At 32.4% G+C, this 112,961-nt stretch overlaps 6 protein-coding genes and 3 non-coding genes across 9 annotated transcripts; 2 read left to right on the top strand and 7 right to left on the bottom strand.

The window, feature by feature from the left end:
• Positions 1-2,165: 2,165 nt before the first annotated feature.
• On the bottom strand, positions 2,166-7,424 carry LOC133202472 (homeobox protein Nkx-6.3-like). Its single transcript, XM_061338313.1, has 3 exons — positions 6,695-7,424; positions 3,737-3,942; positions 2,166-2,704 (listed from the first exon to the last, which is right to left on the bottom strand). Exons 1-3 carry the CDS (start codon positions 7,041-7,043, stop codon positions 2,303-2,305), a joined length of 957 nt encoding a protein of 318 aa, XP_061194297.1. The 5' UTR covers positions 7,044-7,424; the 3' UTR covers positions 2,166-2,302.
• Positions 7,425-23,566: 16,142 nt separating this feature from the next.
• On the bottom strand, positions 23,567-48,673 carry LOC133202535 (uncharacterized). The gene is made up of 7 exons (XM_061338372.1): positions 48,544-48,673; positions 35,298-35,649; positions 34,709-34,759; positions 34,467-34,573; positions 34,251-34,324; positions 27,760-34,109; positions 23,567-26,817 (listed from the first exon to the last, which is right to left on the bottom strand). Exons 1-7 carry the CDS (start codon positions 48,574-48,576, stop codon positions 23,567-23,569), a joined length of 10,218 nt encoding a protein of 3,405 aa, XP_061194356.1. The 5' UTR covers positions 48,577-48,673.
• Positions 48,674-53,471: 4,798 nt separating this feature from the next.
• Trnap-ugg (transfer RNA proline (anticodon UGG)) lies at positions 53,472-53,543 on the bottom strand. Its single transcript has one exon. It is a non-coding gene; the product is annotated as a tRNA-Pro (tRNA).
• A 488-nt stretch (positions 53,544-54,031) lies between these two features.
• Trnap-agg (transfer RNA proline (anticodon AGG)) lies at positions 54,032-54,103 on the top strand. Its single transcript has one exon. It is a non-coding gene; the product is annotated as a tRNA-Pro (tRNA).
• A 1,954-nt stretch (positions 54,104-56,057) lies between these two features.
• Positions 56,058-56,129, bottom strand: Trnap-cgg (transfer RNA proline (anticodon CGG)). The gene has a single exon. It is a non-coding gene; the product is annotated as a tRNA-Pro (tRNA).
• A 12,121-nt stretch (positions 56,130-68,250) lies between these two features.
• Positions 68,251-68,969, bottom strand: LOC133202534 (interleukin 17-like protein). The gene is made up of 2 exons (XM_061338371.1): positions 68,854-68,969; positions 68,251-68,599 (listed from the first exon to the last, which is right to left on the bottom strand). Exons 1-2 carry the CDS (start codon positions 68,967-68,969, stop codon positions 68,251-68,253), a joined length of 465 nt encoding a protein of 154 aa, XP_061194355.1.
• A 13,507-nt stretch (positions 68,970-82,476) lies between these two features.
• LOC133202663 (uncharacterized) lies at positions 82,477-88,328 on the bottom strand. The gene is made up of 3 exons (XM_061338519.1): positions 88,218-88,328; positions 85,322-85,600; positions 82,477-83,453 (listed from the first exon to the last, which is right to left on the bottom strand). Exons 2-3 carry the CDS (start codon positions 85,421-85,423, stop codon positions 82,737-82,739), a joined length of 819 nt encoding a protein of 272 aa, XP_061194503.1. The 5' UTR covers positions 85,424-85,600; positions 88,218-88,328; the 3' UTR covers positions 82,477-82,736.
• Positions 88,329-90,269: 1,941 nt separating this feature from the next.
• LOC133202664 (RCC1 domain-containing protein 1-like) lies at positions 90,270-93,716 on the bottom strand. The gene is made up of 6 exons (XM_061338520.1): positions 93,445-93,716; positions 92,335-92,550; positions 92,088-92,238; positions 91,478-91,599; positions 90,882-91,196; positions 90,270-90,442 (listed from the first exon to the last, which is right to left on the bottom strand). Exons 1-6 carry the CDS (start codon positions 93,701-93,703, stop codon positions 90,270-90,272), a joined length of 1,236 nt encoding a protein of 411 aa, XP_061194504.1. The 5' UTR covers positions 93,704-93,716.
• Positions 93,717-93,852: 136 nt separating this feature from the next.
• LOC133203071 (deoxyribodipyrimidine photo-lyase-like) lies at positions 93,853-105,022 on the top strand. Its single transcript, XM_061338936.1, has 10 exons — positions 93,853-93,903; positions 95,160-95,644; positions 96,578-96,723; positions 96,827-97,009; positions 97,577-97,735; positions 99,394-99,592; positions 100,054-100,206; positions 101,281-101,402; positions 103,808-103,967; positions 104,492-105,022. Coding segments are annotated over exons 1-10 (1,761 nt in total). The 5' UTR covers positions 93,853-93,901; the 3' UTR covers positions 104,644-105,022.
• Positions 105,023-112,961: the final 7,939 nt, after the last annotated feature.

Raw genomic sequence — 112,961 nt, 5'->3', positions numbered from 1 at the left:
TATTAAAACAAAGCATGTGCCTAATACTTTTTCAAATGGATTTGTCCAAGATCAAACAACAAATAAGGAAATAGCTTTATATCTTCATAAAACTTACCACGTGACAGAACTGCGCATGCCCTCTCATGGCTTATAATACACTGGGCGAGGCTGTTAGACTTAGATTTCCAATTACTGGTATTGACAAAAATATCATAAAAATATCATTTTTTTTAAAATTAAATCAAGCATGAGGTAAGAATGTAAATATAAGGAATAACCTTTTCTTATGAAGATGATCAAACAATTTGCTTACGTGATAATTTTATGCAAAAACGCATTCGGCGTTTATGCAAATTATCCCATGAGCAGATTGTTTGATCACGTCATAAAAAAAGACACTTATCCCTTAAATAGTCTATAGTGCATTTTAATGAGAGAGGGATAAAGGACTTACATCAACTTACCATTCCTTTAGTCCTAAAAGTCTTCATCGGTTCTGGTTTTTCAGTTTTGAACAGAGAAACTGTCTCAATTTATCTTAATAATGGTTATGTATTAATCCAGCTTTGAAATGAAGAATTATTATATTTATCCTGCACTCTTTATAATTTTGTTATATTTTCTGATGAATATTAATTTTTTGCAATATATTTTAAGGTTCTTGTGTTACCTTTTTTGTACTTCGTAAATTTTTTTTTCAACTACAATATCATGCAAATTAGAAGATTCTTAATTAGTTTTACACCGCGACAAAATTTCATATTTATCAAGAGTAATCAACAATGCATCATTAACGTGTGACAACAGGTTACATTATTAAAAAGATAAACTCTACCTGCTATCATATTCCCTTCTTCACCAATTCACTAAATTTCATTATATGACTGTTATTTGATCATGAGTTTCCAAAGCAATATTACTTGTAATTCAAATATTATTTCCTCAATTTGTTGTCATTGCTATGAAATTCGGGACATATTATTGCCCAAGGCATTAATCAAAATTGCCATCGCATAATTTGATATCAAAGTTTCAGAATATAAATGTAAAGTTTTGAAGTACCATGCATGGTAAGTAATAAAGTGAACACTGTAGTTAATTGTGGTTAATTTCAGTGATCTGTTGTTAGAAATTCCTCGAATAACATCACTAGGATAATATTTGTTGGTTTGAATTTTTCTACATTCATTCCATTTTTGAGCAACATGAAAAATAATATATTTTTTAATAGTACATGTGAATTTGTTCTATTATAGGCACTAATTTTGCATATAGTAAGAAATACCATTTTATTATTTCTAAAATACTTGGGCAAGTCATTAGAGTATTATTTTCGCCTTTAGCATCAGCTATATCAGATTTTATGACTGTTTCCTAAAAACTTCTTAAATAGCTGACAGCAATACACGTGGGTATAGCATTGTTCCTTGTTCTTAATTTCCCAAGATAATTCCATTAGCAAAGATAATTGTGATTCAAATGATTTAACAATATTTTAATCTGATACAAACTTAACCTTTCTTTCTATATATTTATATATATATATAGATCAAATCAAATCACAGTAAAGAAAATATCCCAATGTCATCTATGTCTTTGCATTTGTCGGAAAGTACCGAAGTATATATAATATATAAGAAATGAATGCAACAATAACCTGAAATTTTTTATCGCCAATTAATAATCTCCTACAGGTGAAACCGAAGGGTACAATAAGTTTCTTTTGTCTGTCCGTCTGTCTGTCCAACCTGTTTTTTTTTCGCACTTTTTTCTTACATGCTTGTTGATATTGAGCTGACTTTGGTTTATGAGTCTACCTTGATGAGTTACAGATCATGTTTCCATTTCGTTCCACTTCAATGATTTTGACGGAATTACGTCCTTTTTAATACAGTACTCTCGGACTGCTTGTTTTAATTATTTTCTATTATTTATCAGAAATTTAAACGATTTTGTCTCAAATTAGATAACAAAATGATAGTAAAGGTAATAAAAAATATATCAATTCAAGCGTTTTCACTAAAAGATTGAAATGAATGTATATATATTCGACCTCATGGGTTTTTAAATACCCATGTACTTGAATTATGTATTACATATTTATTGAGTTCATTACAATCATGCATTTTTTTTAAATTCAGATTTTCATTCCTAAATCATTTTCAAACATGACAATGAAATGCTTGGTTTTGCATCTGTTATTAAGTTATTATTTATTACACAACTACGTGTACACTTAAATATAAATGTGTGTGTATAATATAAAAGACAAAGGGGTTTAGGTGATAAAGTTAGGTAGAGAGACAACATAAATGTGTAGCTACTGGGTGTCCATCGGGACATCCGCTTCTTGACCAGTTTGTTGTTCAGTAGCACTGTTGATTTCGTGTTCATTTTCACAATCGTCCTGACATGAATCTGTAAAGTCATTTTCAATTTTAATGTCATTTTCAACTATTTTTTCGACTTTAATGTTGTCACAGCACATGTATGTTTCTCGACATTTGTCATCGGATGATGGTGAGGAATGGTTGTCTTCACGTTTAATGACGATGGAACAAGGTGAGTTGCTTGGATTGTCGGCCATCTGTTTACTCATCGAAACGGTCTTTTGCACGTGAGCGCATTTCTCCACACTTAGTTTGTGTTCTGCGGCCTCGGCGTTCGAAATGTTCTCCTGTTTTTTCCATTTAGTCCGACGATTCTGGAACCATATCTTAACCTGAAAAATAACAATGTGTAAACAAAATCTGTGTCCATTGATAAATTTAGCAGAAGTCTTTGAGTCTTACCAAGTAAGCGTTTATTCAACAACCGTTTACTGTCAAAAATGTGTCTGCAATAAGTGGCATGGTGATAACAAAAGCAGACTCGTTATCAGGAAAAAATGGACAGTTAATTGGTATCACGTGTAAAACTGTAATAGATATGCCCAGTATGTTCCAGACTGTAGGATTTAAATTGAAACTAACACATATCTCTCTACCTTGTTTGCTTCTGCAGCTCCCCACAGCTAATGCTACCATAGGATAATTGGTTAATTGTTTTGCCAGTTATCCACTCATAGTAATAACAATTACTTAATGCATTTATTGCCTGTAATTATTCTATGGACCCTCTTGGAAGAGGCGCATTACTGTTTAGATATGTTTTCCTTACATCAACCCTCTTTTCTATTCTGTCTTGCTCAAAGTAAGCACAACATATAAAAGTGTCTTTTAAGAGCAGATAGATTTGAAGTGCATGGGTTTTGCATCAATAGAATTCAATTATATAAAACAAATTCCCATTAAATCATATTTAAAAATCTTATGGAAGTAAGTAACTATTTTCTTTCGTCATTTCTATAATGAAAGTAGATTCTTTCTTATAAATTTAAATAAATTGTTCAGTAAGTTTCAGATATTCAAGATATTTTATGGTGAATACGTGTATAATTGCACATACCCTGTAAAATTACACTTGATGGGGAATAAACTTGCGCTTAACAACCTTTGACCTAGAAATGTGACGATCATTAAATGATACTATTGTTTTGCTGGAATAGCTGAATAAAAAAAAATGTTTTTTCAGAAATGCATTCTAAGCTCTAACAAACGATTGCAAAATAATTTATGAACTATTAAAAAATCATTACCTAAAATGGGTATAAAAATTCTAGAATAATACAAGTTATGCTGACAAACTAAGAAATGTGTGTGAACGCAATTTGGGGTGTGGGGTGTGTGGGTGTGGGAGTGTTTAAATGCTTTACCTGCGTTTCTGTGACATTGAGCAATGTCGCCATTTCAGCTCTTTCTGCCGATGACAAATACTTTTTCTGTTCAAACTGCTTTTCTAATTCAAATATTTGGCGCCCAGTGAAAGTTGTTCGCGCTTTTTTCTTCTTTGTCGGCTGCTCCGTAGATTCGCTGTCATCTGTTTTCTTCCTTTTCTCCACGTCGACGGACTCATTAGTGACTAGGAAAGATGAAAAAAATTGAATATTTATATTTTAATTATATTTATTAAACAATATTTTTATAGATCATGGCTTTTTGCCATGAACCGAATTTTTTTTAAAAATCTTAAATATCGTGAAATTGAAAAATAAAACTTTGAAATGCGTATAAATATTCGAAGACACACACATGCAAAATGAAGAAAGAATGGAAAAAAATGTATTAGAGGATCTCATATATATATATATATATATATATATATATATATATATATATATATATATATATATATACTGTACTTATCTATCTAATATTTTATTTATTGTAACATGAAATGAAATGAACAGCAGGAATTAATGACTATAAATTTTCTCTCAACAAATATTTATAATACTTATTAAATCTAAATATTGACAAAAAATATCATATTAATAAGAATTTATAATACATGCATATTTAGAATTTTGCTTGATATTTTTTTTTTTACAGTGATTAAGAAATCTATAAATAGGTGACCATCAAGAGATTTTTTGAAGTTAAATAAGAAATGTCGTTATCTTATATACATGTAATGCCACCAAATGAAATTTTAAAAAAAATAAAAATAAAATAAGTTTTGATTATTTTAGATGTGTATTTCAGTGTCCATGATTAATTACAAAACATTTTATAGGATACACCTGCATTTTAGAGTATATATTTATTGTTCATTCACTAATCAAGGTCCCTCAGGGGGCATTTACAATTAAAACAGTATGATTAAAATTTAAGTTTATTATACAATATAAATCATTTCTACAATGGAGTTATACATGGAAGATGTACAAAACCACATTTAAGAGTACATATAGTTATAGAATATACGAAATCGCAATACATGTATTATTTCATATTTGTATTGCAAAGTATACATACATTGTATATGCAATATGTTCTTTTTACAACTTTAACTGTCATGACATTCCCTAAGATAAATTTGTGTACCTTCTAAAACATATAACATTTTAAGGTTATCATTATTTTTTCTAGAATCAAATACAATCGGTATAAATTCACGTTTACAAATAATTTCTAATTTATTAATAATTTGGTTTAAAAACACGTGCTTTGACGGCAAAAGAATGCTTTAATGATCTTCCTAGATTTTTTGCCCATCATTAAAGTTGTACCAGTGCATTTAAATGGGAAAAAATCTACAAAACTGAAATGTCAATGGGTCCGATTGCATACTCAATATATAACGTTACACATCTTCACAACAATCAAACCAATAAAGAAGAAAATATTTGTACTAATATAAGAAAATACAATCTTGTGGTGACATTAACATGTGGTCTAATACACCATTTAAGAATAGGAGGCTCAATATTAACTTTCTGTTATAGTTTTCGATTGTTTCCAGATGCAAATGCTGTCAGCCGCTCATCACGAAAAACCAGCAGGCGCTAAATCCTAATCACTGATTAGTTATCCCAATAGAATAGAGATTTCTGATTGCCCTGGATCGATTTTCTACTAATTTCGATAAACATAAGTGACGGGGGGTCAAGAATTAATTTTATGACCAAGCGATTAGAATGCGTGGCTAATTATGACATCTTCAGAGATTGGGATCGACATGCATTAAATACCGAGCGTGGTGACTTTGACATGCGGCAGGGAGACAGTTACTGTCCCTTAACGATGCCAAATATAGGTACATGAGTGGTTCATATTTAATTTGAACAAGACCATTGAGGTGATGGTGACTTTAATTGTCATATAACGATATCATTATATAGGTAAATATTAATCTACTTTTCTTATTATGCGTTATGTATGGAATGTCACTGTGAAAAAATGCAAATCTCTTTGCACTCTTGTTAACCGATTTACAATTTCTCCGTAGTGTATGAATTTAAAAAAAGGAAATTGTTATTCCTACTTATTACTTGACATAAAATGTTCAAAAAAAAAAAATTACTCGGATAAGGTTGGCAGACATTTTTTGACGATTTATTTTTCGATTTACAAGGTTAGAGAATTAAAAATATTTAAATAAAATTGGAGTAGCTTTTATCTTTGATAAGTTATTTTTATTTATTCCGTTTTATTTCTACAAAGTAATAAATTATTAATTTGTTTTCTTAATGTTAATATATAAAATATACAAACATTTAAGTATTCTTCTTTTTTAAAATTAAAAAAAACACCACTTCATTTATTGCCAAAGTGCTTGTGAAAAGCAATTGTTGGATGCCATTGTGAAAAAATACATTCTCGATATATTTTTATTAATTTTATAATGCAAAATTTGATTAGTTTTTGGCAAGAAATATATATATGTAAAACATTAAGTTATGTAAAAAAAAAAAAAAAAAAAAAAAAAAAAAAAAGAGCAATTTTATAGCTGATATATTTGTAAATAATTTGAATTCTTGTTGGTTCTTATCAATTGGTTTTTAAAAAGCTTAAAAATTGAAAGTTTTTGTATTTTTAACTTAATTTGTCAATACTAATTAACCAGAAGATTGAGATAAGTCTACAATTATTACTTTCAGAAATTCACTGCATTACGTGCCCACTTAAATAAGTCGGCTCTTGGGAAAGCTAAAAACGTTTAATTTATAGCTCTTTTATAGACGACATTTTTACAAAGCCTCATCAAACGAGCGAAAATTGATACATCGGAATGCTTAATAAAACGTTTTAGTTTTTTAATGAAATCGTGCGACTTTTGTAAATGAGATACAGGAGTGTTACTGGCCTTGAGGGACCGAGGAAATCCTTACTTGTTACAGGAGATCCGCTCTTCAATTGATTGTCGTTTTCTTTTAGTCCACTCAGACACCCACCACACTTGCAGTCGTCCTTGAATCCCTCTTCTGTCGTATAATTGCTACTCCTAAGGGTTTCCTCTCGACTGTTCGGCAAATTGTCGCTGTCTTTATTAATTTTTTTGGCTTCAGTGTTTTTGCTTTGCTCTGATAATCCGAGAATGTGCGAAATGAAGAAAGGCGTTGGTTGCTTCGGGGGTGGATTGTAGATGTGGGGGTGCCAGGTCCGCTGGGTGGTGATGAAATGTACATCCCTGGAGTGGCATGGGGACAAGAAAGCTCCTGGATTTACTCGACACTCCATCGCTGTTTGAACTCTTTCGCAGCTGCTGATTCTTCTTAGACAGAAATCGAAGTTAATTTAAAAGTAATTCCCAAAGTGAAAATAAGGAAGGTTAAAAGAGAAAACCCAGTAAGCCTTCTGTTTTAAAATTTATGGCTATTAAAATTACATCACGGGAGCAGCAGATTAAATGTACGAGGACATATTGTTTTCAAAGCAAAGCGATTTTTTCTTCAAGTGTAAAGCCTTTCTGTTATTGGCAGACAGTCCTCGTTCAATTAAGTAGCAAATGATTTGTCTAAGCACTTACAGCCACGCTCTCATATCGACATCGGTAACGAGAGAAATTAAAGCCACTAAGTCCTCGTTGATATAAATCTATTAGCCAGTTAATGAGGCCAGAGTAAGCGATCCAGTCGGAGGAGGGACCTATACCATCAATCACTTGTCATTCCCTACTGAAGAGTTCCACCTTCGAAATTCACCATATACCCGAATCTCTCCTGACGAGGAAAAACAAGGTTTTCAAACATCGTATCACAGCTTTCTACTGATATTTTGGATTAAAAAGAACAAATTTTCCGCTATGAAGAAGTAATTCAGCATGTCATTGCTGTTATAATAAATTGTCATAAAGGAAAACTGATAAGAAAATATTTGTTTGCCGAGGTGTCGGGGGCATTACTGCAAACGTCTACCTGTTTTTGAATTGAAGGCGTTATCAGTGTTGCCTGCCTAATCCCAGGGTCTGTTCCGAGCAATAAAAGTTATATTACATTACTTATTCAGGATAGAGTTTCTCCATTAATATATTCCTATCCGTTCAAACTCTCTCTGCACGTGTCCAATCTAGAAGCCAAAAAATTTCAGAAGAGCTTGTGAGTCAAAAATTTTCTATTCTTTTTAAGAACACAAAAGCGAAATGCTGATTTTGCTGAAACGGTTAAAAAGACAATGATTCTAAAAGTTGATCTCTGTGTTCTACAAGTACATATAAATGTTAAAAATATTATAGAGTGTGTGGTTGGTGTTTCGTGAAAAAATTACGTGTAGTATAAAAAGTAATAAAAAAATCTAATTAAAAAACCCAAGTTTTTGAAATATATTACATAAAAGTAACAAATTACAATACACGCAATCGGAAGGACTACACTATTCCTAAATGTAGACTCGAAATATTTACGAAAGCTTTTGTTCTTGATTCAGTAGATCAATGGAACAATCTAAATTTTATCACATAATATATACATTTTAAAAAAAAAACCTCAAAACCCAGGGCCCCCTCCTCATTTTTGTCATGCAAACTTAACCAAGACGCAACTGTATTTTGTATTACCTCATGTTGAACCATTAAGTGGTCTTACAGAATAAAAAAAAATGAACTTGGATTATGACCTGTTTAGCAGAAACATTATCGAGGGTCCTAATTGTTCATGTGGTAAACAAAAAAAAACCTCTTATCATTTGTTCTTTGTTTGTATCAATTACCAACATGCTAGGAAGGAACTATTTAGAAACCTTTTATGCCTTACTAAATTAATTGATTATCACCTACAATGTACGTCTTTGGGAGACGAAACCCAAATTGTTGAAATCAGTCAGTATATTTTTCAATCCGTACAATATTTATTAGAGATTCTGGTAGTTTTATTTAAAACCAGAACTCAAGTAAGTTAACTTTTTAAAGAATTATTTAATGAATGGATGTATAAAACAGACATATTTGTACATCAAAGTTTTTCTATAGATATTGACAGTTGTAACAATTTCAGGTAAGAACAACGTTAAGTTGTTAGACCTTGGTTTCGAAGCTTTTGTATTGTTTATTGTTTTGAACATTTTTTAAATGAATCAAAAGGATTGGAAATAAATTTTAACAACTTACTGGTTCCCCTTCTTGAATATTACAATGTGTCTTGCAAAATAATTCATAGAACTGTGAAATTTTACAAATAAAATAAGTGAAAATTCTGTTCAATAACATAGCAATCTAAGATCTACAGGTTTCATCAATAAATTTATGGACAGCAGCAAAAATAGTTATTTATTTGTAATTTTGTTTAATTTGTGTAAAAAGAAACCTTTGTATAATATATATACAATAAAATAAGTTAAAAACAAAAACAATCCGCTTGACTGGCAGATATAACATTGATATAGCTATGAAAATTTAACCGGTTAAAAATTTTTACATAAATTTCTTCTACACGTACAAAAACGACTTTCACAACCCTTCCACCCGTACACCTTATCTTGAAAGCATTAATTTCTCCAACGAGAAGAATATATATATATAGATTTCATGAATTCATAGAAAATAATTTGAATTGTCTCTTAGCTTGAAGAAAACCCATAATAGTTGTATTACAGGCGCGTAATATTGACATCGTAGTCACATATTAACTCTACGCTGAGGCGTTTACGGCTAAAAACAGCTCTTGATAAATGTAGCAAAATATTTATGAGAAAACAAAACCGGGAAATTGAACATTTGTTATTAACAATTAATAAAATCGCTCTTGAGTTATTGCAAACCATCACTGTGAAATTGCGGAATCAGAGCTTAGACGAAAACCAGCAATAGAAATATTACTTTGTGCTCCATCATACCCCAAACAATTACAAGATTGCCGTATCGAGACATGACAGTTATGAGCATTTAAGGAGTATTTCTCCGCGTGTTATTGGGCCTACCCCGACAATAAACGTTTTCCGTTTCACGTTCTTGTTGGCAGCTTATAGATATGATATTGGATAATGGCAAGAATCAGCAATGACGGTTTATGAGGGTACGTCGCTGTAACCATGTGTTTTCCATTCGCTTTCTTCATTGCATGAGGATTCTGCAGTTTTCACGCAGCCGAAGAAATCAAATGTGATCTTTATCGTTCAAGAGCGTTTACTGTGGCTTATAAATACCACCAACGTTCTAACATAGTGACAAGGACGTCACCAGCGGAATGTGTGTATCGACATCTTTTGTTTTTGATTAATAAACTATATCTGTTTCTTCCGATTTAATAGACAAATATTTGCTCCAAACGATTTATCCGTATCAGTAAACAGCAATATGAAGAAGGATGAGTAATTTCCTTTTAAGTATTCTAATACTCTGATATTGACGAAAGCAATCTTAACACTTTAGATGACGTCTCCTTTTGATTTAGCGCGTTCACTAGACGGGTGGATGTATCACTAGTTCACACAACCGTTCGAAAATACATGCGTTATTATGTTTCGGAATTTAAATTAAAAAGAATATGTATTTACATTAAATATAATAAGTCTAAAGAAGAAACACTGAATTAACATAAATGTACATATGAATAGCTGCCGTCCGTGGTCCTGCAACTGAGCATTAAATCTTATTGTATTATTCTGATAGTGGTACTGATTCGAAAAAAATGCTCCATTGTTGAAGAAATAATTCATTGAACTCGATATTGTACGTATCAGAAAAGAGATTGTATAAACCAAAAGGAGTTTAATATCCCTACAGGTTAATCATGATTTAAAATTATAAGCATAAACATAGACTTTTTCCGAAAAAAATTAAAGACTGAAATAAATTTTCTGTCATTTTGTTTCCTTCATTTTATTAATGTTAAGATATTTTTGCACCATAATGTTTAAAAATTAAACCGGCCAATTTTTTTGAAAAAAAAATCCCATTTTTGAAATGACGTCACCAAGAAAGGAATGGTGGCACCATATGATCTTTGGATGCTTGACATACTTCTCTAAAGAAAATAGGTGATGTTCGTTTAATTTTATATTTATTGAACACGTCATCATACATTCAGTTATATCAAACAAAAAAGAGGGTGTTGCAGTTCTTTTGTTATTTTCCCTAAAGCTGTAGCAGTTTAAAAGAAAAATTTTAAGTCACAGAAAACGGTCTAAATTTTTTTCAGATACAACAGTATATACAGCACAATGTAGAACAATATTTGCAAAATGCATATCGACTACCAATTTGCCATTAAAAGAAGTGTAAATTAGTCACATAGCAAAATAAGTCAAGTTTTCTGTTTTTCAAATAGGGAATCCCCATTGTTTTTGAAAAAATGCCTCCTTGAAACAGAATGAATTTGATATACGCATAAAGAGACAGGATTTTTCTTCAAAACTGCCATTTCCGATTTTTGTTTCAAAGAGGCATAATTTTGAAAATCACAAAAATTGAAGAAAAATTATTATCCACCCGAAATGCAAAATGTGTACATAAAATAGCACACCATACTTCAGTGTCGGAGCTGGTCTAGTGGTAAAGCGTGTGGACTCAATGCGAAGATTCTTTTTACCTGAGAATGGGTTCGAATCCTGGAATGGCTGGTACATGTATAAACATTTTTTTTTCTTATACATGTACACTATAATGGAAGAACAATGTAACAACTCTCTTGAGAGAGAAAGAGAGAGGGAGAGAAAGTTAATGGGTAATATTTTAAATGCATGCAAAATTAAATTGTTTTCCTTGATATTGTGATCTAAAACTAGTAAGACATACATTTAATGTTATTATTTAGTGGCAATGTCTTAAAAAATAAAGTACTATCATTTAAAATAATTTAATTTATTCATACTCATTTCGTTTCATTATTGTTCTGTTAATTAGTGGTTCAGATTTGACTTGAAACAACTAAATTGAAATGACTCAATGGAATTTCTTGGATATTGCATCAATAGCGTAATTATTAGACACATTTTTATATATTGAAAAATATCAACGCACGCTTTTTACAGTACATCTTTCAAAATTATGTGCGAGGTGTACTTGCCATTAATTGTGCTTTTTATCGTTCTAACTTTTCTCGTGCAATATTGCGACAGTGACCATAGATGTGAAAAAAGTTTACAGGTCGCCAGTCTATGTTAGGAAAAACTATGCATGATAACATAAAATGTGAAATGTTTTTTTATAACAAGCTGGACATACCCGCTGTATAAATAAAGTCATCTACGTAGCATTATCTATATTTAGAGATAACTCTTCATGCGTCGTGGGCATTTAAATGTCCTTCTCGATTTAGGGAATAATCACGAGTTTCTGCAACACCCTCTTTATTTATACATTTAAGCATTGAATTAATATTTTTGAGATATAGATATAGTCTCATAACTGCAATGGTGTGCGCAAACAAATTGAGTAATGCGCGTCAGCGAGTTATGAAACCGGTGCAGTTGTTTTGTTCACAATCATAGCCTATGATGTCTTGGTAAATTTTTGTTTCTACCACTTTCAACTTCTAAAGTATGGTCACTTACTCTGAATTTTAAAATAAACGGCCTGGTTTTAATTTTTTTCTTATAATAGGTATATTTTCTTCTTAAGATTCCTTATAAAGCTATTTTGAGCTACCTTTTATGGACTGTTTCAAAACAGAAGTTATCTTCCAGAGGCAGAATATTGTGTTATTCTGAATGTTTCACTGATTTCAATAATGTAAAATAATAATTAAAGTAAAATGATAATAAAACTTAATACAGGGCTGATAAAAACTTTTAAAAAAGTTTACGTGATAAATTAACAGGAATAAAACCTAATGATTAGTACAAATAATACTTTTAGACCTTTTTTTGATAATTTTTGGATAGCTTCGTTTGTTTTGTTTTGTTTTTGTTTGTTTTGAAATCGTTCATTTATAGTTAATAACATTGCCCCAAGTTATATTCTTGATTTCATGTGATAAAATATTTCCGAGAAATTATCTATAGCCAGGAATAGGTCAGTATGAAAACTTATGTGTTGTGCATACATGTACATGTATATTTGTCTTTTTTCCGTAATACTGTTAGAGAATAAATGTACTGACTTCTATGTAGACTCAACATGAATTTCGAAGTGACAATTTGTTAACCCAGTAACTTGTCATTCAAGTGCTATATTATTTAAATGATTTTTTGGTCAACAGTTGGAGGATAACTATCGTAAATCAGTTTACATGTTGCATGCATAAATGAATACCAGTACATAGTAGAAGAACTCAAATTTTTCTAAATGAAACTAAAAATTATAATTGTGTAAAACAGAATCAATATTAAATACTCTACTCTGATCAGAATAGCAGTGCCAAGTTATTGCGTATAATCTAAGGGGGAAAAAAGTTGAAAGTCCACTATTTACAATGATATTTAATGTTTACGGTGTTCAAACTTTGATATATGTTTTCTACACAATTAACAATACGTTGTTCAAAAAATTTGATTAAAGAAGATAATATTCCATATCAAATTCCACATACATGTATATAAAAATCTTCATTTGCTATAAACCAGAGACTATAGTCTCATCAACAAGATACTTTGCTTTGCATAACTCAGTACTCAAAACCAGCGGAAATTATATGGAACCTTAGCTTAAACGGCGCTCGTTTATCGTTACTGGGCCTAAGTATAAGTTTGTTTGACATGTAAGTATAGGTTATCATTATCCGCCCGGGTCCGGAGACTGGCGAATTGATTCCACTAGTAACAATTAGCCTGCCTCTTTAATAAAGAGGATATGTTCAGAGAAGCGAGGCTTTGAACATGAAGAGAGATTTTTAATGTTTCTTAAAGATCAAAGTAGGATGACATTTACATGAAATGCAGGTTAAATATGCAATGTCATATCACAATCAACTGGTCTTTCTCTTATCTTCTTTTCAACTAAAAGAGTAACTTTTAAATTGAAGAAAAATAAGTATCAATCAAAGTAATTGCAAGTTATGTCTCGTGTCTATTACGTGTAATTGTGTACGAAAAAAATTTCTGTATTCTTGTTCAATGAAGTTAGTAATGGTTTTTGAACTTTGCTTTTATATTTTGTATCACAATTTAATTGAATTAATTTCTCCCAAATAAGTAAAGAAACAGCGTACAACAATATGGGACTGTTGATCATTCTATTTTTCTATTATAGTGATGACCATGTCGATATTCTTCAGCATCACAAATAGATACCTATATGGATACTGTAAGAAATGGTCGTATATTGGCTAACGTTTTTCGTACCAATTGTTAGGCCTTTGTTTTTATACTTAAATTCCGTCTACCTGATCAATACTTAGGGCTCACGGCGGGTGTGACCGGTCGACGGATGCTTACTCCTCCTAGGCACCTGATCCCACCTCTGGAATTTCCAGGGGGTCTGTGTTTTATGCCCTGTTTATAGATTGGTATTGTTTGTGGATTTCTTTGAGATCGATCACTATCGCCACCTTTTTTAATGATATCTGTACATTTTAAAATGTAACTTATGAAGACTTCGTAATATCGTAATTCTATTTTAATTAAGTAACATGTTGTCTACGAATATTGTATTGTATTTGATTTATCAACATTTTTGTATTGTTTATTTTCAAGTATCAAGACGGGAAATGTTTTTTCTTTGCTTTTATGAAAACAAATAATATGAAATGGTATTTCAGTCATACTAATGCAAATAGCTCAAAACACTGCTTGATATCAATTATAGAAAATAAACGTGTAGAAATGCAACAGTGACGCCATATTGTCAATTAAGTAATCATTATCCATCAATTAATTATCTAAATGAACAACTTAAAGCTGTTACGTATTCAATTATTAATCAGCCTTTACTTTATTGTTCAAAAAGAGTCTTTACTGGTAATTAAGAGCACACTCAAGCATCGCTTTTTAGTGGTTGATGCAGGAAGATATTGCATGCGCCAAATGATGCGCAGCGGTTTTTGTCATTATGCCGTTCTTGGAAGGCTCCTCGGGCATAGATTCATTTCAGTATCCGTGAGAAAATCTCCATTTTTTAGGCGGCAGAATTATTTCATTAACTGATTCACTCTCATTTCGAACGATTACAAATCTTCTATCGTCAAATGCTTACAGCTATTAGCTTTACTCAGCGACGACGCGAATGATACCAACAATTTCTGCAGAAATCAATTAAGAAAATGATTTCTTTGTTATCATGCTTTCTATTTCTCCAGGAACAAAGTTATCATATGAAAGAGAGTGGACTACTTAGTGACACCATCGAGAAATATTGATTATCTTACAGGACGTTAAAATAATATGTCGTGTTCTGGAATAGGCTCCAATATGATAAACACCAAAACCAATTCCTTACAAAGAATGGCGACTTGGATTGATTTTATCCGAATAAATTGATGTTAATTGTTCCTTAAAGAATATATTCGACATTTAACTCATGTTCAATAAAAAGCATTGAAATATCTCGTATAGACACTTTTCAATCATTTGTTATGTTTCTGATGTGGAAATATTTTTTTTTTATACAAATTTATATTGTACTTTTATAACAGATTTAATCATTGTACTTTCTTCCTTATTGTAACTATACTGTAACATTATCATAGCACAAACTTGCATGATATTCTATTGTGAGTCCGAAACGTTTTAATATTTTCTTGCTCTAATTTCTTTTTGTTTAAAGAATAAAAGCAACTGACATGGTAGGAAAAACAGTGAAACAAAAAGATTTCGATGAAAGTACTCAAGAACATGTAGTGCAAAAGTGTACTATAGAAACTGATTTTATGCTTTCTCTACAGGTATGTATTGTTTATAGATTTTTTGACTTCGATCACAGTTCGTTATCTTTACCTTTTCCATGTACTATAGTAAATTAAAAGTGTATAAACTACAGAACTGTTTAAAACACATTAATTATGTGTCCATCATAAAAGTCGTTTTCACAAAGATTTGAATTCATTTTCTCTGTCTCTTTTATTATAAGCTTTAGGTTTTCTTTTAAATCAATTTAATTAGTTTCAATTTAGCTAAATTTTGATTTTTTTTAAACCAAGGCACAGAAGTGGTGTGGTGTTAATGAAGCTAAAACGATAAATATTCAGGTGTACAGTTAATCTGAGAAATCCAGTTCCTATATTTTGAACTTTTTTGTTTACTGGCATTTTTATTAAATTAAATCAGAATTTTGCACACATTTTCATTTAGTACATATTCTCTGCTTTTATGGGCATGTATTTTACTTTTAGGCAACTTCAATGAAAGCATATTGTCAAAAGCGATGAACAATGATCTCTACGATTGCAAGATACATGAATATTCAAAACAACTACCGAAGGTTTGAATTAGGGATGACACCAAGTATTCGAGCACTCGACTATCGTTCGGTCATACCGACCATCAACTAAATATTTTTGCACGGTTATTCGTAAAAATGTGCTACTTTACAGAAATCTTAAATTCGAAGTAATAAAATTGGAATAACCTTTCTAATTCCTAAATGCATCAGTGTTTTTTTTCTTTATTTTTCTTAATAATCTCGGATAAGGGTAAGGCTTAAAACCGTTCTTAGTTCATTGCTCTCAGTAAGGAAATATACCTACAAAATCTGCAGTCAGGGCGAATTTTAAGAGGTAAAAGACTGAAAAAATGAAAATAGCGTGAAGCTGAAAAGGTGTTTTGTGTCTTTATTACCATCAAACTTATTATATTATAATTTTAAATGAATAAAGACCGACATCCGTCAAATTCGTTGAAATATGCAATTGAAACTTTTCTCGTAAGTTCCCTGCAAATAAGCATAGACCAGAGCCCCCCCCCCCTCCCCCCAAAAAAACGATGCTGCTACAAACATGATCGTAATAGATTTTCTACCTCCTTGTGCACAAAATGGAAAGGACTTTAAAGATTTGGATTCTGGCTCTAAATAAGCCATCCATACAACAGCTGTAATTTTCTGGACCATATATTTAGTCAAATTTGAGCTTGGAGAAACTAGATTCCTCAGTGAACAATATCATGGAAAATAGAAAAATGAGCTTCACAAATAAATCTGTCTTTTACTGGTATTTACAGTGTTACTTTGACATGTATAAATATATTTAGCTTGATATTGAACTTTCTCCTCATAACCTCTGATGCTTCCATAATCCCGTGTTCTTGCCCTGTAGTAAATACGAAAATTACAATTGTAATTTTTAGCTCACTTCAACAAAGTTGGGGGAGTTTATGTAATAAACTTGGGTCGGTGTCGGCGTCCCAGGTTAAAGTTTTTGGAGCAGATTTCTTTTCAAGTACTTCTATGGCCTATATGAATAAAAAATGCATGGACGATGCTTTTAATATATTTCGTTGTACCAGTCAAGGTTTCAGATGCTAAAGAATGACCAGGTTAAAGTTTATGGAGCATGTTAAAGTTTTTGGAATACATGTAGGTTGAAGTTTTTGGAACAGGTTAAAGTTTTTGGAGCAGGTTCATTCTGAAATAACTATTAGCCTTATGTTGACCAGACTTTCATGGATGATAAATCTAAGGATGCACACTACTGGACTTGCTTGGGATGCTGGATCTGATCTTCATTTTCGGGATGAGTGACCAGGTTAAAGTTCTTGGAGCAGCTTCATTATAAGTTAACTATTAGCCCTAAGTTAACCAAACATGTATTGATGATACTTCTAAAGATGCACACTGCTGGACCTGCTTTACAGATTTTCTTTTGCACAGTTTCCTCAAAACTACTTTCAATGATCATAATAGAGTGTATTGAAAAGCCAATACTTTTACGTTAAATTAAAACAAGAGGCCCATGGGCCACATCGCTCACCTGAGTAACTTTGGCCATGCTGTTCTTTACCAGATTTCCCCCCTTTTGATATACCTATTGTGGCCCCGCCCTACCCCCGGGGGTCATGATTTGAACAATCTAGAATCTACACTACCTCAGGATGCTTCCAAATAAGTTTCAGCTTTATTGGTCCAGTGGTTCTTGAAAAGAAGATATTTAAAGATTTTTCTTATATATTTCAATGTTAAACTTGGATTCCCTATTGTGTCCCGCCCTACCCCCGGGTGTCATGATTTGAACAATTTAGAATCTACACTACCCCAGGATGCTTCCATATAAGTTTCAGCTTTTCTGGCCCAGTGGATATAATCTTTAAAAATCTTCTTCTCAAGAACCACTGGGCCAGAAAAGCTGAAACTTATATGGAAGCATCCTGGGGTAGTGTAGAATCTAAATTGTTCAAATCATGACCCCTGGGGGTAGGGCGGGACCACAATAGGGAATCCAAGTTTTACATTGAAATATATAGGAAAAATCTTAAAAAATCTTCTTCTCAAGAACCACTGGGCCAGAAATACTGAAACTTATATGGAAGCATCCTGGGGTAGTGTAGATTCTAAATTGTTCAAATCATGACCCCCGGGGGTAGGGCGGGGCCACAGTAGGGAATCCAAGATTTTCTGGCCCAGTGGGTCTTGAGAAGAAGATTTTTAAAGATTTTTCTTATGTATTTCAATGTAAAACTTGGATTCCTTATTGTGGCCCCGCCATACTCCCGGGGGTCATGATTTTAAGAATTTAGAATCTACATTATCCAGGGATGCTTCCACATAAGTTTCAGCTTTTCTGGCCCAGTGGTTCTTGAGAAGAAGATTTTTTAATGACCCCACCCTATTTTTGTCTTTTCTTGATTATCTCCCCTTGTAAGGGGACTTGGCCCTTTATTTTAACAATTTACACTCCCCTTCACCCAAGGATACTTTGTACCAAGTTTGGTTAAGATTGGCCAAGTGGTTCTTGAGAAGAAGTTGAAAATGTGAAAAGTTTACAGACGGACGGACAGACAGACGGACGGACAACGGGTGATCAGAAAAGCTCACTTGAGCTTTCAGCTCAGGTGAGTTAAAAAATATGAAACTAGAGGTAATGTGAGCACTGAACTCACAAAATGATACCCCCGCTAACATATGAGTATAATGGCAAAATCCATGTTTTGCTATGAGAAACCCCAAATATCTGTCCGATCAGAAAGTGAAATAGTAGGTGCACAGTGGACTAGGTAAAAAGTTCCTGTGAAAGTCTCATTGAATTTTATTAAGTAGTGTAAGAAAAGTTGCGGATAAGAGATGGGTACTCCCAATATTATAGAGAGAATGGCAGTGTCCATGTTTGCTCTGGGATACCCCAAATATGTGTCCTAACGAAACGTAAAAGAAATGCACAATGGCACTATATGTAATAAAGACTTCGTGAAAGCTTCCTTTAATTGCATTCAGTGGTACAAGAAGAATTATGGATAAGGGATGGTTACCCCGAAGTGTAACAGATGGACGGATATCCTCATGTCCATTCATGCATTAGGTCTAGATTATTAGAACGACCAGAATCTTTTATGGAAAGTAAACATAGAAAGTCTTACAGCGACCTGCAAAATTTGGCAATCGCCATATGGAATGCACTTTTTTCTCATCAATTTCTGTGCACCTTGCTTCAAACCTCAAGATAACAATGCCATCAGTTGATGCCCTAAACATTTGCTGTGATTAGCAGACATGCATATATCATCAGACAGGACTCGGGTCAAGAGATAACAAACAAAAGTTCCTTGTTAATTACACACATTTTCTTTCCCCCTATCTAGCCCTAAGCGGGGTAAGAATGTTGATGAATTGCTGGCGAAAATTAAGCTATCGAGTAATAGCTACACTACCTTAATGATCCCACAACACACAAGGCTGCCGATAGCGCAATCAGTGAGTTGCAATTACATGCAGATCATGTGTTTTGGAGAAATGCGATACCGCATCTTATCTTCGCTAATACTCTTTACTGCATGCCAACAATATTGCTGTGCTTGTGAATCAATTTATTGCTTTACATTCCGATTGTAACAAATTATCTGTTTAGTGACCTACGTCAGTGATGGTCAATCAGAAACAGAGAGGCAGACAGGGAATGGTTTGTCCGATTTAGAGACGATATAAGCTCAACAATGATTATCTTATAATTAATTTGAAATTGCTTCGGATGTAAAACCAGTGTTTCTTGAATCAATATGAAAAGTTTGATCGTATTCATTCATTCCGAGATATCACTTTATGAATTGATAAAATATATTGCTAACCTGTATAAGTAATTTTGAAATTGAAACAAAATGTCTTTTCTTTTATCCGGTGACGAAAAACTAAATTTATAAAAGAAAATGACATATTTCACATAATCGCTTTTCCATAAATACTTCAATATTGTACACAATTAAATAATAATAAATAGTTAAATTATTGCCGTATTCTTCTTATGTGTAAAACAAATATTCTAAAGACAAATCAAGAATACATGGTCAGAATTTAGGACAGAGAAAACGTCGTACTTTTTAGACCTCTGCTATAAAAGAGAGGATATCGGAAGAACAAGGTCACATATAACTACTCAGACTTTACAAAATATATGGACAATTAACTTACCACTAAAACATTTGAGTGTTTAACTGTTTTGTACCGAACTAGATATTTCTGTAATCTATTCGAACACTTCATTTCGTTTTTAACGATTAAAATCTCGTGACTTTTTATGGAATCGTGAAATTGTGTAGAACTATCATAAAGATGGCTTAACTCTAGTTTTATAACAAGTAAATTTAGTCTGCGGGAGCTTCTCTCTAAAAATTATAATAAAATGATAATAAAATAACAATACATTTTTTTCTTCAAATTACTAAGTTGGTTATTGCCACTATCCCTAGCCTAGTGACGGTTATTGCAGTGTAAAACTGGCAACTTTTGCAAAAGATTCAGGACTTTTTTCTTCTTTAGAATTTAAGTCAATTAATTACTTCATTATCACTTTGGATAAATGAAGTATAGAAAAATACTACAAGAAAGAATATTACAGAGAACTGTAGACTAATACATGACATGTATATATATATTCAATAATTGGAAACATGGACGACAGTTAACATTTGAGGAATTGCTACACCGTGTCAAAACACAATATAAATATGCCATCTTTAATCAGTGTGTGCAAGTTATTAGTGTAGGCAAACGACTTAACGAATAACATGGCAATTAAAACTTAATTAAGATAACTAACAAACAGGTGTTGCCTTGTTCGTGGTAGGTTAGAGATCCCCTCGCAATGTGATCTAGGTCATTAATTCTGTAATGAACTGTGTAAAACATACACGCTTAAAATTTCATTTACGACCTATCTCGTAAACGTTGCCAAGATATCCTATCTGTTGAATTACGGCATGCTGTTTTTTCTCTCTTAAAGAAAGAAAGTTCGGAAGAGCTTTGATTAAGCTGTTTGAAATTAAGCAATTGCCTAAAAACTGTATTCTTTTTTATACAGAAAGATGTATTTGGAAGAGAGTCAAAAATCATTTGCCAAGGAATAATTTAGACTGTTGATTACAAGCAAGGAAAGACAACTTTCGCTCAAGCATTAGACTGAACATAAATTTAACGCTAATATTTTAGATGCCATAGGAACATTTACGTGTAGCTGAATGAAACAATAAAGTAGTGATCATTGACAGTAATCAAGTTGTATTTAGAAGGCATATCACCTTTCTTTGGTTTTTAAAGTGTACATAAGTAAGCATTAACTTAAAGTGTACATTGGCTCCTAATCAAAAATATTTAGTCGCCAATGCAAATTTTTAGTCGCCAGGCATTTTTTCTTAGGCGCCAATTTAAAAAGTGATATTAGTTAATATATAGAGACTTGTCAATTGCTAACTTTTAAACTTCTTTTCTACTCTTTAAAAAGAATTGAAAATGTTTATAGTTCAGTAATTTGACGATCACCAAGTCAATACGTTCTATTTCCACTATGGAAGAGTTATACTTCTTAGTGCGCTCTTTTGTGAAAAAGTCGGAAAATGAACAAATCTCGCGGGATTTCTGGGACAAACGTAACATGAACAGGTAAACAATATGTTGAATGTCGATGAACAATTCCTAAGAAAATGCAAATGAAATATTTTATTGATGTGGACTTTATATACATCAAGAGTAGGAATGACATCGATAATATGTTGACGGTGCGACCGTTGGGGCGAGCGCATTGTTCACTTCATTTTAAGATCCGCCTCTTCAAACCGCACGAGACATTTGGAACGTCTAGACTTTGACGTCACATGACGTCGTATGTTATCTGCATTTCCATAAACAAAGTTTAAAAAGTGCGAAGATTTTAACAAAGAACGTTTAATCTACTATCTGCATGCAATATCCATTAAATTAAGGTGAGTTTATTTTTGTGAATTTTTAGTTGTTGTTACCACGCGAACGAAGTTAGCAGCGAAAACAAGAAACGATGCATTGTGGGTCCAGAATTACTGCAGAAAAAATTCTATTGAATGAATGTGCAGTAGTCCGAATTTTCTCTTCGCCCAGGCGTTGTCGTTAGAGCTCGCAGTGACAAGCGGCGCTATGCGCCGCTCGCTGCGCTCGCTATTAATTTATATCTATTGTTGATCGTATGTATCTATTTATCGTATGGTACATCTAAATACAATACACATGCCTCGGAAATGTCGTATTTTTTATTAATGGATGATAAATTTAGGGTTCTCGCTATCTTACATATGTCTTTTAGTTCTTCTATTCTTTAATTGGAATGACAAATACATTTAACATTTAAAATTGGATTGAGATTGGCATGTTTTGTATTATCCGCAACGCCATGCTGTCCCAGTCAGACGACCAAACGCGCCTCTAATTTTGAAGAGTTCACTAATGGAAATAGAACGTATTTAAAATGGTCGCCAATTTGGCGACTTATAGAAAAAAATTAGGCGCCAATCATAATTTTTAGGCGCCATAGCGACTAAATTATTCGCCAATTAGAGCCCTGTATAGTATAAGTATATATTAAAGTATAAAAATAGGTATGCAATTTCTTAAGGATCTATCTTCCAAGCAATTCTACATGCTGCAGTAAAGAAGAGCAGTGACAATTTTCAGCGCTATTTTTACTGCAATTTTATCTACGTATTAATCAATAGCAACTATATGTATACCTCAAAGTTATGATAAATAAGAAAGGTGCATTGAAAATGAACGTGATTATTTATACTGTGCATTGTGAAAAATTATACAAAAACTAATTTAAAATATGCAGATTGAAAAAATAAAACAATTCATCATTCACACAAACACGAAAACAAAAACAACATTATTTACAGCGTGTGATGCACTACTTGAAAGTGGTAACAAAAAATGTATACTATGTTCAAAGTGTTTTTGTTTGTTATCACCTGTAAAACATGCACAAGACTCTGAAAGACATTCAAAGAAATCGAAGCACAGTGAATGATAATAAGCTTCTAATGGTAATCTATTGATTTAAAATGGTTAAATGACAGAGTGAAAGTATATAGCATGCAATGCTGGGGGAGGTAGTGACGTTGGTCGAATATGTTGACTTCATGCACGATTGGGGATGGCACATTTAGTAATGTATTAAAATATAAATATCAAATGAACAATTAAAATCAAGACACATACAGACAAGCAAATGTACAAACAATTAATTTACTTACTCACGGTTCTCTGCTGCAAAAATTTTAGATGTTACTAGACAGGATGTTTACGACATAAATATCCCTTTAATTTGATAATTTAATATTTTTTCTCAATAAAAGTACACCAGACTTTACTTTTCAATCTGAAAAGAATAGATAAACGATTTCTTTAGGATAAATTTCCCCAAAAGTGAATGTAATCCTCTCACAAGCCCTGTTTAGGAGCATTCTACGTGTACAGAATGATATATTTAATTTCAATCGAACTTATAAATTCAATGTCTGAAAAAATGATTGACTGATGATTTAGGTGACTCATGTACGCTACCCAGCATATCAAGGACCCATTGTGGTATGGCAGGCCCAGAACCAAAAAACCCGGCAAACGGATCATCTGGGAATATTGGAATTATCGATGAAGTCAGATGTTGTTCAGTTTTAGTTATTAGTGGCGTCGTCATCGTGACGTCAATTTGTGGAAATCTTTGAAGGGAGGATATAATTTGTGTCGTTTGAGAAGAATGAATATGACTAGGACTTTTAAGGTAGCTTTGAGTGCTGATGATTGCATTGTTTTGTGGAGGGGAGTTATTTGAAGAAATATGTCTATCCTTTTGTGTTTCTCTAGACTCTGTTGTATCGGGCAAAATAATAGGTACTCCTCTTACCAGTGACCCCAAACTACCCATTTCTCCCACATTTTGTGTAGTTCTTAGACTACTCACGCTTCTATATGAATTTTGACTCAGAAGATAAGGATTTAAAGGTGCAGACAGGGTGCTAAATCTTAAACTATCCGACTTTGTCGGAGAAGGTGCAATAGTCGACGACTCGACAGAACTGGTTACGGTGACGTCAATATTATCAGTAACAAAGTCCAGATCAGTGGCATAGTAGTCGTAATCGTTAGCGGCAGTAAATAAATAATGGTCTCTAGAAGAATGGCTCTTACTTTTTTTGGACGATTTCACATCAGACGAAATGATAAGTGTTCCTACGTCTGTTTCATTTTGGCTAAACGGTAAATTCTTATTTTCAGAATCAGACATATCAAATAAAGAAGATATAGAAATATATGTAGAGGTCGCAAGATGCAAACGCTCTCCGGTTACTGTATTTATAACTTTGTTTTCGGGAATTGTATTCTCCCATTGCCTGACGGGATTTCTCTCTGAAGATTCAAAAGCTGATGTATTCGTCTGCATTTTATTGGAATTTGAATTCAGTAAAGAGTTTGAAAATTGTGTTGCATGGTTACTTCTAAATAAATGTTCTGTTTTCTCATGGGAAGACAATAAAGGATCAAGATTTTGTGGAAATTGGGATAAATGCTCTGAACGGAAAAGATCTGTTAGAGTTTGAAATATGGTATTTTGAGCAAAACTTGAGGAAGTTTTGGTGATTAGTTTATTTCCTAAATCTAGAGAAGATGAGTTCATGAATTCTACGTTATCTGCTGTAGCATCAACTTTCTTAAAAGAACTTATCGGAGATGTTTCTGTATTTGATGATTTAGAAGTAAAAGGCGTAGATTTTGTTGAACGATAAAAAGGTGACGATTTTTGAATTGTTTCTGAAGGAGATTTATCAATTAAAGAAGGATAAATGCCACTTGAATTTTCTAAGAAGCTAGATCTTGTATACTCTGATAGGCGTGTATGAATGTTTATGTTAGATATGTCAGTTTGCAAAAGTGGAGTAAACGGCATTGAAGAACGGTGCATTTCATTTACATGAGGTGTTGGACTATCAAATTTAAAGACATTTTCCACAGGTGTAGCAGTAAATTTCTGGTCTGAATTCGAAGAAATGATTTTTGAAAAGAATGAAGATTTAGATACTTCATTAGTAGAAAACTTACTAATCGAGGATTTCATAGCAAATGTGCCAATGGATGTGACTGAACTTGGAGTTTTTGTCGAAAGCTTTCCTATTGTTTGTTCTTGATATTCGTAACCTGAAAACTGTGACGGGCTAAATATTGTTTGTAATTCTAAATTAAATACATTGCTTGAAACATCTGAAGACCGGTCATTTTCTATATTTACTGATAACTGGGTTAAAGACTCTAGATTTAGACTAATTTCAAAGTAAGAATCATCAATATAATCGGTATAGCTTGACCTCAAATTTTCCAAAGAAAAGTGTTCGTGTGGATATAGTATGTCGTGAACAGAAAACGGCGACAGAGTTTCGATCGCTATGTTACTTTCATGTGTGTGTTTGGATGAATAATCCGAGGTAAATGATGGCACCAAAGCTTCTGTTACCACATTATCATTCCGACTACGAAGAACTGGGTATGCTACAGAGTCTGAGGATTCTTTATTCATTATTCTCTCATTCCTATTTGTCTGTGAATCTGACACGTATAATGATTTAAAGGAGCTCAGCGCATGAATAGCCTGATCATTTTCTTTCAAGCTATGCATTGAAACAAAGTTTGTAATGCCCTTGTTTTTTACAAGGCTTTCATCAATGGAACCTACAATATCGTTAGTGTATGTTGAAAGGCTTGGCGGTATGTTGGAATGAGGAGCAGTAGTAAGTGTTTGGTCAAAGAGCGACTCTACATATGTCAAGTCAGTAACATGTAGATTGGATGAAGAACTGCCTTGCACCAATGATGGAAAACTGGTTGAAGTCCACACTGTGGTAGAAGGTTTAATACTAAGGGTAGTTGAAATGCTAGATCCCTGGAAAGAATCTCTTACACCATTAGGTGAACTCTCGAAGAGCTCAGATGAACCATTCACTGATATATTTTGAACAGTCTTATCACTTTTATTATGTTTCAGGAATTCATTACTTGATTCCATATCAGAAATACTAGAAACGTTATCAATGTAAATCTGTGATGCATTTGAATGTTCAAGTGAGCTGCTTTGAGTGGTTAATACATGCAAACCTGATTGAGCACTTTTTTCAATCGTTGTAAAAATAACACTAGAACCATCAAAATACGGTGGTGAATTTATTAAAATATCGGTTGTGTTAGGGTTTATCACCTGTGGACCCAAATTAAGAGAATCATTAGTTTCATTCGTATCAAAAAGAAAGTCTTGAGAAGGGTCATAAGGCGTAGTTTGTTCTATTGGCATCTCAGACTGAATTTCACTACTCATTATTGACGGTAAGTAAGAGTCCACTTGTGTTGGCGATACATATACCGTTGTTGGATTTGTTGCTCTACCAGAATCATATGCATAATTTGAATCGCTTTGATCTCTCACGTCGAACAGAAAGTTTTGGGAATGATAATAAGAGAGTGGTGTCACCGACTGCATTGCGTTATTCATAAGTGATGGTAAATATGACGCCATATGCGTTGGTGATATATCTAACATCGTTAAATTTGTGGTAATATAAGAATCAAATTGACTGGATTCTAAACTAAATGAATCATTTTCTTTTTTCATAGAGGAAAGGATGATTTGAGAAGAATCAAAAGCTAGTGGCATCTGAATTTCAGTATTCATTAGTGACGGATTCAAAGACTCAGCTTGTGTTGGTGATATCATGGTTGCTGTTGTGTTTGAGTCAAATATATTGAAAAGGTCTCTATATTCATCAGAGGTTGTGTGTAAAATAGTTTGTAAAGGACTAGTCATTCTTGATAATACATATATATTTGTTTGTGGTGGAGATATGGAACTTGTCGATATTATATTGCTTAATGCGGGATTGTCGGTTGGAGTCATAAAACCTGATGATGATCCAAAGAGTGTAGGGGTTTTAACAAAATGAGACATATAACGTGACTTTAAACTTGATGGCGATAAAATAGTTTCAGATTTTATATTTTCAAATTGACTTCTGTCACTAAGAGAAAGGGGAGATAACGTATTTGAAGTACTACTCAAAATCATAAAAGTATCAGCGGATAAAACGGACGAATATTCATCTACTAATGAATTGTTTGGGGAAAAGTAATCAGTTCTATCAATATATGGGATATTATGTAAACCTAAGGATGAAGAAGAAAAGGATGCATTGGTAATCTTTGAGAATATCGATTTATGTGTATCGTTCACTGCATTTATAAATGTGTTTTGACCATAGTAAGACATTTCAGGAGATGAATCAATCTGTGACCGTGTTGCATTTATTTCATCAGAAGAATTTGAATACCAATGATTATCAAAAAATGCTGAATTGATAAAATCATCTTTGGAAAATATGTTTGTGGATAATAAAGCAAAGGTTTCAGTCAAGGAAGGATCATTTTCAAATGAAGGAGTCAAAGAGGAAAGGATTGGGTTGGGAGAAGTCATCAATATTTCGGGAGTTTGCGTCGAATGAATTATTGGAATATTTGTTAGATCGGGAGAGGGTACTGTTAGTGAAACCTTGATTGTTGTTGGAAAGGTAGACTTATTAATGTTAGAGGCGGAAATTATGGGTTGATTAAGGATAGGAGAGGTAATGGAAAGTAACGAAGGGTAAGAGGATTTTGATACTAAATCACCATCCGAACTCCACATTTCCGATTCTAATGGTTGTACTGGATTAAACACAGAATCCGTTGCAAAAGACAAAGCTGTTGTTGTTGGTGCTAATCCACTTTCAAAAATAAAACTTTCAGGAAAACGTGATGCTGTATACGATGAACTCCTTGTAAAAGGATCAGAGAATTGAACGGATATAGTGGGAGATGTAGTAATTCCTGTTGCAGTTCTTGAAGAAACAGATGTAATAACATTACTGTTTAATCCCCAAAAATCTGAATTCAATAGTTCAAGGTAATTTGAACTTGTCAGTATTTTGTTTGTAAAGCCGTCACTAATATGTAGCATGGAAGACTGTGAATCCAATATGTTTGTCAGGTGTGAAGGAATACCTACAGAAGATAAGGGGTCAGAAATCATGGTTTTAAAATCTTTATCTGGTCCCGTCATCACAGAAGCATCAACAACCTCTTCAGAATTTACGGCGTCTTTTACTGAGGTATAAAATGAATCTGAAGATTTTAAATGAAGAGATGTTCTTTTAGAATCACTCAACAATGAATTACTTGGTTGGGTTATAATGTTTAATGTATCTTTTAGCAGTTCATCAGTTGTGCTTCCAAAGCTTTCAAGAACACTGCCCACTAACGAATGCTCAGCTCTATATGTAGACAAGTGTGCTTTCTCCGACAAAATATTTGATAGGATTGACTGTGATATGACATCTGGCATTGCAACTTTAGAGGGCAATAATTCAAATGTTGTACTTTGCTGAATATCACTCTGTAAAGATTGTTCGGCTACTAACGTCGATAATGGCATGCTCCTCGAGAGGTTTTTAGATATTATTAATTGTGATTTGACATCTGATATTTGTTGTTCAGATGGCATCAAATTCAGTACTGAACTTTGATGAAGATTATTCATTGAAGATTGTTCAAATTCATGGACTGACATTTGTACTTTCTCTGACTCGTGTAGCATTGTGTATGACGTGACATGTGATATAGGAATTTCAGAGGACACCACACTTCGCACTGTACTCTCTGACAAAACATTTGATACGATTGCTTGTGATATCATATCTGGCTTTGTAACTTCAAAGGGCATTAATTCCAATGATGTACTTTGCTGAATATCGCTCAGTAAAGATTGTTCAGGTATTAACGTCGATAACTCCATGTTCCTTGAAAGGTTTTCAGATATTATTACTTGTGATTTGACATCTGACATATGTTGTTCAGATGGCATCAAATTCAATACTGAGCTTTGATGAAGATTATTCATTGCAGATTGTTCAAATTCATGCACTGACATTGATATAGACTCATGTAACACTGTGCGTGACGTGACATGTGACATAGGAATTCCAGAAGACACCACACCTCGTACTTCATTCTCTGACAAAATATTTGATACCATTGTCTGCGAGATGATATCTGGCTTTGCAACTCCAGAAGGATTTAATTCCAATGATTTACCTTGCTGAATATCGCTTAGTAAAGATTGTTCAGCCCCAAACGTAGATAATTCCATGCTCTTCGAAAGGTTTTCAGATATTATTGCGTCTGATTTGACATCTGACAAATGTTGTTCAGATGGAATCAAATTCAGTACTGAACTTTGATGAAAATTATTTAATGAAAATTGTTTAAATCCATTATCTGACACTTGTACATTCTCTGATATGGACTCGTGTAACATTGTGTGTGACGTGACATATGATATAGGAATTTCAGAGGACACACCACGTACTGTACCTAACTGAATGTTACTCGCTAAGGTTTGTTCAGACTTTGACAATCTCATGACCTCTGAAACATCTCCAAGGTTAATTGTTTGAGACTTGATATCGGACATGAGTATATCAGATGGTATCGAGTCCAATGGAACACTACCCATCAAAGATTGTTGAGATGTTGACAGCTGTATTTTTTTCAAATTGTCCTTTGATATTATTGCTTGCAAATTCCTGTCTGAAAACAATGTTCTAGACGGCATTACACCCAGTGCTGTACTTTGATAAACATCACTTACTGATGATTGTTCAGCTCCTAGTGTTGACAGTTGTACGTTCTCTGAAGCAATTTCCAGAATCGTTGCTTGTGATTTTCTATTTGAGGTTTGCATTTCGATTGGCGTTAAGTCAAATATGGAACTTTGGTGAGCATCGTTCATTGTAGATTTTTCAGTTCCTAGTCCAGAAAATTCCATTGATCCTAATATCATTGTTTGTGATTTTCTGTCCGACATTTGAATCATAGATGGCATCAATTCCAATTTCGTACTTTGATAAACACCACTCGTTGAGAATTGCTCTTCTCCGAACATCAACATCTGGGTTTTCCTTGAGAAGTCCTTATATATTGGTTTTGACATGCTATTTAGTATCGAATATTCAGATGGTTCCATTTTAAATATGGTATCATAGAGTGATGTTTGTTTAGCTTTCAATATTGAATTTTGTCTTTCTGAAAAGTTCTCTGTTTTAAATGTTTGTGATTTCATATTTGACTTAGTAATTTCAGACCTCATCCAACCAAGCGTACTTTGAACAACTTCACTCATTGACAAAGGTATGGTTCCTAGAGCGGACTTTTGTTCGTATTCTGAACTGCTCTCTGGTTTCAATGATTGTGATTTAATGTTAATTGTCGACATTTCAGATCGCATCAAGTCTAATTGCGCACTTTGATAAACATCGCTCATCAGTAATTGTTCAGGTCCTAATGATTGTACGTTCTCTGAAACAACTTCCGATATCATCGCTTGCGACGTTCGAATTTCGGATGGCATCAAGTCCAATGTAGAACTTTGACGAGCACCACTCATTGAAGATTGTTCAGCTCCTAGCCTTGTCGGTTGTAAACTTAAGCTTCTTGAAAAGGAATCGAATATCATTGTTCGTAATTTTCTCTCTGACATTTGTATTTCAGATGGAATCAAATCTAATTCCGAACTTTGATGAACAGCAGCACTAGTTGAAGACTGTTCTCGCCCAATCCTACTGTGATCAACTTCACTCATTGACCAAAGCATACCTCCTAGATCTGACAATTGTTCGTACCCTGATATGCTCTCGGATTTAATTGATTGTGATTTGATGCTAGATATAGAAATTTCAGATGGAACAAAGTCCAAGTTCGTTCTTTGTTGAACATCACTGCTTGAAAGCTGTTCTGTTAAAGTTGCCGATGGCATTTTTTCGGAGAAGTCCCTCGATATTACTTGTGATTTGAGAGCTGACATGGACATTTCAGATAACTTTAATCCCTGTTCTGTATTTTGATGAACTTCACTCACTGAAGATGAATCAACTAATAGCACTGCTTGTGTTGAATGGATAAGTGAGTCGGAATGAGACGTAGATATAAATGAATCATCCTTTACGGAGAATTGACTAGAATCCTTCCATTCCTCTGAATGAAGCTTAAACTCTTCAGTTTTAAACAGACTGGTTTCTGAAATAAGATTATCTGTGGCTTTTAGATTTAACGAATTTTGTATCTGCTTTGAAGGAACAACTAATGGTGTGTTATCAATGTGAAATAAGTTTGATGTCTCTGAAATATAATATGATGTGCTGAATAAATGTTTTGTTTCTTGAATACTCTGTGAGTGAAACTGAGATTGCAAGGAAATGTCCACATGGCCGAAAGTGGAGAAGAGACCAGATGTATCTATTGTATCACTAAGCATTTCTGATTTTCTATCCCCAGATGCAAAGGATGACAGCTCGAATGCAGATGACTCCATCATTGTATCAATCGTCCCTACCTCTTGCTCACTCATTAAATTAACTGATGCTTTATCCTGTTTTGATGAAGATATTGTAAGACCTGTTTGATCAATCGGTAAAATGATACTCTTCAAATTGTCAAATTTATTGAAAACACTTTGTAATTCTTTTTCCAACACAGATTCGGGTAACATTTCAGAAAACATAGGAGTGGTAGTTTCATGGGATGGGACTACATCAGTAAATTTTGTCGATTGCGATAAATATAAAGGCTTTGAGATGAGACTCCTCTCAGATTCAATTTGGGATGCCAGTAATGGCAAACTTAACAAACTACTTTGCGCATAATCTTCAAAAGGCAATCCACTTCCGCTGTCGACAGGTAATAAAATCTGTTGAGAACTAGAAATAGATGTAATAGAATGCAGCTGTTCAGTTTTGCTACCTGACATCAGAATGAGGTTCATTTCGGATGGAGTTTGCTTTAGTCCAGAAGATGCTCTTTGATTGCTGGCATCTACATCAGTTTTGTATTCCGCTGATGATGTTGGCAATATATCAATCTTATCTAATATTATGGTTGATGGCATGGTATCAATGTTTAAATTTTTTAGTTTAACTGACGTTTCCTTTGATGAAGTAAATAATACCTCAGTTTTCTTTCGCAAAAAATCATCAGCGGATAAAAGAGACTTTGTAAAAGATTTGTCTTCATACTTAGTAGCTGAGAAAATTTTAGATTTGTCCTTTGATAAGGTTGAGTCACTGAATATTTTCGTATTAATATATTCTGATTGAAATGACGAAACAACCAACTCAGATGATTGGAGATGTCCAGACAAAGAACGATTTATCACAGTCAGTAAACCTTCTTGACCTGCAGAGGCAGCTGATGTTTTCTCCGGCCCATTTAATAATAAAGAATAATCCTTAGAAACAATCGGGGAAATTTCACTTTTCACATTGTAAAAATTATCAAATACACCTTGTAATTCAGTATCAATAGGAATGTCCGTTATGATACCAGAAAATGCAGGAGTAACTGTTTTCTCAGAGGAACCTTGTGATTGCAAAACAGAAGCTGATGGGGAGATAGTTTGTGAAAATGTTACCGATTCCGTTTTAGGTAAGTCAGTATTTCGCAATTCTGTTGAAAGTTGTACTTTCAAAAATCCATCCGTTTTTAATCTACTCTCTAAAGATGTATCGATTTTGGAGCTTGTTTCCCTAAACAAATCAATTGATGAAACAGAGCTTGGGCTTTGGTAATCCGAATTAATAATCTCTGCATATCTTTGACTCGTTTGTGTTTCATGCATAGAAGTGGTTAAAGTAAAAGAATCACTGTGTGAAGAAAGCATCGATTGATTTGGAGGTAACTTGCCCACTGTCTTTTCATAATCCATAGCTGTCAGAGAACTCCTTATTTCCGAGTCTAATGCGGAAAATCCTTTCTGTTCGCTACTCACTTTAGCATCGTATATAGATGTAACGGGCATATACACACTTTGTGTAGGAAGCATAAAAATATTTGGTGGGAGAATACCTTCCGATGGTTCTCTGATATTAGGTTGTGGAAATAAAAATCCACCGAAACCGCCATCTGAGAATAGGTTATCCGCAGTGTTCTTATGGGGATCCCCAATTTCAAATCGTGAAGGAAAGTCGGTTGGGTTCCTGGACGATGGTGAACCTTGAAAGAGAAATCCAAAGAAATCATCAGTAAAAGGCTCGACAGTTATTGATGAATGTTTTATTTGCGATGGCCTTATAAAGACAGTTCTCGACAAATCTTCCTCAGTGCTTTCAATGTGCAACACAGATGGTGTTTGCGAGATTTTCAAGTCAGGTTGTGCGATTTCGAAAGAAGATGAAAAATCGATAGATTGTTCCGATAAAGGTGATGCAGAAGGTAAATGAGCACCCAATACCCTATCGATTTCAGCCTGGAGAGACGGATCAAACCTAACAACCCTGGATACAGTAGCTCCTGTATCAGTCGTAGCTGTAGCGTCCAGTTTGTGTTTTACTGACGACATTGGATGAAGGTTTGAATCTGATAACAAAAATTTATCGAAAATGTCAACAGTCCCAGTTAACAATAGATCTAAATTAGGCGTCGATATTTTGGAGGAACTGGACACAGAAGCTGGCATTTCAGATTTGTACATAATTGAACTTTTAGATGGGTATTGTATATCAATACTCTCACTCAATCTAGACATCTTATTAATTTCTACACTTCTGTCCTTCTCCAAGGAAGAATACACTTTTGATAAATCCTCTTTCCTTGTCGTCATTTTGGGCAAGTCAGTAGAGGAATCTATTTCCAAGTCCATTCGAGGTGACCTAGATACATCCACAGGTGGTCCTTTTGAAACTGAAACAATCTTCTTACCAACATCCCTTGGTGTTGTTTTTATTACCGGTGGTCTTGCAGTGGAATCAAGTTTTGTAATTTCCACTGGATAAAAATTCACAATTTTTCCGTCAAGCAACAATGGATTCCATATGCCTTTTTTTGGAATAGTTTCTTTTAAAAAGTTTTCTACTTCGTCAACCACTGTTCCGACAGGTTTCTTATCATTCAAGATGAAAGTCAACAAGTATCGGGCTATAACACTTCCATACCTATATAGAAATAAAGGTATTCAATTTGACTTCCTGTTATATTAGAAATGCTGATTACTTGATATACTTTTGAAATGTACCTTTTAAACACAAACAAAAAATATATGGATTGATGGATACTCAGATTTTCTTTAGACTTACCTAAAACTTAAGACTTTGCAACCTTTGTAGTTATCTTTCATTGGAGAATCACCACGTAGGAACATTGCATCAATCTGTAAATATTTAGTACAGTAGTTTATTATTAGTTCATATCAAAACGTCACATTTGTTAGCCATTTATTGAAGGAATAAGAACATCAAAGAATCTGATATACTTAAAAAATTGTAACAAAAAGATTTCCCCCTCTCACTCACTGCCTCACAAAATTCTGCCTCTAGTATTTGGTACCCTTTACTGTTTGGATCACTATATTCTGGTATATATGTTCTATTGGCAATTCTGATGTTCGACTCCAACACTCCTGTTTCCAAACAAATTATATAAATTCACTTCTGATTTTCGATTTTACAGCAATTTCTGCGTGATTTAATGGAAATAACAACAATGTGTAAGTAATATCCATTTTTAACAAGGGCTGAAAAATCAAGAGACTTACTCTGTTGTTGTGAATCTGGTTTCAATGGTTTTGTCTTTCTCTGGTGGGAAACTGCAAAATTTAATTTAAAAAAAGAAATATGATAGATATATTTAGTTGAATGAATTAGAATTTTTACTTTGTAGAATTAATCAGAAGGTTAATTAATCTAAAGTCAAGACTTCAATACATCTACCTAATCCGTTTTTGATAATTGCAATGTAATGTAATGTTAATCTGATTTTAATCTTTAATTCTATTACAAAAGTCTCTCATAAATTTAGCTATTTGATAAATCATAACATTTGTTGTCAAGATAAAAGCAAAAATATGAATTAGGGTCTTTTACATGTACTAGCATTCCTAATAGTCTTTTTTTTCTATCTAATATGCATTCTATCAATTTATGTTATACTTAATAAATAACTCATTTGTCATTTTTATTCTTTTCTCTAAAAGAATGATCTCGGTTTTAATTTGAATCCATAAAACAAATAATATTTTTCCTTTCGAACGAGAGAGTATATGCATCATCAAAAACTTCAAGAATTAAGTTGCATTAATTATCAAAGACTGGAGAAACTTGGGGGAACATAAAACGAAAGCTTACTTAACACAGCCATAGTAACTGCGGCTATTATTGCACCAATAAGTAGAAATATAAGAAAAACACAGAGTAATATTCTCCGCGTCGATCCATCTCTGAAAGTACTGGATCCGCCACTTGTAGCGTAACCGGATGTCCTCTCATCGTCCTCTTTGTACATGGCTCTGGCAGGATAGAGGTGCGGTTCGGATTGAATGACAAACTCCTCCCGTGGCGCCATATAGAATTTATAGGCGCCGTAGGGCTCCGATGGATTCTCGTAAACATTGTCAAACACAGTCACTTGTTCCATGTACTTCTCATCCTCATCTTCCCTGGTTGATCCTCCAGAGTAGAGGGAAGACATGTGAGGCCACTATAACAAAAACCAAGAGCTATTTTTATTACAGGTTATACAGCAGCTGAGTAAAGTTTTTAATAAGAAAAACGTTTAGAACTGTGCTTATTTCCCTAAATACTGGTATTTGCTCTCAAAAAACACTGATGTCCAAAACATCCCCGGATTCTTTAGAAAAAGCCATGATCATAACGTCAAATTTTGAAAACACCATCCAAAAAAATTACACGTATCCTTAACTTAGTAAGGGCAGTAAAGCTTTGATTTTCTTGTCACGGGACTGATCCAAGTGACATTTCATTACTAATGTTGGAAAACTAATAGTTTAACTGTAACCTAATTTAAACTTGTAATTTACTGGTAGGCAGAGGGTGTAATAAGTTTTTAGAACTTGTGCCCAATCCTTTTGTAAATAGAAATTACAATAAAATGTGTTCAAATCAACATTCCTTCTTTCATATATGGAGCTATTCAAGAAATAGTATCACCATCACATTTCTCCCACGTGTAATCAATCTACCGGAAAAGTTTTATGGGGTTATTTATACAACTCCTTTCAACTTATTTTTGTTATCTTTCTTTAGGTGGCACAATTAATACATAAAAACTGTGAAATCTAACATGTTCCTTGATTTCGAGCATTATTATGTTGGAAGAAGCTTTGCTATAGCAATTACTTCTAGGACGTCTCTCTCTCAGTCTCTCTTTTCTTCATTTAAGGCGAGAGAACGAGACAGCAAGAGCGAAACTAAAGGGGTATGAATATATACGACAATGCAAGGGTGAAACTAATTATTTTATCGTACCCCCTCTAGCCCTCCCTCGCGTTTTTGCCTATAGAATGCTTTATAATACAAATCCTGTCAAAAAAAATTTGATAAATCTTGTGATTTATAAGCAAAATTTTATTATTCATGTTCGAACACTTATTATTTATATTCGAAAATTTGTTATTCATATGCAAAACCTTGTAATTCATATTCTAGATCTTGTGATTTATATTCGATAAACGTTCATTTTTGTGAAATCTTTTGAATTGCATTCCAAAAATTGATATTTATATTTGAAAACTTTTTATTTATATGCACAAAATAAAAAAAAAATAGATAAAGAAATCAACATAGATGAATAAATAAAAATGAGTGATTCATATTCCGATAATCTTGTCCTTCCTATGCGATTATCTTGTGATTTATGTTGCTTATTGTAAATAAGAGTTTGCATATAAATCATAAGATTAATAAATGGTTTGTTCAAGAAACATACAAGAAATAATACGCAATTTTTTTTTATTATCCTTAAATTACAACAATCTGAATGTTCACAACGAGACATTGCTTCGTTGTACAATTGCAATTACGTAATATTATTTATATTAAAAAGAGAAAAAAATCTCAATAATCTTCAACATATGTAATTATTTTGCATTCCAAGTGTCAAAAAAAAAAAAAAAAATAAAAAATAAAGCCAAGCATATGTTGTTAGCGCCTTGAACACTGAGCTTCCACATTTGCATTAATTTTACAGTTCATGAATTGCTAATAGATTTTTTTCTGAAGAAAACAAACTATGCATGCATTATACCTAAGTGAGTGGTATTTACCCATATTTGATAATGCAACACTTCCTTTCCAAGTAATATATTGCTCTGATAATTACAAATTTAATTTATAAGAGTATGTATACATAAAAAAACTATTTGTTTATTAAAAAAGATCGAGTGCTAAATTGACCCATGTACATATATCTATTGCATTCCATCCTTTGTTAGTCATATTTTTCTAGATCTTAAAGTTAGGTGTAACCCTCAAAGATTGATTAGTATTATAGATATAAATCTGGTCACGTGAAGCAAACAGGGAATATAGGTTGATGTGATGCGATTGTTTCAAAACATGTACATCAAACAAGTCTGAAGACGATAATGAAGTGATTAATTACAGAGACTTCTGTTTTGTATTTAGATTATCTATTATGTTAATGAGAAGAAACATGTAACAAATCAGGAAAATATAGTAGCACTATTTTGATTGATATAATATATTTTTTTCCCTATTCAAAATGATGATATTTACAGTTTCTGTAATATTGCAATTCTTAAACGATTATCTGTTTTCAATATTTTAATTTAAAATTAATTTAATGACGAGCTTAATTTGTTTTCATGTTACAATGTACATTTAAGAATCTACAAATATTTTTTTTCATTTATTGCATGTTAAGTTAAACGCTTAAAAAGCAGATTGTATAATTGATCCAATTGGAGTAACATGTAATTAATTAACTTGTACTTGTCTTAATTTAGGACATAGACTCGGTGAACTGGATCTCTTGCTTTCATTCATGTTCATTAAAGGTATGGATCATCAGGTAACTTAATCAGGAATTCATAAATAGAATGTATTAAAATAATTGTATTCATTACATTATACTATAATGCAGAACATATAAACTGACTCTTACTTAACATATTTTTATAAATGAATACCCACCATCGTTCATTCCGAAATCAAAAGTTCTGACTAAATTAAATAAAACTGATTTTTTTAAAACTATTTTTGATATATCATTTTAACTTATTAAATGGATAAACGTCATCTTTTTCCTTATAGGTGTCAGTTCGTTCGTAGGAAAAAACTAAAATTAGATTACTTTGAATAATTGAACATAGTGACCTTTTCAAATACAAGGTGGATTATTTCATTAAAAATGTTCGGGTTCACAAACTCAGAAATATTTTCATATCAATATTAAAATAATTTGTGGACATTTATACATTCAGTATAAACAGTTGATTTTTACTTTACCTTTTCAAAAATGCATTAACACAATAGAGTATATTAGCTAGCACGTGTATGCAACGTATATATACCCGTGAAAATGCAACTCCATTTATCTAACGTTGTTTTATTCCGATTTTATTACATGCTAATTTTTTTTTTTTTTTTTAACAGTTTTGAATGTTTCAAAACCACAGTATTCGTAATTTTTTAATCGTACTATTACAGGTATCAACATCTCTACACTATCATCCAAATCTCTTTATTTAAAAAGAAAAAAAAGAGGTTTATATAATGTTAGGCAAAGCTTTTGATTGTAAAATTCATATTATATTATTGAAATGGTTTTTTTACTTATATATATTACTTATATATAATCATTTTGTGCACATCAGTACCATATTTGTTCGAGGAAGTCCTCGTAAATTTTAAACAAATTTAAAAAATCTCATGGTCAATGAAACAACATGATCTAACAGTTCAAACAAGATCATACCTGTGAGCGGTAGTCCCTTAGTCGTCCAATGTGCTGTTTACGATTCATTATTAAATGAATATATTCACATATCCACTAACATATTTGAAAACGATTTTATTCACTGTTCTCTTAAGACGAAATTCCTTTCAAAAACGTCTGAGAAAAACCCACTTTAGTCCGGTTCCAGAAAGTTTTGTTTACATGCAAAGAATACATTATCATGTGCATTGTCTTATTAGTGTATTAATGCTCATTTTTTTCTGAGACAAATGTGACATTAAGAAATAGCTAGGGCGACAACGCCTTGTAGTAAAACCAAATTCAATGAAGCGTATCTGCAATAAGTAAACCTATAATGAGAAAAAACCGTCTAGAAAATGGCTATAAAACCACAAGGAAAGAAGACACCGGGAAAATACTGACACAACTTCAATTGTTACAGTCAACCAAAATTTAGCCATTGTTTTCTATTTTCTGTTTCTCTGGACAATTCACGCATGACCGGTAATGAAGCGTCTAGTGGATAAAAGCTGTCAAATTTGCATAATGTGCACTGTCATAGGAAGTAACTATAGAAAATACTAAATAGGCGCAGTTGTGAATGAAATAGAACCATTAATCATATGTCGCTTTTTTTTTTTAAATTAATTACACTTTTATCAGAATGACAAGGTGCAAAAACTTTGTAAAATTACTTGAATAAAGAATGATTATTTATAGGAACAGGTGTACACGTACGATTTGTCACGATGACCATCAAATTGAGTATAAATGTCATACATGCAGTGAGTATAAATGTCTGCTATTTAGTACAATACTGTATATTACGGGAACATGTATTTCAATATTAAAAAATAAAAACAAGCAAAACACATATTTCTTAATTACATTTTCAAAAGTGAAATCTGTTGAATAAAATTAATATTTTCACAGTTATTATTTTCACACTGTGAAAATAACAAGTTCACGGCAAAATCTCTCTATTTTCTTTCCCTTCAAGTGTTGAAGAAAATTCACCTTATAGATAACAAAAATACACAAATTAAGGCAAAAAAACCCAAGCATTCTGAGAGTATTGTATTAGCAATACTAGTCCCCTACCGGCAAGTGTAATCTTGTTCCCGTTAAGAATTGAAAATGATATAATTCCGCCAAAAATTAATGAAGCGGGATGAAATGTAAACTTGATCTATAACTAATCAAGGTAAAGCCACATACCAAAAATCAGCTCAATATTTACAAGCGTTTAAAAGAAAATTGCGGAAAACCCGTAAAAATTGAAAAGGCCGTAATTCCGTCAAAAATCAATGAAACGGAACGAAATGCAAACTTGATCTGTACCTCATTAAGATACACTCACATACCAAAAATCAGCTCAATATCTGCAAGCGTTTAGGAAAAAGTGCGGAAAACCAAGTGGGACAGACAGACAGACAGACGGACAGACAGACAGACGGACGGACAGACTCAGAGGAAACCTATAGTCCCCTCCGGTTTCACCGGTAGGGGACTAAAAAAAATATTAATAAACAGAAAATTCAATTGTGCAATCCGTTTTACAAGGAAATCGAACATTTATTTTCAACCTCATTATACTATTTTTCATGTGTTTTACAATGTACAATACTTAATTTTACCCTCTTTCATGTTTATTAGTCCCCTACCGGTGAAACCGGAGGGGACTATAGGTTTCCTCCGAGTCTGTCCGTCCGTCTGTCGGTCTGTCTGTCTGTCTCTCTGTCTGTCCCTCTGTCTGTCTGTCAGTCTGTCCCAATTGGTTTTCCGCACTTTTTTCCTAAACGCTTGCAGATATTGAGCTGGTTTTTGGTATGTGTGTGTATCTTGATGAGTTACAGATCAAGTTTGCATTTCGTTTCGCTTCATTGATTTTTGACGGAATTACGGCCTTTTCAATTTTTACGGGTTTTCCGCAATTTTCTTCTAAACGCTTTCAGATATTGAGCTGATTTTCGGTATGTGACTTTACCTTGATTAGTTATAGATCAAGTTTGCATTTCGTCCCGCTTCATTGATTTTTGACGGAATTATGGCATTTTCAATTTTCAACGGGAACCAGAATACACTTGCCGGTAGGGGACTAGTATTGCTAATGCAATACTCTCAGAATGCTTGTTTTTAATACAGTGAATATAATCCCATTAAGTCCTATGATGATCATTATCCAAAATTATAACTATATAATGCAGTGTTGAAACGTTTGATAACCAGAATGTTATTTAGCAGAAATTAAGCTGAGGTCGTTTGAGAAGGTTGAATGTAATGCAGTAAAACTTATAAAGAACTCGCTCAAAAGGAAATCTCGTTTATTCGGAACTTTTACCAATCTCCTAGAAGACTTGTCACCATGTTCCTTATATGGATATAAAGAATCTCGGTTATTAGGAAGCAAAATTCGGGTCCCAGTGATTTCCTTATTTACTGTAGTTCGATTTTGAAATTTTTACTAATGTACATGGCATATAAAGCAAAAATGTTTAATTGCTTTTCCAAGAGCATTGATATCTTAATTCTTAGACCGCGTTATTTAAAATCAATTAAATATTCTGAAGCAGAATTATTGAAATATGTACGGATTGAAGCAAACATTTTTATTTTTAATTTTAATTTATTGTATCATCTAAATATCTAGACAAGTTCATCTAAGAAATCTAAATGGATATGTTTACACCAACTCTTTAAATCATCGACTGTCCAAAACAGCACTCATTCATTAAAACGTTAAAGCAGATTCAAATAATTAACAGACCGTAATTAAAAAACGCACAAAACAAATTCTTTTCATTAATCATTTGCCCCCTTCTTGATAATAATTTGCTAATTTACATAACCATTGCTTTGTTCATAGAAGCTAGAAAATTTAGGTTACCACAGCAGATGAAACAGCTGAAACGTTCAGAATTTATGTTTGCAATCTACGCCCTCTCTTTCCGTTTTATGCATAATATTGTTTAACTTATTGACATATTGCTCACTATTTTACCTCTATCTTTTTATCCTGCAAGGATACTGAATTGTGTGTGGAACATTAAAGTAATAATACGTATGTGATTGTGAACGCAGTTGACACCAAGCATACCTCAGAAATAATATGAACAAATCAGACTAAACAAAGAGTTGTCCCTGAGGCTGATACATGTACATGTATATCCTGCGGAGTACTGGTACAATCAATTCTGCATATTTCAAAAGAACGCAGTTAAACACTTTAAATTCACCTTCATATGACCTTGCTTCCAATTCATGTTACACCCTCCTGTCCTATGCAATCATTGGATTAAAATGAGATTCTGTTTTTGTTTTATAAAGTATCTACACTCAATTTTATGTGTCCTTGACCCTGTATAAATGACCTTGAGTAAGATTCTGGACACATTATATAATAATAAGCAGCCTTTTATCAAACATGGACATGCCAGAAACTGGCATTATAGACTGGATTTAAATTTAACATCTCCAACCCAAATCACCTTGACAGTCACTAAAATGCTGGATTCTGTCTCTAGTATTTTCGAATTTGTTTAAAATGCCATTGCCATAACAACCCTATGCACTTTTTTATATATTTGTTGAATGCTTTAAGCTGTATGTCTTGAGCATTGATCCTAAGGTTCCTTTGTGCAAAGTTCAAGGCTTTTATGATCCATATAGAAACAAATATATAATACTTCGTCTTTGTAACCTCTTTAGCTTAATGATCAAAGATCTGAAAAATTCTCTGGTTATTGGTTATCAAACCCCAAGTTTGAGATTATTGCATTCCATCGACATGTCACAGTTTAGACAAAAATTCAATTCTATTTATGTGACCTTGACCTTTTCAATGACCATGATTATGTGTCCTGTCATTCTATCAACTGAAAAAATATGAAACCTCAATGTTGATTTCTAAAAAAGTCATAATCAACGATAAAGTTACGAACAGACAAAACAAAACAAAAATAGTCCTCACATGTTCGTCAGATTATCAACGTTCATAAGGTCTTTGTGTTTATGTAGCAAAAAATGAATTTAAATTTATTTTAAGTCTAGTAGTAGCAATAATCTTGTATCCTATCGTGTGTAGCAATAATCTAAAATTAATGTATTTTCAAGATGGCTTATTTATAGACATGACCACCAGATAGCAATGGGAAAGGTAATGAATTCACATGGCATTAACATGCATTACTATGTCGTGTCTGTCTTACAACGTGAATCACTCGGACGAATGATTCATAATTGGCTCTCTTAAATACGTCTAATGGCAATGAGTTGGATGAAAAGTACGAAACTTTGTACTCTGTGAAACAAAATTATAAAAGTCGAACTTAGATGAGGGGATTGATCGTACTTTGGAACTTAATACATTCATTAAATTGGACCATTTACACGTGTCTTTTTTGTTTGGCCGCTATGACAACCATGCCAAATAAAAGTATCAATATTTACCTTTTATCAATCATATTTTGGCTGAGTTCATCTTTAATTTATCAATATGACTTAAGTATCTAATCTAAACAATCAATTAAGAACAATGCCCTTCAAAACATCTCTTGTAAAAACAACAAAATTTATATAGATTCATATTGTAAATTCATGCTTACCATAAAAAAACCCATTATTATATTGTAAACCTCGATTTCTGATATACTGAGAAAATGTATTTATTACCTTTTGTCCATTTTTTAAAGTTTTAAATAAAATGTAATATAATCACTAATTAAGATGAAAGAATCATAAATTTTGGAGGGCACATGGTTTCAACAATGAAAAACACGTGAGTTTTTTTTAAAGTTAAATTAATCCACGTGAAACAGTTGAGGACAATCATATTCCTTGTAATGCAACCTAATTATTACCATCCACATTACTCCAAAAACGAAAGGAGTTTTAACATAGTGTTAAGCTTATTTTTGCGAGGATGTCCTCTTCTATATTTAGGCTGCAAATTTGAGAAAAAAATGAATACAAAACCGCATAACAGTATGCGTTCTTTCTGAGTCAGTAATATGATCTCTTTGCAGGAAACTAATTTATACTTATTTTTTTATCGTACGAGTCAAGAAGTGAAGAACAGGCCGAGGAAAAAAAAAAACATTCCAGCATGCTTTTGAGGACAAGGCTTGGTTTGACATGTCTTTATATAAGGATTGGAGGAATGCTTATATATTTTATGTTAGATGTTGCAATATTCGATCTTTTCTATTTGTATTATATAATTTTTCATTCATATTGTGTAAGTTTTCATTTGTATTGTATAATTTTTCATTTGTATTGTATAATTTTTATATGTATACAATAATTTTCTATTTGTTTTTATAGTTTTCCATTTGTATTGTATAATTTTTCATTAAAGTATAATTTTCCATTTGTATTGTACAATTTTCCATTTTTATGGTATAAGTTTTCATTTATATTGTATAATTTTTCATCTATATTCTATAACTTTCCATTTGTATTGTATAATTTTCATTTGTATTCTATAATTCCCATTTGTAATGTATAATTTTCCATTTGTATTCTATAATTTTCCACTTGTATTTTTATCCATCTGGAAAATTATACAATGCAATTGAAAAAAAATATTTTGATTTTTCCATTTGCATTGTATAATTTTCCAGATAAAAAAAATACAAGTGGAAAATAGAATACAAATGGAAAATTATAGAATATAAATTGAAAATAATACAAATGAGAAATTATACAATACAAATGGAAATTATAGAACACAAGCGGAGGGTTAAAGAAAACAAATAAAAATTATACAATACAAATGACAAAATATGCAGTACAAACGGAAAATAATACAATACGAATTGAAAATTATAAAATACATGTACAAATAAAAATTAAAGAATATAAATGGAAAATTATACAATACAAATGGAGAAGATCGAAACGTTTGACATGCCATATATGCGATATCACGGCTTTGATTTTTAAAAGTACATTTTAAAAGAAATTAAATAGAATCCAATAGAAGGATGTGCTTGTATATTAAATTGTCTAATGTGGTCACATGTTCTATATGTGAACATATGAACATCCATAGATTCTTTATTTAAAAAGGGTTCCTATCTTAAGCTGTGGACACCTGATTGGTCTCAGCAGAGCTATTATTTATCTATAAAATATATAATCTGCCTTCATAGAAAAGCTTCCAGATCAATATATATATATATATATATATATATATATATATATATATATATATATATATATATATATATATATATATATATATATATATATATTATATATATATATATATATATATTAATATGATGCTATCACGATATGATTTAAAAGATTTTCCCTGTAAACTTCGTAAAAATCTAGATTCCTGTTGTGGCCCAAATCTGAATCCGGGATCCTTTATTTTGAACAAATTGAAATATATACACTGCATGCATTAGAAAGCTTCAAACTTGATGTCCAAAAAAATTTTTGAATGTCCTCTATACGCTTTTCGTTATTTATTCCAATTTAAAACTTTAAATCTTCGTTTTCGCCCAAAATTTACTCAGGATTGAAGCCATGATTTAAAGAAACTTGAATCTACTGGAATGCTTATTTATGTGAAGGAAAATGCCCCCCCCCCCATTATTCTCTAAAATCGTAGTATCATGTAAATTTTGAATTTACTAGGTGGAGATAAATGCAAAAATTACAACATGATAACTTTTCTACATTCTTTATAATCATCTCATTTTTCATATGGAATATGGCTTTTCTCTTCAATTAGCTTAAATCTCCATCCCCCTCTGGACTTTGTAAGGTACATGTACATTTGCATGAATTTGGTCCAGTACCTCTGGATAAGAAGTCGCAAATGTGAAAAGTTTACACCAGTTAAATCACCTAATTGAGTAGAACATTTTGGATAGCTAGACAAAAACGATACAAATAGGCCTCAATAAACTTATTTGCTGAGGGGAGTTAAGAAAGCCACTTTGTTCAATTTCTTTATATTGATAGATGAGACCAAAAAAGAAAGAAACCTAATTGGATCATGTTTCTTTTAGTAAATAAACCAAACTGGGAAAAGTTAGAAATTGTTCATTAAAACATAAAAAAGAAAAGAAAGATTATCTGGAAGTTAAAACTGAGAATCTGAAATTTGGCCTCACTTTGAGTATTTTGCAGTTTTAAGAAACGGTTTTATAAACTCATTATATAATCTGTGACTTGACAACACAGTAGGAATGAAGACAATTTATTTTAGAAATTGCGTTGTATTCAGATGATTTGACACACTCTCTGATCAGGGAATTACTGGCTGTCTTGAGATCCAATTTTACTTTTTATAACAAAATAGATGAATATCATGCACATAAATTGGTTTAAAAACAAAAAAACACACATAACATATCAGCACAGATCGAAAACTTTGAGGTCAAATTTGTGACATGAAACTGTGATTCTCGTTAAATAAAGAGTTTTACAAGTTTAAGACAAGTGGCTTGGGTTTGAATTTTTGTTCTTTTACTGGTATGACGTGGACACTTGGGATGTCGTCAAATCTAGTAATATACTACTAAAACTTTCCAAGGGGATTTTTAATTTTCACCTGTGGTAATATGTTCTAATAAACTGTTTACACAAAAGAGGAATATTCACTGATCGATATCGCTTCATAAATATTCATGGACTAAATCAGATGTCAAAAATATGGTTTATGGATGTGCACTGTATTCCCATTAGCATTGCAGACAAATGAAACTTTTGTATAAATATTAAACTATTGGTCGGTTAATTATGCAATCCGCAGAAAATTGATAATTACTCGATAGAATGTCCTAATGGAATACATGTCACGGGATAAAACATACAAGTAACTATAATGATCCAGTGGTACTACCACTGTAAGTGAGAAGTCAGGAAAACTCAGAATTTATACTTTATATCCCACTTCAATAGTCCGAATCCTCGAAATAAATTTGGTAGTAGACAGATAGATCTATTAAAATTAGTCACAAAAAAACTAATATTCTGTGGTTAAACTATCTTTTGACAGTCATGATTGTTTTAATTTGAATGAAAACATCTAAGTACAAAAGTGAACATGACAATAAGAATTTCGATTTAATGTATTATGTCAACTCTAGACGGAAATCATGCTTAAATTTAAAGAAAGACTTATAGCCATATAGTTTGAAAAATACGTCTTTTTTACATGTACTTACATGTCTTTTTTTTTTTTTTTTTAATAATGTTTAAAATTTTATGCACTGTAGATTTTCTTCAAAGCTTCTATTGAATTAATGATCACACTCATATTTTCTCACATACACGTATAAATATTTCACTCTCAGGTTTTTCAGAAAGAAGTTTGGCTGCAATTTAAGAATACTGCAATGTGAGTATTACTTTCATGGTTAAAAAAAAAGACAACATGCCAAATGCTTGTAAGTGGGCTTTTCTGGTCGAAGAGTGTCCTTGTCTGCCTGTCTGTCGTCCCTAAACTTTTCATATTTTTCGATCACTTCTCTAGAACCAGTGGACCAATTTCAGCTAAAACTTGCCACAGAGCATCCTTAGGAAAAGAGAATTCCAGGGAGATTTAAATGAAGGACCGCACCCTCTTTCAAAGGGATATAATTAAAAAGTAGGGAAAATAGGATGGGGTCAATTAAAAATATATTTAGGAATAACTATAAACCTGAAACACAAAACATCTGAAAACTTCGATTGAAAGGATTTAAAGTTTGTTCAAATCATAGGCATCGACGTATAGGTTGGACAATATTAGGGGATCTGAGTTTTACATGGTTTATAAAGGGGGAAAACTTCTCAAAACCAAAAAAACCAAAAAAAAAAAAAAAAAACAAACAAACAAAAAACAAAAAAAACAAAACAAAACAAAAAAAAAAAAAAAAAAAAAAACATAAAAAAAAACAAAAAAAAAAAAAAAAAAAAAACAAAAAAAAACGAACAAACAACAGGGTCATGATACGGCATATTCATATACAAGTAACTTCAGGCAGTGCAGATTCAAGTTCAAATCATGGTTCCATAAGGTTAAACAAGATAAGGGTATCAAAGTTTTATAGGAGAACATGTGGGGAAAACTTTAAGGTCTTCTCATGAATCACCGGGTCATGATAAATCATATTGATATATTTGCATCACAATATAGTGCAGATCAAGTTTGTTCAAATCATGTTCCCTAGGGCTAGGGTGGAGTTAAAATTGGGTTTCAAAGGTTTAAAACCTTTGAAAGATGATCAGACGTGAGTGCTTAGTTTTTCGGAAGCTATCGTAGTTTACATACAGCATTCATTTCAATTAAACAAGGAAAAAGTATCTATCGTTTATCCATCAAATTTTCTATTTTACGTCGTAGAGGATGATGGCACGAGATTTACAACCATTTCCTTAAACCAAACCATGGAGCAACTTGGTAATGCATTACTCTTGGAGTCACCTTATCAAAAAGCTGTGACACATGGAACTGTCTTTTACAGATCATTAAAAGAAGGCAATTTGGTTATATGAACGAAAAAAGAAATAAATGTAACATACTATACAAAGATATTTACGTAGTATAGAACTTGGGACATTATATCTACATGTCTTAATGTTCTCAGACGACACTAATTAATATATCAGCTGTGAAGCACGGAAGCGGTTTACATAAGAATTACTAATTACCTTATCGTGGAACCTAATCCTCCAACTTGACATTTTGCGAAAAATATGTTTGAATGAAACTAATACACTATTCACACCATAATTTCAGTAATAATCCGTGACTTTTAGGACCACCGGTGTTGGTTCTAACACATGTAAGAGACAGTGGCGCAGATTGGTTATGGAATAAGTGTGTTAATTTCTAACTCATTCATAATGCGCGACAAAGCTGCGCCTACGAATGTCATTTTGTTTGAAGACCTTGATCATGAATAAATAGTTTTGATGGAGAGGATTCCTGGTAATTAAAGGGATAATGTGGTTGATTTATTACAATGAATTGTGTTTTATGTTACTTCTTTGAATTTTATAAACATTTTTTACAAATCAATCACACAAAAGGAGAGAAATAAACTCAAAGCACGTATGAATTCTTTTAGCTATGGAATTCTCGTTTTTATTCGAACTATATTTCAAATAAGAACCTTACCATTTAATTTAAAAAAGAATATTGATGACAGGAAATGAGTTTATATATATATATTGCTCTACAGGCATGGTGTAACTAGAGACACGGTTGTTGTAAATGGTTTAACAGAGTGTCAACTTAACCGCTACCTCGGTCTCCATTATTGTTTTGTGTGTCTATCATTTGTTTTCTCATTCATTATCATAACTATTATATATAAGTTGTTCTTATGGTCGATGACCGCGAAATTGAAACAAATCATACTGCGGTCTTCTACTGTCATTTGAAGTTTAGCCAGATGTATTTCATCATATCATTATGATAAAACTAGTCATAGATTAAAAATAAATAATTCACGTCCTCGTAAAATATCACAGAAATAGTGATTATTGGCAAAGTCATCAACTTTATCAAATTTTTAGTATCCTTAACCTTTACCAAAACGCTACACCTTTTATAGGAACCCTTATAATTCAATGTGGACGCGGCAGATAGCAAAGGATTTTGCTCCAGTGTGGACGACCATAAGATACTGCTCGAAAGCTGTTGAAATTTTATAACATTTATATCTTCTGATCTTACATCAATGTTTTTATATATAAATATATATATTTTATAAATTGATGTGGGTGTCTGTCCGCCATTACGTCCTTCCGTACGTCCATATAACATTTCGGGATATCCATCTCTAATATCCACCTATACCACTTAATAAAATTTTATAATACTCTCAGAATCTTTATTACATGCATGTAGTGCCATTGTGCACCTCCTATTTTACATTTCGATCGAGCGGATATAAGGGGTTTCTCACAGCAAAACATAAATACTGCCATTCTTTCTATAACATGGGTGGTATCCACTTTTATCCGCAGCTCGTAAAGTACTACTGAATAAAATTTAATCAGACTTTCACTAATTCTTTATTACATAGTACCATTGTGCACCTCCTATTTTTCATTTCGATGCGACAGATATTTGGGGTTTCCCTTAGCAAAACGTGGACACTGATATTTTTTCTATTGAGTTTGAGGGTATCCATCTCTAATCCGAAACTCCTCCTTTAGCACTGAATAAAATTTAATGAGATTTTCACAGAATCTTTATTACATAGTGACATTGTGCACCTCTTAAATCTTATTTTCTGATTGGACAGACAATTGGTGTTACCCATAGCAAAACCTGGACACTGCCATTTTTTCTTTAACAATAGGGGCACCCCTCTCTTCTACTCCTCCTTTATCACTGAATCAAAATTAATGAGACTTTCACAGAATCTTTCTTGTAATACCTTGTGTCATTGTGCACCTCTTATTTTTCGTTTTGATCAGACAAATATTTAGGGTTTGCCTCAGCAAAACATGGACACTGCAATTCTTTCTATAATACATGTACTTGGGGGTACCCATCATTTATCCGCAACTCTCCCTATACCATTTAATAAAGTTTAATCAGACTTCCATAGAATCTTAATTATGTGCCATTGTGCACCTCTTATTTTGTTTTTTGATCGGACAGATGTTTGGGGTTTCCCATAGCAAAACATGGGCACTAATATTTTATCTTACACATTGGGGTATCCATCTCTTATCCGCATCTCCTCCTTTGCCACTGCATAAAATTTAATAAGACTTTCACAAAATTTTTATAACATAGTGGCATTGTGCGCCTCATGTTTTTTTTTTTGATCGGACAGATACTTGGGGTTTCCCTTTACAAAATCTGAACAAATCTAGCAAAAAAATGGACTTTACCTTTATATCCTGACATATGTGAGCCGGGGGGGGGGGGTAGTTATCATTTTGTAAGCTCTGTGCTCACAACTTCTAGTTTGTACTGTATTCTTCATTAAATTATTGGTATATCTAGCTATAAACACAAGAAGAGATTTTTTGCAAAAAAAAAAAAAAAAAAAAAAAAAAAAAAAAAAAAAAAAAAAAAAAAATTCTGCGGTGCTTGGAATTAAGAAGTGAATATACACAGAAAAATATTTTTCTATTTATAAACGGATTAAAACTAAGTAATGTTGAAAATAGCTGCAGATCTGTAGCTTGCTGGTCTGAAAAGATTGGGATGGACGACCAGAGAGCTACAGTGCCACCCATTGAAAAAAGTGTATATTTATTGCGCACAAAAAGCGCGCTGTTTCTTGATTTATTTCTCCGTAGATATCAAAATATTACTTACCGTGTGTTCCTAACATATTCTTTTACTGCTTCCACAACAAAACTGTATGTACATGTAAAAGTCATGTGCGAAGTGCGCTGGACCGAACTGTCTTGCCACCCAAGATGGCAGTATGTGGAGGTGAAATTTTCGATGGTCTCAATTTCAGGCCAAGGGCTATTAACAACGATTTTGGGAAATGTTTTATTTTGGAAGTAGTGAAAGAACATGTTAGGAACACACGATTTGTAATATTTTGAGAGGGCAGTTTAAATATACGGAGAAATAAATCGAGGAACAGCGCACTTTTTTGTGTGCAATAAATACACACTTCTTTCAATGGGTGGCACTGTAGCTCTCTGGTCGTCCATTCCAATTTTTTTTCAGACCAGCGAGCTACATATCTGCAGCTACGTTATATACAGTAATAAAAATACTATAGCTATCATTGAGTTTAATTATTTAGGTGTTGTAAGTAATTCGATTGAAAACTCGGAAGCATGCTTACGATCAAGGCTGAAAGTTTTTCATTTTTTTCAAGTTTAGATAATTAAAAAAATGTTTTTGATGCTCAGACTTCATATCATTTATTCGATATTTATATATGTAAATATTCTGTGAAATATGGGGTTCCACAAAGTCCATGTTGTCGAAAAGGTTCATTTAAATTTTGTAAGAATATGTTTGAAGTATGAAAGAAAACTTGTTATACTCGCTTTAGTATTGTGTGAATCAAGGATAAAAATAACATCCCTTGTCTGTTGAAGGGAAACTTGATATGGTTGTTTTAAAAAAAAGGAAATAAAAAAATTGTATTTTGCAGTCCTAGTCGGATTACGGGTTAAAAGCAATACAAATGGATGGTTAGTATTAAGCACAAACTTTCCTCTCTGGGTTTAGCTCAAGTATGGGATCAGCGTAGTTTAAAATGTGTGATGATATACAAATTTAAAGCAGATTCCTTTCTCAAATGAGTAGCTCAAAGAGGTCTATAATATTTCAATATCAAATTGATAATTATAAGCATAGCTGCAGATGTGTAGCTCGCTGGTCTGATTGAAATTGGAATGGACGACCAGAGAGCTACAGTGCCACCCATTGAAAGAAGTGTGTATTTATTGCACACAAAAAGCGCGCTGTTTCTCGATTTATTTCTCCGTATATAACTGCCATCTCAAAATATTACAAACCGTGTGTTACTAACATATTTTTTCACTACTTCCACAATAAAAGATTTCCTAAAATGGTTGTTAATAGCCCTTGGCCTGAAATTGAGACCATCGAAAATTTCACCTCCACATACTGCCATCTTGGGTGGCAAGACAATTCGGTCCAACGCACTTCGTACATGACTTTTACATGTACATACAGTTTTGTTGTGGAAGTAGTAAAAGAATATGTTAGGAACACACGGTAAGTAATATTTTGATATCTACGGAGAAATAAATCAAGGAACAGCGCACTTTTTGTGCGCAGTAAATATACACTTTTTCAATGGGTGGCACTGTAGCTCTCTGGTCGTCCATCCCAATCTTTTCAGACCAGCGAGCTACAGATCTGCAGCTATTATAAGCATTGAAGTAACATTTTTGACAGGTTTGGTCAAATACAGTCAGCTGTCATTGTTTGACACACCCTATTCAATGTATTGATTCAATGCTTATATTCATATTTTCAGATAGCATTTTTTTTTTTTAAATCAAACTGCATATGTATGAAAATATAATGCGAGAAATGTCGAGTGTTTTATTTCTTGTTATTTACAATTTCATTTTTATTACGTTTACATAACAAACTAAAAAACAGAATAGGGATGATCACATGATTCCTAACCAAAACAAAAACAAAAACAAAAACAAAACAAAACAAAACAAAACAAAACAGAAAAAAAACCTATAGTGAAATATGGTTATCATTTTGTAAGCACAGTGCCCACAGTACTTTTAGCTTTTACTATGTTGATACTTTTTACTTGGGGTTTCTAGGATTTTCGTTTGCACCACAGGAGTTGCCATACCTATCAATTTTACCGAAATTTTCACTAAATAAAAAAAATATGTAATACTATAATAATAACTCTATAATTATAGTATTACGTATTTTTTATTTATTGAAAATTTCGGTAAAATTGATAGGTATGCCGACTCCTGTTGTTTGAAATCTTCCAGTGAGGGAGTTTGTCATTTTTTTAATTATGCAAGTTAGATAAATAAAAGGAATATTACAAAAAATGTAAGGCTCTCTGCATTCATTTTAGTTACTAATTTAAAAAAAAAAAAAAAAAAGAGAGGGGAATAAAAAAAAAAAAAAAGGAGGGCTCGTCCGGGATTTGAACCCGGGACCTCTCGCACCCAAAGCGAGAATCATACCCCTAGACCAACGAGCCGCCATATCAATTGCGAAATAAACTTACAATATAACGCTACTTTCTATAAGTCATACTTAATATTTTATGCTTTAAGTATGTGTTTTTAGTGGTAGTGAAAAAAATATCCAGCGTTATTTCATGATCAATACAGTATTGCTGTTTAATTCCATTGACCTAGATATTTAATATACTGATGCCATTCGTAACTACTCGGCCATTTTCCGTTCACGGAAATGGCCGAGTAGTTACGATTGAGGTTAATCAAGTTAATGCTAAAATGAGTTATCGCTCTTTCAAGTACTGAACACATCGTAGAATGGTGTGCGCGTATACAGACTCTTTCGTACGATAGAGACAGGCAATACCGCTTTAGATATCTCAGGAAAATAGCTGAATTATCATATTGACGACTTCAAATAACTGTTATTTACCTGTTATTTATGTTTGATTAGATCTTAAAGATTGTACAATCATTTGGTGTGTATTTATTCCGATCAAGGTAAGCTGGCTCGTTGGTCTAGGGGTATGATTCTCGCTTAGGGTGCGAGAGGTCCCGGGTTCAAATCCCGGACGAGCCCAAGCATTTTTTTTCTCCTACTTAATTTTTTTTAAAAACTATTTCCCCTTATTCTTTCTTTTTGCGATTAATATGAAGAAAAAAATTATCGTAAGTTATTCCACTCGCAAATATTTTATTGTGTTCATTGTTACAGTTTGTCAGCTTGATGAACAGATTTTTGGGGGTATAATATAACATTATTTGTCTTTTATTGTGTGTATGTTGGGGGAGGGGGGTTTCAATATCAGGTATTTGATTTAGTTTTGAAAGCAGTTGTGAGGAAATACCTGTAGCTTAAAAACATCATGAGCTCATGGTAAGTAATGAGTTTTCTGTGTAATATGCTTGTAGAGATAGAAAGAAAGAAAAAATACATACATACATAAATAAATAAATGAATAAATAAATAAATAAATAATGCCTTACGAGTGCAGCATCTTTTTTATGCGAACTTTTTTGAGTTACAAATCTGCAGTAAGATCAATTTACATTTGGTACTGAAAATTCAAAATTGATAACCATTGTCAGTTAACAAGAACAAAACTTAACACGTGTCAAATCAAGCCCGGAGGTCGGCCATGATGTATATAATTATGATTGATGGTGGATAGTAATTCATCAGAGGGTACATGTGTTTAGAAAAATTAATACTATTTAGGTCACAGGTAGCTCTTTTTTACATCAAAATAGAATTGATATGGGCAGATTTTGCTGAGGAATTTGACAAAAATGGTATATGTGTTTGGCTCGTCCGGGATTTGAACCCGGGACCTCTCGCACATACCCCAAGACCAACGAGCCGGATATTTGGATTTTCTTAATCGCACATAAACATTATTAAACTCGGTAATGGTATTGCATTTGCATTTCATCATCCTTTTTGCTATGTTGTTTTCCTGACAAAGTAGAACAGAAGGTTTTCATATAAAATTTTCGACAACATTAAAGAGAAAGAAATTGATAGTAAACATAGACACAATTGTTAAAGATGGATGTTACACCAGCCTTAGTCCACAAAAGAACAACATACACGTAATTAGAAAAGAACCCTGTATTCTCTGAGTAGTGATCGTACACGGTAGGTATAAATGGCTCAAAGGATCTAATTTTAATTTGATTTGATTTCTTTGCCAATCGATTGCATTTTCATTAATGAAATAAAGAATTTCAATAAAAATGATACTGTATACCTAATATGAATTTGCTTTTGAAAAGAACCATGTGTTAAAATATAAATGTTCGCCTTCATCAGGTGTGGGGTCATCAAAGTGAAAAAAAAAACACTTCGATTTTTAAAGAAATATCTTAGGAGTGAAAAAAGAATACAAATACTGATATGTTATATTTTGAGACAAGCCGTACATTACACGTATTACACGAATATTAAAATTGCATGGTTTAAATTGTTGCATTTAAGCAATTGTGTTTTGAAAGCTGCATCTGGCATTTCGTATATAGTGAGTATGAAAATCCTAATTCTAGGGGTAATAATTGAGCATGTGTTATTAAAAACCAGTTGTATAATATGGGACTTAATTATATGTGACTTGACTTATATATTGTATAATCTCTATCATACACTATTTTGTTTTTATCACTTAAAAATATGTACAACCGTTCATTTCCTATGAATACATAAATTGTAACGTGTCATAGAATTTTTATTCTGAGCAATAAATAAATTGAATTAAATTGCATTAATGTTGAATTTTTCAACCTGCAGAAGGAATTGAATATATGAGCTGTGTTCCTCAGTTCTTCTGCAGGAACACGAGAAACAGCGTAACTGGGTTGATGTCCCATCAACTCGTAAAAATCGTAAGAATTAAATGGTATGCAAAGTAAAAATTAAATTTAAATAAAATAAAATTAAGTAAGTCATAAGCATAGTCGAAAAGAAGAAAAGTTATCGGAACGAAATTGTCAACATAGGTTGAAAAAAAAGTTAATTTCTTTCGTCAAAATATACTGTAGGGCTCGTCCGGGAATTGAACCCGGGACCTCTCGCACCCGAAGCGAGAATCATACCCCTAGACCAACGAGCCAGATTCCTTGTAAACCTTCAAATACCAATTTAGATTAGTTGTAAAGGAGTTACAGTTATATTCCGTCATTTTTGAGCTTTCATATTAAGTTTCCATTATACAAATGGCGCTTTAGTATTATTTTCTTCAGTTTTAGAAAGATTAGCATTAGAGAAAGACGATTGAATGTTGGCAAAAAATAATGCGTCAATTGCCTTCCTATATACTGTTGTTAACAGATAATATAGAGAGAGAGAGAGAGAGAGAGAGAGAGAGAGAGAGTCATATTTGATTTTTTAGTACAAATATCATTTCTGCTTGAACTTTCAGTGAGGCGTGATATTCTAGGCTATACATAATTAGCGTCTCTCAAATAGTGACGTAGATTCTCATTGGTTGGCAGATTAGCTCATCAATACTGAAATTTACACAGCTTTTCATTCACGGGTGAAATACACATGGAATAATCAAAGTACTGAAAGTACTACTACGAGTTGATGGTATTTATTATGTAATGTTTAAATGAGTTGAGGTCTCTAATCCATATTTGGATTATGTGATATTATGTGCAATGATGAAAACTATCACTTTTAAATCATTTCTTTTTGTTTTCTTTGAGAAATAAAATTATATCATTTTATTTACACCTTTTCCATCATGTATTTTTAACATGTATATTTATTTGGTTTTAATATCTACTGGAATGTATAATAATTTATCACAAATCGAACCTTTAAACATAGAAAACAAATAACACAAGTTAGTTTTGGGATTTTTCGTAAAATGACAATGTAGCTAGCATTTAAAGTAATTTGTATTTTTACAAAATATTAAAGGATACCATCATTGAAATGGTCACAGAGCACAGACTATCATCATTAAAACTACCGAGAACAGTTTTTGGGCACTCGATACCATTTGACAGAAATATTATATGTATATCAAGTGATTAGAAATTTCAAATAGGGAAAAATGGCACAATTGTTGTAAAATCATATTACAGAACTAAAACAACTAAATTGACAAAACAAAAAAAACCAAAAGAAAAGCCAAAAAAAAACAAAAACACACACAAAAAAAAACAACAAAAAACAAAAAAAATAAATAAATAAATAAAAAAAACAAAAAAAAAAAAAAAAACAACAACAACAAAACAAGAAAAACCTTTAAACACACATATCTCAAACTAATAGACCAAACCTACAATAGCGTTACAAGTAGGGAATTATTATTTACAAATAGCACAAATTGAATTATTTCATTAATATACTCATTGAATATTTTCACTGCTTTCTTAAATTGACGAACAATTTGAAATTTTCAATGCACAGCAATATGTTTCAATTCTCGTGATTAATCCAGTCTTAAAATTCATACCTTTTACTTTCATTTATATGTTTATTACATAATTCAATTTTCTTGATTTAGTTACTATTGAAATTCAACTCCTTGTCTTTCAAAACTTACATGCACATATGATATTTCAATTCTCTTGATTTAGCCACTCTTGAAATTCAACCCCTGTCTTTTATGATTATTGATATGCGCAATGAAAATTTTAATTCTCTTGATTAACCACTTTTGAAATTCAACTTCTTGACATTTAATTGAAATGAGCATTTTATATAAATCATTTCGTTTGGTATAGTCACTCTTAAAATATAACTACGTGACTTTAATTGATATGCACATTTTATATTATATCATTTCTCTTGGTTTAGCTTTTCTTGAAATTCAACTTCTTGACTTTCATTGATACATATATGCACGTTTAAAAATTTCAATTCTTTCGGCTTTTCGACTGAAGACTTTAAATTCATCACAATGGCATGATATTGACTATTTACATGACCTATCTACTCTTGAATTTATTAATTAATTTGATTTCTTGATTTCTTCACATTTATAAATATGCATTTCACATTTAATTTATCAGTAACACTCCACTTTATTTTTTTTTGTTTCTGTTTTTATTTATTGCCTTCAGTACTATTAATTCACTTTATAACATGGCCAGCATCTGATAGCAAAACACAGCTGGACATATTAAAGGAAACCACTTTCCAGTGTAGTGCCGACAATTAAAGAGATAAGAATCACAGGCGTGTTAAGTGACCATTGCTGTATTTAAAGCTTGCTGTGAAACAGATCTAGATTGTAAAAGACAGGAATTCTCAACAGTGTTTTTAAGAGGGAAATTGGAGCACAAATTTGTCAGCTGCTGAAAAAATCTAACCGTTGAAGCAATCGAAATCTTTTACTGCTTGCACAAGAAATAAGAACTTTAATTTCAAAATTGTTTTTTCAACTGATACAGCTCATGTCTTCCGTTTGAGATTAGTAGTTTATTTACTTCGACCTTCTTTACTGCAAACTTCTCGCTTTGTTTACAAACATAGACTGTGTTCTCCGTGTTGAACGATTCATCACTAACGCGGGAAAACTGGTCTGTTTATTAGCATAACAGCGCAAGAATTAGTTTATTTATATACTACCAGCACGTCAATCTTGTAAAAATAACCTGGTTTGTACAATGTTCAATTTTGTGAATTTTCTTTAAAAATCTGTTTTAAAAATACTTCTTATTATATAAAACATTTTTTGATTTATGAATTAAAACTTTGTTTGCACGACATGTCACTTTTGTTGACCTTATGTCCCTAACACTATTTTCTCTCGCGGATAGACACAAATTCCAATAAAACTTAAAATAAATATTTATGTTTATAAACACTTCAAAGCATATCAGGAAACATATTCTTGTTATGTAGATTATGAAAACTGTAAATAAACCAATATTATACAAGAACCCGCACGCAAAATACTCAAATGAAAATGTGATTAGTTTCGATACATTGGGGAATCCCTTACAAGTCACATAACATGAGTTGATACCATCAACTCGTAAAAATGGTTCAGACGTCAACGAGTGACGCAAGGAACCAATTACATCGTTTCTTACAGTAAAGAGTTGTGGCTTATGTCATCTCATTGTTTGTTAACAACGATCTAAAGTTGCTAATGTTATTAATTTCTTAACCAATGAGAATCTAGGTCACCATTTGAGAGACACTAATTATGTATCGCCGAGATTGTCACGCCCTACTGAAAGTTCAAGCAGAAATGGTATGTGTACTAATTTATTTTGTCCACTCACTTGAATAAGCTGTTTTTATTGCTTCCCTGACTTCTTTCTCAGTGATATAATAAATAAAATAAAAACAAAATGCTCTCATGATACAGTAATAATGCGCGTACGTTTTTGTCTCTACAATTATTTTCGTTTGTTAATGGATATGTGAAGCCACAATATTCTAGGTCATCATTTCGTAAGCTCTATGGTCGATACAATGACCTTGTCAGCAAATACAATTTATCATTAAGTCAAATGCTGACTGACGTTTTTCATACTAATTGTTAGGCCATTATTTACACACTGAATTGTCGACGGATTTTTCCGTTATTTCACGATCATGACAAGGAGCAAACGGCGGGTGTGACCGGTCGGCAGGGGATGCTCACTCCCCCATGGCACCTGATCCCACCTCTGATGTTTTAGAGGACTGTGTTTGCTCTGCTCCAAAATTTGTATTGTTTAATGGACTTTTGAACTTGAATACTGTTCGTTATCTCCATATATTTCATTCCATAATTTACATACATATACATGTATGTAAAAATCAAATTGTGCATAAAATGCTCAGGTGAGCATGTAGCCGATGGACCTTTAAATCAGTATGTCATAATAAATAATAAAAAAAAAAGTAATGAAGCATAGATTCTATTTTAAAAGTGTTTTTAAAAAGGAGGTTTTTGTTTTTAAAACAGTGGGTTTTTTTTTAACTTTTCGGCCACCAATCGGCTTCCTGGATGTAATTATGAATTCAACATTTCGAAACCTTATTGCACATCTATAGGACACTACCAATTATATTCCGTAAGATGTATGGCTACTGCTTAAGACGTAAGAGAAGTTTAAGGTAGTGTGAAAGACGGACGGACCAAAATAACAATATACCCAAACTATTTTTAGAAAGTGCAGGTATAAAAATGTTGGCCTCAGTCTTAATTGTCAATAACTTAAGTACATGTAGTTATCAAAATAGCTTGGGGTGCGTACATGTCGATTGGTCTAATAATTAATCAATTTACACTTCCCATTCAAAGACACCTGTATACACACCAAGGACAGTGGAAAGAAAGCATCCTTGCAATACTAATATCAATCCTACATGGCCAGTAACAAACATATAATCACTATGAAAAGCTATAGAATCACAAATACTACCGTTTTTCCCCCTCGACATCCATTGAACTGTATTTACTACTAACATATAGTGTGCAGTAAAGCTAGTTATCTTTGCTACCTATGAGAGATTATCAAATATGAACGATTAGATGCACCAAGTCTTTTTTAAATTATCAATTATAATGACCATTCTAAGAAATTATTTTGATTTATAGTGTACATACTAGTACATGTGTAAAATGAAAGTTGTGACGAAGAATGCCTTAGGTGGTTCAATGGTTCTTACCGTAAAGGTTGTAGATACGTTGCTTTATCTATGGTTAATCTAGTGGTTATAAATAAAATTATATATTTCGTTGGCAAATAAATTGTTCAAGAATGTTCAATATAATTATTAAGAATAATTGGTAATGATTTGATTTGTATCTGTGCTACCAATATTGTGATTATAGTTTTGGCGATAATGGTAAATCAAATACCTAAAACACTACAACTTTCAGGCCCGTAGCAACTTTTTCAAAAGGGGGGGGGGGGAACTCCCCAAAAAACCTGACAAGCAAAAAAAAACCTAAACTACCCAACAAAAGGGGGGGGGGGCAACTTCCCAAAATTTTCTGACAAGCAAAAAAAAAGCTAATTTACTATACAAATCCTACAATTTGCCTGTACTCGTCCTTACAACTTCAAAAAGTGGGGGGGGGGGGGACCAGCATCTAAAGGAAAATTTACTATAGCAAAATACTATACTCAGAAAAAAGTGGGGGGAGTCACCCTACCCCCCCGGCCCCCCGGGTTCTACGGGTCTGACTTTTGAATGAAAGTTTCCTATATATGGACATTTTTGGGGTATTGTGAATTACAACATAGCAGTAAAATACACCCAAAACATTACAACCATCCTCAAGACAAACACACGACAAACACATTCATACAACCATAAATAGAGAGAGAAAGGGGAGAGATAGAAGAGAGAGAGAAAGAGGCAGGGAGAAGAGGAAGAGAGAAATAAGAGAGGGGGAGAGTGAAAAGAGGGAACGAGAGGAGAGACAGGAGGAAGGAAAGGGAGAAGATAGAGAGAGAGAAGAGGAAGAGTGAGAGATGGGGATATAGAAGAGTGAGAGAGGGGGAGAAGAAGAGAGAGAAGGAGAAGAGGGGGAGAGAGAAGTGGAAGAATGGGGGAGAGATAAAAGTGAGAAAGGGGGAAGGAGAATAGAGGGAGGGGAGAAAGGTAAGGAGGAGAAGGGAGAGAGGAAGAGAGAGAGGGAGGGAAGAGATAGAGGAAGGAGAGAAAGAAAAAAATGGGAGAGAAGATAGGGATAGGGGTTGTACTGAGTGTAGAAAAGTATGCCATTGATACTGATAATTTTGAAAAAATTTAGATTTTCTCAAGTTAATTAGAGCATTTAAATGTCAACATTTGAAAAACGCCACATTTAGAATACTGTAGATCACAAAATTTTTGCGAGATAGTCATTAACTCTTATTAGAGAGAGAAAATTTTCACGAATTGTGGTTATTGCTCTATGAAATATATGGAGATAACGAACAGTATTCAAGCTCAAAAGTCCATTAAACAATACAAAATAGGAGCAGAGCAAACACGGACCTCCAAAACATCAGAGGTGGGATCAGGTGCCATGGAGGAGTGAGCATCCCCTGCCGACCGGTCACACCCGCCGTTTGCTCCTTGTCAAGATCGTGAAATAACGGGAAAATCCGACGACAATTCAGTTTGTATATAATGGCCTAACAATTAGCATGAAAAACGTCAGTCAGCATTTGACTCAATGATAAATTGTATTTATTTGCTGACAAGGTCATTGTATCGAAAATAGAACTTACGAAATGATGACTTTAAACGAGACTGCTGATATTTTTGTTTCATCAACTTATAATCTTAAGAAATACTATGCGCGAGAATGAATTTTTCGCGAGCTCATTGTCTCGCGTAATTACGCGAAAATAAAGTTCTCGCGAATTATAAGTGGTTTACAATGTGCTGTTGCAAAGTACTGCAGAATTTCCTCTTTTACTGCTGTAAATATTTTCGTGAGGAATGTATTTATCTTTATTTGTATCTTTTTTTTTAATTTGGTTGTTGAAAATGATTATTTTCTATCGATATACACTGTATATGAATTTTTTTTAAAAAAAGTTTTAACGGTATACACATTTTAAAGTATAAAATATCAATCAATCTCACGTACGAACTCTTTTTAGAGGATATCGTATAGGTAAATGAAGTTACTCCTGGTGATTAATGTGTTCATGCTGTTCTTGATATTCATAATTAATAGTTAGCACAGTATGTTCCAAACTTTCAAAAACAAACAAACAAACAAACAAAATTATCTCTTGCTTCTCTTTAGAAACTTAATTGTTCCCTGCACCTAGTCCATGGTTTCTTCTATTGTAATTTCTTGCGGTTTGTACCTCATTCATATCACAAGTCAAGCATGTCTATAACTTTCAGAACTTCCGCCCAGTCTCTTATTATATCGTATGACAATAGATTTTGTATAAAACTTATTAAGTGTTAATGTCTTCCGGGTGATGTATTTTATTTCGTCCAATAAGTTAATTCAGTGCAACTCTTCTTTTGAAATTTATCAATTAAAAAAATCTACATTATATTTGTCAGTATCATATTACATTACACAAAGGAAAGATGTATTAGGTATTTTAACACGTTTTTTTCATTTAAAGTCGCAATGTCATGTAACTCTTCATGAAAATGAATAAAATGGAACATTTGTTAGATGTATAAAGTACGACTCTCTTTTCCACAAAACTAGAAACAAATTGCTGTCCTTCAAAAAAGGACTACAATACGTGGACCATAGGCATGTGTTTCTAACCGAAATTTAAAAAAAAAAAATAAATTTAAAAAAAAAAACCCAAAATTACAAAAAAAATTGTGATGTAATGAAATTGAAAATATTTGTTGCAAAAAGATTTCTTTTATATTGAAACTAATTTTTCATTATAACGTTATACAGTAAATCTGGAATTTTTTACTTCAATTTATTTTTGCGAATTTGGGTTAAAATGGTTTATTTTAATTTTTACGTTTCTAAATTCTGCGAATTCAAATCATTGCTGAAAATAAAAATAAACAACTAAAAGAAATAGCATTAATATTTTTTTATATATATATATAAATCGTGTATATGTACCTGGTCCAAAATTAAATGGTAGCTAAAATAACTGATGTAAAAATTAGTCACACATGCCTGTTTGTTTACGTGTATTCAGACAAACTCTTTTGCAAGTTTCAGTCAGCGCGCGCGCGACGGGAAATTTCGGGTTGGAGCACTTGATTGTATTAGCAAAATAGTAGTACACTGATCACATCCTAGGTTAGTGTGCGAGGCACGAGCCACCCGAGGAGCTCCGAGTGATTGTGATTACCTCGGGGTTATCAAACTTAACTGGCTTTTGCGAAAAAGTCAAGAAAGCTCTAAATCGTCATTTTCGGGGCATAACATATTGTTTACGCTAGATTTGAACTATGAGAATGTCGAAAGTACAACGTATTGCCAATGGTTGCACTTCAGAAAGTACATGCACATTGTAAGTCATCTTATTTAGAATGTTTAAAGTGCTTGCCTCATAGAAACCCCGATCTTAACTTCTTTAACTTATTTTTACAATATTTATATACACAGCTAAAGAAAATATTTTTTATATACAATTAAGATATATGCACTTTGTACATAAGGTTAGATTTTGGTTTTGGATACACTAAAATTAAATAAATACAATATACAGAATTTAAGCGAGATGACAATGATAAGCGAGATCTTATTTGATTAGGGCGTATCATCCTGAGGCATTCATAGGCATGCGCAATAATACTTTTGCCAAGTACATCCGGTTTGATCTCGCTTAATCCTCAGGGTCCACGCAAAACATATATCAACTGAATATTGCGAAAGAAGGAGTACAATGATTGAAAATGATTTTAAGATAACAGTTTTATACGTATAATCTTATTTACAGCTTTAATTTATTGATATGAAAGAAAGGCTACAAAAAATATGACAGGAAGAGATTTGTATTTTACTATTGAATTTCATTTTTAGCGGTTGCGGTATCCAAGTGGTTGGGCTCGATCGGGAGGTCCCGGGTATTCATACTAATAATAATTATTAATAAATAAATAATGAATAATTAATAATTGTACTAATAATAATAACTAATAAATAAAGACTAATAAATAATCATACTAATAATTATAAATAAATAATAAATAAATACTAATAAATAATCATACTAATAATTATAAATAAATAATAAATAAATACTAATAAATAATCATACTAATAATTATAAATAAATAATAAATAAATACTTATAAATAATCATACTAATAATAATTGTCCTCCTCTTAAAGAAAAATTTAGTATTTGTACATATTTTTAATCAGTGATGTTAAGTTAGTAGTAATAGTGTTGCACTAAGATACTTCTGTGAATCTTAATTCTAATCTATAAGTACACGCGTAATTCCAGAGAGATTGTGTAATTGTTCAATTTGATGTGTCTATTGTCATAAAAATATTTTGTATTTTGCATGAAATATTCATGGCACATCATTTTTAGCCGAAAATGGACTTTCCAAAGAAAAATGAGGAAAACCTGATAGTAAAACGCTGTTATACATTTAGATATTTATAGGAATGATATCCCATTCCAATTGAAATTTTAAGAGTGTTTCAACGAGAAGCATCGCACGATATGCTACATGTTGGTATGTTTTTATCACACCATTATATTTTGGTTTTTATTGGATTTTCTACATACTTGTAGTTTCCTTATTGAATTCTACAGAAAATATTCGGCAATCTTGTATGTTTATTGTCCATTGTGTAGGATCTAGATATTTGAGCAATAAATTAATGTCTCTTTCTTTCTTTTTTTTACGCTAACCCTATTCACGTTATTTAAATGTCATGTTTAATTATGGGAGTTTTCTTGTATTGATAGCTGTGCATATAAATTAAGGGCGTGCACATGTGGTTTATTTTAAGAATTTGTAAACAGTATTTAAAATTGGTAAGTCAAGTGTGACAATGAAGTAGATTAAGGCATCCCTGAAATAACTAAAATATTTGAACTTTGTAAACTTCCTTATAGCGCAGGATTAATGAATTTGTTGTCTGTTAGAGAGGGAGAGCATATCTTGGCTGCCTCCTTTTGCAGGAACAGGTGTTATAGTCAACTGTTGTTCAATATAATAGAGTAATTGAAATCATTGTAATGCTTGAAGCTGGTCGATAGCAAATAGCACAGAACACAAAGCAGATGTAATTTCAGGTGGTCAATAGCAATCTTCTTCAGTTTTAGTTAAATACTCTTAACATTAAAGTATTTTGTAATGTAATGCATGAAAAATAAATAGTTTTGAGAACTATATATAATATAGATATTAATTCTTATTGAAAGATAAATGCAGAAGCAATTGTAATTCTCTATCTTCTACATGCACATGTATTTAAAAAGTTCATGCACAGTCGTACCTGTACATATAAGACGAATTTTATGATATGTTACCTCGAACAAAGTCAAGGACTTATTGTTTTACTTCTATTTTTGTTCGCATATGTTCTCACAGACTAAATGAAACAGCAAAGAAATGAAAATCATCAAGTCTAGTAAAGCACTCAATATTGAAATTTTCAGAGAATTGCAACCATTGCCATGAACAGAGACGAAAGATGAAGATTTTAAATTCCATTTTTCGCAGTAATTGCTAGACAATCATTAATATTTTGAAACATTTAAGAATTATTCCTAGCACTGTCAAAGTGAATCTTTATGTGGAAGAAAAAATGGAATCAGTTTAAAAAAACTCTTTTATTGTTGCCATAGAAACAAAGAAGGGAATCGAAGTTTTTTAAAGTTTTTTTTTAATTGAAATTATTTCAAACTGCATTGTTTTGATGCGCATATATTTACATTTCGATCTATTTTCTCTGTGATAATTCTTTGGAAGTTGTGTGTTGATTTCTCGATATTTACAACTGAGTGCTGTGATTTCCATAAAAAAAAAACAATAAGTAAACATTTGAAAAAATTAAACCAAATGGTTACTTACTCTGCGCTCGAATACGATATTGCACGGATTGTGTCAGCTCGAGGGTGACATGTATACTATTACTTGCAAAATCAACGTTTATAACTTATTTTGCTGTTGTATATTCCAGACAAAATGCATTGTAATAATATAATTTGTGAAATAATGATATCAACTTGACGCAAGATACAAAGGAACACAAGATCTCTGATAAGAATTTAGAAATGGCTAATTCTTTTAACTTCGTAAGAAAAAATGTTTTGGTATATATTTGAAACGGAAGGATTTGCACAATCATACCCTATCAAAACAGTTCGGATGTTTCTTTTTAGGAGGTTAAAAAGTGAGGAATCTTTTTGAAAATAAAAGAAAAGAAAATACTTTGTTTCCAATATCGCCATCTATGTGGCGCAGTGACAAGAGCATTTTGTTCTACATTTGCGATACTTACGCCGCAGGTTCGAAATCCACTGCGGGACGTGGGGACTGGTCCTTCGGATAAGACCGTGTAAACCAAGGTAAAAAAGGGGGGAAAAGAGGCAAACGAACAAAACTTTCTTTCAAATAATAGTTTACCTTATTAAGTTTTTGTTTGTTTGTTTGTTGTTTAACGTCCCTCTCGAGAATTTTTCACTCATATGGAGACGCCACCACTTGCCGGTGGAGAGCTGCAAATTTTGACCTATGCTCGGCACTCAGGGCCATTGAGCAGTGAGGGATCTTTTTCGTGCCAGCACCTACTGCGACACGGGACCTCGGTTTACACGGTCTCATCCGAAGACCGGTCTCCACGTCCCACAGTGGGATTCGAACCCGCGACGTAAGGATCAACTCCTTACTCCGCGACTCCAGAGCAGACACTCTAACTACTGCGCCACGCGGGCGACTTACCTTATTAAGTAATGCCTTATTAAGTAATGCAGAAAAACATACCTCTAAATATGTTTCAGTGAAAGTATCAGAGGTAATAGACCAATAGACTGACCTACATATAATGAGGAGGAATGAAGAGGGAGCAGGGAATTGTAATATAAATTGTCCATTATGACATAAATGATTATGCAATTAAATATTTTTTAGTCCAAATTAATCTAATCAAAGAGAAATAATGTTAATGTACTAGTAGTAATATTGTATCATTTTTAGTATAGGCATTTTGAAAATATTTTCTTAAATGAACCTCTAAGTGACTATAAAAGAAAAGTTAAAAAAAAAAAAATGTTAACTATATATCTCGGTGTTCGTCAGTGTTGCATATCATACATTAACTACAGTGTTTGTACGTCATTTTATGAAAAGGAATAAACTGAAAATATTTGGCAAACTTATGTCTTCCTTCTAACTCTATTCTCGTACCCCTTTTTATATTCCGACCCAACAAACTGGGTAAAAATTGTAAAATAAATGTAAAACAATGTTGTGGGGCACATTGAATTTCTTTTCCTGTATGAGAAAGTTATTTTAAGGCTTTTGCAGTAACGATCCAATACTGTTAGTTTTTATGTTCCATTATCCAGATTTTGTTTGTCGAGTTGCAGTACATCTTGATAATATCTTTCCTATTAACACCCCCTCTCTCTCTCTCTCTCAGACAGACACGCACTGTGATGAAAATTTTCTTTGTATTGTGAAGAACTAATAATTGTCACTTGCTAGTTAGCAGATATCATATGTGAATAATGACTCAAGAAAAGTAATTTAAACACAATTTATTATACCAGAAAACATGAAACAACATTTGAAAATAAATAAATATTTGGCAAGAAAGAGCGCGATTTTTCTTTCATAGAATGTCCCATGACCTTGTGACTTTGTTCATACAAAGAACACCTGACAAGAACACCCAACAACGAACGGCTCCATTACGGGTTTATACTCGTACACCCCATTATTGCATCCAACTCTCCTTAGAACCATCTGATATTGAAATGTTGGTACGCATCGTGAAAATGATCGGCGTCCCATGGAACCGTCAAATATTGGTAAACAATTGGTACACATGCATCGGCGCTGAACAATTTTCTTGGGAATTCTGTTGACGTCGATATCTATTTCTCTGTAAGTGGGACAAATAGGAGCCCTTGGTTTCCTTCCTTTTAAGATATCATTCTTGCCGGGACATGAAACGTCAAATCTCTTAACATGGGTTCTTTTCTCAACGTAGCTGTATGGGGAAAAATAAATTAATACATAGTTAATATGTTGATTTTTGATACTTTCAAAGAAGAATATCTATGAAAGAATGATACTTTATCAATTGTAAGTTGCTTGTAGTTTTTCACATAATTGTATTTTTTTTAGGCGAGAGAATTTTGCATCCTCGATGTTACCTTTATTTTATCTAAAATTTGGCGGAGAGACAATCTCGCAAAATATTTTATATAGAAAAAGGTCTCTCTATAACCTAGTTTTTCTTACCTGCTGGGAACGTTCTGCAAAGTAAGGTGCTTCTTTGTATCCAGCAGCATTGTGCTGATATCTAAAGATTCTGGGTCTCGGCAACTGTTTGCTGTGCTAAAGTCCCGGATATACATAGTAATGAAAAGTAACAGAGGAACCTGGAAAAAAAATCGATATTTGAAATATCTAATTTACCCATTAAATTTTGAAAGTTTGCTTCTTATTCAAGATAAACAATGCTCGAGGGCATAAGCTTTGTGTAAAGGTGTACACTCTAAATGCTAAATAAACAAATAAAAATGAGATTTTTTCATTTCAGCGTCCTACATGGGAATCTTTTTGCTACCTACAAGTGATATCTTTATCACTAGTCCCTGCAACAAACTTTCCATACTCTCGCTTTATTGAGTGCATTCACACAACTATATTGTGTCCATACTTTTCTTTAGCATATCAATTTTAAGGCAAGTGTGTGAATAACTAATTAGCAGAGTCAAGAATTATAAGTAAAATATTCATTGATTTCATATTTTGGTGTTGATCATGAAATGTACTACAGACCAACCTGTACGCACAAATTCTCCCAAAATCCATCTCTAAAACTTTTTAAATTATAAATCTTTTCACAAGACCATATCTTACCAGTGGTTTCATCTTCAGTGTCAATTAACTGCTCTGGTATTATCAAGTGAGTTTGCTCTAAGATAAAATGATCTTACAAAGAATTTTCTCCTTATATATGTTTGGAATAGATCAAAAATAAACTATTTGGGGAAAAAAAGATAAAATCAATTTGTCAATAACAAAATATTCTTCTTGGTATAATAGAAAGGAAAAACCATAATCCACAAGAATCAGAAAATTATTGATAGAATCGGACATCCTCATTGTGTATACTGATATACAGGTTTTAAGAAAAAAAATGTTGGATAAAACTTGAGGTAGAATAATTGATGCATGAAATGGACACTCCTTTAATCTGTGATATGCCCTCCAATAAAAATAAGTAAGTTTCTCTCATATCAAATTTTGCTGTATCACACGGCAGTAATAAGATGCGGGTTTATTGTATGGTAAAGAGGAAGTTGGATGATAATACATTACAATCAAAAAAGTGAAAGTTAAAATTGTTAAAACTACCTTAAAAGGAAGTGTTTAGGATATATATATATATTTTTTAGTTAAAAGATATATATTTCCCTGGGAATATGTTTTATTGAAGTGTCTTTGTGGCAATAGCAAATGCAAACGCGAATAATACTAAATAAAATGATTACAATTAAATTGCAATGTACATGTCACAAATTAGCATGTTCTTTAAGCTTCTCTCTAAGCAATAAAGCATTTATTTGATCATTTTTGCGTCCATAAAAAGTTGCTTTCCAGCATAATTATACTTAATTATAAATCTTGGCATTTTCACCCCCCCCCCCCCCCTGTGGTGAAGAATGGTGGATTGAATTTGATGTTGAATTATTATTGTATAAACATTTGAGTGCAAAGTGAAAACTGCATAACAGAATTAGTTTTTTAATTTTTTTTCTGTTTGAAAGATTGTTGATTTTTTTGCTTTTATCAAATACACGAAATTGGTCGATAGACAAAACTTCTTTTCAGGGATATGTGTCTATAATTGTTGATATCATTCATGAGTTCCTGTTGTAATAACTGTTAGTTATCATGTTAACAAAAATAGTTTTCTTGATCACATTTAATTGTTTTAATTATTTAACATTCTCCAGAGGCTGTAATAACCAGAAAGAAATTATTTTGTCAGCAATATCATTTCAGAATATTGCATGGGAATACTTGATGAATTACAAAGGTAATAGCTATTTTATCAGTTAGAGATAAGTTTCATTCAATTCTTTCTGATCAATTTTACATTTGGCTGAAATCACAGATCTCTTTTGATGATGCTTTAGCACTTCTTGTCAGACTTTTTCTATTCTTTTATATCACTGTTCTGAACATTTCACTTTATTTCGTAAGAAAACATGAATAAAGTTTAATTGATTGAAAAATTGTATTAGATATGGTTTACTGATTATAGAATAAAAAAATAATTTTGTTTGTAGAGGAAGATAATTAATGTAATTAAAGTAAAGTAACTGGTATTGTTTATTTAAAACATGCAAAATTTTTCAATTTATTTATGCCATTGTCTAGACATGACAATTTCAAAACTATTGCAACATTATATGGCACAAATCATATAATGGTTTTTTAAATTTCTTTTTTCAAATAAATTACAATAAATTATCAATATGCAAGCTTTCTTTTGACGTTCTTATAATGTACATAAAGTTGTTCTCATCACGCTCCTGTGTTCCATACTTTTCTATGATTGGTAGAGATGACATTCCTACATTTCAAAAATCCAGATTTTCTTTTTGTTGTTTGTTCTCCTACTACACAATGAATGTGATTTGATTTGTTTGAAATACAACAATTTGTAGTATACAATTCTACACCAGGGAACATTTTTATACACTACGTGTAGTTAACAGTTTTACCGCATTTGTGATAGATGATAGCTTGAAAAGTTCCTTGATGGCCATGACTATCTCATGCACTTTCAAAAAGGATAACATTTCAATACGGTTATTTGATGTTTTATAAATGTCGAATTCGAGATACAAATTATGATTCATTTGCTATTATTAAAGTATTTTCTATGAAGAAATAATAGTTTCATTGTTTGAACTGAAAATTAAATTAAAGTTAAAACTAGACAAGGATATCCTTATGGAATTCAACGAATGTCATTATTATGCAATGTACACCTTTTAATAATGAAATTGTTACAGAAAAAGTCTCAAAGATTGCGTAAATATTTAGCAATCCATGGACTCAAATAAATAAAGGTTAGTCCATGCCACATATTAAATTCAAAGGGAGGATTTTTTCTGAAGTATATAATTATGTACATATAAGTAAAATTGGAATAAACAATATTAATTTTTAAAAGAGTTGTGTTTTACACAAGGTATTATATTTATATTTCTAAGGATAAGTATTATTGTAATTAATTTTGTACAGTATAATGGATATCTTTGATATCTGATTCATGTAAGTTTTTCAATGCATTATGAAATATTTGTAGATACCTGCCTATATTCCATATGCAAGTGCATACATGTATGATCTTTTTCCTTATATTTTGTGTTATAAAACTTGATATTATAATAATATCATAAGGACCACATGGGAAATAACGTTGCATAAGCTTTTATGTGCTTTACCAAGGTGGAATACATTATCTGTATGTCATTTTTTAAATGTTGATAAAGAACAGTGACCAATCCAATAAACAAAACCAATTGTGAAAAAGGCAGAAAACGCGGACCCCTGAAAACACGAGAGATGGGATCAGTTGCCTAGGAGGGGTAAAAATCCCCTTTCAACAGTCACACCCGGCGTGAGCCCTATGTATTGATCAGGTAGAAGGAATAATTCTTGGTTAAATTTAGTGTAAAAACAATTGCCTAACAAGTGATTTGAGACATGTTAGACAAAATATGACCAAACGATGGGTTGTATTTACAAACAAGGTCATTTTAACGACCGTAGAATGTGCGAAAAGCTACTTTAAATGAGTTGTTGAAATCTGTTACCATCAACTTATTTATCGTAGCTTGCCTCGGTTTAAAACCAGACCAGACCGTGCGTGTGAATCAATTGGGACCATAATTTTATGTAGGTATTATTGTAATATTACTACATAAACAAGGGAAGTTGACGATGAAAAGACTGCAGTCATTGCGTTTGTCTCACAGTTCAGTTATAAGTTGGCCCTTATCGTTTATAGTATGTAAAACATCCAAATATGAAACGAATGAGGCAGACTATGTAGTGTCTTTATTCAATTTATTCAAGTTCAGTGGGATATACTGAGTCGAATATGAATGAATTCGAAAGTAACTTTTGTCAGTTGATAAACCGTCGTCAGTATATCTAAGTGTTTAGTTGAAGGTCACAACAAGATTTTTCCTTCTCATGAAGAAGTTTTTGAATAAATTATGCTTCATAAGAATACAAAAACAGCTCGGCTAATAAAGGAGCACAGTTAGTGCCCATTAAAATTCCAACAGATTGTTGAAAGGCCTGGGGCCCGTTTTACGAAAGAACTTACCACTAAGACCAAAAACTTTAGTTGATTGTAAAATTTTGCAGAATTAATGATTCTATATAAAAATTCTATTGTAAAAATATCTTTCTACATTCCTTTTAAAAAGAATAAAACCATCTTCAATTTAATGTAAATTAGAGAGTTATAAGTACAATAAAATTTGGTCTTAGTCTTAAGTTCTTTTGTAAAACGGGCCCCTGGTCTCCAAAGACTTCATAGATATTCAATTGAGGGACTCCAGAAACTTTTTTATCAACTTCAGGGTACTTGTGTGTACTTGTGTGTAGAATAAAGCAGTCTAAAGCATAGAAAAGTCATACGTTTTGATACTGTTGATCTTTCAAATGTTTTGAGATTTAAAAATTTCCGAAAGTTCTTAAGAGTTTTTTTTTAGAATCCACATTTGATTTACACCACTTCTTGAATATTATAACACAACACGTTTCTTCTTCACAGCAGCTAATATTTTGATGAGGAGTAAGTAATGGAGTTTGGTTGAACATTTACTGGATCCTGCAATAAATTTTTCTTTTTAAGGATTTTTGAACCTGCAATAAATCTTTGTTTTTAAGGATTTTTATGAAGCTTTGTAGTCCAGTATATGTATGGTAAATCAAACTCACTTCTGGAATGTTAAAAGTATTTAAAACTGAAAGGGGATTTTGAAGCATTTCATTTTTTTTTTTTTGAAAGGGAACTGTGATTATAGGTTGGATTACCAGATGTTGAATTAAAACCGAGTTCTTTTAAAATACAGATGTAATGATGTCCTTACAAAGAATACATTGTTACAAACTTTGTCAGCTGGAACCAAAACATATTTTTCATGTAGTCGTTCTAATTCTTTTTCCACTATATGTAAATATATAGGCCCATATAAATTTTGTGACTTTAATTTGCTCAGTGTTCTGACAATGTTTCAGGTTTCAATTTTTTTAAAAATATATATATATATAATCATTACATTCTGTGATATTTTATGTGAAAAAGTTGAAATGGAATGAAATAAATATGAATTGAGTTTTGATTTCAAACATGAGATTTTCCCATAGCGAATCGGAAATCTATAAAAACCAAATTACACGATTATAATTAGTTTATCTTATAACGGTTTGTATTTTTATGTATTTTTACATGCAATTTGAATCATTTCAGAGAGTATCATACGATGCAAGATAGTGCTGCAGTCCCATAATATATCAACCCATTGAATTTCCTATATGTTTTTTTTATATAATTAAACCTTTACTGGGAAAATTTGTGGGGAATATGCATGGGGATTTTATGTGTATATAGCATCAATATGAACCTTCTATCGGGGTTTTGTATTCATCTGAGTATTCATAGATCAATACTATACTATATGCCCCAATTCCTTTAAGGAAAGAAAGATCTTTGCTGTGAGAATATATGATTATCAGCAATTCAATATCATAGAGATAAATGGCATACATTTTATCAGTAGATGTAGAACCCTTTAAATCTCTAGATGGATTCTTTCGGTTTTTTTAAAAGCAGAATCTGAGAAATATAGTGACAATTCAGATTTAGTTAATTAAAGTACTTTTTTCCTGGAGAAAGATGACATGCACCTTGTATCAAAAATAAATTAGATTAACTCAAAACGTATACTCTTTATATGGTTATATTTTTTTTCAATGTCTAAAATATTAAGAGCTTCCTTAGAGTTTATTTCTTTAGATACATAGAATGACACAATCACCAATCAGACTTGATTCTACAAACATTTCTTTACAACACAATGTCAATATCAATACAGAGCTGTAATCCATACTGGATAACGTTGTTTTTTCTTTCAAAAACTTGTTATTTTTGTGGTTTGTTTCTTTTCTTTTTTCTTTCTTTTTTGATATATTGCCATCTTAATCAGTATTTTGATTTATTGCTATTCCATCTATTTCTTTTTATCTCTTCTACTTTTGTTTTGTTTTTTTTCCTTTACAAAAAAAATGTGCTTATGTAGATACATATGCTAGGTATTTATAACATAAATCAATTTGCTATGAAATGTGAAAGATGGAATACATATATCAATTAAAACATAAGGTCAATTGTATTTATTTTTAAAATTACTGAATGAATGAAATTCAAAGTAAATGCTGATTTTATGAACTTCAAACGCCTTAAACTTAAATGATATTTCAGCATGTCTCTTACTCATGAAAACCAGCTTTTGTTGCCTTTACAAATTTCATATACTTTAAAATAAAAAAAGAGAGGAGAGTATACACGCATTCATTTTCGGGGGGGGGGGGGGTATTACATGAAGATGTGAAGAAATTATTGTTAATTATTTAATTGATTATCTCTTTCTTCTTTTAAATAGGTCGACTTTAAATTGTAGTTCTATATATACAGGTATATACTGTGATTTTTAAATATATCTTTACATTTTTTTTCCAAACCTTTATACCACAACATTTGACAATTTAACAATTGTAAATATTATGGATGATGAAAACATAATTATATAGATTGTGAAAAAATATCAAATGACTACCATCCATTATTATATCTTTATGCACCATAAATTATTTGATACATGAGGCCTGATTTTACAATTTCCGAAGAATTCGGAAGATTGCAATTCATTTCATTGCCACTCATTTTTTTAATATGTGATTGAGATTATTATTATGAATGGGTTATTATTAGATTATTATCATTATTTGTTCCTTAAACAATTGCCACATTAAACTTCAGTTGATAAATAATCTGTGCATGTACATTATGATACTAATAATTATGTTCTTGTACGTTTGTGAGTAGATTTTTTTAAGCTAATCTTCTATACAGGGAATACAAAAATCTTCATTCTCATTTTAAAACAAACTTAAAAACGGGAAAAAAGCTTTAATTCATAAAAAGTATCTTTTTTTCTTCTTTCGCATTTAAGGTAGATAAAATGTTTATTGACTATTGTTGTAAAGGAAAATATTTAACATTATAGGTAGTTGAAATTCGCACGTTATCTCGTATTGCAACAAATTTAGGTTGTACTTTCTTTTGTTAAAACTGTGGGTTATCTGTACATATTCACACGTTTCTATAAACTCTGCCAAAGTACAAAAAATGAACAAAGAATCATGCCATATTTAAATAAAATCATCCATACCAACACACATTTAAAAAAAAAAGGATTTGACAATGATTATACAGACTTTTAACCAAGTACATAAATGACTGTATATTTTCCTATAAATGACGACACGCAGTACTTAGTCATGATTACAAATTAACTGTTCAGTTACATGTGATATTCAGCTTAATTGTTTGTAAAATTAAAACTCCTATTAATACTCCATTTCAACATGTATAAGCACGTATTTTAGACAACGACTTTCGTTAACAACTTAAAACGAAAGTGCAGAAATAGCCAAATTTATTTTAATTTTCAATTTTTATCGTATTTTCAAAGTATTTGAATAGCAAGAAATGCCTCCAAATAACTTATTGTGAATTAAGAATTAATATTAAGGCGCTCTTAAATAATTGATATGATTAAATGTATAGTCAATGACACAAATAGATCAGACGAATTTATTTTAAAAAGGACGCTTGCTACAAGCAAAACATAGGATTTGTGGATTTATAAGTGGTTTTGGATGTTTTAAATGATGCAATATTAATACCAAGTTCCTGAAATATCTTTTTTTTTTGGATTTTCTGCATTGATCAAAATTTTCACATTTTTGTGATTTTTCCTGTTATAATTTTTTTCAATTCTTAACACTTTATAAGACATTACTTAGAAATCTTGAAACCAAAGTCTCCTTACATAATAGAAGTCATGGCAGACTATCTTTAGTGAAAAGTATCAAGTTTCCGTGCAATTAAAGTTATCTTCCTACATTAATATAACATGTCATCTAGAACATCGTATAAAAATATTAAAATACGTCGGAAGCAGGATGTTTAAGATGGGTAAAGCTTGCATGAATTACACCCGGGATAGAATTTCCAACGAACGGTCCGGAATGTTTGTGGGTAGCGTTAATATTGATAAAAAAAAAAAATCATTGTTATTAACAAAGAGAAGATGCAATATATCCACTTTTATTTGAAGCCACTCGCTACAAACTTTAAAAAAAACTTATTGTATGTTCATGTAAGTAAAATGAATGTCTTGTCACAATTTTTTTTTTAAAGATTTCTCAATAATCATGCTGATGTCGTATAAAGTCAAAAGAAATTGAACAGATTTATAAAAGGAACGGCAAAAAAGTGATAATTCGAGCATCGCAGAAAATCTACCAATTCTTGATATTTCAGGAATTTTATATTAATTATAAATTGCATCATTAACAACTAAAAACCATTAAAAAATCACATACGAGTCCATGCATGCCATGTTTTGTTTACAGCTAGCGTCCACCACTGATTTGATTGTTTCATTGACTGAATAAATACGAACTAAGGTGATTTAAGAGCAGTTAGGTAAAGAGGCATTACTTATTCCTAATTTTCGAATGAATTTGAAAATACGATGTGTTGATTGTAAGATGAACAACTCTTCTTCAATTCTTTGATTTTTCTGTATTACTCTTCTTGGTTATACCACTTTGTATATTACTTTATACATTACTTAGGCGATCTATTATTGAAAAACACAATTGTATTTTAGTTATATGACGTAATACATCTCTAAATTTTTTTCAAAGTGGACAATTCTGGAGACAAAAAATATAATTTGATTCAAAGGATAAATAAAAAAAAAATGCTTTCTCTCTTCCAGGGTGAATCCAGTTGGCTAATCATCAAACCTCCTCCATCCCCCCACACGTTTTTTCGCACAATGAAATTTATTTACGACATAAATCTAAGCGAGTTTTACCTTGCAGCTATTCTTAAATTGTTAAAGAATACATGTACATTTGTGCAGTAATTGAAAGGGGGTTCTTTTAAACTATTTTTCCCCAAATTTTGAAATAGGAAAGAATATTCAAAGTACGTTGCAGAAGTATGAAAAAAATGGATAAATATTCATTTAAAAAGAACATTCTATAGTTATCAACATATTTAAAAAAAATTTCCACCGAAAACCATCATTAATTTAAACAATTCCTGATTCATTAATGAAAGCAAAGTCGGAATTTTCAAGAGGTTTAGAGAACATTAGTTGATCATGACAAATTGCTAATTCTAAGCATCTAAGATAATTCGCTTGAAGTTTTTGAAAATAAATGGCATAAAATTGAAAAAATTGGTCTCTGTGACCAATTTTTATTTGACACACCCTGAAGTCTTACTGTGAAGGTTTAATGATCCTAGACTTCCCAAGATATGCAGCTAAAATGATATGAAATGAATTTAAAAAGTAGGTCACTGTGACCTATTTTTAGGTAAAATAATATATTCTAAGGCCCCAAGAGGTTTGATGAACGCAGACCTCTTAAAGTCCAGGCTAAAAAGAGTTGACAATAAATAAAGAAACAATAAACAAAATATAGGTCACTGAGCCTTTTGAATTGTACTTTTGAACTGGTACATCATTGGGCCTCATGACACATTAACTTTTCAGGTTCGGGTATCCTTAAAAATCATGGTGTTCAAAACAGAGAGGTTTAAAGACTATAAAAAGATAAGACTTAAAATTCAGAGAGTTGGTCACTGTGGCCTTCTTATTAGTATACACACCTCGAGCTCTTAAGATGCTTCAATTGATAGGATTTGATGATTTTGATCCTTTTAGTATTCAAACATTTGGATGAAATCTTTTGAAAATAAATAGTCATAAAATTCAAAAAGGTCACAACGAATTACTTTTGGGTCGATACACTCTAAGCTCCCAAGATACACCAACTTACAAAGTTTGACAAAACTGAACTATATAATCATATTAAAATCAAATATGGAGATAATGAACAGAAATCAAGCTCAAAAGTCCATTGAATCAATACAAATCGGGAGCAGGACCTCTAAAAACATCAGAGATGGGATCAGGTACTATGGAAAAGTAAGCATCCCCTGCCGACCAGTCACACCCGTCGTGTGCTCCTTGTCATGATCGGGAAATAACGGAAAAATCCGTCGACAATTCAATGTGTAAATAATGGCCTAATGATTAGAATGAAAAACGTCAGTCAGCATTCCACTTTATGATAGATTGTATTTGCTGACAAGGTCATTGTATCGACCATAGAACTTGCGAAATGATGACTTCAAACGAGACTGTTGATATTCTTGTTTCATCAACTTGTTTGTCAATAGCTTGTCTCGTTTTAGAAATTGTTCGTATGTAGAGCAAGCTCTTGCGTATCGAATCAACTGGGAGACATAAACCCCATATGCAGGTAATAAGAGTATATTGCTACATAAGTAAGGAAAGTTGACGATAGAAAAGTTGAAGTCATCACGTTTCATAAAGCTTGGTTGTTAGGTTACCATTAACGTCTTTTTCTGGTAAAATATCCAGATGTTAAACAGATTTGTCGGCCTCTGTGATATCTTTTATTTCAAGTTCACTGGGATATCGAGTCGACATATGAATGGAAGTAACTATTGTTAGTTGATAATACGTCGTCGATATATCTAAATGTCGAGTTGAAGGCCACAGCAAGTTTTTTTCCTCTCATGTACAATTTAAAAAAAAAATCTGCTTTTATTAATTATATGAATACAAAAATAGCTCTGCTAATAATGGGGCGCAATTGGTACCCATGAGAATTCCGTCAGATTGTTGGAAGACCTGATCTCAAAAAACTACATAGATGTTGTCAATTAGAAACTCAAGCATTTTTTTTATAATATCAATATCAGAGTACCTGTGTGTAGAATCAGAACGTTTTTTAACAAAAAAATTTGTTTATTATCAATGACAATGTATGTAGATTTACGAGTTCCATTTTTATTTAAAAAGCAATCTTAATATTTGGCACTTCGTGTTGACAATCAACAAATCGTCCCTTCCCCTAGTCACTGTCATATTGGACTTACATTTTCAGAATCCTGGAAATGGACAAACCATATTGACGATATTATACAAAATTCAAAGAAATTGCAGTCCTTCGTAAATTAAAATTGTTATTGCATCGCCACTTCTTAGCTAATGTGTACGTATATTACATTTTTAAGATTGATCTTCCAATATGCATTAGAAGTATGGAATAACATCTGCACAGCTGACGCTGGACTTTAAAAACTTCTGTTAGAAGCTGCACGTATTGTAACTGGTCTTCCAATTTACGTGGTTCAACTTCTCGTAGTTTACAGGATAGCAATCACTTACTTATAAAAAGATGACGTTATGCTTAATGTTGTCTTGTACCAGAGTACCTGGTATATCATATTTATTACCTCTGAAGTTTTACAAACTACTCATTATCATTTGCGTAACTGTAACGATATTCATTTGTCATACCTCAATGTAGAACAAACTTATTAAAAAAACTCATTTTTCCTCAAAAATATCACCGTGGAATGGCTTACTTTTGGAGATAAGGAAGCTTGATGGTGTTAACGCTTTCAAAAATAGACTTCCCAATAGGGAGTCTCCCAAAACATTTTTCCTATGGTGCCAAGATGATGAATTCACTATTAACTAGAAAGAGACAAATGTAAGTGTCATTAAATTCTAAAACATTTAAGGGTAGATATTCAGAAAACACAGAGTGTTCATGTGGATTTACTAATGAAAACACAAAATTACTTCCTGCATTGTAAAAAAAAATATAACGAATTAATATCGATTTATTTAACACCATAAGAATTAATAAAGGAATATTATACACATGTACCTTGTAAGCTAACACATCACAAGGTCCTAAAATGCATCAATGGACAATGTTTGATGAACCTATTCCTCCCTTTGCTGGCAAATATTGAAGTTTTAACAAAACAACATTTTGAAGTGACCTTGAGAGAACGCCCTCTGAACTAGGGTGATGACTTGAAAAAGTTTTAATCTACAATATATGCTCATCCTTATAGGTAGGTTTGTGATAATTCTGGGTTCTTGAGGAAGGATTTTAGAAACCACTTTTTTTTTATATTTGCCTAATTATCTGTACTTGTTTAAGAACTATTTCCCTGTTTTTAGTCTTATGATACTCTGTGACTTTGATAAAAATTGGCTAAGGGTTCTTGAGAATGGCCTCCATTTTTAAAAAGTTTACACACTGTGCGAACCTCATGATAACCACAGTATTAGCTCTTTGAGCCTTAAGCTTCGGCTTAGAGGAGCTAAAAATACTTAATCTTTCTATTGATTACTGTAGTCTGACTTTATACATAGTTTTCTATATATAAACAATTTGAATTTGTAATTTTAGAACAAAAAGCACTGTCTTTCTACATTATTCCATCTTCTGATTCCCAGTTGCCTTGACCATTTTAACCTTTCCTGTGACCTTTCAAATGTACTATGATTTTTTGACCCCGTGACCTTTAAGTTTGACCTCCTCATCAAAATTTTTAACATACTTTGATAGGTGATAACTTTTGAATGATAATGAGAGAGAAATGATGTTGTGTTTATTACAATTCGTGAATAAGCTTGATGGACTTTGCGCTTTTTCTGGAAACTCACATTACATATAAAGAGATAAAACACTACGATGTATTTCCTTTCCTAATTACATACTTATTTGCTCACTTTGGGCATTTGATGAAATAAAATGATTAAACATATAAAAGCAGGTGGAACTGGGGGGGGGGATATTTTTTACTTTACAATAGAAAAGAGGTAGTATACAAGTATACTTTTTTCTTATGCTTGCTAGGTTGTTAACCTGTTAGGTTGTTAACCCCCCCCCCCCCCAAGTATTGTATACATATTCAAGGAATTAAAGTAGTTGTTCTGCCTCAGTCAGCTGACCGAATATGTACGAAAACATGGCATGGCGTAAAATACTGAACCTCCAAACATTTAACCTACTTTTTTTATAAGTTGAAAATAAATTCTTAAAAACAACACAAAGAAACATGAAGGTAATATGAGTAATCGGTTCAATAAATAAATACACGATTTTTAAAGGTCATACTATTTTGAAGTGATTTCAGGTGCTAAAATACGCACTATAAAGGATAAAATTCTGTATATTTAATCTTCGGTGTTTCTTTAAATGTTGTTGAACCATCTGTTATATAGCATCAACCACTTGCTATTAGTCAACAATCTGTTCCCCTTTATTCCGTTTCATTTGCAATCCTAATGGGATTTTAAATATATTGTAATTAAGAATGAAAAACTTTAACGTTGACGCACTGTGTCAAAATAACACTATTTGAGGAATGTTTAAATATTTTTACAAAATTATTAAAGAAAGCAAATTTCTTGAATAAAGATCAACAAATCATTTGTAATGAAATTTTCATTTTTAAAGTGCAAATGATATTTTCTTTGAGAATGAATCATCTAGTTGAAGACGTGGGTATTTTAATATAACATTTGACAGGGGTGTTATTCTTTATCTGTCGAATTCAAACGTACATGGAAGCATGAAAAAGAAGAATGATGCTATATATAAATCTCCAATTTAATATTATTGAATATAAGTTAATTATACAATGAAGAGGTTTTATGTCAGAATAAATTATGCTTGTAAACAATATTTGATAAGTGTAGTCATATGCATTATTGCTGGATATCGAATATGAGTACCTATTGTACAGTTATATTAACAGGAAAAGCACCATCCCTTTCAATCAGTAATGCCATACTATATAATAATCACAGTCAATTTAAAAATTATGCCTTCCAATTGACTAGAATAGCAGTAAAACTCGTTTCTTCTACGTCACTTCCTCCCTAGCTGGCCAGTGATTTCGTCACATCCTCTATCCACGTATTGACCCGCTGGAACAGTTCCTCGCGGTCTATTTTCATCACTATAATACTATCATTATCATCTTCGTCCAGCTCTATTTCACGCTGTATATTTTCTTTCACTTCCTGTTCTACAAACTGGACATCCCTGTTACGCATATTTGCCGAAGCCGTCCTAAACACCTTTGGTGCTTGTCTTTCACAAAAGGCAACGGCTCTCATATTTGCCATTTCATAGTCTAAACGAGCCCTTCCCTTTATTTTTTCTCTTTGTGATGGGTTAGAGGGAAGCTTTCTCGCTCTTCGTCCTTTAGGAAGGTTGAATTTGGATAGATGTTCTTTCGCTGACCACGTTAACATTATTGGATCGCCGAATCCAGAATCACGTAAATGTTCTGACAATTTGATAGGATTCATTTCATCTGATTCCTCGTCCACTGATTCAGCATGTTCAGACAGTTGAAGATTATCCGAGTCTAAAGAATCATTTGGTCTACTGTCAGACATTTTCAACTGCCATGACAGTTTCGTAGTATGGCGGGACAGAGTTGCTGGAGGTGATCTGGCATAGGAGGGTTTAAGTTCAATTTTTGAGGTAGTATGGGACCGCGGAAAGAGAAAGGGGAGCGTGGAGGAGGAGTGTTTAGAAACCTCGGGGGTCAGGCGAAGCTTTGAATACTGTTTCTGGCACTCTGATATCTGTTAAAAAAATGAATAATTACTTTATAGTGTGATTTAGGTGTGCAAAATCAAAAAATCTACTGAAATTTTCAAAAATAATTTGCAACACATACAGTTGTCGGTGTTAATTTAAACGGATTTTCACAATTCCAGACAGGAGACAAGGTAGAATATCAATGCACAATTGATAAGACAATATTAAAGTTACATGTATTTGTTGTGAGAAATTAACTTTATTACGCAGATTTTGTTTGTCGACCTCTGTAGACTCTGCCTTTATATCTTAGAATCAAGACCATTTTGGAGACATTCGGGGGTAATTCTCAGCATGTTAAGGGATACAAATCAATTTATCGTGAATTATCAGGGAACAAACATCTCAATTCACTAAGTCACTTTACTGTAAGAGGCGTGGGGGTTTGAAACTCCCCAAGAGGTATATCTTAACATTGTGTAAGTAGACAAAACTTTAAATGCCGACGTGTCTAATTGCCACAGCTAGAACACACGGGATGGTAAGATTTGGAACCCAAAAAATACACCAATACAATGAACATTAAAAACAGGATTTTAGGTAATTAAATATCGAGGTGGGTCTATAACGATTAGAGCCCAAATGCTACATAATTATGTATGATATCTAAAGTATCGATCAAATTTTTTAAACTTTCACATTTAATGCCAGATTTAAATGTCTTGAGCAAGATTTTTGTTGCTTACCAAGTTCTCCACAATCATCATTACATTAAATCATTAAATTCAATTTTGTAGGTTTCAACTTTCAAATTCAATTTGTTAAATATTTATCGGTGCGCAAATCTTAAAAAAAATTAAAACATTTGGAGTACAAAAATATTTTGCAATTAATATCAAAATACTATAAGAAAAGCCAGGGACGTGATCGCAGACAAATTTCACAAATGTTCGTAATAATTTACTTAATAATCAAGAAGTTCTTCCTCCGTGTAGACGGGAGTCTATCAAACAAACAGTTAAAGCAATGAAAATCTCATTTCTCTAATTCTCACCTTCATGTTACGGACCTCTGAGAGCTTATGTCTCTATTTACTTAAACATTTGTATACTTGAAGCCTTAGCAAAATTGGTATTAAAAACCTGTTTAGCGTCACACTCTTAATACTTCATAAGGGTACCAAAAATTAAATTTAATAACTAGCAGTGTAATTCAATACATGTATCACTGTATGACTGAATTGTCTATTCCATCAACTTTTAAAGTTGTGATAAAAAATACTTCATTTTAAACATGTTTACAGATGAAATCAACTCAGTAAAAATACCCAATGATTATTATAAATATGGGATGATCTCATAGCTTACTTTTTTCACTAAGTTGTTCGTTTAATTTTTCCTAAAAACAACTGACAAGTTAAAACCAATTTTTAAAAGAATATCACGTGAAAAAATGTTCGATCACAAAATAATTTTTCAAGGAATATTAATAAAAGAGAGTGAATTTTGGTTAAAAACAAATGCACTATTATTACACGCATGTATATGAACTTCCGATATTGATAGTGAAATTTACAAGGTAGAGTATGTAAATCTGTACGTGTTCTGTTTACCTCTTGATTACAAAATATTTACTTTGAAGATTTTACGTTTCTTTTTAATTCTTTTCTTGCCGTTGATACATAATTATATACACTTAAAAGAATATGATCTCTTCAGTTGTTTCGACTGGATTTTTAAATAATTTGAGTAATATGTGTTTGTTAGCTCCGTTAGCATGTATATTTTCAATTTAAGGAAAAAACTTTCTTTTTTATAAACGTAGTTTCAAAAGTATAACAAACTTATATTGAAAAAAAAAATTAAAACCCATAAGTGTTCTCTCACAAATCTGAATATGCATAGAGACAAACCTCTTTAAAGTAAGTGTCCACTTTTGGCACATGGACCTTTGGTTGCGTCCGGACGTGGGGAAGGGTCCATGGTCGCCTATTCCACGTGTTTTTCTCAGGCATTACACGAAAAAGAATATATAAAATATCAGCCACTATTTTACGCTATCCTTGTGTCGAAAGAAATATTGCACCTAAAATGGTATCTACACAAGGACAGGTTATCAGACCATCGTTCTGGTAGAAAATGTATGGAAACAAACATCTGATTTCTATCTTACATTGGTAAACTCTCCTGGACTGTAAGAGAAAAAGAGAGAAATGATCAATACAAGAATTTCCTTTTAGCAAGAACAAGTCATAAAAGAAGTATTTATCCTAAAAGCTATCAAGTGTACTCCTTGATGCAACACGGATTCCTGGACAGAGAACGGTATTACCTTATCATATCCCCCCAAAAGTGAATGAGTCCCACCAATCCCCCTGGACGGGTTACCCTCCAATCAGGTATATAACAGAACACATAGGTATTGGCTTACATACCTTAAACGGTCAGTCCGTATTGACTTGGGATTAATAAGATTTGTTAAAACAGAGAACACGTTGTCTGAGCTAGGGATAGTGGGTATCGTCAGAGGAATCCGGTAGTCTTAGTATTAAACGCCAGAAAAGGGGGCCGAGTGACTGACGCTCTCTAAGACTTGCCATTTAAAGAAGGAATTTATCGAAGAGGCTAAAATGGCAAGAAATTCACGGTTCTTGCTATCAATTATGGGTGATGACTCAATAAAAAGTCAACAGTTTTTTTTTTTTTTTTTTTTTTTTCAAATTATATGGTATATCGAACGTTTCAATTAAAGAGCAATGAAACTTAATTTTGTTAGATTCCCTAAAAAATTACGCAGTTTTATTGTTATTCATTGCACGCTGACGCAATTACCTATAATGTTTGATAAGAAAATACAGTTTAAAAACATATTTCCTTTTTCTGGTAAGTATGTATGGGTTCAAAAATTTAAATAGAGGTGTAAAGTTTGTTCTTGTTTCTTCCCAGGAAAGTTAATCGTATTTTAATCAACGATCATATAAATGTAATCATCGAAGCAACCAAAATAACTGAAAACACCACGCATTATAACATCATGATGAGGTCTTTTTAAAAGGAATTTCTCAACAATCTCGGTTGACAAGTCTGTGCAATTAAATTTCAATTCTATCCATGAATAAAAGTACAGGGGAATTATCTGACCTTGTCAATTTATAAAAAAAGAAATTAGATAGAAAACAAGTTTTGTTCAATAAATTTATCTTGTACTTTCTTGAATTTTAATAAGGATGATATTTAATTACTATAGAAATTAAATCCAAATAATTTTCAATCTACATCCACGAGGTGAAATAAATAAAGGAATGTTTACTGTCCCCTGAGAAGACGACAATATGTACATGTCATTAAAGAAAGATTTAGGGAAAAGGCGCTGTCTCTCAAGAACTCTATACTGATGCTCCGTCACGCAAAATTAAATCTGGTAAAAAGACTGGGTTTAAATATTCAATACAATAAAACTGTAAAATCGAAAAACCTAATTTGTATGCAGGATCTTAAACTCTTATTATCATCTGTAAAAAAGGAGATCTTTTTAACACAGAGAAAAATACAAGTTTAATCTTAAAAAATTCCAAATGTTGCTTTCCATGCTGTTGTACACGCAAGGACAATTAAAAAAAATCATCTTATTAAAACTGGCGTAAATAATTTATATTCGAAGTTTTTGTGTAAAAAAAAAAAAGGTACTTGAAAGGTTTTCATAATTGATAAAGAAAAGTTCTGTAATCGTTGGTATTCTTTAATCATATTGCAATAAGAACACTTAATCTGAATTTATCAATTTAAAGTTCCAGAAATAGAATCTATGTGACAATCAAACCATCTCTAACCGATCATGGCCCAAACTTTATATCACAAAGTCCTTGTCCGTTGTAAATTAAAACTTTCTCAACAACCACGTTCATTTGATGATCGTTACTTGATAAAAAGAATTACTTAGGTCATGATAACAAGTTTCTGTTGAGCACTACAATTATTTATTTCAACAGTTTCGCAAATAATTCCATTCCTGCTTATGCACGCGACGGTAGATAACATGGAATGCTCTTGCAGTTTTGTCACACTCTCGTGTTTGCCTGTCCGTTAGAGCCGCTGGTCTGTTATGTAACAAACACCCAATTCATCTTCACAAGTATCTACTCCACCCGACACGTAACTTAATTCTTCGGCAAACTGCACAAAACTCAAATAAGTGTATTTCTTTCTCGTTAGAGTGCATTTTTTCACGTCAATCGACACCACTTTATTTAGCTAGATTTATCTGGAGAGTGCACGGGTTTATAGTTTATTTAATATGCGAGACCCAATCGTTCATACAAATATAGATGTACTGTTAGTCTATTGTAAGCTTATACCGATTGTTTGAAGAATAATTATTGGCGTAAGAAGTAATACGCAGTCCGATGGAGAAACAAGTCAACATGTACATGGTACCACTTAGACAATTTAACTGGAAATGAATCCTTGGAAATGAAAAAGTATTTCATGGTAGCAAAACAATTGGATATTAAGCAATGGTTGTTATTCCTTTAAGCCAAATGTACTAAAATGGTTTAAATTTTAACTTAGTGAAATACGGTTGGATAAACTGTACGATAATTTGAAAAAATCTGAGATGTTATTTGACTTGACAACTGTCAATTTAATTATACAGCTGTAAGCAACTTAGAAAAAGGCATTCTCTAAATTAAGAATCGCAGAAAATCAGTCAATGTCCTGTAAAATTGTTGTTTGTTGAATTCCAAAAATCGGGAGCATTCGAATGAAAATAAACCTGTTAAAACACATAAATGAATTTAAAGAACCTACCTGTTATTTTACGCTGAAGGGTTTGTTTGAATGTTGTGTTTAGTAGAGATTTCCAACATTATAATGAAAACATCTCGTAAAACCTCTCTTTTAAACCTTCCGCATCCATGGCCAAATGAATACAAGCAAGTGAAATAAGACTTTGTCGTTTATTTCTGTGTCTGCAGGTTTTCTAATTTTGTTGCAGTGTCTTATTTCATCCCTGATATCATGCACACACCCCATTTATTTGAATGACTTGCAGATTTCACCTTACACATCATTAATGTACTCGCATGCTGAAACTTCATTTACTTATAAAAATGATTCGCTACATGATATAATGTAACATCAATCGTTTCGGCACATAACAAAAGGTAAAAAAATATATTCTTAAATGAAGAACTAAATAATTTAGGATTTAATTAATTATAGATTACAGTATAAGTCCTGCATTTAAGTTGAGAAAACTCTCCATTTTCTTTCAAGACAATTTAGTATTGTTGAATTAAGTGCCTGAATCTTTGTGTGTGCTGGGGTGAATTGTGCAGAGGAGACCCGATCAATACATGTTAAATAATCAATTAAGAAACAATCATGTCATTACGTATAATAAAAGACGACTACCTTGATGCTGAGAACACATCACACAACAGGAATACATTTTATTGTCAGTAAATGGGAACGGTACAGGAAATGTTTTATTTCTTTAATTTAGTTACAGCTAACCTGTGGCCGAAATGTCTCAAAAGGAAGACGTAATGGACCAAAAGAATAATATGCTCATACATAAAATGTGACTATTCAGAAAATAAATCATATTTATTGCATTTTCAACCACGTTTTTTAGTGGTCAAAGAAATTTTAAAACACCAGAAGTCTCTGATGAGATTGTAGCTCTACTGGTTTGTACTTAAAACAAAGGAAGAGAAAACTAGCATTTGGCCTTGAAACTTTGCAACAGGAATAAATAGTATAATGATCCTTGGTTTAGTTTCTTTTTGTGGCAAGATTTATTGCAATCAGAATAAAACTGTAGGAGGAGTAGTGTTTTACAAGAGTTTTACAGAAATTTTTGATTTTAATAACCATGGGAACAATGTTCATCAAAGTAAAAAAAAAAAGAGAGAATTATTTATCTCAGTTTAGTGTACTTGCATGCCAAGTTAAATTAAAATCAGACCAAAACTGTAGAAGGAGTAGCATCTTAAAAATATTTCACAAAAAATTGTATTTTTAGTACATTGTAACCATTGCAACACCATTCATTGAAATCAAAAACTGATACACAGAAGTATGTATCTTAATATATTCTACTAGTGTGCTAAGTTATATTGAAATCGGACCAAAACTGTAGGAGGAGTAGCATTTTGAAAGTATTTCACAGAAAATTCTATTTTTAGTAACCATGGCAACACCATTCATTGAAATCAAAAACCGATTCACAGAATTCTGGCCCCAGGATCATGAAACGGACTTAGACTTAAGTCAAATTTTCAATCGCCTGTAATTTGCTTATTAATTACTGAATTAATCTCTGAATTTGCATATAACAACACTTTTATAAAGCAATATTGAAATATATTTTAATTTTCATCTGCTTGACTTCTACTACATCTTAGTAAAACATAAAGATTTTGATTTAAGCTTAAAATGTTTCGTGATCCCGGGGTCTGGTCTCTGACCAGTAGAGCTAAAAAGGAAACAAAATAGCAGCTTAAAATTAATTTTTCATTTAAAAGAGAAAAAAAGATGTATTTATCATACTTAGACTTCCAGTAATATAAGTAATTTCCAGAACAGTTTTTGGTTCAATTTGTGTAAATTTTTGACATTGTGATACATGTATAAAGGAAAATTTTGTCATGACTTTACAATGGACCTAAAAGGAATCTGCCATTCAATGTATATAAACTACATTATTGTTATACATAATGGGTAAATTTCAACTTAAGTATTTCAAAGATTAGAATATTTATAATATATCCCTTTCTATCAAAGAAGAAAGCAAAAATTATTTTTACACTGTTGTTGTAGTAAAATTCTGAAAGAGACATGTATAACTTACATTGATCAGTGTTGACTTGTCAGAATTATGGTGCTCCAAGGGCCACAGAACACATCTTTCACAGTCATCTTGTTTTGCAAAAAATAGTCTACTGTCTGAAAGTAGTCCCTGGAGTATACATCCTGATGACAAAGTTGTCCATAGTCATTCCATCCACAGGTCAACAACTGTCCATCAGCTAAAGTTACAAGTATATATATGCATCAATAATCTAAAGAAAGCAACAAAGTAATAAGCAACAGGGTTTTTATTTGGCTGATATTTTTTGTTTTGTTTATTTGGGTTTTTTTGGTTTTGCCTTCTTTTTAATGCTTTTAATTCATCACTTGTCATAATATGCAAGACATTGCCCAAATGTATTATATAGGCAGTTGAAAAGGGGTGGGGGAAGGGAAGGAGGCATAAAATCAGACAGAAAAAATCTTTTGATTCACTGTCTATTTGTCAAATCTCTATTGCATAATAAGCCACAAGTCTCTCACAAGCACATGAATCTGAATAAATATATACAGGGTACTATGATTAGTACAAAGAACATGTATTCACTAATGTAATCCTTGTCCTATTATAAATTAAAACATGTTGTAAACTTAAATCAACCGGTACAATCCACTGACCAGTCACTGCAGCTGAATGCCGAGACCCACAAGCAACCTTCACCACATTAACATCTTCCCCAAGGTCAAGGACACAAGGCTCTGATTGGATCTGGACAGGATCCACTCTCTGAATGTAAGCATGACACAGCCCAGACTCTGTGTTCTCTAAGTAAACAGGTGTGAACCATGTCCCATTATTAGGTGCTGGAGTGGGGGATACCATCTGATAATTTTCCTTTCTCTCTGGAGGAGGATGTAGTGTTGAGATGTTTCTACAGGGCAGGCCTAGCTGTCCACTCTCATTCCATCCCCAAACATACAGATCACCCAGCTCTACAGTTTAATATACATGTATTATACACTGCATCATATGTTGTTGTGCTTTGTACACCATACATGTATCATAATTTAACATTGTCATTTAATTGTACCAGAATTGAACATTGCACAATATACTCAATGAATTCATTTTAATTGTCTGGAAAGATTGCTAGCTTAAGAAATTCTCCCTGTGAATAATGATCTGTATAGCTTCTTCACAGAAATTTAGTTATTCTAACATTGTTCCTAATATAGAGTAGAACTTGTAGGTTTGTGTAGACTACCTGTCGTACCTGATACTGCTAGGGAGTGCCATCCCCCAGCTTCAACATGAGAAATTTTAACTCCTGCGAGGTCCTCTAGGATACAGGGCTCCTCCCTGTTCTCTATGTGACCCAGACCTAACTGACCTCGACTGAAAAATTACACATCATTGTTAAATAGACTGTTAGAATAAGATATTATATTTCCTTCCTGAAGGGGAGATCATCAAATATTATTAAATTTATGCACAAGCCCTTAAATGATCTCATATACATCATAAAACACTGAGCAGTCCATTGTTATAATTTTGTATAGCCATTATTTGATTTCTAATGTAAGGAAGGTAATTCAAAAATAAAGAAATTTCCCAACTTTTACCCTTTTCTTTAGGAATCATTTTGTGTTTGGGAGGGGGACCAAACATTTTCAGTTTGTGTGGGGCACTACCAAGCAAAAATTCCTTTGACCAAAAAAAAAGTCATCAGACGTTATTATTGAGGGGGCACAAGCATAAAGTAGATTTGTTTTCTATTGTATATTGTTTGTATACTATAAATCAGCAAAATTATTAGGGGGCACATCAACCCCCTTTCCAGAAACCTGATGCTGTTGTGTTGTGTATAAAGTCAAGCTCATTACCTCCCTCCACCAAAGCTGTAAACAGTCCCTGAACTGGTCAGTAACAAGGTATGCTCCTTTCCACAGCTGACAGCTGTCACATTAAAGTCCACAGCCAACTCTCTTGCCAGAGAAACTTTGGGAAAAACTCTGATCACCTTTAATTTTTTCTCTGTTTAAATTGGAAGAAAACCATTGCAAAATTGAGATCATGTTTCAATGAAAACTTTATTCTGAAAGATTTTTGTTTAAAATAAAAGTTCATTACCTTCAGCAAGAATTAGAATATCATCTGTTCCACCTACACATATAACTGGAGCATCAGTTGAGTATATTGTTTCACCTTGCAAGGACTCTTTATCATTCAGATAAACTCTGTTGTCAAAGACTGTTACAGTTTTGTCTTTGAGTGTGCATGCACTTACAAACTTTCCTGGTTCTTTAACTCTGAGAGAGGATAAGATCAGGAATCCATCATCATTACCTGGAAGAAAATGGTAGAGATAACATATTGCTTCACATAGTACTTGACAGGTATCATTCTATATCTAAGAAGAAAATGCACTATTTTCTAAGGAGGTTGTTGTTGGAAAAAATTGCTCAATATCAAACTTCTTATCACAACTCACTAGTTACTGTGAAATCACTAATTTTTGTGGGTGTTATATTTTTGTTGTTTTCATAGTATGAAGAGACCCAATTCATGTCCTCCACTAAATGTAAAATTTAAAATACATAACATCTCATACTTCTTCAACCACAAATTCAAATTCCAACAAACCAGTATTTTTTTTTTAAGCATGAAAATATGACCCCATGAAAATATGTGATTTAAATTTACAGTATTTGATGTTTTAGCTCTGTCTAAATTAGATTTTCAATTTGAATTCATTCACATTTTCTCCACTGACAGTGATACTGAGGGTTCTGATGTACGCTGTTCTATTTCATTTATCTGATTAGTCAATAATTCAAACTGTAAGCTGTTGACTAATCAAATGAAGTGAAACAAGGCGATAACACCAAAACCTTCTGTATCCCTGTCAATGGAAAAAAATTATGTGTATGTTTAATAAATCTTCTGATTACGGCATATAAAACACTAACTTAAAGGATGGGGTTTAATGGGGTGTAGCTTTAAGACAAAGGAGAACATATTCATAACTTCATGTGCTTGTGGCAAACTTACACTTCCAATATAGGCCCTATTTGATTCAGCATATAAGTCATAGCAGAATGAGAAAGGGAAAGAGGATGCAATCTCAGGTTGAAAAAGTGGGTGGATACCCTGCACCCTCCAACCCATCCACCCCTCCCCCAACGAAAGCACACTTTTAAGACATTAGGTATAAGTGAAGATTTACAAAACAAATATTACCATATACTTTGACCATAGTAAGGTCCTTCAGTGTAGCAATACACGCATGAACATCCTCAGTTTCATTTGGCGCCAGAATTTCCTCGGGTTTTATAACTGTCGTGTTTTTACTCTTGGTGACAGCTGGTTTCTTGCCAGTCATTTCAATATCTGCAGACAGATCGGTTATTTCTGATTTATTCCAAATATACTTTAGCGGATTTTTTACTTTTTCTAATAAGTCAAATCCATTAAATCCGCAGAAAGTTGTTTTCAACATTTTTCATGTGCGTTTGTTTTCGCCGGAAGTAATCAAATCATTCGGATTCTCTCAAGAGTTTCCTTTGTTCCTTTGCTCACATGAGACTTTCCGAAATTATGAAGAACCAATCACATTCGTTAGATATTTATAGAGCGGGAAAATGCTTTGTTATGCAAGCATCACGCCAGAAAACAGTCGGAGAATAATCATTTATTAATGTAAGTACACGCACAAATCACAACAAAAATGAAGCTTGATGTTGCTGACACTTAGTTATTGGTTATGTACGTTGATATGTGAACATGATACAAACACATTCCATTTATATACACGTGTGCAAATGCATAAGCTGTGTTATGCCAGTACACTCTGCTCAGAGACCCATGCAGCCATGAGTATGATGAGTGCCCAAGCCTGAACCTCCCTGACACTTAACTGCTTAAGCTCTAAGATGAAGTCTTGAATCCAATCAAGAATTGTATGTATGCTCTTCATTGTATTCTTAGAAAAACTTTCAGACAATCCATTTTCAGTGTAATCATTTGATGCAAAGCCTGCATGCAGATTATTGAAATACAATGTAATGCAAAAGTATGGACAAGATGGGGATCTTGCACAGTTCTGCAGCTAGTGTTGTCTAGGCTTATAGATAGATGTGTGGGTGATGCATGAGAGGATTAGCTAGAATGGGAATGAGGAATTTCTGCAGGAAGGAGGGAAACAGAGGAGGAATAAATAGGAGATAGAAAAGGGAGATGTGGCCAGAGGGAGGGGGTTGTTAGAAGAAAAGGAGGTTAGAAAGAAAAGGTTACCTCTAATTTGGAAATCACTATTTTGATTGATGCCTTCATCGATGTTTATAAGAATCAGTCCAAATATCCAGCTGGGAGCTCAGCCTAGATTAGGTTACCCCATGTTTATCCCCACAATGCATTAATGTTGTTTAAATTTTGATCAAGATCAGTAAGTAGTGAGTTAAAGTTCATTGGTAAATGTCTGACATAAATCTCTTCCATATACAGTCAAACCTCATTATCTCTAACTTAATGGGACAAAGGAAAAACTTTGAGATATCTGAGGATTCCAGATATCAGGGGTAAAATACTTACAGAATAAGTGGTTGGGACTTCCAAATCACTTCGACATATCCATGGTATTCAAGATACCAGTGTTATCAGAGATACTGAAGTTCAACTGTATATGTAATGCATCTTGAATATATATCAAAACAATGTGATATTTGAGGTACATTTCCCACCTATATACCTGGTACAAGTATTTAAAAAATTCAACTTAATCAGCAGGTGTGTTATATGCTATATAAGCCTGAATGGTTACAAGTGACTGTGAAGTACATGCATATTTTATGTTGAAGTATTGAAAGTGGCTACCAGTTGTAAAAACATGTTAATGGTTTATATGAATGTAGTTGTCTGTAATGCTTACATGTATAATTATCTTTTTGTTCTTTCAGGGTTCACCCTTTTAGGACTTTACCTACACTCATACATTCTATAACAAAGTTCTCCAGAAGAATCCTTACACACAAATCCTCAAACCTGCACTTCCAGCATCATTCTGACTTCAACAGACTGAATTCATTGTGTATTTTCTCTAGGCCACATTTAAACTTTGTCACTATCTACAACAATAACTATTTTTATTCCCCGAAAAGGAAAATGTCAGACAAAAAGACGAGTAAAAGAAAAGCAGATGAAAAAGATGAGGAACCTAAAGAAGAGAGTCCAAAGAAAATGAAGACTGAAAGTACAGACAGCAAAACCAAAAGTGACACATGTCTGATAAAACAGATAGCAGAGAGCAGGAAGAAACTGTGTAATTCTGTGGCTGAATTCAAGTTTAACAAGAAACGAGTGAGAGTTCTATCCAAAGTCCAGGATTTCTCAGATGACAAAAATGGAGTTGTGTACTGGATGTCAAGGGATCAACGGGTTCAAGGTCAATTTCTTATCCATTTTATTGGACTTTTATAGAGTTTGTAGGATAATGTAGAATAAAGTTTGAGACTCTGACAGGAGAAAGCAAAAATCTTAAATTCTATTTTCCTAAGAGGTTTGCAGAAACAATGCCTAAAAGTACATTGCTTTCTCAGGGCTCGAAATAATTGATGGCCCGCTGGTCCGGGGCCAGTGAATTTTTAATCCAGGCTAGTACATTGCAGAAGGCATGTGCCCTTTGGGTCAGCATTTTTTTTATGCAAAATAAAATTCTTTCACAGTTGGGTTAATTAACTTGACAGGGTTGTGTGTCACAACTTCTGCTGTTTCTTGTTTTGTTAAATTGTACTTCTAAGTATCACAATAAAAAAAATATTACTCTCATTATTATAGTTTTGGGCCAGTCTTTTTAAAATCTACTGGCCCAATGGGACAGTGAAAGTATTAAGCTGACCAGTAAAAATTTAAGGCGATAGCCCGAGTGACCAGTAAACAAAAATAATTATTTCTAGCCCTGTTTCTTACTTATAAGTACACACTGTGACTCATACAATGACATGCTGAGATTGTGAGAGCAGAGTTTTCAATTGGCAATCCATGCTACTTAACCCATAATTTTTATACCAGTAATTTCTGAATTCTTTACCATTATTTACACCTTCAATTTATGAAATTTCAATATATACCACTTTGAATTACCAAAACTCATTTAAGGATGCATCCCATTGAATGAACTTTGTGATGATATACATTATACATATTATCATACATTAATGAATGTAAACAATTTATCAATAATATTGGAAAATGTAGCATATGATTGAAGTTCCAGACAGTAAAGAAAGTAATTCAACCATATTTCTTACTGTGCATCCCCAAATACATTAGGTACCTATACACACATGTATTTATTGTCATCTCATAATATTTTCAGATAACTGGGCACTGTTGTATGCCCAGAGACTAGCCCTAAAGATGGACGTTCCTCTCCATGTGTGTTTCTGTCTGGTCCCAAAGTTCCTTGATGCCACGATCAGACATTATAGATTTATACTGAAAGGATTGGAGGAAGTAGAGAAGGTATAATGATATGAGCATGCAGTGGACATATATTGGATAAGATGTCTTCTATCTCAATCCTAGTCTAAACAGATTGTGATAAATTTCTTATTTTGTGCTTTAGGAATGTAAGGAACTAGATATATCATTCCACCTGCTTATTGGTCATGCCAAGGATGTTCTACCTCCATTTGTAAAAGAGAACAAGATAGGAGGGGTGGTGACAGATTTCTCTCCCCTGAGAGTTCCAGCAGAGTGGGTGGCTGATGTTACAAAAGCTCTCCCTAAAGATGTCCCTTTTTGTCAGGTGAGTAATGCTATAAACCCGATGACATATTTGAAATGAATATATAGACATTGTTGTGAGATTTAATTGTTATATATGGCAGGGCCTTAACTAAAGACACTAGGACTGATTTGAAATGAAAAAAATGTCAAGACTTCATTGGTTTTATTGCTCTTTTTCTAAAAGCCACTTGTAATCAGAATAATTAGTTCTCTTATGTTGTGGATCTTACTATTAGGGTACATGTTTGAGGAACATTGAACCACCACTAAAAATATACAATGGTTTTTTTGTTAATAATTTTAATTTCTTTTCAATGCTACCATCAAGTACAAATATGTACTTAATTTGAATTTAAAACATTTTTGAAATTGCGATTTTTTGACAGAAAGGACAGCAACTAAATGTTGTGAAAAATTTACCCAATCTTGAAAAAAATCTCTCTTTACGCAAGAAATTGCTTTGCTGTAGCCAATATATGACTTAGTAAGCATTTTTTTATGAGTTATTGTAAGCTATTTCTTTGACAGAAATTATTTTCATAGATTGGAGATAAACAAAAATTTGAATGATATATTGTACTTTAAGGTTGATTCTCATAACTTGGTTCCATGTTGGGAAGCTTCACCTAAACTGGAATATGGAGCCCGAACTATCAGGAACAAAATACACAATCAATTAAGCCAGTTCTTAACTGAATTCCCACCAGTCTGTAGACATCCACACAAATCAAAGTCCACATGCAAGGTAGGAATTATGCATATAAAGAAAGCTGAGTTTTGTTATGTGTTACTGTGCATCATCTTGCTACATTTATGTCCATCAGAAACTTCTGTTCAGAAACTACTTTTTTGTACATATTTATAAATTCTGGATATAATCAATTTTTTCTGTCTAACCTTTTGGAATGCATTTCTTCAACCATATGTGATCGTAATCATAACCACGGTAACATTGGGTGTGATTGTTTCACTGATATTTTATTAATTATACCCCCCGCAAACGAAGTTTAGGGGGGGTATATTGAAATCAGCTTGTCCGTCTGTCTGTCCGTCTGTCTGTCTGTCCGTCTGTCTGTAGACGAGATTTTGTCCGGACCATTTCTTGGAAACTGTTCCAAGGATTTGTCTGAAAATTTGTACACTTATTATTCGCCATATGAAGGTGTGCACCTGGTATTTTCATCATGATTGGATAATTTTTTTGCATTTTACAGGTGTTTTTTTCATTTTTATTATGTGGTTTTGTCCAGATCTTTTCCCCAAGACTATTGCATAGATTTGTATGAAAATTTGTACACTTATTATTTACCATATGAAGATGTGCACCTGGTATTTTCAACATTATTTGATAATTTTTCTGCATTTTACAGGGTTTTTTTTATTTTTATTGACTTAGTCATTTCAGGTTCATGTCTAAGGTTTGAGACATAGAATCTAGAACATTTGTACAAAAATGTGAACTACAGCTTAAAACAACTCATTAGAACTAAAAAAAAAACACGAAGTATTAAAAACAGTTTTTACATTACACAGCAGATAGTGTAAATCCATTTGTCCCTTGGGAGTAATGAGTGGACATGCATCCAGTTAAAGATTAATTAATGAGTTCAGTGTGGGAAGCTGTTAGGGCATCTCTGATCAAGCAGGTCTTATCTATATCTCCTGGGAATTGGGCAGAAAGAAATAAAGATCTCTGTTGTCTAAGTCTCTTAATTGTAATTTATGTCTGTCAGAATACATAGTTACTGGAACCAACCTTTTATTTTTAAAATGAGTTTGATATAAAGGTATTAAGATCAATTTGATTTTGTATAATTAATTATGATAATTTTTTTTCAACAATCAATTTGCAGAGTGTCATGTCTCACAAAGATGACAGATAGTTGCAAACTATTTTTTCAATGTAATAAAAAACACTGTAATTATTAGTATTGATGTTTTATTAGGCTGCACCTTAGTTTCATTCATTAAAAAAAATATAATGAGTAATTAAATTTTCACTCTAAATGTTTAAGCAAATTGTGAACACCTCTCACATCTAGAAAACATTAGTGATTTGGTACCTTCTCGGAAAAACCCAGCGGGGGGTATTTGTCCCTTTTGGACAGTTCTAGTTTTCAAAATTGTGGTTATCAACTGACTCTATTCTGTTACCCATCCCTACATCAGTAGTAAGATAATATCAAAGAGGTTATAATAGTCCACAAATAAGTCAAAAAGAACAATTTAGCCAATCTAAGATGTAAAAGAACTTGCATATTATTGGAACTTGTATAACTCATTAGGTCAATTTAGAAATATATGAACTTTTTACCTCTGTGAATACTTAAATCAACACTTCAAAATGTGATTGATGGCAACATGTATTATTTTGTAAAGTTTTAATTATATACAAATTTTCAGCCAGTTGATTGGTCTGCTGCTGAGGACAGTCTGGAGGTGGATTGTAAGGTTTCAGAGGTGGAGTGGGCGGTGCCAGGATCTACAGCAGGACTGAACATGCTGGAGTCTTTCTGTAAAGAGAGGCTGAAGTACTTTGGATCTGAGAGAAATAACCCAAATAAAAATGCCCTCAGCAACCTGTCACCTTGGCTGAAATTTGGCAAGTCTTTGTTATTACTACAGAATAAGATGGTCCAAATATGTTAATAAAGTTTCAGGAGCATTGCCATTTTTACAAATATTCTAGCAACCGGAATCCATATATGTACTTGTTTGGTAACTTTCAAGTTTTATATAAAGACTTTGATTTTTTAAACAAGAAAAAAAGTTATTTATTTTAGAGCAAGAACAAATTAATTAATATATGAAGAGTTTAGAGATAAAAGAGATACTGTATACAGGGTTATTTTCGCCCCGTGTTATTTTCGCCCTTTCAAACTTGCAAACAATTTTGCCTCTTTTTAAATTCGTGCAGTGACATTTCTGTTTAAAAAATTATACTATGTTCTTTGAATTCGCACCGTTTTAAATTCGCCCACCTGTGAGTAGGGCGAAAGAGGCGAAAATAAAACGGGGCGAAAATTTCCCTGTATACAGTAATATGTTTGTCTTTACATATAGGACAGATATCAGTGCAACGCTGCATTCTGACAGTAAGACAGTACCGCAGTAAATACAAGGAGTCCGTGGAATCCTATATAGAGGAGGCAGTCATCAGGAGGGAGCTGTCTGATAATTTCTGCTTCTACAATGAGAAATACGACTCCATTGAAGGTGAAACACAATATCACTAGCTCTAATTTTTGCACAAACAGGCAAAGGTCAATATATACGTATACAGTAGAACTCTTTTTGTACAAACACAGATATAGTGAATTCACAGATAAAGATAAGTTATTTTTGGAGTCCCCCTCCCCAGCAAGATTCTTATCAACACCTTGTAATTTCTGCAGTTATAAGAAACTCTGATATAACGAATTAACGGATATGGCAAGTTGATTTTGTGTCCTGTAGAGGTAAAAAAAAATTATCAATATTTTGAGGTCCCAACGATTAAAGATATTAGATTGATATTATTTTTTGATACAAATTATTATTGAAATTTTACTAATTATCTATTATGTTTGTAATGAATTGTATGACATATATTGCTTAAACTTTGGTGATACTTAATTAAGGTTCTAGTAATTACTGCAAGTCAGGAAAACTTTTTTTTGTGTAATAACATGACACCGTCTGCTTGCAAAATTTAATTCTTGGTTAAATTTTCATTATTAAAGATTTACACAATAACCACGGTTGGTGAAAATTTTGTCTCACTTAAAACTTTCTCGTGAAAATAAGATGTCAGGAAAATTCGGAGATATACAAGAGACTAATTTTCAAATGTCATGTATTTAAGGCTTCAATCAGCATATCTGAATATTGTGAATTCAAAGTTACATGGATATGATGAATTCAAGAAATAGAGAAATAAATCCACAAATCCCAAGCAAATTTTACTTAGGTCATCAAATGCTGCAATGTCCCATGTTTCAAACAGCAATATAAAAAAGACACATCCCATAAATCATTACTGATAACTTTTTTGTGCCTTTAAATGTCAGAATTTATTTTGGTATTTTACAATAGCCTTGGTTGCTTTGTTTGGTTTTTTTTTTTTTTACATGTAGATCATTCTTCATTCAGAAGATTCTAAAAGTATTTTATCATAAAAAAAGATTCATGATGTAAACAACAAAGATAAGTGTATAAACTCTTGCATAAACTCAACTTTTTTATTAATTAAATAAAAATAAACCTGAAGGAAATTTGTTACATTTGAATGCAGTGTGAATTTATTAACAGGAGCATATGATTGGGCCAAACAAACCCTTAAGGATCACGCTGGAGACAAGAGGGAGTATGTTTACACACAAGAACAGCTGGAGTTTGCAAAGACACATGACGAGCTATGGAATGCTGCCCAGGTATTTAAAATGTTAAGTGTATTGAAAAGCACAGAGAACATGAACCCATTGGGACAGCAACTTTATGCAATGAAATTTAGTATTGTTGCCCGCTTTCGTGAAAAGGAGGGGACATTAAATCTCATTTGTTTGTTCAGTTGTCCATCAGTCACAAAAACCTTTAACTTTGGTCAAAACTTCTGAATGAGAAAAGATAGGGCTTTCATATTTTTCATGTACATTACCTGTGACAAGACCTTTCCAAATGTAATGTAATTTTTTGACCTCGAGACCTTAACCTTGAAGTTTTACCTACTTTTTAAAAATTTAACATTGGTGGTAACTTTTGAATGAGAGGAGATAGGGCATTCATATTTGCATTCATATTTGACATGTGCAATTATGTTTTTGACCATGTGACCTTTACCTACAGTACTTTTCAAAATTTTTAAAATTGGTCGTATCTTTTGAATGAGAAAAGATTAGGCCTGCATTTTTTCATGTACATTACCTGTGTTAATACCTTTCAGAACTAGATGTGTCACAATGCCATGAATGCCCCTGCAGGCAGCCAAAATTTCAAATTGCAAATTGTAAATTGAACATTTTTAGCAGAGATAATAATTAGAAATTGTGAATTTTTTAATCTTTTCGAAGTTCAAGGGGGGTAACTATCAAAAATCATCAGACCAGAACCAAATTCAAACTTGACCTGTACTTTTTTGGTAAAATACCTGCATATGCAATTTCAGCTTCATACACACATCCCTACAAAAGTAAGAGAGCGGAAACTGAAAGTTTCTTATTTTTTCTAAGTTCAAGAGGGATAACTCTGTCAAAAATGAATCGAACCATGAGTATATTCAAACTTGGCCTGTATTTTCTGGTAAAATACCTGCATATGCAATTCCAACCTTATACATACATCCCTACAAAAGTAAGATGTGGAAACTGAAAATTCTTATTTTTTCTAATTTCAAGAGGGATAACTCTCAAACTTGACCTGTATTTTCTGGTAAAATACCTGCACAAGCAATTTCAACTTTATACATTCATCCCTACAAAAGTTAGAGAATGGAAACTAAAAAATTCTTATTTTTTCTAATTTCAAGAGGGATAACTCTGTCAGAAATCAAGAAACCACGACCAATTTGGAACTTGACCTGTATTTTCTGGTAAAATACCTCCATGTGCAATATAAACCTTATACATCCCTACAAAGGTTAGAGAGCGAAAACTTTTTTTTTCTAAGTTCAAGAGGAATAACTTTGTCAAAAATCATTGGACCATGGCCAAATTTGAACTTGACCTGCGTATTCCTATGATGTATCCGGTTTTCAAATTTGAGATGAATATGTGCAACTGTTAATGAATGAACGATAATGAACGAAAGACAATGATGACGGAATGACAGAACAGGGTAACACTATATGCCCCCGGCCATTTTATGGCAGGGGCATAAAAAAAATCATCATTTTTGACTCCTAGACCTTGATTTAGAAGTTTAAGCTACTTATTTAAAGTTTTAACTTTTGCTCTAGAAGAAACAGGGCTTTCATATTTTTTCATATGCATTACTTGTGAAAAGACCTTGTGGCTTGTATTATATATGATATTTGTCCTCATGACTTTGATCTTGAAGTTTGATGGTTTTAAAAAACTTTAACTTTCATTAATTCAAAAAAATCAAATCTTTCATATGATGGACAGACAATACAGTTACAAAATGTCATAAATAATTGTATTAAAACCACTACATGTATGAAAATGGGGAACCACAATTCTTTGAATTGCTAAACATTGTTGGCACTTCTTTTGTGACAAAAATGAGTAGATATGTATTTAACAGGTTAGCTGTATAAGCAAAATTTAGTGTGTATTTCTCTAGGATTTTCAGGAAATTAATTTCCTAGAAATGCATAGAGATTGGAGCAAAGTAAAAAAGAAACAGACATCTAAAGAACAACAACAATAAAGATTTCCATGTCAATAATGAGTATATAGTGTACTTATTCCACTTAACATCAGGCCTCTAAGTGTCCTCAAAAATTTAGGCGCCAGCTGGTGCCTTATCAAAAAAATTTAGTCGCCATTGCAAATTTTTAGTCGCCAGGCAATTTTTCTAAGGCGCCAACTTTAAAAGTTAATAGAATATAGGGACCCATGACGTGCCTAGGAAAACACGACATGTTCATTGCTGAAAACAGTTTCCTCTTCTTTTAAATTTCTTTTCGCTTTTTCAGAGAAATTGCTAAAAATGTGAAAAATTCAGGAATTCGACGATCGCCAAGTCAATTTAAAATGGTCGCCAATTTGGCGACTTATGGAAAAATTTTAGGTGCCAATCAAAAATTTTAGGTGCCATGGCGACTAAATTAGTCGCCAATTAGAGCCCTGAACATTAATACCAATTTTTCAACACACAGAAACAAATGGTTCTAGAAGGGAAAATGCATGGTTTTCTCAGAATGTATTGGGCTAAAAAAATTTTGGAATGGACACCTAGCCCAAAAGTTGCCCTGGAAACTGCTATCTACTTAAACGACAAATACTCATTGGATGGAAGGGACCCCAATGGTTATGTTGGTAAGTTAGCATTTAATGAAATTAAGATCTGATTTTATTCCACTCTGAGTAAAATACTGCTGACAGACTACTGTCAATTGGATTTCTTTTGGGGGGGGGGGGCAATAAAGTGTTCTTTTTAAAGAATGACATGCACTCCAGAGTGTCCTCTATGAATTGTTGTACCATCTTGTCCTCTGTGTACCAGATGTTGTTGCATTTTTCTTTTATCCTGAACTCCAATATTATTCCTAGTGATCAAAGTATGTTCACAAGATACATCTCAACCATCAATATTTTAAAAATGCCATATGTCAATGTGAGTTGGAAGTCCCAAAACCACTTTTTCTTTCAGCTGTTTCTTAATCTCAATATCTTGAATCCTCAGACACCTTAAATTTTTTTTACTTTGAAATAATGAGACGAGAATGTAGTTTCCGTTCACACAGTATATACCTATACGCTCATTAAAAAGGATGGTGAGTTATTTTCCTAGCTCAATTCAACACATTCAATAATTTTACCCTTGTATTTTTGCATTTCAGGATGCATGTGGTCAATTTGTGGAATTCATGACCAAGGATGGAAAGAACGAGAGGTTTTTGGGAAAATCCGCTACATGAATTATGCTGGATGCAAGAGAAAATTTGATGTTGCAGCTTTTGAAAGAAAGTACAAAAGCAAATCTCTGAAGTGAAGACTGACTAACCTTGGCCATTTAATTCTTAAAAAAGAAGAGTTACATTTTACAGTGCATGTAGGCTGGACTCTGTTTTGTTAAATAATGTGTTCAATCATTTTATGTTTATGAAGTAGAGCATGTAATTATATAGTACATTTAAGACATTTTCATACTTGAATTATACTTTACTGTTAAAATATTGAAAAACGTGAACACACATATCATGTTAAGTACTTTACAAGGAATTGGGTAGGAGATGTATTAAATGATACAAATAATGGTTCACAAAAGCTTCGGAGATACATGTATAACTTGACAAGGAAGATGTGTACAATTTCTTTGAATGGTCAAGAAATGACATACATTGTACTTATTAATAAAATTAAAGAGCAGAAAGCAGAAATTCTTGTTCAAATTGTTCATAAAATATGCATTTAATGCCTTTACTTATGATCGTGAAGCATCCAGTGATGGATTTGTTCAAATGAAAAATTGATTTGCATTTCTCTGTTGTTCCAAATTCTAAAACACAATACCTTTTTGTTACCCTTTGCTAGATACATAGCAAAACATAGTCATAGCAAATCAGCAGGTAGTGCTGAGACAAATGCTATATCCTGAATTTGTCATTGTCAGTATGTCGTCTTAAAATTGTTTAACCTACATAAGAATATTTAAAACAATGAAAAGAAAGTGGCTTTATTTGATTAAAATCCAATTACAAATTAATGCAAAAATACCATTTTCCTTCTTTAAAGACATATTAATTTTTTTCAATTTTAATAACATTTCCGTATTCTATGGAAAATTACATGGATATAGTCAAGATAGTTTACCGAAGCTGTATGATCAGGTTAATTTGTATCAATCCTTGTCAACAGGCCATCTGTATTGTATATACTTAAAGTTTTAAAATGTTTTTATCCATGCCATTCATATAAAAATGCTTAAGAAGTTGACTAGTTGGTATGTCCCTTACAAAAAATACAAACAATTTAAAGAATAGAAATCAGAAGTGGTCAGTAGAGAAAACTATGGAATGAGAGTCCCTCTTGAGACATATTGAGCATGTTGGCAGATTGGCAATAGGAAGGCTTGATTTGACACAAACAGCAAAATGGGAGATGACTTCAGGAGAGGAGAAATGGAACTTTCAGAGAAAAGTGCAAACGATGAAGGAAGATTCTGAGAATGACGAAGGCAGTTGTAAGAACAAGGATGCTGGCAGATAAAGTAGGGATGGAGTGATACTTGGAAAATGAAACCAACCATACTTCAACTGAAGATAAGTTCTTCCAAGTCCATCCAATCTTGCAACATTTGGAATGATAGCTGCGTTTAAGGACATACGCAACGTACCTTACCTACTGATAATTTTTCAAGATATTCTTAATTTAAGATTATAATGCCATCAGATGTTCATAGACAAAAAATCAGCATGCATTACCAGGGGTTTTGAAAAGATATCATTTGATGAAAATTCTTGTATAATTTAAAGAAAAATATACAAAAATTACTAAACATATATTCTAGATGTTTTGTTTATCAAAACTTGTTTAAGAAGAAGTGTACAACAGCATATAAAGACATTAAAATGTAGCAGACAGTTCCTTTAAGTATTGGAACTCTTCAACTCCAGAGAAAAATACAATAAAGTTCAAACTACGTTGCGTATGTCCTTAAGTCAACATTTTGCAAATTCTATGCTCGATGCAATGCACTTGTTAGCGAATACAACTTATCGTTGAGTCAAATGTTGACTGACATTTTTCAAACAAATTGTCAGGACATTATTTTCAACTGAATTGTCTAAATTTTTTCGTTTGCCGATCATGACAATGAGAGCACATGGCGGGTGCAGGGAATATTATCCATGGTACCCGATCTCACTTCTGATATTTTTTTTAGAGGTCCGTGTTTGCTCTACTCCCAGTTTGTATTGTACCAATGGATTTTTGAGCTTTAATACTGTTCGTTATCGTTTCATGTAAGAAAATTTAGTCCTTCTATATAATTAAATTACCTTTACATAACACAGATTAAAAGGCTGTGTGTTGGAATTGAAACAACATTTAGGCTTCACCTCCTTCACCCCTGACTCTAAAACTTGGAGGGTCCAGAGTCAACATCTTTCACCAAGCCCACAATTTATTTTAAATGCAGTGAAATCACAGTAATTTGGAGATTGATTTACCCCAATTAGCTTCGAACTTTTATTGTTTAGCTTTATATAATAATAACTTTTTTACAGTCAAAACCTTTCGTTAGAGGTGTGAACGATATATTCCAACTTGAAGCTGTTACTATGCTAACTCAAGCTTTAAGACTATAAACAATTAGATTGAGACTATAAATTGTTTATAATGCGTACAAATACGTGTTGCTTTTGCTTAATTAAGCACATATTTTGGTGTTAAAACTTGACTATTGAATTAATTTTTGGAGATGGGGTTTCAGTTGGGCGATATGTTCCGAAGAATAGCATGAAAATATATGACAATGTCTATTAAGAGTTTTTGTTTAGTTTGCAAGGAATCGTTTTGAATATCGAAAAGGAAAAATGTATATTTGATTTTTGAAAAAAAAATTGAAAGGATTTAAGTACAAAATCATTTAATGGAATAAGATTTAGTTAACATTTTGCATTTTATCAATGATCATTTACAGGTGTAGTATCTATCAAAGTTTGATATTTTTTAAAACATAATGTTCTCAATATTTGTATGGAATTACTACTTAATCGGGCGGCAAGTTTAAAGATAATTTCATTCCGAGGTGATTTTTAACATCTGCAAAAACCCCGAATGAAATGTATGAAGATAACGAACAGTATTCAAGCTCAAAGTCCATTAAACAATACAAATTTTGGAGCAGAGCAAACACGGACCTCCCAAAACATCAGAGGTGGGATCAGGTGCCGTGGAGGAGTGAGCATCCCCAGCCGATCGGTCACACCCGCCGTGTGCTTCTTGTCATGATCTGGTAATAATGGAAAAATTCGTCGACAATTCAGTGTGTAAAATGGCCTAACAATTAGTATGAAAAACGCCAGTCAGCATTTGACTTAATGATAAATTGCATTTGCTGACAAGGTCATTGTATCGACCATAGAACTTACGAAATGATGACTTTAATCAAGACTGCTGATATTCTTGTTTCATCAACTTGTTTGTCAATAACTTACCTCGTTTTAGAAATTGTTCATACGTAGAGCATGCTCTTGCGTATCGAATCAACCGAGATATATAAACCCCGTATGCAGATGATGAAGTATATTGCTGCATAAGTAAGGGAAGTTGACGATTGAAAAGTTAGTCATCAGGTTTATCATAAAGCTTGGTTGTTAGATTACCATTAACGTCTTTTTCTAGAAAAATATCCAAATATGAAACAGATGTGTCAGACTCTGTGGTATCTTTTATTTCAAGCTCACTGGGATATATCGTATCGACATAAGAATGGAAATAACCATTGTTAATTGACAATACGTCGTCGATATATCAATGTCGAGTTGAAGGCCACAAAAAGTGTTTTCTTCTTTTCATGTACAAGATTGTGATCAAATTCTGCTTCATATGAATACAAAAAAAGGTCAGCTAATAACGGGGCGCAATTAGTACCCATGGGAATTCCAACAGATAGTTGGAAGACCTGGTCTCCAAAAATCACATAGATATTGTCAATCAGAAATTAAAGCATCTTTTTAATATCAACTTCAGATTGTGTGTACAATCAGAATGTTTTTTAACAAGGTAATTTTGCAAATGACCAATGACAAGCTAAGTAAATTTACGAGTTCCATTGTTATTGAAAAAACAGCTGTCAATGGTGTAATAAAGCCTGGACTTTAATTTGTCGTGGGGAATGGTTGTATATAAAGTTGAAAAGTCATTAAGTTTTTTTGTTGTAACTTGTTGATTTTGGTAAAGTTTTGTGATTTCAAATTTTCCAAAAGTTCCTTGGAATTTTTAAGTATCCACATCTGATTTACACCACTTCTTGAATATATTGTTGCACAGTACAGTACTTACTCCTGAAGTTTCTCCTTCACTACTGTTATATTTTAATGAAAAAGTAAAGAAAGAGGTTGGTAGAACATTTACTGTAACCCGCTATGTATCTTTGTTTTAAGTTTCGGAATCCAATATAGATATGGTAATTCAAATTCATGTTGGTTGGTATATTTTTAAAGTAACAAACCTTGATCTTCAGCATGTAAAGTTGGGAATATTAAAAATATTCAAAACTGATCTGATTTTGAAGAATTTCCTTCTTATAGAAAGGGAGCTATAAGTTGGATTACCACTTGTTGATATAATATGCAGTTAACTCACTAGTACTCTAAGTTTAAATGAGCCAGGGATGTACATCTATCATGACTAATTCAGTAATTGCACCAAAAATAGATCAGAAATCTACTTTCGATTTCATGGAATATATAAAACGAGGAGGCTTGAAGAACTTTATTGGAAGAGACAAGTTTCGACAGGAATAGGTACTATTTTTTTTTTTTTATTGAATTTACACAACGATAACGTTCGAATGTTCTCTAAATAATGTTTGAAATATCTTTATTATAGGAATAAGGATATACTTGTAGCATGTCTTGATTTAACAAACATTTATCACCCCCTCCTTCCTTGTTTATTGAATGAATCTAAATCATTCTCTTTATAATGAATGCATGAATATCTTAAACTTGATTCGTAAAATCTGCTTTTATGTAACAATCCTCACGTAAATTTAAAACTTTGGGAATGTATACAAATTTTAATTTACCATGTTAAAAAGTCAAAATACACAGACGCTTTATAGTAGTTATAGTTTGTTTATTTTCTATATGATTTCAGAGAAGAGGAGACAGGGATTCCGGGAATACACTTTCTATATACATAACTTCAAAAAGAAAAAAAAAAAGACTTGAATCTCTTAAACCAGGTAAGGGGAAACAATGTTAAGATCGCCATAAAACAGTCTCAAAAAATTTCAGACAGCTTTTAGCTGAAAATAACAGATTTTTAGATATGTTACTTGGCATTTAATGTTGTATTTTTCCACATAGTTTTTTTTTTCAGAATGGACATGTGCAAAAAATTTTGTTACACCCTATTTACTTTGGCACTAGAAATTACTGACCTAGTTTTGGACTGGGACTTTTACTATGAGATTAACAAGACAGACATTATATCCACAGAAGTTAAAATCTCTGTTCTTATTTTCGCCATTTTTGGAACGGTATTGTTTATCGGCACATTAATTAACAAACTTCGATTCGTTTGCTGTGGTGATGATTTTGATGATGTTGAAAATGGTAAATGTGCAGCTGGACTTTCACTAACATCAACTCTGTGTGAAGACCTTCCTCAGATCGGACTCGCGTTGTATGTAGCGTTCAACACGAAAGACTTACTGTCACCCGTACAAATCGCAAAAGCTGTCTACGGGATAATCGAACCAGTCATTCAGATAATAATAAACTCTTGTCAGTTCAACCAGATGAGGAGAAACGGTTTATATTCCGACACTCCACGCAAGATTTTTAAAGGAATTGAGATTTTAAGTTGTGTAGTGCTCATTATTTGTTCTGTTGTCTTATTATTTGATTTAGTATTGCATTTATAAATAATATCTCAATAAATTGACACATCATATGGCATAAACGTCTGTTATTGTTGTAGTTGTAGCGTAAAAGATGTAAAACTGATCTGATTTATTTAATTGTATTCACACATTTTAATGCAGCCTTTAATTGGTCGAAAAATGTCAGACCGAGGATACTTTACGGGGAAGGAGCATGTTTTATCAATGTACATTTTTTTAATTAAACGATATGGAAACAAATTACAAGTAAATTTAAATTTGAATTTAAGACTATAATATCTTAAACCTGAAAAGACAAAAACTGAAAATATAAATAATTGTTTTACAGGAGTTTGATAATTTTAATAGCGATTCTCTGTACCGCTTAAACTTCTTTGCCACTCATGGTCACCGATTTTGATGAAACTTTGCCCATTATTACAACTTGATACCAGAAACATATATCAAATAAAATTTCGTTGCTATGTGTCTTGGTTGCCATGGTAACAGCCAGAAAAGTTTTAAAAAATTGAGATTTTCAGCTACTTTAAATCTTTATTAAGCCTTAATAAAGACTAAGAAAAACAAACAAACCATTCTCCCAAAAACATGACACCTTGTTGCCACTTATGCTATAAAGAAACTAGTATTTTTCAGATTTTTATGCATTAGAGAGTAAATTTAAAATGCCTTCATGGTATTAAAACCATGGCAACCATTACCAACCTATAAGAAATATCATATTTCGTCTTTGGTATATGTAACAAGGATCTCTTGTCTATTATTTGCTTGCATTTCAACCTATAATTGTTTTTTTGTTCTTAAGTGTATGACTTTATAAAATTAAATGAACAAAATTATTACTTTTGAATACTTTGTTTCCCTAGTAACGTATGTTATAGTTGATTTACCAAACATGTTTATCATGCATTTAAGACACCAGGCCTTCAACTTTCAGAAAGAGTCATTGCCACTTGTTTGCTTTGCTGCAAACGTTAACTGAAGGACTCTGAACATGTTGTAAAATGCCATTTTTCAAACTTTAGGACATGTTGCTATGATAACCATAACACGTAGCAACCCATTTTTGCCTGATTTGAGTTAACGGTATCAAAGACTTTTATCATAGAGAGTTTGGAGAAATTTTGAGACTATGCGTGCCACAGCTCCTATATAAAAGTTCAAGTCATTACAGAGAATGGCTCTTAAAATTTCTCTTTTACAACTATTCTAATGAAAGAGACAAAGGGAAAAAAATCAAAGAAAATTAATAAACAAAAAATTCAATATTTTGTAGCTGAAAATGAAATTTATTTCACTCGTGAGACGGGATTTATTGACATTTTCATTCATGCTTCGCACGCGTGAAAATATAACAGTCCCACTCGTGAAATAAATTCCATATCCAACTACAAACCTTATATATACCTATTCTAAAAATATCTAAATGTATACAAATGCAAAAGGTTTATGTTTGAGTGTTTTCTGAAAATGGAAGTCAGTCGGCTATAAATAGGCTTGGGAATTTCTTATTGTTTGTTCTAATATACAAAAACCCGTATAGTAAAAACGACAACATATGTTTAAAAATATTTTATTGTTTGAAATATATGGAGATATATGGAGTCTTTGAAACTGTTAAATAGTACCATCTAGTGAAGTCTTTGATACAAATGATGCAGTCTTTAAACATTTGGAATAGTTCTCAGTTGTGAATAAGTCATTGAAAAAAATCTTTTTTCTCATTTCATCTTCATTTTACGTCCAATGAATATTTCAATTTTTGTTTAAAATGACATTTTGTCTTATAAAATTTAGGTATTTGTAAAATATAACTGTTACGACTGGGGATAATACATATGTAATGAGGAAGTTAGTTGGAAACTTAAAATTGGATTTAATTGCGTTCTTAATTTTGGGCCTTTTCTCTACAATTTTTATCATTGTTTATGCATCTGTCTTTTCTTCTGTATGAGAAAAACAAAGGGAGACATGCTTTGCTTTAGGTCTTTATGTGAAAATTGAGATACATGTTATGAATTCCATAAGATATGGTTCACAGTAGAACGAGGAATTAAAGTGACTGTAAATGAAGAAAGATTTGCAGAAATAAAGAAAATGTTTAATTCAGTGAGTTTGAAGTTTGACACTGTTCACAAAAATATGAACAGTGATGTAATGTAGCTAATTTATTTCACCTTTTGATTGAGCTAGAGATAAAAATTATTTATTTAGGAGTACTAATGCCACTGTAAACATTTTTATACATTTTTAACTGAAAATGCAACTGAATTCAGTTCTCATAAAAAAGTTGGGTATAAGTATAAGTAATTAAATCTCAGTTGTTTAAAGAATCTTTTATTCCAAAATACATGCAGATATAAGGAAACTAAGTTTAAGGAAGTAAAATTGGACGTACCAGTAACTTCCCTATAGATGAGATGTACTGTTTATTTTATTTTGAAGCCACTTTATATTTTTTCCCTAAACTTTGTAAAAATATTATATACTATTGAACTAACTGGTAACGGCCGGAAATTAACAGACTGATTTGTCAAACTTTTAAAAACAGGAATAAGAGAATTAAATTCCTATTTGGACATGACTTTGTAACCAAGAAACTAGTCTGAGGCTCGTAACCAATAGAAAAGTAGCTTGTGTCCAGAGATGAGTCTTGACCCAGTACCATGGTCATTTTAGGAATGTTCAAGGTCAAAAGTCTACAATGTATATAATAATATTTCATTCACTAT

Source organism: Saccostrea echinata, unplaced genomic scaffold, assembly GCF_033153115.1.
Source record: "Saccostrea echinata isolate AGI-Se365-2 ecotype Australia unplaced genomic scaffold, CSIRO_AGI_Sech_v1 ptg000047l, whole genome shotgun sequence".
Lineage (NCBI taxonomy): Eukaryota > Metazoa > Mollusca > Bivalvia > Ostreida > Ostreidae > Saccostrea > Saccostrea echinata.
This window is presented reverse-complemented; position numbering and strand designations above follow the sequence as displayed.

Coding starts and splice junctions, on each gene's coding strand:
- LOC133202534 (XM_061338371.1), bottom strand. CDS start 68,969: ATGTATATCCGGGACTTTAGCACAGCAAACAGTTGCCGAGACCCAGAA. Junction 68,600..68,853: donor TTGCAGAACGTTCCCAGCAG/GTAAGAAAAACT, acceptor TTCCCCATACAG/CTACGTTGAGAAAAGAACCC.
- LOC133202664 (XM_061338520.1), bottom strand. CDS start 93,703: ATGTTGAAAACAACTTTCTGCGGATTTAATGGATTTGACTTATTAGAA. Junction 92,551..93,444: donor TACTATGGTCAAAGTATATG/GTAATATTTGTT, acceptor ATTTTCTTCCAG/GTAATGATGATGGATTCCTG. Junction 91,600..92,087: donor TACAGCTTTGGTGGAGGGAG/GTAATGAGCTTG, acceptor GTAATTTTTCAG/TCGAGGTCAGTTAGGTCTGG.
- LOC133202472 (XM_061338313.1), bottom strand. CDS start 7,043: ATGGAGTGTCGAGTAAATCCAGGAGCTTTCTTGTCCCCATGCCACTCC. Junction 3,943..6,694: donor GAGCGGATCTCCTGTAACAA/GTAAGGATTTCC, acceptor CATCTTTCCTAG/TCACTAATGAGTCCGTCGAC. Junction 2,705..3,736: donor TCAATGTCACAGAAACGCAG/GTAAAGCATTTA, acceptor GTTATTTTTCAG/GTTAAGATATGGTTCCAGAA.
- LOC133203071 (XM_061338936.1), top strand. Junction 95,645..96,577: donor AAGGGATCAACGGGTTCAAG/GTCAATTTCTTA, acceptor TAATATTTTCAG/ATAACTGGGCACTGTTGTAT. Junction 96,724..96,826: donor GATTGGAGGAAGTAGAGAAG/GTATAATGATAT, acceptor TTTGTGCTTTAG/GAATGTAAGGAACTAGATAT.
- LOC133202663 (XM_061338519.1), bottom strand. CDS start 85,423: ATGCCTGAGAAAAACACGTGGAATAGGCGACCATGGACCCTTCCCCAC. Junction 83,454..85,321: donor TGGACACTTACTTTAAAGAG/GTTTGTCTCTAT, acceptor TTTTTTTAACAG/ATATCAGAGTGCCAGAAACA.
- LOC133202535 (XM_061338372.1), bottom strand. CDS start 48,576: ATGTCAAGTTGGAGGATTAGGTTCCACGATAAG. Junction 35,650..48,543: donor GGATTAGGTTCCACGATAAG/GTAATTAGTAAT, acceptor TTTTTGTTATAG/TGGCCTCACATGTCTTCCCT. Junction 26,818..27,759: donor GGAAATGTGGAGTTCGGATG/GTGATTTAGTAT, acceptor CAAACACAACAG/CAACCATGATATCACCAACA.